Here is a 144179-nt window from a genome sequence, read left to right on the forward strand (position 1 = left end):
GCACTGGTGCACATTTGCCAAAGCCCCAGAATTCATACAAGTCATCCAGTTGCCCCGTCACCTTTAACTAATCTTACCTTTATTTGTTTATTGTTAGACTTTGTGACACATGAGCATAGTGTGTGGAACATGGTGATACCAACAACCTAGATTAAACAATCTCCTTTAATTAGTGACTAGATTCCCTTAGGTAAATTATTAAATCTCTCAGGCTTCTTACAACAAACAAACATACAAACACTTGGCTTTTAAAAACAATCTTATGGAAAATGTGAATTTTGTAATGTGACCTTTTTGTTTCCAATATTAGGAAATTCAGTGAAAATTTTGGGGCCAGGTTGTAATATTTATACGTTACCTTAAAACATGTAATTCTTTGTAGTAACTTCCTGCTTTTATTTTACTTTTGCCTTGATTTCTTTTTTATTTTTTCTTATTATATTGTAGCCAATATTAAAAAAATACTTTTTCACATCTTTATTGGAGTATAATTGCTTTACAATGTTATGTTAGTTTATGCTGTACAACAAATTGAATCAGTTATACATATACATATATCCCCATATCTCCTCCCTCTTACATCTCTCTCCCACCCTCTCTAACCCATCCCTCTAAGTCGTCACAAAGCATTGAGTTGATCTCCCTGGGCTATGCAGCAGCTTCCCATTAGCCATCCATTTTACATTTGGTAGTGCATATATGTCAGTGCCACTCTCTCACTTCATCCCAGCTTCCCCCCCACCAATGATTTCAAGTCCATTCTCTGCATCTGCATCTTTATTCCTGTCCTGCCATAGGTTCATCAGTACTGCTTTTTTAGATTCCATATATATGTGTTAGCATAAGATATTTGTTTTTCTCTTTCTGACTTACTTCACTTTGTATGACATACTCTAGGTCCATCCACTTCACTACAAATAACTGAATTTCATTCCCTTACATGGCTGAGTAATATCCCATTGTATATATGTGCCACATCTTCATTATCTATTCATCTGTTGATGGACATTTAGGTTGTTTTCATGTCCTGGGTATTGTAAATAGTGCTGCAATGAACATTGTCATACATGACTCTTTTTGAATTATGGTTTTCTCAGGGTATATGCCCAGTAGTGGGATTGCTGAGTCATGTGGTAGTTCTATTTCTAGTTTTTTAAGGAACTTCCATACTGTTCTCCATAGTGGCTGTGGCAATTTTCATTCCCACCAACAGTGCAGGAGGGTTCCCTTTTCTCCAGGTCCCTTCTGGCATTTATTGTGTCTAGATTTTTTGATGAAGGCCATTCTGACTGGTGTGAGGTGATACCTCATTGTAGTTCTGATTTGCATTTCTCTAATGATTAGTGATGTTGAGCATCTTTTCATGTATTTGTTGGCCATCTGTATGTCTTCTTTGGAGAAATGTCTACTTAGGTCTTCCACCCATTTTTGGATTGGTTTGTTTCTTTTTTTGAAATTGAGCTGCATGAGCTGCTTGTATATTTTGGAGTTTAATCCTTTGTCTGTTGCTTCATTTGCAAATATTTTCTCCAACTCTGAGGGTTGTCTTTTCATCTTGATTATGCTTTCCTTTGCTGTGCAAAAGCTTCTAAGTTTAATTAGGTCTCATTTGTTTATTTTTGTTTTTATTTTCATAACTGTAGGAGGTGGGTCAAAAAGGATCTTGCTATGATTTATGTCATAGAGTGTTCTGCCTGTGTTTTCCTCTAAGAGTTTTACAGTGTCTGGCCTTACATTTAGGTCTTTGATCCATTTTGAGTTTATTTTTGTGTTTGGTGTTAGGGAGTGTTCTAATTTCATTCTTTTACATGTAGCTGTCCAGTTTTGCCAGCACCACTTACTGAAGAGGCTGTGTTTTCTCTATTGTATATTCTTGCTTCCTTTGTCAAAGATAAGGTGACCATATGTGCATGGGTTTATCTCTGGGCTCTCTATCCTGTTCCATTGATCTATATTTCTGTTTTTGTGCAAGTACCATACTGTCTTGATTACTGTAGCTTTGTAGTATAATCAGAAGTCAGTGAGCCTGATTCCTCCTGGTCTGGTTTTCTTTCTAAAGTTTGCTTTGGCTATTCGGGGTCTTTTGTGTTTCCATACAAATTGTGAAATTTTTTGTTCTAGTTCTGTGAAAACTGCCATTGGTAATTTGATAGGGATTGCATTGAACCTGTAGATTGCTTTGGGTACTAGAGTCATTTTCACAATATTGATTCTCCCAATCCAGGAGCATGGTATATCTCTCCATCTGTTTGTGTCATCTTTGATTTCTTTCATCAGTGTCTTATAGTTTTCTGAGCACAGGTCTTTTACCTCCTTGGATAGGTTTATTCCTGGGTATTTTATTCTTTTTGTTGTGATGGTAAATGTGATTGTTTCCTTAATTTTTCTTTCTGTTCTTTTGTTGTTAGTGTTTAGGAAAGCAAGAGATTTCTGTGCATTAATTTTGTATCCTGCAACCTTACCAAATTCACTGATTAGTTCTAGTAGTTTTCTGGTGGCGTCTTTAGGGTTTTCTATGTATAGTATCATGTCATTGGCAAACAGCAACAGATTTACTTCTTTTCCAATTTGGATTCCTTTTATTTCTTTTTCTTCTCTGATTGCTGTGGCTAGGACTACCAATACTATATTGAATAATAGTGGCAAGAGTGGACATCCTTGTCTTGTTCCTGACCTTAGAGGAAGTGCTTTCAGTTTTTCACCATTAAGAATGAAATTTGCTGTAGGTTTGTTGTATATGGCTTTTATTATGTTGAGGAAGTTTCCCTGTATGCCCACCTCCTGGACAGTTTTTTTCATAAACGGGTGTTGAATTCGTCACAAGCTTTATCTGCATCTATTGTGATGATCATATGGTTTTTATTCGTCACTTTGTTAACATGGTGTATCACACTGATTGTTTTGCATATATTGAAGAATCCTTGCATCCCTGGGATAAATCCCAACTGATCATGGTGTATGATCCTTTCAATGTGTTTTTGGATTCTGTTTGCTAGTATTTTGTTGAGGATTTTTGTATCTATGTTCATCAGTGATATTGGTCTGTAATTTTCCTTTTTTGTGATATCTTTGTCTGGTTTTTGGTATCAGGGTGATGGTGGCCTCATAGAATGAGTTTGGGCGTGTTCCTCTCTCTGCAATTTTTTTGGAAGAGTTTGAGAAGGATAGGTTTTAACTCTTCTCTAAATGTCTGATGGAATTCGCCTGTGAAGCCATCTGGTCCTGGATTTTTGTTTGTTGGAAGATTTTCAATTACAGTTTCAATTTTCATTATGTGTGATTGGTCTGTTTATATTTTCTACTTCTTCCTGGTTCAATCTTGGAAAGTTGTACCTTTCTAAAAATTTGTCCATTTCTTCCAGGTTGTCCATTTTATTAGCATATCATTGCTTGTAGTAGTCTCTTATGATCCTTTGTATTTCTGCAGTGTCAGTTGTAATCTCTCCTTTTTCATTTCTAATTTTATTGATTTGAGTCCTCTCCCTTTTTTTCTTGATGAGTCTGGCTAAAGGTGTATCAATTTTGTTTATCTTCTCAAAGAACCAGCTTTTAGTTTTATTGATCTTTCCCATTGTTTTCTTCATTTCTATTTCATTTATTTCTGCTCTGTTCTTTATGATTTCTTTCCTTCTGCTAACTTTGGGTTTTCTTTGTTCTTCTTTTTCTAGTTGCTTTAGGTGTAAGGTGAGATTGTTTATTGAAATTGTTCTTGTTTCTTGAGGTGAGCTTGAATTGCTGTAAACTCTCCTCTTAGTACTGCCTTTGCTGCATCCCATAGGTTTTGGATCACCGTGTTTTCATTTTCATTTGTTTCTAGGTATTTTTAAAATTTCTTCTTTGATCTCTTGGTTATTTAGCAGTGCACTCTTTATCCTCCATGTATTTGTGTTTATTACCATTTTTTTCCCTCTAAATGATTTCTAATCTCATAGTATTGTGGTCAGAAAAGATGCCTAATACATTTTCAATTTTCTTAAATTTTCCAAGGCTTGATGTGTGACCCAAGATATGATCTATTCTGGAGAAGTTTCCATGTGCACTTGGAAGAAAGTGTATTCTTCTGCTTTTTGGTGGAATGTCCTGTAAATATCAGTTAAGTCTATCTGGACTATTGGGTCATTTAAAGTTTGTGTTGCATTATTTATTTTCTGTCTGGATGTCTGTCTATTGGTGTAAGTGGAGTGTTAAAGTCCCCCACTATTATTGTGTTACTGTCAATTTCTCCTTTTATGGATGTTAACATTTGCCTTATGTATTGAGGCGCTCCTATGTTGGGTGCATAAATGTTTATAATTGTTATGTTTTCTTCTTGGATTGATCCCTTGGTCATTATGTAGTGTCCTTCCTTGTCTCTTTTAATAGACTTTATTTTAAAGTCTATTTTTTCTGATATGAGTATTGCTACTCTAGCTTTCTTTTGATTTCCATTTGCATGGAATATCTTTTTTCATCCCCTCACTTTCAATCTGTATGTGTCCCTAGGTCTGAAGTGGGTTTCTTTTAGACAGCATATATGGAGGTCTTGTTTTTGTATCCATTCAGTCAGTCTGTGTCTTTTGGTTGGAGCACCTAATCCATTCACATTCATGGTGATTATTAATATGTATGTTCCTATTACTATTTTCTTAATTGATTTGTGTTTGTTTTTGTGGGTCTTTTTCTTCTCTTGTGTTTCCAGCTTAGAGAAGTTCCTTTAGCATTTGTTGTAAAGCTGGTTTGGTGGTGCTGAAATTTCATAGCTTTTGATTGTCTGTAAAGCTTTTGATTTCTCCATTGAATCTGAATGAGATGTTTGCTGGGTAGAGTAATCTTTTTTGTAGGTTTTTCCCTTTCATCACCTTAAATGTATCCTGTCAGTCCCTTCTGGCTTGTAGAGTTTCTGTTGTGAAATCAGCTGATAACCTTATGGGGATTCCCTTGTATGTTATTTTTTGCTTTTCTCTGGCTGCTTTTAATATTTTTTCTTTGATTTTATTTTTGTTAGCTTGATTAATATGTGTCTTAGTGTGTTTCTTCTAGGGTTTATCCTGTATGGGACTCTCTGTGCTTCCTGGACTTGAGTGGCTATTTCCTTTTCCATGTCGGGGAAGTTTTCAACTGTAATCTCTTCAAATATTTTCTCAGACACTTTCTCTTTCGCCTCTTTTTCTGGAATCCCTATAATTCGAATGTTGGTGCATTTAATGTTGTCCCAGAGGTGTCTGAGACTGTCCTCAATTCATTTCATTCTTTTTTCTTTATTCTGCTCCATGGCAGTTATTTCCACCATTTTATCTTCCAGCTCACTTCTCCGTTCTTCTGCCTCAGTTATTCTGCTATCAATCCTTCTAGAGTTTTTAAAATTTCAGTTATTGTGTTGTTTGTCACTGTTTGTTTGCTCTTTTGTTCTTCTAAGTCCTTGTTAAATGTTTCTTGTACTTTTTCCATTCTATTTCCAAGACTTGGGATCATCTTTACTATCATTACTCTGAATTCTTTTTCAGGTAGATTACCTATTTCATCTTCATTTAGTTGGTCTTATAGGTTTTAGCCTTGCTCCTTCATGTATAATATACTTTTTTGTTGTTTCTTTTTTTTTTTTTTTTTTTGATGGCTGGGGCTGTATTCTTGTCTTACTGGTTGTTTGCTCTGAAGCATCAAGCGCTACAGTTTGCAGGCAGTTGGGTAGAGCCGGGTCTTGGTGCTGAAATGAAGACCTCCAGGAAGCCTCACTCTGATTAATATTCCCTGGGGTCTGAGGTTCTCTGTTAGTCCAGCAGTTTGGACTCTGTATTCCCACCACAGGGGCTCAGGCCCAACCCTGGCCTGGGAACAAAGATGCTGCAAGCTGCATGATGCAGCAAAAGGAAAGAAAAAAAGGAGCAGTACAATAACAAAGCATAAAAAACAAATAAAACTAGAGAGATAAAAAATACATTAGGAAAAATAATAATATAATTGAAACAACTACAACTAGGTAAAACAAAACCACAACAGAAAAAAAGAAAGAAGAAAAAACAAAAAAGGAATAAGCCAAAAGGAGCAGAACACTAACAAAGTATAAAGAATAAAATAAAACTAGAAAAATAAAAGATTTATTAGAAAAAATAAAAATTTAAATGAATTAACAACAATAAAGTAAAACAGAGTCCCAACCTAAAAGATGAAAAAAAAATAGGAAAAGAAAAAGGCCAGAAAATGCCTTGGCTATTGCAGAGCAGAGCCTAGGTGGGGGTGAGTTGGGGTGGAACTTAGGAAGGAGTGAGGTTTAGGGTGGGGCAAGGCCTAGGCTTAGGACGTGCCCAGAAAGGGAGAGACAGCACGTCCAGAGGAAAGCCTCTGGAGTGTGGAGTTCTGGAGTTTGGAGGTAAGGCCCTAGGTAAGGATGTGTGTGTGGGGTATAAGCCAAGCGGGATTGGAGGGGGTCTCAGAGGGGGTCTCCGAGTGTAGAGGTAGGGCCCCGTAGGAAGGGTGTAGGGGCGGGGCTTGGGTTCTGCTCAGCAGGAGGGCAGCTCCAGGGGCAAAGGATTAAACCCAGGAGCCCAACAGGCTCCCTGGTGCCCAAGTGGACAGGGAAAGCTCTGGCCTTGCTCCCTTCTGTTCCTCCACCGCACCCCCCCCAGGGTCTCCTCCATCATTGCTGAACCCCTAACCGTGGGTGGGTCCCACTGGGTGTAGGAACGCCTCCCCTCCCCCAGTTGCCCCTCAGGGGTGCCTTCCCAGATGCCTGGCCTTTACTTTTGCTCCCCCTTCCCTCCCTCCCACTCCCTCAGGACCCACGTGGTTGGAGGGGACCTTGGTGGGCAGAGAATCAGGCCTGGGATCTCAGCAGGCTCCGGTGGTCCAAGTGGACAGGGGAAATGCTGGCGATGCTCCCTTTTGATCTTCTGCCCTCCCAGTGTTCCCTGCCTTTTCCCCTCTGGGTGTGGGATCCCTTCCCTTCCCCCAGCCACTCCTCAGGGGCACCGGTCCCGTTCCGCCTCCACTTCTCCTCCTCCCTCACTCCATTCCACGTCCTACCCAGTAGCTGGGGGCTCCTCCTTTCCCCTTAGGTGTCTGTGGTCCCCCACCATTGCCTGGTAGGTGCCCTAGGTGTCTATTGTGTGTTTATTGTATGCCCTGTTCTGTGCTAAGTGCTTGACACTCATGTACTTGCAAAAGCTCTCTGAGATGGGTAATTGTTTTATTGTAAATCATTTTATAAGCATCCTCAAATCCTTTTGGTTATGGCAAGGGTTAAACAGACAAATATACAAATTAATCTCTCAGACTCATCTATCTTATTCATAAATTGAGAATAGTCACAGTATACAGTATAAATAGTGACACAAGATATTCCTTAACTCTTTATTGATCTGGTTTGCACAATGAACAGAACCTAACTGCATTCATGAGGGAATCCTCATAAAACTGAATGTTACACCTTTTATTTAACCTTTTTGATGAGAATCATGCAGCCCTTCAACTTTTAGAATTACTAAGGAGAAGGATTTCCTGAGACAAAGTGTAAAAGAAAAGATAGGCATTAATTCAGATGAATTAGGGATGTCTTAATAAAATCTTAAAGTAATTCCAGGAAATAAAGTTACACAGATTTTTAAAAGGCATTTGCAAAATCAATGTTACTTGGTAAAAAGGAAAACATTACAAAGGTGATGCCTTTGGGACTCAGTCCAAGAGAGAAAAGGCACCCACAAAACCTGGCCAGATTTGATGTAAACTAGAATTTAGAAAGGCTAAAAGATGTCTACCAATTCCAAAGAGGATCTTTCCATTTACAGCGAGAGGATCAATATCATCAGCCACGTTCAAACAGTACCAGGGCTTGTCAATCAGTTTGATACAGCAACGGGCATTTTGCCTTTCCTGGGTCCCTTAGGCTCAGTCTATTTCATTCCTTCATTTGGCGACCCACTCTCTAAAAGCAGGAAGAGGAGGTTTAAGGCTTAGAGGATAGGTTGATACCTTTCCTATTCACAGCCCCTGTTTTTTTTCCCTCCAGCTGCAGCCCACCACTGGCTCCAGTTTCCGTGGGTCTGCCAAAATTCCATCTGGGGAATGGATATATGAATAGTCAGTTCTTAAAAAAAAAGAAAAAATAAATATAAATACTCACATATGTGTATACTCAATTAAGGCCAAGGAGATAATAATTTTACCTATCAGATTTGTCAATATTGAAAGGAATGATAATCCTCCATGTCCGTGTGAGTGTGACCAAAAAGGTACAAAGTTTGCTGATTGGAGAGGAAGTTGATACAATTATCTAGAAGGCAGGTTGAAACTAGATGATAAACTTCTTGTAAAAATGCAAACTTTTTGTCCTAGAAATCCCATTTCTAAGAATTTATGCTCTGAGGTAATTGAAGAAGGCAAAATGCTTGACCATAGCAAGTAGTAGAGACTTAACAAACAATTATATCTAAAGGTTTGAATGCTGTTAGGACCAAATTAAATGTCAGTTTTCCACAATTTGTTTATAATAGCCCCAACTTAGAAGCAATCTAAATGTCTAAAACTATGTGAATATGTTAACCAAATTAGAGTACAACCACCCAACAGAACACTACTTATGTATAAAGTGGGAATACTATGCCCTACAGTTGTAACCCTACATGAGAACATGGCCTTAAATGACCTGGAAGGTGGTAGGTGTCAATTAGTGTTATTTTTTTCTTCTTTTAAATATACACTCTCCTAGAAAGAGATGTAGTATTAGGACGCTTCCCATTGCAAGCCTCAGAAACACCACTCACTTTACTTAAGTGGCTTAAGTAAAAAAAAAAAAAAATTCATTGGCTCTCATGATTGGGAAGTGCAAAGGGCTGAACTTCAAGTGTGGATGGATCTAGACCTTTAAAAAACAACATTTGCAGCATATGGATGGACCTAGAGATTACCATATTATGTGAAGTAAGTCAGAGAAAGACAGACATCACATGATATCACTTATATGTGGAATCTAAAAAATGTTACAAATGACCTTATTTACAAAACATAAATAGAATCACAGACATAGAAAACAAACTTATGATTACCAAAGGGGTTAACAGGACAAGGGGCAAGGTGGAGGAGAGATAAATTAGGAGTCTGGGATTAACATATTCACATTACTACATATAAAATAGGTAAACAACAAGGACCTACTGAATAGCACAGGGAACTATACTCAGTATCTTGTAATAACATATAATGGAAGAGAATCTGAAAAAGAATACTAACTGAATCACTTTGCTGTACACTTGAAACTAACACAACATTGTAAATTAACTATACATCAATTTTTTAAAATGTTAAAACAAAACAAAACCACAGCTCTCTCTCTCTCCCAGCTCTGTTTCCTCCTTCCGTTTGGCTTTATTCTCCAGCAGTGGCTTCCTATACTGTGGCAAGACATGCAGGTGTAAATCCTGCCAGTTTTACCATCCTCTATGAAATTAAATGACTCTCCCTCTGTGGTTCTACAAAATTCCTAAGTATGGCTCTTCACTGGCCCAGTGTTTGGTCACGTACGCACTCTGAACCAGTCACTGTGACTCAAGTCGGCCAGCCTTGGGTAAAGAAATCAAACCTGGAGACAGGGTTTCTAGCACCTAAAACCATGCCCTGACAGTGGCGGATTTCCCTAAAGTGAAATCAGAATGTTGTATTCAGGAGAAGGGAGGCTGTATGCTGCACAAAAATATCAGATGTTGGGCTTCCCTGGTGGTGCAGTGGTTGAGAGTCCGCCTGCCGATGCAGGGGACACGGGTTCGTGCCCCGGTCCGGGAAGATCCCACATGCCGCGGAGCGGCTGGGCCCATGAGCCATGGCCGCTGAGCCTGCGCGTCCGGAGCCTGTGCTCCACAACGGGAGAGGCCACAACAGTGAGAGGCCCGCGTACCGCAAAAAAAAAAAAAAAAAAATCAAATGTTCACTGTAGCAGATATCAAATCACCTCTTTACCTTTCTGAGAGAACCTGATGCATTGTCTTGAACACCATGTACACAGAAGGTTCTCAATAAACAGGTGTTATACTCATGTTTAAAAATTGCCAGGAGACCACAGGAGTGTCCTTTATTTTTTTTCCCTCTGTAGGTGGGTGTCATTAGTACAGGTGTGCAAACCCAAATGTTAACAGCAAACCCCATCTTGGCTCCCTTGTTTATCCCTACAGCACAAATTGTTGCCATGAGAATACGGGTGTTCTTTAAAGCCTATTATCATCATTGTGCTGGTTGCACAATATGTAATAATAAATATCATCATAATGGAAGTCACGGAGTGCAGTAAATGCTTACAGCAGCCTCTCCAAATAGATATAAATAGTTAAAGATGAAAACATATTTTTACATGGACACATTTAAACCAAATCACAGTCATCTTTTAATAAGGACAGGGCAAACACTTGCATCAATCCAACTAATTGCTAGGCTGACTTAAGTACATACATGTTCAATATAAAGGAAAATAATATTCCTGTATAGAGAATGCTCAAGGCAATATATTTTTTTCTTTCTTTCTTTTTGGAACATAACTTCCTTCTGTGGTGTATTTTCCTAGTAGTATAATGAGCCAATTTTAGGGGAGATGAAAGCAGGGAGAATGACAGGATTGGCTCTGAGGACTTCATTCTTGCAGATTTCCATCATTTCTACCATGGCATTCCTTTTGTTAACCTCAAAAGATCATGCATGATCCAGTTTGGGGGTGGATATTTTTGCTCCATTGCACAGCCTACATAATGAGCCATTTGTGTCATGAAGCTCTCGTCCCATCCTCCCACTCAGTATGATTTAATGTCTTCTTTAAGCACTAACCTTAGCAACCCTTACTGTGACCAGGAGGAAGGAATGCCCCTTTGTGGTATTTGTTGAAATTAAAGTCTGTGAGGCCTTAGACACTGAGTTCTGCCTTTTGGAAACAAAAAGCAAATAAACACACACACAAAGCCCAAACAAAAACCCTAGGAATGTTCTTTGTGCTAAAAGAAAGTCCCTCTGAGCCCCCTTTCCCCTTGTCCCCAACAATTCAATCATATTTTCTTCTATAGCAGCTGGTTGTGGCCTTGTGCCTAAGTTCTGTCTAGGAAAATAGAAAAGAAATAGGCATTTGCAACATCTGGGCTGTGTCCTTGAATGAAGCCCGCCTTTCTGTTACATTCTCCCCCTTCCCTCTGTCATAATGAAGGGTTGGTGGTGAGCTGTTGGACCAGGCAGAGAAGGAAAGGCCCCAGCAATGGTGGAGCAACAGCCAGAGCAAGCCTGGGTCCTGGTAGCATTGTAGAGCTGAGCTTCCTTATCGGGAATTATCGATTGAATTTATATGTAAATGAGAAATAAACTCTAATCTTCTTCAAGCTTCTATGTTTCATGAGGTCCCTGCTCCACAAAGCACAACTAATCACATAATAAAATCTATCATTAGAAAAGGAATTGAGACCTGTTAAGCACTCAGTATTATTATTGTTTAAAAATACTAGTGGAATTAATTTCAATCAGCACATACACTTATCTAGTAATACATAAAACATTCATGAAATTAATTTCAGATTGAAGATATACACTGCTGTTTAATATTCTTTCAAATCTTCATCAAGTAAAACTCTTCAAGTCCACATGAACAGCTAAATGATGCATTTTGCTTTAAAGTTTGCCAAACTGAATATATCTAAACTTATTCCACAGGGAAATCACTGCCTTGCTGTTTTAAGATACAAATTAAGCAATGCTTACAAAGGGTTCTTTCTCATCCATGTTACCCAGATGTCAGTGTGGGTCACCTTGCCCTTAAGAAGTCTGACACCCTCCCAAGATTTCTTCACTTTGTAAGGTGTTTGGTGGGCTTAGTTACATCTGGCTCTGGTTTCTGGCATCTGCCAGGGTTGTCTAATCTTCATCTTGCAGCTGGGTAGTTATCTCTTCGCTGTGCAACACTCTTCCCTGGATTTCCTCCCTCCCAAATACGACCCACATGTGAAGCTGTGTGTGTCAAATAGAGATCCACTGGCAGTGGTCAAAGGATCTGAAACAATCTAGCAGTTAATTTCAAACTGTATATTAGACAACCCTGTTCTTGAAAACCCTCTTGGACATTTGCACTAATTTACAATACATTCCAGCCAGACACCATTTTATCTGGACTTTATTTCCTTCTCTCTTATGTTTTACCCGACTTAACTTACAGTTGCCTTCATGGACAGACTGGTTTAGTTTCCTCATTCTCAGGAGTATCTAACCCCTATCCTCAGGGCCACCTTTCCTTCTCTAAATATTTCATCACAATATTTTCCTTAAAATGAGTGTTCTTTCCCTAAAATGAACTCTGTTGCCTACTGACTACATTTGGACCCATCAGCTCTTCTCATGGGGGAAATGAAATTCAGTCAATCCTATGTTGTGGTTAGATAGTTACTTTTTTGGTCTATGACTTCATAGCTTAGATTTTAGGAAAATTTTATGATGTTTTAGCTTCTCTTAAAAAATAGAATAGAATCCAGTGTAGTATATTGAAGTCTCAAACTGCTATTACACTGTCTTAATATTATTGCTTTTCTTCCAAGTACGATCCTGCTTGTCAACTCCTCCTGCTGTCTGTGTTCTCTGAAGTCTCATTTTCATGAGTGACATGAAGGTCTTCAAGATCTTGACCTTGAGTGCTCCACTGTAGCTCCAGGCTCAGATTTCCTACATCTCTCATGTCCCAGGAATAGTGCTTTGTACCTCATCTGTTACTAACCACTAGCTCGCCTTTTCCATTCCCTTATGCCCACTTCACCCACCTCCTTATCAAGCCTTGCTTCCATACACTTACTGAAATGCATTTATCACAACCGCAAGATTCCCTGCACTTTAAGCATTTTGGAAACATATTCTGTTTATCGCTTCCACATCTCCTATAGTGGCTAGTACAAAATACACTTCAATAAATATTTGTTTTAGTAAAAAGAATATAAGAAGTATTTCTTCCAGTGCTAAAAAGTATTTAAAGTATCAATCAGTTTTTTAACTTGTGGAAGAATGAGATTTTTTCCTCCCTAGCAGATTCCCAGAGAATTCAAGGCCAGATCCAAAGAGCTCCTGGTTATAGAATACTGTTCAAGATATACCTATTTTTCTCTTCTAGTCAAATTTAGATGTTTATATAAATTTTTTGTGTTCTCATTAGAGCTTGAGATATTTCTTATATTTTCCTCCTCTTTTTCACTCGGCCCTCTGGAGGGAAAAGTCAGATTTAGGATAGAATGTTAAGACTGATTTTTGAACTTGTTCAAAGTATTGGTCAATTTCTTACTTTTACCCCTTCCAGGCCCCTGTGATCTGTAGGACCCTATTAGCTCCTGTGTGCTTGCTTGAGTTCTGTCACGTTAGATTTAGGATTTTGGAGGACAGAGAATTTTAGAGGGCAGATTTTCTTTCCAGTGTTCTGGTGTATGTAGGAGTTTTTTAAAATGACTTATTAAGATTTTATAAATCTTAATAAAGATTTAGTAACCTTAAAAGGTTATTAAAATTAAGTATTTAATTGATAAAAGGTTTTCCTTATTTTTTTTACTTTTCTGAGTGAGAATTAAAAGAAAAAAATATTTTGTCAAATCCTTCGCCAAGAAACACTCCCACTTCTTCATGGTACCTTTGGAGATGGAAGTGTGTCCCATTGTGCTTATAACCACTGAAACGCCCTCTGTCAGCCTGCAGTCCAATCATGAACAGCATGGAGGTTCTCAGGAGCTGTATATGTGAAGAAGAAGGAATTATAACTCAACGTGTTTCATGGATATGCTGTCATTTATAGCCTCATTTTTTGAAGCAGAAAATAACACATCTTTGCTGTAGGCTGCGGGATTTATAGGGACCTGCACAGGAATGTCTTTAAGTGTTAGTCTTTGGACACTAGCTTGGGGTACTTAGTTCTTCTTCTTCCAGTCAGTCTTTTCCGAGGAATTCAGCTGGCTCCAGACTCCCTTTCCTCTAAATTTCTATAGTTATTTTAGTCTACCACATAATTTAAACCTCAATTATATGCTTTTTTATGTTAATATTGTTATAACTGTGTAGCACTAGGGGTTTTCATAACATTGGAATGAGAACAGAAAAGCTTAACTTTGAATGTTGGCTTACTATTTACTATCTGTTTAGATTTACCCAAATCGCATCCTCTCTGGACCTGTTTCTAGTGTGAAAAATGTGAACAAAAACTTACTTTGCTGTATTTTGGGAATGATTTTATGTAAAAGCACCTTTTGCAAAGTATTCCCTAAATAAATATTAGCTATTATTATAAGTTACCATTATTTTATTTTTATGTCCTCCAATATAAATGTAAATGGTTACATTCAGCAAGTATTGTATGTATCAAAAAATCATGAAAGGTTTAAGATTTTACCATACTTGCAAACTAAATATTTAGTCTATCACAGTTTCATGGATGCTAATAGAAGACCTGACACTCCTGGGTCAGAAACAAAAGACAATTTATTATTGACAGTAATGGCAATAGACAGGATACCAGCTTTTTTGCACCAGTTCTTCAAACCACAGTTCCCATAGAGAAGAGGGCCAGAAGGTGCCTGTAAACACAGTTCTTTACAAGAGAGATGCCCTGAGCTTAAGGAACTCAGTTATTTTTAAAGAGAAGTGTGTCTGCCATTTACTCCAGCAGAAGGGATCTTCCAAAGCTGTAAGGAAAGTTGCCCTTTGTCTGAGGGACATTAACTCTATATTTCAAGACTGTTTGCTACATGAACAGCCTTAAAAATACAGCTGGGAACAAAGGGCAATCAGTGTCTTTCTCACAAGACATACAAGAAATGTCAGAGACTCATGGAAAATTTTCTTCCAACAATATGACTTGTGGGATATAATCAAAAGACAGTGTTAAGGTTTAATTAGTGAGTTTCAGCTATGATAGAATAATTGGGATTGGGTTTATTTCCCTATAGTAAACAACGAGAAAACTGGACAAAATACATGTGGAAATGGTTTTCATACACTGGACAACAGACAACAGAAGACTCTGGTTCCTGAAAGAGAAGTGAATGATGGGAGCCCTACAATTGCCCTGGGTTTCTGCTTAGAGGCTTTTTCTGGACCTCAGTGCAGCTGGGGAGATTCTAAACAAAGCATGGCAGACTTGCTGAATTAAGAAGATAGAGAAAAGAGATCAAAGAAGCTGAAGAGCCTGGCATTTTTAGAAGAGTGTCCAAGAAAGGAAGATAAATCTCCAAAAATCTGCATAAGAATCCCTTTTAGATGGTGGCTGAATATTATGCATGTGCATAGTGTAAACCCTATGAGACTAGGCCAAAAAAAAAAAAAAAAGATTGAAAAGCTGTAAGATAAATAGGTCATAGAACGGGAGACATTCTAGTTAACCACCCAGAGGAGAGAGTCCTTGTTAAACACCTGAGCCATCAGCAGAGACCCCAGAAAAGCCATGCTCTAGTAGTGTGGCTAAACTACCATTAGACCAAAGCTACTCCAGATCTTCTCTTAAAAACCTGAAAACAACCCTCAAAAGGATAGATTGATTACAGTAACTTAATATCTGCTGGAACAAAAGCCAATGTTCTTTAAGAAATACAATAAAATCCAGAACTTGAAAACATAAAAATCACAATCTAATAAAAATTTACTACACATATACAAAGGAGCAGGACAATGTGACATATGAACAGGAAAAAATAGAAATAATGTAATATATTACTAGTCAAAAGAAACATATCCAGAATTAACAGATGAAGGAACTAAAAGAAAAGTACTTTAAAGCATCTATGTAAAAATATTCAAGAATTGAAAAGAAAGCATAAACATAATGAATAGAAAAGTGAAAAATATTAAAAGTTCCAAATGAAACTTCTAGCTAGAGATGAAAAATACAATACCTCAAATTAAAATTTCACTTTAAGAGATTAAAAGCAAGTTAGAAACTGTGAAAGAAATGATCAGTGAACTTGAAAATATAACTGTAGAAACTATCCAAAATAGAGCAAAGAGGAAAAAAGGGTTAAAACTTTTAGCAGAGCCTCTGTAACCTGTGGGAGGCAACATATGTAATTGGAAACTCAAAAGAGGAGAGAAAGAAAAAATATTTGAAAAAACAATAGTTTAAAATTTCTCAAATTTAATACAAACTATACACTTACAGATTCAAGACTCTCAACAAACCTAAGCAGGATAAACACAGAATTTTGAAAACTAATAATAAAGAAAAAAATTAAAAGCTACAAGTCAGAATAAAAGACACATTATATACAGAAGATTAAGGTTAAAAATTGGCACATTTCTTTTTTTTTAATTTTTAGTTTAAATTTATTTATTTTTTTATACAGCAGGTTCTTATTAGTTACCCATTTTATACATATTAGTGTATACATGTCAATCCCAATCTCCCAGTTCATCACACCACCACCACCCCACCACCACTTTCCCCCCTTGGTGTCCATACATTTGTTCTCTACATCTGTGTCTCTAAAAAAATATCACATTTCTTGTCTGAAACTATGCAAGACAGAAAATCTTTAAAATTATGACAAAATAAAGTTAACCTAGAATTCTACAGCCAGTATTATATATTTTAGAAATTAAAGGTAAAATAAATAATTTTGCCTTTTAAGATTCAAAAAAGTTGGGAACATCATCCCCAGTAAACTTGCACTATAAAAAATATTAAGTAAGGTACTTCAGATAGAAGGGAAATGATATTAGTTGGAAATTTATATCTATACAAAACAGAAGAGCAGTGGAAATAGTAAATAAGTGGGTAAATGTAAGAAAAATTTATTTTATTTTAAAAATTTCTCTAAAATATAATTAACTAGAACCTCCAGTACAATATTTTGTAGTTTTCAGTGTACAAGTCTTGCACTTCTCATTTAAATTAATTTCTAAGCATTGTATTGTGTTTAGTGGTATTGTAAATGGAATTGTTTTCTTAATTTTATTTCAGATTATTTATTGCTAGTGTATAGAAATACAAATTATTTTATGCATATATAACATATATGTAATCATTTTATCCTCAAATAGAGATAATTTCCTTTCCAATCCCATTGTCTTTTATTTATTTGTTTTTTATTGCCTAATTGCTTTAGCTAGAAACTCCAGTACCATGTTGAAAAGAAGTGGTAAGAGCAGAATCCCTGTTTTGTCCCTGTTCTGGGGGGAGAGCTTTCAGCTTCCACTATTAAGTATTATGTTAGCTGTGGGTTTTTCTCTAGATGCCCTTTGTTGGGTTAAGGAAGTTTCCTATTCTGTTTCTGGTTTGTTGTGTATTTTTGTCTTGAAAGGGTGTTGGATTTTGTCAAATGTTTTTCTGTACCTATTGAGTTGATCATATGTTGTTTGACTTTTATGTTAATATGGAGAATTGCATTAATTGATTTTCATATGTTGAACCAACCTTGCATTCCTGATGAAGCTCACTTGGTCATGGTGTATTATCCTTTCTATATGCAGCTGGATTCAATTTGCTTGTACTTTGTTGAGAATTTTTTTATTTATGTTCAAAAAGGATATTAATCTATAGTTTTCTTTTCATGTGATGTCTTTGTCTGTTTTTAGTATCAAAGTAATATTCACTATATAGAATAAGTTAGAAAGTGTTACCCTCTCTTCTCTTTTTGGAAGAGTTTGTGAAGAATTGACATTAATTCTTCTTAAAGCATTTGGTAGAAATCACCAGTAAAGTCATCTGTTCCTGGGCTTTTCTTTGTGGAAAGTTTTGTGATTATTAACTCAATTAACAAGTTTACTTGTTATAAATCTATTCAAATTTTTTATCTCTTGAGTCATTTTCAGTAGTTTATGTCATTCTACAACTTTGCCCATTTTATCTAGGCTATCTAATATCTTGGCATATAATTGTTCTATATATTCCATATTTCTGTGAGGTCAGTGGTAATGTCCCTTCTTTCATTTATGATTTTAGTAATACTGAGTTTCTTGAATTGTTTTTCTTCCATGGCTTATTAGATACCCTTCCACCCAGTCCTCCTATTTATGTTTATTCCTTTTAAGTGTCTTTTCATAACTTCTCTTTCTTTGTCTGCTTCTTAAATAATGGTGTTCTCCAGGACTCTGACTAGACTATCTTCTATTCTCATTCAGCAAGCTTTCCCGACTCAGTATCTTCTACTGCCATGGTGTAAAATACTACCCATATATTAATTCTCAAGGCTTTATTACTAGAAGAAATTTCTCTTCCAAACTCTAGACAATGTCTATAACTGGAATATTTACCTTAATGTGCTAAAGTCACCCCAACATGTCCAGAAGTAAAGGTGTCTACTTCTCCTTACACTAAACTTGGTTTGTGTTACCTAATCCAGTGAATGGTGTGACCATCAATCCAAGACCTAAGACAAAGTCCTAAGTTTCACATAACTTCTCATATAACCCAATCACCAAAATCTAATGATAGTACTTCCTTATATGTCTCTTAATACACCTAATGTCTTTTCTGCCTAAAATTTTCTCCATTTAACTAACCTAAAATCTATTTGGTAAACACATTCATTTTTAGATGCGACACCTCATTTTTCTCTTTCCAATTCCCCAGATAATATTGATCACTCCCTCCTTTCAGCCCACATTTTATCCTAACCTCACTTCAGTCTTTTTAATACTTTATTGAATGTATTGAATTATATGTATTTGTCTCTCTTTTATAATGTAAGATTCTCAGGGGCAGAGGATTTAATTCACCTCTGTATTCTTATCTGGGAATAACAAATGTTTGAAACACATTTGTTGAATGAATGAATGAGTCAGTGAGTGCAATATTGCTAGATCTCAGTCCTGTCAGGCTAGCAAGTAGTGTATCAGGTTGTCAAAGGGCATTCAAACTGAGGGAACAGAGTGTGCAAAAGTTCACAGCCATGAAATCATATGGAGTATTGTAGGAACCACAAGTTTAGAAAACTGATCATTGAAAGAAAGCAAGTAATCAAAACATGGTCTTCTGCACCATATTGAAATCTTTGAACTTTATTCTAAAGGCAGCTATTATTTGCATATTATAACAACCAAAACTTGTTAACCATAAAATTCCTGAAGCAGAGGGTGCATATTCTAAAAATATATTATTTCAATTGTGATAGAACTAGACATCACCGCTTATTGCTTATTGTTAGCTGAATTTTGTAAATCTGAAGTAGATGTGAAATTGAACACATTTACCTTTCTTCTCTTTCTGGACATCAACTCCTCTACAGATGCATATAATTTTCAACTTCATTGTCAATGGTTCCCGATGAACTCACACATTCCATCATCTCAAACTTACCAAAAACTTGGTGCTTGACTACTCCACATGAACCTGCACATAATTTTGAAAATAATGCTTATATAGTCACTAAATTATTTATAACTGCCAGGGATTTTTTCTATTTTATGTGTGTTTAAAAACTCTTGAAATACCTTCTTTTCTGTTTACCTATCCTTCTATCTATCTACCTACCTACCTACCTATTTACCTATATACCCATTCATTCATTCACAGAGGAAAGAATTAATCTAGAAATGTTCTGAGTGTCCCAGGAAGAATGTCATCTTGGAATTTTTTTTAAATGTCCATCTATCTACTCTTGGGTCATCATTGAACAATAACAATGGGAGAAATCCAGTACAATCAGTACCCTTGACATTTAGAAAAACTGAGATCTGAAGAGGTAAAATGGTTTCTCTGGGATAAAGCAGTAAGTATGGAGCAGAGCTTAAGTTGGATGGCCAATATCTTTCTCCATTGCTACATTCATTTCACTAAACAGTAGAATGATTTTAACTGTATTATGTTCCATTTCAAATTCCATAACTTTACAACAGCTCCAGAAGAAATAGAGGGAATTCCAAAGAAAAGTAAACAGAATGAGGGTTTTTTTAAAGGGCTAGTTTAAAAGAATCTAATTATTTCTTTTGTATTTTGGATTATAAAGTTTGGGTCAATTGCTTAACACTATTCTAGTATATGGACAACTTAAGGCAGCAGCTTCCTGGCATCTAAGCTGAGGTTAGAACAATAAGAAATGAACCTCATATCTGGGGATCTGGGCTACAAGTAAAGAGCTTTGTCACTGTAAGAGTTGGAGAAAATACTAGATTTTTAAAGTAAGAGCATAGAAGTCCATTCTTTGGAGATTTTTACAGAAGAATAGGCTACTATATCACAGTCATGTAGTCCTATGCAGAAGGAGAAAGCTGGATTTTGATGACATCCTGAAGACACTGATTTTATTGCCAGCTGAAAAGAGTAAATTTCCATGTAGCAACTTTCAGACAACAGCTGAGCTATGACTAAAGTTATGAAATATTGCCAATAGATTGCAACCCATCTTATTAAATTTTAAAATATTATTATTTTAAATTAAACACTTTTTAATTTAAGAAGATAAAATATCAGCATCAAGTTGGTAAAATACATAAAATAAACTTACTTTCCTCTTTTAGTTTTTAGCCTTTGTATATTTTAAAGACTGAAATAATGAGGTGGTCACATGTAGGATTATAAAAATATATGAGAAAAATAAAAGTAATCCTAATAATTGTAAGTGGCATGTTACTATTTACAAAGTGCCCTCATATATATATATCAGAATGTGTTTTTAATCCACACAGGTACCCCATATGGCAGGTGGGGCAGATACTATCCTCATTTTCTAGGTGGCAAACAGGGTTAGTGTAACAATGGTGATTTTTCCAATTCCCATGGTAATAAAACATTGAGTTGCTACATCCCAAAAGCTTTATATTCTAAATAATTTACTGGTTCTCTAAGGCAGATACTGCCAGCCAATTGGGTGATCCTTGAAATATAAAACTAATTCTATATTTTTGAAATATTATGTAGGCTCAGTTAAATTCAACAAGATTTTTAAAGACACCTACTTTTTGGGAGATACTGGCATTATAAAGATGAATAAGATACAGTCCTTGTCTTCAAGAAACCAGCTGTGTAAAAGGGGAAGAGATGCACGTACACTGTTATTGCATCTCATGGTGAGCAAAAAAAAAAAAAAATAAGGGAAATACATAATTTTGGTGGGGAAATGAGGTTTTTGTAGAAAGATTTGCAGAGGAGATGACATTTGATGTGGATACTTGAGACTAGGAAGGATGTCACAGGCAATAAAGTATATAGTTTTCCTTCACCAAGGCAAGAAAAACTTTTATGAAAAGGAATTCTAATGAAGGGAAATGATTTTATCACCTACAAGGGAAACATAGCTGTAAGCAAAAGGTTTCCTGACTTCAACCCTAGGTGAATTTGCTTAACATCTATCACAGGCCTTTCTTTGGATATTGTTTGTTTCTTATCATGCTCCGTCTGCAAATTCAAGGTGTTAGGGGCTGTACTGAGTATTTAAATTGGTTTAAAGAAGAGTTCTCTTTATTACTAGAGACAGTGTCAAGTGCAGAAAGAAGAAAGCTTTTTGGGGATTGGAATCCTGTTGCATGAAGAAATGTAGTGGAATCATTTGTAAGAATGGAAGAAACTTCTTGAAGAGGCACGGGATTACCATACTTCAGAATGAGCTCAGACATGTTATTCAGGTTTTAAATGAGAAGAAATAAGAATCTGTTGAATTTAAATGTCATGGCCTTAAGTAAAACATTTAAACTGGCACAAACTGCTTGAATAGTCTGGAGTACACACAATGTCATTGGACAGTGTCATCCCAAGAAGACCAGTCCTCTCTCCCACCTGCTTTCTAGGACACACCCAAAAATCTCCTTAGATTCTTACTCATGTCCAAGGAGCCAACTCAGATTGCTGACCCCTAATAGATGAGATGAAAAGAAGATGGGACCACTTGAGGCTGAAGGAATCCATCTTTACTTCCCATACTAGGTCATCCATACATCCTGCTTGCCTATAATTGCTGTCACTGAACCCAGAGACAAGGGGGCATGACTTAAACCCATAGTATAAAGATATATGCCCTCTTCTCACTTGTTGCTGGCACTATTAATAAGGCCAAATCTTGTCGTTGCCTCCTGAAATCCTAGCAGTCCTGGCTCTGCAACTACAAGCTCAGAGAGTCCCTGGCACCCACTTGCTGTGGTTGTGAAAGCTAAAGCCACAGCTTGGTGTGGTGATTCCACTAACCTTGGCTGCCCTCACAAATGTGGCTCCATGGTAGTCCTGTGCTCAGGTCACTGCCACAGAAATAGAGCTCTGCTCAGTATGTAGCACTTCCCTACAGTGTTTAGAAGGCGGCTCCTTTTCTCTGTGGCACACTAAGCTAGGAGCATTCTGGATCAAAACTGTCCTGGGTTCCATGGGTTCCACAGCCCAGCCAGTTCCCCAGTACAAGTTGACTCTAGAATGGCTGTGCCAGAGATGTTCGTTTGTGCAGCTCTCTTCTTCCCAGGCCTTGGAGGCCAGGCTTCTCTACTTGTACACCATCATGGTAGATTCTGTCTCAGGTGAATTCTATCTGTGACCCCATCTCCCTTTCTGCTTGACCTAAAAGAGGGTCACCTCAGGTGAATCAGTATGTTTTAATTCCTTTGGATTTTAATGAAGAAGTTCTCAGTCCTTGTCCTCCTTAGAGTGCCCCTATAATCTTATGTAAGTTAATTTATCTACTGCTCAGAAATTGCACATCCTGTATGTAAGTGGCCATGTCAGGATTAAGTTAAACAGGCCATCCACACATTAAATGTCTTTTTATAGACTAAAAAGCTGGTTTCTGTAAATCTCTAATGAACTACAAGTTATTTTTAAAACAACTTGCCTGGAATGTGTGTGTGTGTGTGTGTTAGTACAGAAAAGGAGAGAGGAGGTCAGCTCAGGGTTCCTAGTTCTGGCTGTGTCACTAACAGCTGTTGATTTTGGATAACTCACCTAAAAATCTCTGTGCTTCACTTCCCTCACACAAAAAAAGAAGGGGTGGAGCTACAGAGTTGCTCTAGTTACTTCCAGCTTTAGATAATTCTATAATTCTTTTCAATGATCTAAACATAATTTGTAGGCAAACACACCCTTGTGTGTTGTTCCGGAAGCTTCATTCCTGACCATTAGGTTCATTTTTGGTCATCAGCTTGATTGAGCCAACTCCTGATTACCCATTCACAGATACTAGAGGATTACCCATGGGTGGTCCGGCTCTTCACAAGCAATAGGTTAGATTGGGGGCTGCTCCAGGGCCCACCACAGGCCAGATTCATCCAAATACAGAGCCAGAAAAAAGGCAGGTTGATGGAGCCCAGGGCAAGGTACTCCCAGCCCTGATTCAGAATGTTCACGTCAAACTGCCTAAAAATTGTTCACAAACACAAATTCCTATGGCAACCTAACAAAAAGGAATCGGAATCGAAAGAAGAGGGAAGGCTTCATGAAATTTCTCTAGGCCCTGGACAGGGGCTGCTTTGCGAGACTGTCATAAGACCGAAGGCAAGGGTGTAGCCCTTTTGTAAAATTACCCTGCACTGTTTGTGTTTTCCTGATGTATGGTGCTCACGTCAAATCAGAAATGAATCCAAGCCTTCACCCTCAGACACAACGTGAGTGTTTTGGGAGGTTCCAAACATCTTTGGTTTGTTTTTCAATTTTAATAAGTTCAGTACTTCCTGGGTTTGGCCAGGCCAGACACACCACAGGACGTTTCCAGCCTGAAACCAGAAAGCGTGCAGGCACTCACAGAGGAGACTGGTGCAGCAAGCTTTCCATCCCACTTGCCAGACCTAAAAACATCTCGTGTGGTTAGCTGACTCGTGGTTATACCTACCCAGAGCACATAATATATGAAGGGAGATGTTATGTATTGGCTAAGTCCTAGTGCCCTATGCGTGCTCTAGACCCTGTGTATTCACTACTCTTCATAAAATTTCTAGGAAGGAAGGAAGACTGGTCTTTTCATTAAAGAGATGAATGTGAGCATTTCTTGACAGCAAGGACAATGTTTCCATGTTCAATTTACTATTAAAAGAACTCCAGTAGTAATTGCCGTTGATGAAGAGGAAATGGAGGTACTGACGTTTTGAATAATCCAGTTCAGTGTTGTGAGTCACCTATCCACAGTATTCAATTCAACAACCATTTAATTGAATGCTACTGCCTGAGTACCAGGATAATTACAGACACTGTGGAGGATTAGAAACTTGTAAAATTTTAGGGCTTTGAGAACCAAGTGGTCATCCAGGAAACCACGGCACAGTGTCTGGCCTCAAAGACATTACATTATGCCTTGGGAGACAATACTGACTTTCAGGAATGCCATGGCAAAATCAAAGGTGCAGGACAGGTGCTTCCTGTAGCCACCAATCTGCTTATCCACATCCCTTCACAGCTAAGCTTACTTCCCGAGAAGAGTGTACCAACAGTCACTCCTTTCTTCTTCCCAGCTTCTGGGAGGAATACCCAAACCTTCTAACTGTTACGTGAAAAATGGACACTTTTCTGCATCTGGCTTGCCCTTTCTGCAGCATTTGATACTCTTAACAACTCCCTTCTGGAAACTCTCCACATGTCCAATGATCAGTGTATTGTCTCTTCTTGTTTCCTCATTGCCCAGCAATCTACTAAACAGATCTTCCTGCATTCTCTGTCTTAGTAAAGAACATCACCATCTACCCACTGGTCAAGCCAGGAATGCTGGTAAGTGGAAGATTTGAGGGAGTGGAGAGATTACTCACTGCTTATTCTTTTTATTCACCCTCATGTCTAGTCAGTCCCAAAATCTTATAGGATTTTCTTTATTAACGTTATATGTGTCTCTTCCTCTGGTTCTCAACACCCTTGCATAGGCTCAAGCCTTTATTGTATGTTGCCTATATTATTGAAGCATCTATTATTAATCTGGCTTTTGGCTTTTAGACATGCTCTGTCAATCCATCCCGCAGGCTACTATCAAATTTGCTTTTTGCAAAAAAAAAAAACTGTAAGCAAGTTACTCCCCCACTTAAACTTGACTCCACATTCCTGTAGGAAAAACTCAAAGTCCGTAGCATGACATACAAAAGCATTCGTGATCCCGACCCTGTTCATGTCTTCCACCTTCACCCACACCCTTGTCATTCTCAATGACTTGTGGTTCTGGGACGACATGAATGCTCTTCCACACCTCTGTGCTTTTGTTTACCCTTCCAAAACTTACCTTTCTATCCCTAAGAATCCTCCTTTGCATTTTAATCCACTTTGTCCATACCTCTATCATAGCACTTACCAAGCTGTACAACTTTTACAAAAGCAAGGATTAAAACAAACAAAACAAAACAAAACAAAAACCCCAGAACAACGAGACATATTTGGGAGACCACAATTAGTTTCACTTGGTTGAGCTCAGGGCCTTGGCTGCTATTGAAGGTATGGAACATGAAACGAAATGGATAGTCATTTACAGATTTTAATTAGGGAAGTTAAGTGATCAGACTTGATTTTAAAACTTTATTCCAGTTGTGTGTAAGATGCATGGGAAAAAGGGCATAATTATTAGAGACTGAATAAGTGCAGACAATGTGGCTAAAAAAAGGAAAAGAAGTCATTCCAGAGATATTTATACAGTAGAATTAGCAAGTCTGATGGATTGCTTAAATGAAGTGGAGGATTTATCTATTGATTCAATGATTATTGAACACTAAGAATTGTTGCAGTTCCTAAAAGTACAAAAAAATTATAAGGCAATGTTCCCACTCTTGTAGAAAATCATCATTCTGCAATACAAAGTCCAAAAGTAGACTCAAGTATAAATAGGAGTTTAGTAAATGATAACCTTTGAGTTCTTTAATATGTGCTTTAGAACAACTGACTAACTATTTAGGAAAAACATATATAAAGCTATATTTTCCTGCTGGAGAGGGTGTGGAGAAAAGGGAACCCTCTTGCACTGTTTGTGGGAATGTAAATTGATACGGCCACTATGGAGAACAGTATGGAGGTTCCTTAACAAACTAAAAATAGAATTACCATATGACCCAGCAATCCCACTACTGGACATATACCCTGAGAAAACCGTAATTTAAAAAGAGTCATGTACCAAAATGTTCACTGCAGCTCTATTTACATTAGCCAGGACATGGAAGCAACCTAAGTGTCCATCAGCAGATGAATGGCTAAAGAAGATGTGGCACATACATACAATGGATTACTCAGCCATAAAAAGAAACGAAACTGAGTTATTTGTAGTGAGGTGGATGGACCTAGAGTCTGTCATACAGAGTGAAGTAAGTCAGAAAGAGAAAAACAAATACTGTATGCTAATGCACATGTATGGAATCTAAAAAAAAAAAAAAAGAAGTCATGAAGAACCTAGGGGCAAGACAGGAATAAAGGCGCAGACCTACTAGAGAATGGACTTGAGGATATGGGGAGGGGGAAGGGTAAGCTCTGACAAAGTGAGAGAGTGACATGGACATATATACACTACCAAATGTAAAATAGATAGCTAGTGGGAAGCAGCCTCATAGCACAGGGAGATCAGCTCGGTTCTTTGTGACCACCTAGAGGGGTGGGATAGGGAGGGTGGGAGGGATGGAGATGCAAGAGGGAAGAGATATGGGGATATATGTATATGTATAACAGATTCACTTTGTTATAAAGCAGAAACTAACACACGATTGTAAAGCAATTTTACTCCAATAAAGATGCTAAAAAAAAGTTATATTTTCCCATACACTACTCATCAAACTCAGTTCCAAATAAACTGAATGTAAAATGTGGAATAATAAAAACAATAGAATAATCCTGTCAATATGTATATAAATCTCTGGCATTTAAACCTTTCTAAACAAAGCACCAGAGACATAAACCATATAATGGAGGGCAATAAATTTGACTACATAAAAATGAAAATATGTTTATCACAAAAACACAGCAATAGAGAATTTGTTGCAACATAAAGGTAAAGAATTAATATGGTATAGAACCTTTTGTTACAACATTACACACTTGCTTTTGATTTGGCCTGTGCCAAAGGCTGTCAGGAGAAAAGCCTGAGGATCTGTTTGATTACTTACTTTTATGAGGCTGTAATTGAGTACCCCCAAAATGGTAAGAGCTTTCACCAAAGAACTCCAGAAACTATTCAGAAGAGACTGGAGCCCTCCATTACACTCTTTCAGAGAAAGAAAACTGCTTGAGCCTAATCAAACATTTCTACTCTGAAGTTTTCCACTGATATACTTTTGTTTCCTGATACTTAGTTTTAGGAGACAAATAATTTCCATCTATCCAATAAGCAATTAATGAGAACCTATTATATTCTAAGGCACTGTACCAGATACTGTGTTTACTCAGTACTGTCTCCTCAAAGATGAGTAAGACAATGCCCTTGTCCTCAAGAATTACATGGACAGACATTTAAAGAAGAAATAATATTTACAATGAAATCTACCTTTACTGATAGTGAATGCATTTGAATTCTTCCATGATCCCAACCTGGCTGGGTTAAACACATTGTAGAGGACACGGGGGAAGGAGAGAGAACATTTAACAGCTCTAGCACAGACTTTCCTTTTTGGTTAGATGGAGCCTCAGTTTTCAGGGCTGTCAGCACAACACCTTCTAAAATATCACATTCCCTTTCCATGATGTTTAAGAGGCAAAGGGATGTAGAATTAATAGAGGAAGAAAGTGATGCTTATTAGTTTGAATAAGGTCGTCCGAGTCACTCTGCGGGATCCTTAAAGAAGAGAACAGACCCACACTAGTCAATGGAGTCAAACATTTTGGTGAGTAAATATACAGAATGTTAAGTTTTCCTCAAGTGTACCTTTACATGATAAACCCTAGAGACTTCCAATTTTTGACTTGAGTACGTGAAACATATACTATGGCAACAAGGCCATAACCTTCTCCGTGCGGGTGTCTCACTGCCATCCAAACTGCACATTCCTGACCCCATCCACACCCTGCCAACTTCTCTTCTTGGTTTCTGTTTGCCAGGTTTGCCTCCTCCCCCTACATCTGATTTTCAAATGTCTTCTGAGCCTTCTTGTTTGGGGATTCTTCTCCCAGACTCTTTTTAAAAGGTTTTTATTGGGCTGGGTGAACTTTTGACCAGCTTCCTTGCAGCTTCTTTACCTCATGCTCTCCCCACTCTCCTCCCTGCCCCATTCCCATGCTGCTACATCATCTCCAAGGTTATGTTCTACAAACATATTTTGAAATTTCCCTCTTTTACTCTTCATTCAAATATTCCCTCAAGACGTACCACTTTCTGAGACAAACTCTCAGAATGTTTGGTAAAGTAAAGCAAAACCAAGTTAAAAAAAAAAAAAAACAGCCATTCAGGGGCTACTACAACTCTTTCAAATGAGGAAAAGTGTCCAGACTGCAACTCCTTCCTTAATTGGCTTCATAGCTAGATGCTGTACAGAGACCTGTAAACAGCAATTAGGAACACATACTGTGCTTCGTCTCCCATTATCTCTCCACCCCCTTCCAAATCGGAGGTAAGCTAAGGACACAGATTCTGGGATGCTTGTGGGTTCTTTCTGACCCTCAGTGATTATTAAACAGCATATTTTGGTAAGGTTTTTTCCCCTGCATTGTGGTTTATGTGATTAAGTGATGTACTGCATAATGTTCCTGCAACTCCAACTGGCTAACATATTTTCAGTATTTATGTATATTCATTTTTTATTTTTCTGCAAAAGAAAAAAAAGAAAATGTGTTATTTGAAAAACAGATAGAGATTTGTTCTCCCCTTTCTTTTCTCCTTTATAAAGGTTTCAAAATCTTGAAAGTTCTCAATGGGATATTGTTCCAAGAGACTGGCACCTCTGTAAGTTATCAGAGGGAAACTATCTTTCTATAGCAAATCATCCTACACCCACTGTGCCAGGGAATCAGGCAGACTTTCCAAAGTTTGCTGATGGGCAAATACAAGCGGGAAAGGAGAGGGAGGAAGAGGAGAAGGAAATGAGGAATGAGAGGAAAGAGAAGGAAAAAGGCGGGGGGCAACAATGACGCAGTTGTGTATTGAATGAGTCTGAGTTAGTCTAACATCTTCCTTCACATGTTGGCTCTTGGGTTGGAAAGGTGGTCAGTTTCCCATCTTGCTCTCAGCCACAGTTTTGCTTCACATTATAACTATTACTTTTGTATTTTGAATTTAAAACAAGTGATGCTAAATATTTTGACACTGAGCTTTGAAAAAATAAAAGACACATCTAGAACATGTCTTTTTTTCACAACGGTCAATTTGTATGATTCCCAGCACAATTTAAAGTGGTTTAGATTCAAAAGGGTAAGTGTTCAAATAAGCGTGGTCCACTTCAAAATATGCTTTAAAATACGCAGATTTAATTGTAAGAAAAAGACCTCCTCAAGGTGGTATATTTTGTATGAACATTGAAACAAAATTGAGCATGGCCTCACTCTTTTGGCTTTGTTTTTCTAAGATTATTGAAGAAAAGAGAGCTTTGCCAAAACTAAACAAAACACAGAACCATTCCTTTGAACCTGAGAACTCTCCAATGCCCAAATATGATTAAAACCCATCTTAGTTAAGCCCTTTCGATCAGTGCGCTTGTTGTAAAACCTGTTCAGAGTCCCTGGCAATTTTATGGTCTTATCTGTGTGGTCCTTTTCTTTAGAGAATATTCAGCATGATGTCCTGCTAGAGCTCAACTAAGTGCTTACGGAAGATGTGATGTAGAGAGCTCAAAGCAGTTTGAGAATGATGCCACAAATGCACCCATGTCCCCAGTAAACCCGATCTAACTTGCCTCCTTGTCTCTCTACAAAAGAGACTTTTTGAGAAGAGAAAGGGAAAGACGGGAAGGAAGTTAAGTAACTTCAGAACAGCATAAAGAGATATACAGACAAATGCTTGGCGTTTTGGGAATTTTCCTTATTAAAGGCTCTAATTGAATTTCTTTGACTGCAGTTGAGAGCCATGTCTAGAGCACACTGCGGATCTGTTACTTTCGCATTCTATTTATATGTCTATGAAGTAGATCATTGTAATGAATACAGATGGGCAATAAGTACAAAGTTATTGCATAATTTTTCAAAATTTTATGATTGCTTTTCCTACTTCCTCTTAGAATAATGGCCTCTCTGTGTAGCCTGGAGACCATTCACTATATCTTCAGTATGTTTAACCATTTCAGAAGATTTTAATTTATTAGAGACACACAAGAAGTGGTGTGTAAACAGTCCACAGAATGAAACTGATTTGTAAGACATGGACAACCTGAACCAGTATTAAGTTACTTCTGAGATCACTTGGTGAATTCAGTGCATATGAATTTTCCCCCCGTCACCCCCTCCCTGCCTGCTTCTTGATTTGGCAAAGGTTGGGACTTTGGGACTGGAGGGAAAACCAAATTAAAGCCACCCGCCAGCCCATAGCAAACAGAACAGAAAATGTCAGTTTTATGATGGGATGTGGAACAAGATGGAAAGTTTCTCTACGGCTTTGCATCTCTAAACCAGGCTTTGCCAAAGATGCAAAGCTGCCAGGTCTGAGTAAACAAACAGGGCTTTACAAGATGAAGTATGCTAATGGCTCCTCCATCATCTGTGGGCTTGCTCTCGATGGAAAATGACTGACCCTTTACTTTGTTCAGTTCCTATTCCTTTTGCCTTATTACTGTTTTCTCTTCACTTGAACTCCTCTCTAGATATGATCACAATGGGAAAAGTTGTCTGATGTGACAATTCCAGGGCCTGCTGAGCTGAGCATCTTTCAAAAGCCATCCTTAGTCGAGCTGTGTCCAGGACTGTGGTCTTTGCCTCCAGGATCTTTCTTCCAGGTTAGGTTTCCCATTGACTTTGAACTTACAACTGAAGTGAGTTTGGTCAACTGTATATTTACTGCTCTAGACCTGAGCATGATGGATGAGGGGATCATATACTATGGAAGCTCCTTAGAAAAAATGATTGACTCTGCCTGAGAGCACAGGAAAAGCCTTCATGGAAGAACCACATTTGCACTCATCCTTGACAAGCTAGTTGAGGCTGTAGAAACCAGAAGCCAGAATATCGTAGTTGATGGACAAGCATATGCTCATTATGAATCATCAAATAGACAGAGCTTAAAAGGGTGTGTGTGCTTTGATGGAGATACTTATTTTCGATGAATTTGCCATCTTGCAATTTTAAATATGAATATTCACATAAAAGGGGAATAAAATATGGAAAGCTAGAATTAATCGCAGAAAATATGTGATGTCCATATTTCTCTTGGCTTAAAGAGAACAGTTTAAATCTACAGTGAAAAGAATTTAAGTTTTTAATTTAACAAGATTTTATGATATAGATTTAAAGCTACCAAGGCTGCAGTGAAAGACTAGGGACACCAGTAGTAAATTGGGCCTGTGAGGTAAAGCAGTGGTTCTCAAACCATTGTTCTCATCTCTCCCTAAAAATATTTGGAAAAACCATGTACCCTCTGACACACTTTCAAGTTGACATCTAAAAAATTTCAACGAAAGTTTAAATAGTTTCCAAGTATGTAATTTATGAAACTTTTTAACATCGATGTTTTAGATGATGTTTAAATTAATCAAATGGAATCTAAAAAGCATAGTTTGTTGATAAACACTATCATCCATTAAGTTTTTTTCTCTTTTCAAATGAACAAGCAGCTTTCCAGTAGTGGGAATTTTCTACCCTTGAATTTATATTTCTATTCCACTTTCCTTACAGTATTTGTTTTCTAATGTAATGTTTTTAGACTTAATATCATTTTATTGCTCACTCTATCATATCTTTTTGCAACCAAAAAAAGTACATAAATCTATTTTTGTAAATTTACTTTGACATAAGATTTTAAATTCCAAATGCTTTCTTTTGGATTGAGTTACTATAATTACTTTTATTATAAAATTGATCAAACTATAAATATATTATAAATTTTGGAAAAATTTTTAAATGTTAAAATTTTATTGGAAACACATTTCTATTTGAGATGGATAGGGCTTTTTGTTTTTCCAGTAAGTTTATGTGTGCTATTATTATTTACTATTAAAATGAGCAGTGTTCAGCATCTCTTCTATTCCTTTCTTTTTATTGTTATAGCTGTAAGTGCTGAGAAAACTTGTTCTCATAAAAAAGCAAATGAAAGACTTTATTACAGCAGCATCACTTGTTTTGAACTCCTGAGTTTAATGCCAAAAATCACATGGTGATATATCACAGAAATACTTTCTAATAACCATCTGCTAATAACTTGATTAATTCTGCCTCAGTTTTACTGAAAGCAAAGAATCTTGAGAGCCATTGACAGTGAGGTGCTGAAGCTCTAGGATTAAAGAACTTAGTCAAAGGAAAGAAGGTTCCTGAAGTTAGAATCCTGATAAACATTTAAGGAGGTAAATGATGAAAGTAGCCAGTAAACATATCAAGAAGGAACTAGGGTCAGGAAGTATAGTGTCATGGTGTTAAAAGAAGAGAAAGTGTCAAGCAGGTGAGGTACTTAGCAGTGTCAAAAGAATTCAGAGAGGGGCTTCCCTGGTGGCGCAGTGGTTGAGAGTCCCCCTGCCAATGCAGGGGACACGGGTTCGTGCCCCGGTCTGGGAAGATTCCACATGCTGCGGAGCGGCTGGGCCCATGAGCCATGGCCGCTGAGCCTGCGCGTCTGGAGCCTGTGCTCCGCAACGGGAGAGGCCACAACAGTGAGAGACCCGCATACCGAGAAAAAAAAAAAAAGAATTCAGAGAGGCAAGCTTGAGGCAGACTAAAAGATGCCATTATTTCTCTGAGGTTTCAAAAAGAAGTTAGACTTTTCCTGTATGTGAAACCATGAATTTTGGCATTGCAATAATATTATACAGGATCTGGGATTTAGGACATTGGAGCACTATTTTTTCTTTTTTTCAAAATCATTTTTTAATGTGTGAGTCTCTTTTTAAGATTTTTATTCTGATCCAATTGTCTATTTGTCAATTCCCTGGCAGGTTAGGTTAGCAGACATTTGGTCCTGTCCAAAATGTCCATAAGACTTTTGGTCCATGCCAAAAGATCCTTTCAGTTTAGTCCTATCCAGAATGTCCCTGAGCATATTTGCTCATGGACAGCTGGTTTTGGACAGAACCAAATATCAAGGACCTTTTGGTGGGGACCAAACATCTTATGGACCAACTGTCTATGGATGTTTTGGGCAGGACCAGATGTCCTGCAAGGGTAGGTTATCATATTATTGCTTTACACAAAGTGTTGACTTTAGATAAGGCAATTCTCTCATACTGTTCTTTATTAAAATTGTCAAAATTACATCTTTGCAATCATGAATTTTACCATGAAAATATTACATGTCTACTCCTTCATTTCTTTTTACTTTTTTCAATAGTGTTTTGTAATTTTCCTTATAAAGATGTTGTATGCCTCTTGTTATTTATTTTTAGATACCTTAAGTTGTTGTTGCAACTGTAAATGGAAATTATTTTTCAATTGCATTTTTGAATAATGATATTTTTTTGCATTTATCTTTTAATGAATAGTAATGTGGAATTCTCTTAGTTCCTAAAAATCTGTTGGCAGGTTTTCTTGGTTGTGCCACATAGACAATCATATTAGTCACAAATAAAGATGCTTTGACCTTACATTTCTAAATTTTACTCATTTTATACCATGTCTTGTCTTCCAGCATTAGATAGAAACTGCAGTAAAATGTTGAATACAAGTGGCAACATTGAGAATTCCACTTTGTACCTAACTTTGTAGGAAAAGCTTCTAAAATTTCACCATTAAATTTAGTTGTCATTGCAGCTCTTTAATGGATAACTTCATCCTTTCTATACTAAGAGAGTTCCTTTCTATACTAAGTTCTGTATCACACATGTACATTGAACTATCAAATGTTTGCATTTATTGAAAGAAACATGTTTTTCTCTTTTAATTTCTAATTGTGATTTATTACATTAATAAATTTGTTAATGTTGGGCTATCCTTTGATTTCTGAGAGTAATGGTATTTGGATGTGATATAATGTTTTAATATTCACTGATGACTTCTACTTAGTAATATTTTAGTTAGGATTTTTACAGGTATAGTGAAATAGATCTATAATTTTATTTTCTTGTCTCTTCTTGTATTTCCTTTGTCTAGTTTTGGTATCAAAATTATACTAGTATATAAAATGCTGTATGCATCTCTTACCTCTTTCTGTACTTGGAAAAGTTTGCACAGGATAAAATTACTTATCTCAAGATAATTTGTGAAAATTCACCTGTAAAACTATCTGAGCCTATTTTTTTCTTGTGGGAGGCTACTGATGATCAATTCAATTTATTTAATGATTAATTCAATGGTACTCATATAAACTATGCTCTAAATTTTTTGACATTGCCAACTTATCTTTAGTTATCCCTTTCTGATCCTAGTATTTCTTACTTATGATTTGTTTCCTTTTTAATCAGCCTTAGTAAGTTTTGCCTAACTCATCAGTTTTCAAATAACCACCTGTTGATTTTTATTGCTCTTATATACTGTGTCTTTGTTTTCTAATTAATCTGATGTCTGCCTTTATCTTTATCATTTCCTTCCATCTAGTTTTTTTAGGTGTATTGTATTTTTCTCTCTAATTTCTTGACTTGATCACTTTTTAAAAAGATTTTGCAAGGAAGGTGCCCTAAGTTTTCTCAGTTTTTCTTCTTTTGTCAAAGTCTACTCTCTCTGATAGCTTTTTACAATGTTCTTTATTCTTTGTATTCCTTAATTTCACAAAAAAAGTGTGTTGCTATGGGTTCATTTGCTTTAAATATTTCCTCTCAGTACTTGGAATGCTTTTTCAATTACCCAGCCATAAAAGAGAATGAAATTCTACCATTTGCAGCAACATGGATAAACCCAGAAAATACTATGCTTAGTGAAATAAGCAAAAAAGAGAAAGACAAATACTATATGATATCCTTTATATATGGAATCTAAAATAAAAAACAAATAAATGTATATGCAAAACAGAAACACTCACAGAGAGAGAAAACAAACCTGTGGTTACCAGTGGGGAGAGGGAAAGGAGGAGGGGTTAGATAGGAGTATGGGATTAAGAGATACAAGTTAATATGTATAAAATAAATAAGCAACAAGGATTTATTGTACAGCACAGGGATTTATAGTCACTAATTTGATAGTCGCTAATTTGTAATAACTTTTAATGGAGTATAACCTATAAAGATACTGAATTACCATGCTGTACACTTAAAACTAATATAATATTATAAATCAACTATACTTCAATTTAAAAAGAAACTCACATTTCTAAATGCATAATAATTCTTAGTCATTATCTCTTTGCTGACTCCCTCCATTCTCTCATTGATTTTATTACTGTTAGATTTGGATTTGCAGAATCATTTTCAATGATAAAAAATTTTTTCATCTTTTCTTTTTTTTTAACATCTTTATTGGAGCATAATTGCTTTACAATGGTGTATTAGTTTCTGCTTTATAGCAAAGTGAATCAGCTATACATATAGCTATATCCCCATATCCCCCCCACCTCATGCATCTCCCTCCCACACTCCATATCCCACCCCTCTAGCTGCTCACCAAGCACCGAGCTGATCTCCCTGTGCTATGCGGCTGCTTCCCACGAGCTATCTATTTTACATGTGGTAGTGTATATATGTCAATTCTACTTACTCTCTCACTTCGTCCCAACTTACCCTTCCTCTTCCTGTGTCATCAAGTTCTTTCTCTACATCTGCGTCTTTATTCCTGTCCTGCCCCTAGGTTCTTAAGAACTTTTTTTTTTTTTAGATTCCATATGTATGTGTTAGCATATGGTATTTGTTTTTCTCTTTCTGACTTCACTCTGTATGACAGTCTCTAGGTACATCCACCTCACTACAAATAACTCAATTTCATTTCTTCTTATGGCTGAGTAATATTCCATTGTATATATGTGCCACATCTTCTTTATCCATTCATCTGTTGATGGACAATTAGGTTGCTTCCATGTTCTGACTATTGTAAATAGAGTTGCAATGAACATTGTGGTACATGACTCTTTTTGAATTATGGTTTTCTCAAGGTATATGCCCAGTAGTGGGATTGCTGGGTCATATGGTAGTTCTATTTGTAGGTTTTTGAGGAACCTCTGTACTGTTCTCCATAGTGGCTGTATCAATTTACATTCCCACCAACAGTGCAAGAGGGTTCCCTTTTCTCCACACCCTCTCCAGCATTTATTGTTTCTAGATTTTTTGATGATGGCCATTCTGACTAGTGTGAGGTGATACCTCATTGTAATTTTGGTTTGCATTTCTCTAATGATTAGTGCTGTTGAGCACCCTTTCATGTGTTTGTTGGCAATCTGTATATCTGCTTTGGAGAAATGTCTATTTAGGTCTTCTGCCCATTTTTGGCTTGGGTTGTTTGGCTTTTTGATATTGAGCTTCATAAGCTGCTTGTATATTTTGGAGATTAATTCTCTGTCAGTTGCTTCAATTGCAAATATTTTCTCCCATTCAGAAGGTTGTCTTTTGGTCTTGTTTATGGTTTCCTCTGTTATTCAAAAGTTTTTAAGTTTCATTAGGTCCCATTTCTTTATTTCTGTTTTTATTTCCATTTCTCTAGGAGGGGGTCAAAAAGGATCTTCCTGTGATTTATGTCATAGAGTGTTCTACTCTTATTTTCCTCTAAGAGTTTTATAGTTTCTGCCCTTACATTTAGGTCTTTGATCCATTTGGAGCTTATTTTTGTGTATGGTGTTAAGGAGTGTTTTAATTTCATTATTTTATATATAGCTGTCCAGTTTTCCCAGCACCACCTATTGAAGAGGTTGTCTTTTCTCCATTGTATATCTTTCCCTCCTTTATCAAAGATAAGGTGACCATATGTATGTGGGTTTATCTCTGGGCTTTCTATCCTGTTGTATTGGTCTATATTCCTGTTTTTTGTGCCAGTACCATACAGTTTTGATTACTGGAGCTTTGTTGTATAGTCTGAAGTCAGGAAGCCTGATTCCTCCAGGCCTGTTTTTCTTTCTCAAGATTGTTTTGGCTATTCAGTGGACTTTTGTGTTTCCATACAAATTGTGAAATTTTTTGTTCTAGTTCTGTGAAAAATGCCATGGGTAGTTTGATAGGGATTACATTGAATCCGTAGATTGCTTTGGATAGTATAGTCATTTTCACAATGTTGATTCTACCAATCCAAGAACATGGTATATCTCTCCATCTATTTGTATCATCTTTAATTTCTTTCATCAGTGTCTTATAGTTTTCTGCATACAGGTCTTTTTTCTCTTTAGGTAGATATATTCCTAGGTATTTTATTCTTTTTTGTTGCAATGGTAAATGGGAGTGTTTCCTTAATTTCTCTGTCAGATTTTTCATCATTAGTGTACAGGAATGCAAGAGATTTCTGTGCATTAATTTAGTATCCTGCTACTTTACCAAATTCATTGATTAGCTCTAGTACTTTTCTGGTAGCCTCTTTAGGATTCTATATGTGTAGTATCATGTCATCTGCAAACAGTGACAGTTTACTTCTTTTCCAATTTGCATTCCTCTTATTTCTTTTCTTCTCTGATTGCTGTGGCTAAAACTTCCAAAACTATGTTGAATAATAGTGGTGAGAGTGGGCAACCTTGTCTTGTTCCTGATCTTAGTGGAAATGATTACATTTTTTCACCATTGAGAATGATATTGGCTGTGGGTTTGTCATATATGGTCTTCATTATGTCAAGGTAAGTTCCATCTATGCCTAGTTTCTGGAGGATTTTTATCATAAATTAGTGTTGAATTTTGTCAAAAGCTTTTTCTGCATCTATTGAGATGATCATATGGTTTTCTCCTTCAATTTGTTAATATGGTTTATCACACTGATTGATTTGTGTATATTGAAGAATCCTTGCATTCCTGGGGTAAACCTCACTTGACCATGGTGTATGATCCTCTTAATGTGCTGTTGGATTCTGTTTGCTAGCATTTTTTTGAGGATTTTGGCATCTATGTTCATCAGTGATATTGGCCTGTAGTTTTCTCTTTTTGTGGCATCTTTGTCTGGTTTTGGTATCAGGGTGATGGTGGCCTCATAGAATGAGTTTGAGGGTGTTCCTCCCTCTGCTGTATTTTGGAAGAGTTTGAGGAGGAGAAGTGTTAGCTCTTCTCTAAATGTTTGGTAGAATTCACCTGTGAAGCTTTTTGATTCTGGGCTTTTGTTTGTTGAAAGATATTTTAATGAATTTGAGTTTCAATTTCAGTGCTTTGGATTGGTCTGTTTATATTTTCTATTTCTTCCTGGTTCAGTCTCAGAAGGTTGTGCTTTTCTAAGAATTTGTCCATTTCTTCCAGACTGTCTGCTTTATTGGCATATATTTGCTTGTAGTAATCTCTCATGATCCTTTGTACTTCTGCAGTGTCAGTAGTTACTTCTCCTTTATCATTTCTAATTCTATTGATTTTTCTCTCTCTTTTTCTTGTTGAGTCTGGCTAATCGTTTATCAATTTTGTTTATCTTCTCAAAGAACCAGCTTTTAGTTTTATTGATCTTTGTTATCATTCCCTTCTTTTCTTTTTCATTTATTTCTCATTGGATCTTTATGATAACTTTCCTTCTGATAACTTTGGGTGTTTTCGTTCTTTTTTCTCTAATTGCTTTAAGTGTAAGGTTAGGTTGTTTACTTGAAGTGTTTCTTTTTTCTTGAGGTAGGACTCTTTTGCTATAAACTTTGCTCTTAGAACTGCTTTTGCTACATCCCATAGGTTTTGGGTTGTCGTGTTTCATTGTCATTTGTTTCCAGGTATTTTTTGATTTCCTCTTTGATTTCTTCAGTGATCACTTTGTTATTTAGTAGTGTATTGTTTAGCCTCCATATGTTTGCATTTTTTACAGATTTTTTTTTCCTGTAATTGATATCTAGTCTCATAGCATTGTGGTTCGAAAAGATACTTGGTATGATTTCAATTTTCTGAATTTTACCAAGGCTTGATTTATGACCCAATATATTTTTTGTCCTGGAGAATGTTCCATGAGCACTTGAGAATAAAGTGTGTTCTGTTGTTTTGGGATGCAATGTCTTTAAATATCAATTAAGTCCATCTTATTTAATGTATCATTTAAAGTTTGTGTTTCCTTGTTTATAATCATTTTTGATGAACTGTCCATTTCTGAAAGTGGGGTGTTAAAGTCCCCTACTATTACTGTGTTACGTCAGTTTCCCCTTTTATGGCTATTAGCATTTGCATTATATACTGAGATGCTCCTATATTGGGTGCATAAATATTTACAATTGTTATATCTTCTTCTTGGATCGATCCCTTGGTCATTATGTAGTGTCCTTCTTTGTCTCTTGTAATAGCCTATATTAAAGTCTATTTTGTCTGATATGAGAATTGCTACTCCAGCTTTCTTTTGACTTCCATTTGCATGGAATATCTTTTTCAATCTCCTCACTTTCTTTCTGTATGTGTCCCTAGGTCTGAAGTGGGTCTCTTGTAGACAGCGTATATACAGGTCTTGTTTTTGTATCCATTCAGCCAATCTATGTCTTTTGGTTGGAGCATTTAATCCATTTACATTTAAGGTAATTATAGATATGTATATTCCTGTTACCATTTTCTTAATTGTTTTGGGTTTGTTATTGTAGGTCTTTTCCTTCTCTTGTGTTTCCTGCTTAGAGAAGTTCCTTTAGCATTTGTTGTAAAGCTGGTTTGGTGGTGCTGAATTCTCTTAGCTGTTGCTTGCCTGTAAAGGTTTTAATTTCTCCATCGAATCTGAATGAGATCCTTGCTGGGTAGAGTAATCTTGGTTGTAGGTTTTTCCCTTTCATCACTTATATATGTCCTGCCACTCCCTTCTGGCTTGCAGAGTTTCTGCTGAAAGATCAGCGGTTAACCTTATGGGGATTCCCTTTTATGTTATTTATTGCGTTTCCCTTGCTGTTTTTAATGTTTTTCTTTGCATTTAATTTTTGATAGTTTGATTTATATGTGTCTTAGCATTTTTCTCCTTGGATTTATCCTTTGTGTGACTCTCTGCGCTTCGTGGACTTGACTATTTCCTATCCCATATTAGGGAACTTTTCAACTATAATCTCCTCAAATATTTCCTCAGTCCCTTTCTTTTTCTCTTCTTCTGGGATCCCTATAAGTCGAATGTTGGTGCATTTAATTTTGTCCCAGAGGTCTCTGAGGCTGTCCTCAATTCTTTTCATTCTTTTTTCTTTATTCTGCTCTGCTGTAGTTATTTCCAATGTTTTATCTTCCAGGTCACATATCCGTTCTGCTTTAGTTATTCTGCTATTGATTCCTTGTAGAAAATTGTTAATTTCATTTATGGTGTTGTTCATCGTAGTTTGTTTGCTCTTTTGTTCTTCTAGGTTCTTGTTAAATGTTTCTTGTATTTTCTCCATTCTATTTCCAAGGTTTTGGATCATCTTTACTATCATTACTCTGAATTCTTTTTCAGGTAGACTGCCTGTTTCCTCTTTATTTTGTTTTGTCTGGTGTGTTTTTACCTTGCTCCTTTAGCTGCTGTGTATTTCTCTGTCTTCTCCTTTTGCTTATCTTACTGTGTTTAGGGTCCCCTTTTGGCAGGTTTGTAGTTCCCATTTTTTTGTGTGTCTGCCCCCAGTGGGTGAGGTTGGCTCAGTGGGTGTTGTAGGCTTCCTGGTGGAGGGGATTGGTTTCTGTGCTCTGGTGAATGAGGCTGGATCTTGTCTTTCTGTTGGGCAGTACCACATCCAGTGGTGTGTTTTGGGGGTGTTTCTGACCTTATTATGACTTTAGGCAGCCTCTCTGCTAATGGGTGGGGTTGTGTTCCTTTGTTGCTAGTTGTTTGGCATAGCTTGTCCAGCACCATAGCTTGCTGGTCATTGAGTGGAGCTGGGTTTTTGAATTGAGATGGAGATCTCTGGGAAAGCTTTTGCCATTTGATATTACATGGGACCAGGAGGTCTCTGGTAGCCCAATGTCCTGAACTCAGCTCTCCCACCTTAGAGGCTCAGGCCTGACACCTGGCTGGAGCACCAAGACCCTGTCAGCCACACAGCTCAGAAGAAAAGGGAGAAAAAATAAAAGAAAGAAAGAAAATAAGATAAAATAAAATAATATAAGGTAAAATAATAATTATTAAAATAAAAAATTAAAAATATATTATTAAAATAAAAGATATAAAAGTAATAAGAAAGAAGAGAGCAACCAAACCAAAAAACAAATCCACCAATGATAACAAGCACTAAAAACTATACAACAAAACAAACAAACAAACAAAAAAAGGACAGACAGAACCCTAGGACAAATGGTAAAAGCAAAGCTATACAGACAAAATCACAAGAAGAAGCATACACACACACACTCACAAAAAGAGAAAAGGGAAAATATGTATATATATATATTTAAAAAAAGGAAGAGAGCAACCAAGTCAATAAACAAATCTGCCAGTGATAATAAGCTCTAAATAGTAAACTAAGATAAACATAAAACCAAAACCAAATTAAATACAGAAAGCAAAGCCCAAGTCTACAGTTGCTCCCAAAGTCCACCGCCTCAATTTTGGGATGATTCATTGTCTATTCAGGTATTCCACAGATGCAGGGTACATCAAGTTGATTGTGGAGATTTAATCCGCAGCTCCTGACACTGCACAGAGAAATTTCCCTTTCTCTTCTTTGTTTGCACAGCTCCTGGGGTTCAGCTTTGGATTTGGCCCTGCCTCTGTGTGTAGGTCACCTGAGAGGGTCTGTTCCCCACCCAGACAGGACAGGGTTAAAGTAGCAGCTGATTGGGGGGCTCTGGCTCACTCAGGGCAGGGAGAGGGAGGGGTATGGAATGCGGGGCAAACCTGTGGTGGCAGAGGCCTGCGTGACATTGCAACAGCCTGAGGCACTCTGTGTGTTCTGGGGAAGTTGTCCTTGGATCACAGGACCCTGGCAGTGGCAGGCTGCACAGGCTCCCAGAAGGGGAGGTGAGGATAGTGACCTGTGCTTGCACACAGGCTTCTTGCTGTCTGCAGCAGCAGCCTTAGTATTTCATGCCCATTTCTGGTGCCCACGCTGATAGCCGTGGCTCACACCTGTATCTGGAGCTTGTTTAGGCGGTGCTCTGATTCCCCTCTCCTCGTACACTCTGAAGAAACTGTCTCTTACCTCTTGGGCAGGTCCAGATTTCTTTCCCGGACTCCCTCTCAGCTAGCTGTGGTGCACTAACCCCCTTCAGGCTGTGTTCACACAGCCAACCCCTGTCCTCTCTCTGCGGTCTGATCTCCGAAGCCGGTGCCTCAGCTCCCAGCCACCCCCCGCCCCGGCGGGTGAGCAGACAAACCTGTCAGGCTGGTGAGTGCCGGTCGGCACCAATCCTCTGTGAGGGAATCTCTCTGCTTTGCCCTCTGATCCCCTGTTGCTGCGCTCTCCTCCGTGGCTCCTAAGCTTCCCCGCTCCGCCAACCCCCGTCTCTGCCCGCGAAGGGGCTTCCTAGTGTGTGGAAACCTTTCCTCCTTCACAGCTCCCTCCCACTGGTGCAGGTCCCATCCCTATTCTTTTGTCTCTGTTTTTTCTTTTGCCCTACCAAGGTACATGAGGAGTTTCTTGCCTTTGGGAAGTCTGAGGTCTTCTGCCTGCATTCAGTAGGTATTCTGTGGAAATTGTTCCACATGTAGATGTATTTCTGATGCATTTCTGGGGTGGAAAGTGATCTCCACATCTTACTCCTCCACCATCTTGAGGGTCCCCTCCTGACAGCTATTTTTAAAACCTACCTTGATATATAGGGGAGCCACTCTCCAGGTATTGATTTCAAACAGTAATGCTGGATCTGGTCCTATAATTTGCATGGAGACCTTTTAGGATGGGTTTCCCCTGAGGAGGCAAGACTTGGTTACCATGACCACTGCTTGGCATGGAAACCAGCAGGACTGCAACTTCCATCATGCTTACCGCTTTGCATGTCAATTCTGTTTCTAGTTTACTAAAGGTTTATTTTACTTTTGAGTATGCTATGTCTTTTTAAGTATCACTTTTAAAACATTTCAATTATTTTTGTTATATGGATTAGAGGAGCAAAAGACTTGTTAGGAGACTTGGGATCAACTTATAATGAAAGTAAAATGAGATTTTAATATGTTATATAAATTGAACATGCTGATTTTAAGTGTTTCTTCATATTAGGACTATCAAGCATGTTTAAAGAAGCTCTTTCAATAGCAAAGCTTTTGATATAGGGTATATTGATTTGACCTAAAAAACAAAACCATTAAACATCAGGATATTTTTAAATGAGCAAATAATATGCAAGACCATTGCCATCACCTCAGCTCTGGAATTATATCATTGGCCTCATTCCACTCCATCCCCATCCTTACCTACTACAGAAGATGTGGTGTGGATCAGGTTAGGGTTACCCACAACCTGCAGATAAACCACCCAAAGCAAGTATATTTATCAATCCCTTTAAAAAATAAAACTTTAAGATACATAAATATAGACAAAGCCCACTTGATGAACCAAGAATGTCTAACATTCAGTTATAAGAAATCTAAAGAGTACAAACGTTAATGTAGTTAGTTGATATTTTAGGGAAATTTTAGGACTGGATGAAAGATTTCTGGGAAATAAGAGAAAGTAACATTCATTCATTCAACAAGCATTAATCAAGCAAAAACTATGTTATAAGAAAAGAGGAAGCCTTATAAGAAAAGCTATGGCCTTTGAAGAGGAAAAACTTACCTCTTCAAAGTGGTAAATGAAGTGTTGGATCACTGGCTGAGAAATTCAAGCAAAAAGCTATGAGCAAGACACTTTAATCTTGTTTGTTCTTCTGGAGAAAAGTACTCTTTAAAATAACTTAAAATAGAAAATTTCTCTTTATGCCTTGCTTCCAGGAAATTCAAAGCTAAATTTTATGTTTAATTGTATTATTATCTAAGATTTCAAAATGATTATCTCCATCTTCCATCTGTTGAATTTTGAATCCTTTTTTCAAATATTATTTCCATTATGAAGTTCTCTTAAATTATTTTGGAATTAAGATATTAGTGAGTGAATTGAAAAAATGAATTAACCATATGTGAGCTGTGAGAGGAAAAACTATAGAATCAATTCAATACTTAAGTCAATACATTCCCACCTCATAAACAGGAAATTGTTAAATGTATTTTATTTTTATTTTATTTTTCTTTTTTTTTTGCGGTACGCGGGCCTCTCACTGTTGTGGCCTCTCCCGTTGTGGAGCACAGGCTCAGGACGTGCAGGTTCAGCGGCCATGGCTCACGGGCCCAGCCGCTCCACGGCATGTGGGATCTTCCCAGACCGGGGCACGAACCTGCGTCCCCTGCATCAGCAGGCAGACTCTCAACCACTGCGCCACCAGGGAAGCCCGTGTTAAATGTATTTTATTTGTATTTGTATGTTATGTAATGTACATGAATAACTACTATATTTTTACCATCTCACTTTCTTCCTGGGAACTCTTTAAATGGAATTTTATGTCTGGTTAGGAGTAATATAATTAAAGAAGGATGTGGATATACTGGAGAGGTTACAATGGAAACTACTTAAAATGATGGGCATTCTAGAAACCATGGTCTGTAAAAGAAAATGGAAAGAAAAATTAGACTCATTCAGCAAAGAGAAATAGCGCTAGGTTAGGAAGAAGACAAAATTATAGGGAAGTCATTTTTTTAACTGTAGCAACGCTAGATCTCATTTTGAAAGATCTGTTAATTATTTTAGTTAAATGTTGAAAATACTTAAGGAGGTTAAGAAACATTTTCTAAGTGGAGGTTTCCCCTAAACCACCCTTCTCCTCAGTACTGTCTTTTTCTTCAGTGCTCTCGACAAAGAAAGTTTGGTCAATTTTCTTTAGTAATAACACAAGTAATAGGGATGTTGAAAAAGGACATATCTGCATCCCTGGGAGGAACTGCGTCTTTGACCCTGGAATTGCTGCCAACTATCTTTGTGGGTAATTTAGAGATTAAAAATATTTTATTCTTCTAAGAATTCTGCAACAGATGCCCACCAGAATTTAGCAAGGTGTGAATGGGACAGTGGAAAGGGTGAGAGACCTCCCCCGCCCCCTTTAAGAGCCAGAAAAACTAGATTCTAGTCCCAGCTCTTTCACTAGCCTGGTGATTAGTCACTTAACCTCTTTAAACTTTGTTTCTTCATCTCTAAAATTAGGTGGGCGTTGGGGGAAATCTCTGAGGGCTTTGGGAGTTCTGACCAGCTATGATTCCACGGAATTCTGAGACTTGATATTGCTGGGGTCAAGCAGGAGCAAAGAATAAGGAACAGGTTTTTTTTCCCAGCTGGTTTCATCAGCAAATTGTTGCATAAGTGTGCCAGCTGAAACAAACAGCTTTGTAGGGCTCACGGCATCCTCCCTGCCCCCATTACTGAGTTTTGTCATGACTAGACAGGCTGCTGCCATCATTGGTGAACTTTGACCTCTGCCCTTTCCAAGCAGAAAGAGAGAGAGATTATCGAGAATCTGGTTGCCTGTCTCTGACCCCCGTCTCACCCTGCTCGGCTGCCATCATCACCTCCTTCAACACTGAGACCCTTATTTATACTCCAATAAATAATGCCTTTTAAATACTCAGATAACTACTTTGATTGCATTCAAGCTTTCAAAGCACGAAGGCCCTGAATTCTTTTTTCCTCTTTAGCGTTGGCACACTGTGGTCCTGCCCAGTGTGGAAACTGCTTCCACATCCTTATCCCTGGTTCACACTTTCCCCATCAATCTGATGACATGAAACCGCTTGATTCATAAACAGGAGTTAGAGAAACAGAGGTTAAACCACGGGCACCGAAAGTGGTTGTGAGTCTGTGAGTGTGGAGAGAGTGGCAAAGTCGACAAGCATGTGGCTGTTACCATCTGCCCCAAGTGCTGAGCTGTAGAATGAATTCAGCAACAGCCTGCTATTTAAAATAATGCAAATACTCTGCCCGTCTCTCCTTGGTAAAGACCAGTGTGCTTTGCTACAAAACACCTCCCTTTCAGAAGTCTCCAGTGTGACAATAGATGTGTCAGCTGCTGTCAATTTCCTTTTCCTTTTAATTGATGATGGGAAGACTTCTAACTCTCTGCGTTACTGATTTCCTCCTCACACCCTTAGTACATTATCTAATAACCCAGTAGAGTAATACCTATTGCAAATGCTTATATAGTGTATACTATTTAGAGGAAAATGTTCTAAGCACTTTATGTATATTAACACTTTCAACACTTATGACAACCTCATGTCTTGGTATTGTTATTATCCCTTATTTAACACACAAGGAAATCCAGTATAGAGAGAGTAAATGACTTTTCCCGGGAGTAACGAGTGGCAGAGCTTGGATTTGAATTTGGGCATTCAGACTCCAACGTCTGTGCTCTTAACCATCGTGTGCTTCTGAGAAAGAAAAAGATGAAAACTAAGAAAAAAGATGGTACCACGGTGATGACACCGAGACATAGGAAGCTTTCAAATAGACCACTAGGTCAACTCTTCCTAGGAGAGTATGCCAGGGACAACTAGGTTCCCAGTAAAAAGGACTTATTTCTTTACTTTAATTTTTGTTGTAGCACCTACAGAATTGTTATGCACTAAGCAGTTGCTTCAGACCCTTGGGCTAACTTTAAGGTTTACACTGGGTGGACTGGTAGGAGAGACCAAAAAGTGCAGGTATCAAAGCCAGTTTTGTGGCAATTCTGAGGTGTGCAGGGGAACGGACTGTGATAATTCAAGTACAGCCACTTGAAAGGTTTAAAACTAAATCTCTGCCAGATACCAACATGTAATATTTTCAAGTGCTCTCCTGTGGCCTTCTCAGCAAGGTCACTGTAAATGATCATGTGTATTGAGATGACTGTAAACAACCCGTTGCAGTGAAACACATTATAAGGTACCCTTTAATTATTATAATATAGATACAGTGACCATAGTTCATCTTATCTCTCCCATTGGCCCTCTCACCCCTCCACACCTTTCTGATTTATAATGAAACAGTCTCTATTTTACTCTATGATGAGCCTCTGCTATGTACCAGGGATTTCCTGTCATCAAGAAGTTTACTCAGTCAATAGGCTATATTTTTTCATCTTTTTAGTGATCACACTTAGTCATCTCTAAATTTGACACTGATTTAAAACTATAAATAAAGTACTTTGTTTTAATTGATGGTATTGAAGAGCATGTAAGAAAAGTTTTTCTCTGAATTTCAAAGGTGGTGCACTAGAAAGGAAAGTTCCTCTATTTTCTTCTGTGATTCATCATCAATTTGGAGATTTGTGTGTGGTACAAATGAAATCAGAATATTTCCTTCCCTTATATCTTCTCACATTGTGTGGGTATATTAACTGCATGAGTCATATGGTTAAAACTTTTGAAAATTTCTGACTTAACAATAAACAGTAAGAGAACAGACCTCCTTTATCTCTGGGGCTGGGTCTCCCGTCATTTGCAGACAGTTGCCTAGAGCTCTGAGATGTGGAGTGACTGACTGACTGACTGACTGGGGGAGGCGGGTGGGGTAGACGCTCACTCAGTCTTTCAGGATAACACTTGTCTGAGCCTGTTTATCTTCCACCTCTAACCTCAGCAGATCTGTCTCCCTGACCTGAAAAATGTGGGAAAATTCAGGGGGGTGTGGAAAGATTTTTTCCATGGAAAAAAAAAAGATTTGATTTTATAAGAACATGAAATAAATGGACGTGCTGGGATTAATGCATTTGTTTTCTAGGGCTGCTGAAACAAAGTACCACAGACTAGGTGACTCAAACACCAGAAGGTTATCCTCTCACAGTCTGGAGTCTAGAAGTCCAAAGTCAATGTATCAGCAGGGTTAGTTCCTTCTGAGTCTGTGAGGAAGAATCTGTCCCATGCCTCTTTCCTAGCTTCTCATAGCATCAGACATTCTTTGGCTGATAGACGGCATTCTCCCTGTGTCTTCACGTTATCTTCCTCTATGAGTGTGTCTGTCTCTGTGGCCAAATTTCCCCCTTTTTAGGAGGATAACCGTCTTATCGGATTAGGGTCTACTCTTCTGATTTCATTTTAACTTGATTACGTCTGTGAAGACTATAGTTCCAAAGAAGGTCTCCTGAGGTACCTGGGATACATTGTTTCTTTTTTGGGGAGGAGACAGTTCAACCCATAAAGCTCACCAAGAAAACAAAATGACATACAGACTTAGAAGTAAACCTGATGAATCTGAACTCTTTGAGTAAAGCCCTTCCAGCTCTTCCTCCCCAAACAGCATTTCTGCCTGACTTAAATAAGAAGGACTGTGTTAACATGATTGTCCACTGCCTGAAAATCTGAATACGTTTTGAAATAAAACCGTGGGTTTGCATCCATTCTATGGAAGACCTGGGTCAAGAACTTTTCCCAAGCCACTTTTTTTTTTTTTTTGAAGCTCCATTTTCTGATCTGTCAGATGGGCATTAGTACATATGCTTTAAGTATCCCACTAGACTATATAAACCCTGCAAGTGTAGACACTTAAGTTCAAGTTCATTTTATGCATATAAAAGAATTAAAACTTAGAATGTTCTATATTGGAGAGAGTTTGCAGCAGAGAGGGAGAAGCATGGCTGTGAAAGTCAGAAGATGAGGTTTCTAGTCTCAGTGCTGCTAACTCACCGCTCTGAGCTTTAACTGTGGCCTAGGGGGAAGATTAATCATTCAAGTCCCCTCCATTCAAAAATTCTAAGTGCAGTGTTTTTGTAACATACAATGTAGTGTTAACGTGTGTTCCTAAATCCCATGTAGTAGAGGTGAGCCTTCAGGTACACACTATACCTGCTCTCTCAAGCTTTCTTAGGATTATTATTAATCCGAACTCTTCCCTTTGTGTGTGGGCTGAACTCCAGTCACACCCTTGAGAACCAGCTGACATGGAACCCACCCTCAAGTGTTTGGCGTGGAACCATGCAAGGGGAACAGATGCAGTATTTAGTCAGGCTTTCTCTCACGTGTATTCTTCTCCACATTTGGTGCAGAATTTCAGAGAAGTTTCATGTGCAGGAAACAACTAGGAATGAAACATAGTGGGTTTGGATTACTTTCCCAGAGTAGTGGGAATTTGAAATTCTTATAATGCAAATCAATACTAAGTCCATTTAGAATCAGACAAACAAAGTGATGATTATTTTATGTCTCTGGGCCCACAGCAAAGTCATTTTCCAGCTAGTTTAGTACCTATTAACATTTACAAAGTTCTTTCTAGTAAAAGACAAGTCTTTGGGGAATAGCTCATGCCTAGCTATTTCATGCCTTTTCACACTTGGCACAAACACATCTAGGTTTTGATGTGGAAATTCTTCCTTGTTATAAGAATTTTGATTCTTGAAATCTCCCTTACCCTCTCTCTCTCTCACCTCCTAAAACTACCTGGTAGTGAAAGAAGTCATTGGGGAATAATTCCTTAAGTAACATGAAAGTTAGCCTGTAAGTGAAATCAGCTCTCTTGTTGGAGTGATGACTCAGAAGATGGGCCCAGGTTTCCTCTGCCCAGGATAACAATTCCTGTTGGCTCCAGACACACATGCACTGTCTGTCCTGTGCATGTCTTGGGCACCTCAAGTACTTCTCTTTTATATGTTTCTAATAATATTAACTTTCAATTTCCTTAGCCAGTCTTATTCTGTAAACAATGCATCTCCTCAAAGTGAGGACACTGACTCAATCAGGAATCACCCATCTCACACCTACTGATACGCTTGCCTATGGAGTCCAGTGGGAAGTGTGTTTCCTACTCCCTGGATGGATAGTTAAACATAAAAATCCTTTCAACCCTAAACTATCATGGTATCTTTTAGAATATGGGCTTTGAGCAATCCTGATATGATTTATTGATGGTGTCCTCTTTCTTGTACAGAGAAGCATCTACATGGCAGAAACTATAATAGGCACTGGGATAAAAGGTGAACATCATTTGGATTTGCCCTCAGAAACCTCATATTGCAGATGGAGAATAGATAGATAAAGAAACAATTGCAACACTGGTATAAGTGATAGATAGATAGATAGATAGATAGATAGATAGATAGATAGATAGAAGACACCTTGTCTACGGGAGTATTTTTTCCACCTAGAGGTCCTGGGATGCTTGGTCAGAGAAGGTCATATCTGATCTGGCTTTGAAGAATGGGAAGGCGATAGCATTCCTGGCAGAGAGAGAAAAGCATGAACAAAAGCAAATGTGGGTGTGGTAAAGCAATAATAAGTAGTTCTGCATGACTGGAAGATAAAAACATTTAGGGGGAGTGGCTAGAAATAAACTGGAAAATTTGGACCAGGTCTGAAAAAACCTACTAGCCTGTCATCTTTTGGCAGCTCAGCAGCTACCCCTACTGGCAAGGCTGAATTTGTATCCAGAGTTTTGAATAGTGTCTCCCCTTTTATCTGGAAAAGCATTTCTGAAAATATGTCCTATATATCACCACCCAGCTCCCAACCCTTACCCTCCTCCTCCTCAAGCTATTCCATCAAAAAGGAGTGTTAGGTCAAGTGGTGCACATGTGATCTAGTGCAGTTCACTAGCATAGGGTTTGACGGCCAAAGCCACATGAAGCAATATACCCTACATAGGGATGTATCGGTTGAGCCTGCTCAACAGTTCTGGGTTTTTCCCAAGTAATTCTACATCCTATCACATCTAACAACTATCATTAAAGTAAATATGGGATAGAGACACCCATAACAGAATTTTTGTAGTCCTAATCCAACTGTTCATGTTTTCTATAGTTTTTACTTCCAGAAAGGATCATAGTACAGCCTGGCGTCCTTTCTTCTTTAGCTTGTCTTCATCCCATTGATTGATTCATTCAATTTTTACTGCCAGTTATGTGCCAGGCATGACCACAAACTTACCTCCAACAGGAAGGATTTCTATTTTCAGAGTTACAGATGAGTATAACACTCCTGATTTTTGTTCCAACATTCTACCAATTAGCTTTCCCAATATTTCCAAAGAAAGATTCTACTTTTCTCCTGCAGAGAAATTTTAGATCATGAGGGTGAAGGAACTTCAATCCTTCAAGTTAAAGGATGGCTGCAGAAAGTAAAGCAATGCAGTGTTTCTCCTTAAGCAGAATGTCTAAAGGGGTGGAGAGACAGGGACTGGGTTGAAAAACATAGGATTATTTCAGGGTTTGGCCCTTCTAATAAGATAAAGTTTTGATCTCAACTTTTGTTCTCTAGGAAGGTTGGGGGTCCCAGATCGTTCCATTGCCAAGGCACAGGAGATACCGCTCCAGTTTTGGTGATGTACTTCTTCTGCAGAAGCAAAGGAGACATTTACAGGAGTCATTGCTCCCCATGATATCTTCAGGAATGATGTCCACCCTTAGCCTAAGTTCTAGAAGAAACAGAGGATGGGGCAGAATAGCAATCACTTGAGAGTGGGTTTCTGGTTGTTCCCAGTGTCAGGGCAAGTTCCCATCAGTCTTCCTAACTGTCTATAAATGATGTAGCAGACCAGTCTGGGTCAGACTCTGGGGTCACTCAAGCAAGTCACAACATAGCTTAAACCCATGTCCTATGGAAGCATCTAACTAGGGAGTCATAAAGTGCGTTGTCAGCAGCTCCATTGTAATAGGAGGAGATGGAGTGTGAGAAGGAAAATCAGTTTAGTACATTCCAAATTGTAATCCTTGTTGTATTAATCTGCTCAGGCTGCTATAGCAAAATACCACAGACCGGCTTAAACAAGGCACATTTCTTTTCTTACAGTTCTGGAGGCTGAAAGTCCAAGATCAAGGTGCGGGCCAATTTGGGTCTTAGTGAGAGCTCTCTTCCTGGACTGTAGACAGCTGTCTTCTTGCTGTGTCCTCACATGGTAAATAGAGAGATCTCTCTCTCTCTTCCTCTAATTATAAAGCCACTAACTAATCCTCTCATGAGGGCCCCATTCTCAAGACCTTGTCTAATCCTAATTACCTCTCAAAGGTCTTCTCTTCAGACACCAATGCATTGGGGTTTGGGGCTTCAACATATGAATGGGGAGGATAGTTCTTGAGATCATTCTGGTAGCATTTCCATAGCACTTTCTAACAGAGAAAAATACTCAGTATGAAGAAGGAAAGGAGAGAAGAATCTGGCTTATTAGAAAAGCCAGATACCTTTAGTTGTAACTGCTTCTCATTTTTAACCTTTCTCATTGAAGGTGGAGCTGGGATTCTGGTGCAGGCTCAAGAAATGGAAACCATTCTAGGTATTTCAATCTGAAAAAGGATGTAATAAAGAGAAACATGTGCTTAGAAACCTGGTGGAAGGGATGAAAGAGCAAAGATTGTAGAGGGTCCACTAACGTCCCTGTCTCTCTAGTGCAGTGTCAGGAAAATACTGCTGCACCCATAGGTCAGGAGACTTCAGGAACCCATTGCTGGTATAAAAACTGTCCTTACATCTGTTCAAAGGTTTGTTACCACTTAATGGTAATAAAAGTCTGTGGGTGAGAGAGTCTGGAGAAATGCATTTCTAAGGCTTCTGGTCCCTGTGATGTAAGAGAAGATATAAAACAGGGTGGAAATGGGTCCGGATGCCAGTGGATGATATCCAGGAAGCTCTCCTCTGGGATGTTTGCCTGCTACTGCATTGTTCACAGCTGTGCATGTCTTGGCCTATGTTGGGATTCCACAGCAGGTGATGGAGCAAATGAGACCCAATTGTTTCCTGTAGTCAAGAGAAAGGGAGCCTTAGCTTGTCAAAAATCCATGTTTGTATCCACATTAAGTGGCACACTCATGGGGGCTTGCCCTGGTTTCACAATTCAAATATCAAAAATTTTCCCTGCATTGTCTTCTGTCTCCCTTCCTCCATCCCAGGCCTCAATAAAATCAAATGAACTTCTACTCCTCCAGAAGTATTATTGAGCACTTTCTTCCTTGCTAGAGGCCTCAATTCATGTCAAGTATTAGATAATGTTAAAGAAACGAAGGTTAGTAAGGCAGCAAGGCCAATAAGAAGGCAAATAAGAAGAAGCTGGGTAAAAATATACAGCAGTATTAATTTAAATAAGTCAAACTGTCTGGAACTCTGTGTAAGTGAAACAGGAGGCCAGAGTAGGAAAGGTCCACTGAAGGCTTGTGCATGCACAGATGACTTTATGGGGAAAGAGTGGTATGAACTGGGTTCAGAAGGGAGGAATTGGTTAGAGGGAGAGAGGAGAAGGCATTCCAAATGTGTCTATGTACATGGCTCATGTCACAGTCAGTGAAGGATCTACCTTGCTGGGGCTGAAAAAGGTAGAAAATTGTATCAAGGAGGATCTAGGGAGTTTCTTGAGGCATTTGTGCTCCATGCAGTGAGTAATAAGACCCATTGAGGTTTCTTTCCCGCTACTACTCTCCACTTCTATATTGATCCAATAAGGTGGTTTCTTGTGGAATCAAGAAATACCTTAAAATAATACTAAAAGAGGGTATTAGGAATTGCCAGGCAGACATGAAATTAGCTGTCATCTCTGCCCTCACTAGATGTGATATCTGAAACAAACCACTTAACCGTATCTTAATTTCTAGATACATAATAGGGAGAATATATATTCAGTATATATATCTCCCAGGATTGTTGTAATAAATAGGGCAAATGGTGCATTTTTCATGGTGCCTAGCATATAGTAAGCATTCAAATATTGTTAACTCCCCCTTTCTCCCTTTAATAAGTGGGGAAACTAATCACCCACTAACCACATCTAGGTGTAGGAGAACTTCTAGATACCAGAATGATCTCAAGAACTATCCTCCTTTAGTTCTTTAAAAAAATAATAAAAACATAAAAAAACCCCAAACTTCCAAAATAAAATACACTGGGTAAAGTTTCCAGAGTTTGGAATTTTACAAAGCCTGCCTACATGCCAGAACTTCACATAAGGTGTCTGGGTTTTGCACTTAGGGAATCAGTATCTCCATGATGCATATAAAATGTGAAGAGTTTGCTCCTCATCAAGCCATGGAAAAATGACTGATTGTAGAATGCCAGACAAGATAATTAGATGGTACAGACAATAGTTATTATCACAAGCACTAACACATGGTAACTTGAAGGCTACCGTGCCAGAACTGTCAAGAGTCCTCAAACTATATATCCCTGGAATACATTAAAGAATCACTTCATAGCCTGAGCATCTGAACAAGCAAATGAGGGGGCAGTTATTTCACCTCCAAAATAAAGAGAGAGATTTGATTGCTTTAACTTATACTTGCTTAACCTTCTTGGCTGAAGGATAGCATAGCACAATGTAGAAGTGCCCTCTAACATTACTTTATGGACAAAAAATAATTGGCTGAGGGTGGGGAAAACCTGGCTCCTGATACTTGCAGGTGTATTTTTCTTGGGAATCAAGATTGCTAGTGAAACAAAAGATTTGGTTCATTTGGCTTGGCAAGTCAAAAATGCAATCCTAGGGGAAGACTTTATTTAGAAACTTTATTTTTCCCCTGTTAACTTGAATAGCTTGTGGAGGGAAAAAAAAAGAACTATAAATGGTTCATAAGTTCGCAATTATTTTTGTTTTGGTTTTAAAAACAAAATACACTATCCCCACCCAGGTAGATCTTGCTATACATTAATTTCACTTTTAAAAAGCTGCAGTTTAGGCTGGGAGACATTTTAAAGTATGTGAGTATACAGAGGGGACTCTTGGTTATCACTACTCTCTCCTGAATCTTCAATGGTCCTCGTTCCCCTGGGCTTTCTCCTAAGTCTATGAACGTGCTTCTCTCTCCCTTTAAATACAGTCTTTCATTGACCCGCTCTATCTCTTTCAATAATCTCCAAATCCTTATTTTTGGTTTCCCCACCCTCCATTCACTCTTCAACCCACAATAATCTGTTTTTTGACCTACCACTATCATGAAACTGAATTTCTGAGACCACTAGTAATTACCAATTTCAAAAGAGACAGTCTGTCTCTCTTTATATGATGTCTCTGAGTACTTTTATACTGTTGATCACTCCTTCCTCCTTGAAACTACTTTTGCCTTTCTTGGTCCTTCTTCCCTATGACTCTTCTTCTTCCATCTCCTTTCCTGGCATCCCTTGGACACTTGCAGAGTACATTTCCCCTTCTCTATGTTTTGCCGGGTGATCGGATCCACACCTGTGACTTCAATTTTCCCCTATATTCCATGACCACCAAAAGAATACTCCTAGTCCCATTAGCTTTCATCACCTCTAGTCCCATATGTCTAGTTGCCTAGAAGACAGGTCATCCTGGCTACCCTACACTAGGAACCTCCATTTCAACATGTTCAAAATTGAATTGACTGTGTTCTTGCACGGCCCTTCCTGTGTGTCACATCATCCAGTTGCTCAGGCTAGAAATCTTTGGGTAACTTATGAATTTTTTCACTACCAACATTCAAATTCAACCAGTCACCAATTCTTATTACTTATACCTCAAGAATATATCTTGAATCCTTCTTTTCTTTATGTGTCTTCCACAACATTAGTTCAAAGTCTAATTTTTCTCATCTGTGATGACTACAGTAAATTGGTCTTTTTCTCTCACTTCCTATCCTCTTTCTAATCCATTCTATATGTCATTTAAGAGGTAACTTTTTAAGACGTATTTTTTTAATGTTTCTTTGCTACAAGGAAGTTTACAAAATGAAACTTGACAGTAGATCCTAATGCGCAAGACATAAAGGCCAAAATTCTCAATTTTGGGAAGACAGCAGAAAAATCCTTTCACAATCTGGTGCCAACCTACACTTCAGCTCCATTTGACCATCCTCCATTTCCATCCCCAGACACCATGCTTCAGCCACTCCTTTGCCATTATCACATTAAACTCACTCATGTGCTTGCCTTCCTATAAGCCCTCTCTTCCCCTTCCAACTGGTGAAGTGCTGCTCATCTCATAAATTATAACTCGACTGTCGGCACCTCTGTGAAGTGAAATTGACACCTCCGAGCTGAAAGGGGAGTGACTTCCTTTGAATTGCCATTGTAATTTCTATTCTATTATTACTGATTCTCACCATATGATTATTGTATTAAAATTGCTTACATGGTGCTTCCCTGGTGGCACAGTGGTTGAGAGTCCGCCTGCCGATGCAGGGGACGCGGGTTCATGTCCCGGTCCGGGAGGATTCCACATGCCGCGGAGCGGCTGGGCCCGTGGGCCACGGCCACTGGGCCTGTGCATCCGGAGCCTGTGCTCCGCAACGGGAGAGGCCACAGCAGTGAAAGGCCCGCGTACCGCAAAAAAAAAAATTGCTTACATGTAAATCCCTCTGCAAAGATCAATTATATCATTGAAATGAGGACGTGTGTCTGATTAATTTTATACTGTACCACCAGCACTTACCCCATTGCCTGCCATTTGGGAGTTGGTGAGTCTGTGGAATGAATGAATGAATGAATGCCATCTGTAAAAGTGCAGAACTATCATCTTTGATTAGACTCATTTATTTTTTAATATCTCTACGGAGTATAATTGCTTTACAATGGTGTGTTAGATTCTGCTTTATAACAAAGTGAATCAGCTATACATATACATATATCCCCAAATCTCCTCCCTCTTTCATCTCCCTACCTATCCCCGCCTAGGTGGTCACAAAGCATCGAGCTGATCTCCCTGTGCTATGCGGCTGCTTCCTGCTAGCTATCTATTTTACGTTTGGTAGTGTATATATGTCCATGCCACTCTCTCACTTTGTCCCAGCTTACCCTTCCCACTCCCCATATCCTCAAGTCCATTCTCTATGTCTGTGTCATTATTCCTGTACTGCCCTTAGGTTCTTCAAAACCATTTTTTTTTTTTTAGATTCCATATATATGTGTTAGCATATGGTATTTCTTGTTCTCTTTCTGACTTACTTCACTCTGTATGACAGACCTAGGTCTATCCACCTCACTACAAATAACTCAATTTCTTTTCGTTTTATGGCTGAGCAATATTCCATTGTACATATGTGCTACATCTTCTTTATCCATTCATCTGTAGATGGACACTTAGGTTGCTTCCATGTCCTGGCTATTGTAAATAGAGCTGCAATGAACATTGTGCTACATGACTTTTTTGAATTATGGTTTCCTCAGGGTATATGCCCAGTAGTGGGATTGCCGGGTCATATGATAGTTCCATTTTTAGTTTTTTGAGGAACCTCCATACTGTTCTCCATAGTGGCTGCATCAATTTACATTCCCAACAACAGTGCAAGAGGGTTCCCTTTTCTCCACACCTTCTCCAGCCTTTATTGTTTGTAGATTTTTTGATGATGGCCACTTGGACTGCTGTGAGATGATACCTCATTGTAGTTTTGATCTGTATTTCTCTAATGATTAATGTTGTTGAGCATCCTTTCACGTGTTTGTTGGCAATCTGTATATCTTCTTTGGAGAAATGTCTATTTAGGTCTTCTGCCTATTTTTGGATTGGGTTGTTTGATTTTGGATATTGAGTTGCAGAGCTGCTTGTATATTTTTGAGATTAATCCTTTGTCAGTTGCTTCATTTGCAAATATTTTCTCCCATTCTGAGGGTTGTCTTTTGGTCTTGTTTATGTTTTCCTTTGCTGTGCAAAAGCTTTGAAGTTTCATTAGGTCCCATTTGTTTATTTTTATTTCAATTTTTCTAGGAGGTGGGTCAAAAAGATCTTACTGTGATTCATGTCATAGAGTGTTCTGCCCATGTTTTCCTCTAAGAGTTTTATAGTGTCTGGCCTTATATTAAGGTCCTTAATCCATTTTGAGTTTATTTTGTGTATGGTGTTAAGAAGTGCTCTAACTTCATACTTTTACATGGAGCTGTCCAGTTTTCGCAGCACCACCTATTGAAGAGGCTGTCTTTTCTCCATTTTATATTCTTGCCACCTTTATCAAAAATAAGGTGACCATATGCACATGGGTTTATCTCTGGGCTTTCTATCCTGTTCCATTCTTCTATATTCCTGTTTTTGGGCCAGTACCATACTGTCTTGATTACTGTAGCTTTGCAGTATAGTCTGAAGTCACAGAGCCTGATTCTTCCAGATCCGTTTTTCTTTCTCAAAATTGTTTTGGCTATTCAGGAGTCCTTTTTGTTTCCATACAAATTGTGAAATTTGTTGTTTTACTTCTGTGAAAACTGCCATGTGTGGTGTGATAGGGATTGTAATGAATCTGTAGATTGCTTTGGGTCATATAGTCATTTTCACAATGTTGATTCTTCCAATCCAAGAGCATGATACAAACAAATGGAAAGTATATCTCTCCATTTGTTTGTATCATTTTAAATTTCTTTCATCAGTGTCTTATAGTTTTCTGCATACAGGGCTTTTGTCTCCTTAGGTAGGTTTATTCCTTGGCATTTTATTCTTTTTGTTGCAATGGTAAATGGGAGTGTTTCCTTAATTTCTCTTTCAGTTTTTCATCATTAGTGTATAGGAATGCAAGAGATTTCTGTGCATTAATTTTGCATCCTGCTAATTTACCAAATACATTGATTAGTTCTAGTCATTTTCTGGTAGCCTCTTTCGGATTCTCTATGTATAGTATCATGTCATCTGCAAATAGTGACAGTTTACCTCTTCTTTTCTGATTTGGGTTCCTTTAATTTCTTTTTCTTCTCTGATTGCTGTGGCTAAAACTTCCAAAACTATGTTGAATTATCATGGTGTGAGTGGGCAACCTTGTCTTGTTCCTGATCTTAGTGGAAATGGTTTCAGTTTTTCACCATGGAGAATGATGTTGGCTGTGGGTTTGTCATTTATGGCCTTTATTATGTTGAGGTAAGTTCCCTCTATGCCTATTTCTGGAGGGTTTTTATCATAAATGGGTGTTGAATTTTGTCAAAAAGTTTTTCTGCATCTATTAAGATGATCATATGGTTTTCCTCCTTCAATTTGTTAATATGGTTTATCTCACTGATTTATTTGTGTACATTGAAGAATCCTTGCATTCCTGGGATAAACCTCACTTGACCATGGTGTAGGATCATTTTAATGTGCTGTTGGATTCTGTTTGCTAGTATTCTCTTGAGGATTTTTGCATCTATGTTCATTAGTGTTATTGGCCTGTAGTTTTCTTTTTTTGTGGCATCTTTCTCTGGTTTTGGTACCAGGGTGATGGTGGCCTAATAGAATGAGTTTGGGAATGTTCCTCCCTCTGCTATATTTTGGAAGAGTTTGAGAAGGATAGGTGTTAGCTCTTCTCTAAATGTTTGATAGAATCACCTGTGAAGCCACCTCTGGTCCTGGGCTTTGGTTTGTGGGAAGATTTTTAATCACAGTTTCAATTTCATTACTTGTGATTCGTCGGTTCATATTTTCCTTTTCTTCCTGATTCAGTTTTGGAAGGTTATACCTTTCTAAGAATTTGTCCATTTCTTCCAGACTGTCTGCTTTATTGGCATATCACTGCTTGTAGTAATCTCATGATCCTTTGTGTTTCTGCAGTGTCAGTTGTTACTTCTCCTTTTTCATTTCTAATTCTATTGATTTGAGCCTTCTCCCTTTTTTTCTTGATGAGTCTGGCTAATGGTTTATCAATTTTTTTATCTTCTCAAAGAACCAGCTTTTAGTTTTATTGATCTTTGCTATTGTTCCCTTCTTTTCTTTTTCATTTCTTTCTCATCTGATCTTTATGATAACTTTCCTTCTGATAACTTTGAGCGTTTTTGTTCTTCTTTCTCTAATTGCTTTATGTGTAAGGTTAGGTTGTTTATTTGAGATGTTTCTTGTTTCTTGAGGTAGGATTGTTTTGCTATAAACGTCCCATTTAGAACTGCTTTTGCTGCATCCCATAGGTTTTGGGTCACTGTTTTTTCATTGTCATTTATTTCTAGGTATTTTTTGATTTCCTCTTTGATTTCTTCAGTGATCTCTTGGTTATTTAGTAGTGTATTGTTTACTTTCCATGTATTTGTATTTTTATAGATTTTTTCCTGTAATTGAAATCTAGTCTCATAGCGATGTAGTCGGAAAAGAAATTTTATACTATTTCAATTTTCTTAAATTTACCAAGGCTTGACTTGTCACCCAGGATATGATCTATCCTGAAGAATGTTCCATGAACACTTGAGAAGAAAGTGTATTCTGGTTTTTTTGGATGGAATGTCTTATAAATATCAATTAAGTCAACCTTTTTTAATGTATCATTTAAAGCTTGTGTTTCCTTATTTATTTTCATTTTGTATGATCTGTCCATTGGTGAAAGTGGGGTGTTAAAGTCCCATACTATTACTGTGTTACTGTTGATTTCCCCTTTTATGGCTGTTAGTATTTGCCTTATGTATTGAGGTGTTCCTATGTTGGGTACATAAATCTTTACAATTGTTATATCTTCTTCTTTGATTGATCCCTTCATCATTATGTAGTGTCTTTCTTTGTCTCTGGTAATAGTCTTTATTTTAAAGTCTATTTTGTCTGATATGAGAATTGCTACTCCAGCTTTCTCTTGATTTCCATTTGCATAGAATATCTTTTTCCATCCCCTCACTTTCAGTCTGTATATGTCTCTAGTTCTGAAGTGGATCTCTTGTACACAGCATATACACGGGTCTTGTTTTTGTATCCATTCAACCAGTCTACATCTTTTGATTGGAGGATTAACCCATTTTCATTTATGGTAGTTATCAATATGTATGTTCCTATTACCATTTTCTTAATTGTTTTGGCTTTGTTATTGTAGGTCTTTTCCTTCTCTTGTGTTTTCCTGCTTAGAGAAGTTCCCTTACTATTTGTTGTAAAGCTGGCTTGGTGGTGCTGAATTCTCTTAGCTTTTGCTTGTCTGTAAAGATTTTAATTTCTCTGTCGAATCTGAATGAGTTCCTTGCCGGGTAGAGTAATCTTGGTTGTAATTTTTTCCTTTTCATCACTTTAAATATGTTCTGCCACTCCCTTGTGGCTTGCACAGCTGAAAGATCAGCTGTTAATACGGGGATTCCCTCATATGCTATTTGTTGCTTTTCCCTTGCTGCTTTTAATATTTTTTTCTTTGTATTTAATTTTTGATAGTTTGATTAATATGTGTCTTGGTGTGTTTCTCCTTGGATTTATCCTGTATGGGACTCTCTGCTCTTCCTGGAATTGATTGACTATTTCCTTTCCCATATTAGAGAATTTTTCAACTGTAATCTCTTCAAATATTTTCTCAGTCCCTTTCTTTATCTCTTCTTCTTCTGGGACCCCTATAATTCGAATGTTGGTGTGTTTAATGTTGTCCCAGAATTGTCTGAGACTGTTCTCAATTCTTTTCATTCTTTTTTCTTTATTCTGCTCCATGGCAGTTTTTCCCACCATTTTATATTCCAGCTCACTTATCTATTCCTCTACCTCAGTTATTCCCCTATCAATTCTTCTAGAGTTCTTTTAATTTCAGTTATTGTGTTGTTTGTCACTGTTTGTTTGCTCTTTAGTTCTTCCAGGTCCTTGTTAAACGTTTCTTGTCTTTTCTCTATTCTATTTCCAAGATTTTCGATATTTTTCTATCATTACTCTCTATTCTTTTTTAGGTAGACTGCCTATTTCCTCTTCATTTGTTTTGTCTGGTGGGTTTTTACCTTGCTCCTTCATCTGCTTTGTGCTTCTCTGTCTTCTTATTTTGCTTACCTTACTGGGTTTGGGGTCTCCTTTTAGCAGGCTGCACTTTTGTTGTTTTTGTTGTCTGTCCCCAGTGGCTAAGGTTGTTTCCATGTGTTGTGTAGGCTTCCTGGTGGAGGGGACTGGTGCCTGTGTTCTGGTGGAGGAGGCTGGATGTCTTCTTTCTGGTGGGCAGGACCACATCTGTTGCTGTGTTTTGGGGTGTCAGTTACCTTATTATGATTTTAGGCCACCTCTCTGCTAATGGGTGAGTTTGTGTTCCTGTGTTGCTAGTTGTTTGGCATAGGATGTCCAGCACTGTAGCCTGCTGGTTGCTGAGTGGAATTGGGTCTTAGCATTGAGATGGAGATCTCTGGGAGAGCTTTCACCATTTGTTATCATGTGGCACCAGGAGGTCTCTGGTTGCCCAATGTCCTGAACTCAGCTCTCCCACCATAGAGGCACCAGCCTGACACATGGCTGGAGCACCAAGACCCTGTCAGACACACGGCTCAGAAGGAAAGGGAGGAAAACCAAAAGAAGGAGAGAAATAAATAACAAAATAAAGTTATCAAAATTAAAAAATATTAAAAATTTGAAAGTCATTAAAGAAAGAAAGAATGAAAGAAGAGAGCAATCAAACCAATAAACAGATCCACCAATGATAGCAATCACTAAAAACTATACTAAAAACAAAAACAAAAACAAAAATACCAGACAGAGAGAACCATAGGACAAACAGTAAAAGCAAAGCTATATAGACAAGTCACGCAATGAGGCATACACACACACACTCGCACAAAGAGAAAAGGGGAAAATATATATATATATCTATATGTAAAAAAAAAAGGAAGAGAGCAACGAAATCAATAAACAAATCTATTAATGATAATAAATTCTAAATACTAAACTGAGATAGACATAAAATCAGAAACAAATTAGCTGCAGAAAGCCAAACCCAAGTCTACAATTGCTCTCAAAGTCCACAGCCATAATTCTGGGATGATTCATTATCTATTCAGCTATTCCAGAGTTGCAGGGTATATCAAGTTGATTGCGGAGATTTAATCCACTGCTCCTGAGGCTGCTGGGAGAGATTTCCCTTTCTCTTCTTTGTTCACACAGCTCCTGGAGTTCAGCTTTGTATTTGGACCCTCCTCTGTCTGTAGGTCACCTGAGGGCGTCTATTCTTCACTCAGACAGGATGGGGTTAAAGGATCAACTGCTTCAGGGGCTCTGGCTCACTCAGGCCTGGGGGAGGGAGGGGTACAGAATGCAGAACGAGCCTGTGGTGGCAGAGCCCAGCATGACATTGCAACAGCCTGAGGCACTCTGTGTGTTCTCCCGGAGAAGTTGTCCCTGGATCACGGGACCCTGGCAGTGGTGGGCTGCACAGGCTCCCAGGAAAGGAGGTGTGGATAGTGACCTGTGCTTACACACAGGCTTCCTGGTGGCTGCAGCAGCAGCCTTAGGGTCTCATGCCCATCTCTGGGGTCCGTTCTGATAGCCGCGGCTCAGGCCCATCCCTGGAGCTCGTTTAGGCGGTACTCTGAATCCCCTCTCCTCACGCACCCTGAAACAATGGTCTCTTGCCTCTTAGGCAGTTCCAGACTTTTTCCAGGACTCCTTCCCTGCTAGCTGTGGCACACTAGCCCCCTTCAGGCTGTGTTCACGCAGCCAACCCCAGTCCTCTCCCTGGGATCTGATCTCCGAAGCCGGAGTCTCAGCTACCAGCCCCCACCAGCCCCGGCGGGTGAGCAGACAAGCCTCTGGGGCTGGTGAGTGCCGGTCAGCACCGATCCTCTGTGCGGGAATCTCTCCACTTTGCCCCCTGCACCCCTGTTGCTGTGCTCTCCTCCGTGGCGCCGAAGCTTCACCTCGCCAACCCCCATGTCCACCAGTTGAGGGGCTTCCTAGTGTGTGGAAACTTTTCCTCCTTCACAGCTCCCTCCCAGAGGTGCAAGTCCCGTCCCTATCCTTTTGTCTCTGTTTTTTCTTTTTTCTTTTGCCCTACCCAAGTACCTGGGGAGTTTCTTGCCTTTGGGAAAGTCTGAGGTCTTCTGCCAGCATTCAGTAGATGTTCTGTAGGAGTTGTTCCACATGTAGATGTATTTCTGATGTATTTGTGGGCTGGAAGGTGATCTCCACGTCTTACTCCTCCACCATCTTGAAGCAATATCCGCTAGACTCATATTTTTTAAAAACCCAGGAGTTTTCTAGTGTTCCAGTTCATAGGTCTTCATTCTTTCTCTGTGGGAATGGTCTTTTCAAGTAACTTTTTTCTTCTTTAATTATACAAGTGACCACCTTGTGGTAGTTTAATTTATTTATTTAGCTTCATTTAGATAGTGGATAAGAGCTCTTCATTGTAAAGTTCCAGTAGAGTATAATAAGAGATAATATATAAGTGAAAAGAGACAGGTACTTGAGAATGTTCCACAAGAAGGTGAAATGGAGCTTCCTCAGCCCTTGTGGTCTCGGATAGATTTCCCACAGTGGGAGCTCTGCAGGCTTATATCTTTTCTATCCATCTTCCATCACTTTCATGAACCCAGTTCTTTAGGACACATTTCTTTTCCTCACCTTCTTGGACTCATTTCCAAGTTTATCAACTTAATTAATGAGGTCATATTAATCAATCATTATATTAGCATTTCCAAAGCCCACTTTTATATATGGTGTGGTTTTTTTCACCCATTGGGAATCATAGTGTTACCATTCAATATAAAAATAAGTTGGGGAGAGGAGAATTTTCTTTATTCCATTATTTTATTGTTTTTCTCCCAAACCTTAAGAACGAAATCCCATGTCACTGATAAAACAGCTACATAGCAAATGGGTGCAAATGGATTCCATTTGGCTCTAAATTGCAGGGTTGAGAAAGTAATTTAAAAGATCTAGAACTGAATTATGGACCAGTCTGCATTAGCATCCTTAGAAGGTCTCAGGAATTAAAAAAACAATCAAAACAGATCTCATTAACCTATAAAAGCAATGGTAAGGTGACAGTTACAGCAAGGAGATCTCCTGAGGTTGAGGTGTAAATGTAGAGAATGAACCAAAAAGAATGAGAGATTGCATTAACATATGTTATCAAAAAACAATTTATGCTATTAACCAAGATTTGAGGCATTTTTTTATTTATGACAGGAAATAATATCCAACCAGGGAATGTAACCTGCAGCATCTCTCTCTAAAGAAGTCTCTGTATATCCTACATAAAATAAGAGTCACGTCATGGTAGCCAGGAGACGTATTTTTTGTGCCAACCCAGAAAAACATCAGAATTCATTGAAAGGATGTTCCAGGCTGCAGTCTTGACCTGCTGCCATGGTAAGAGATGTGGGCCCACTCAGCTCAGTCTACAGATCTCCTTCCCTCCGGCTCTGAGTCAAGCTCCCCTCTGCTTTACCCAATTTTGAGCTCCCACAGGTTTTCCTTTCCTCCCCTTCCTGTTGTTTTAATCTAGAGAATTTTCTCCAGTTTACACACCATGCTCATCAGGTTTACTTAAGTCTTTTTTTTTCCCTGCAGATATAGAAATATTCTCATCTACATAATTACCTTTGCTGACAGATTATCTAATCCTAACCCTAAAAACAAAGCAGCACTATGAAAAAGGATGCAAACTCACTGAAAATGACTAATAAGAAAGAAAGATATATGTTGACAACAGTCCATTTTCCTGTTAGAAAAAAGTCAAAAATACGATTGTATTCTTTACAGTCATGTCAAGAGTGTTTCCCTTGCTACCCAAATACCTGGTGGAGCAAGGCAAGGAGAGGATCACAGAGTATTATCAGTCAGTAGTGTGAAAGGCTGGGCATTAGAGGGTGTGACCTGAGTGGGTCCCACCCTCAGGACAGTGAGCATTTGGAAGAGAACCTGAGGCTTTTCCTGCCCCCTTTATGAGCTGCAGGGATTCTTGTCTGCAGAAGGGCAGTCTGTTTCCATGATTCCAATGTAATTCATAGGCATATTGTTCTTGTGAAGAAGGAAGGGATGGTCACATAAATAGTCCTGAAGACAGAATTACAGTGGAGAATGAAGTGAAAGGAATGATTTGAAATGTAAATGTGTGGAAAGTACTCTGAGTGAGAAGGGCACTGAAGTGATTTCCAGGGACATTTAGCACAGCAGGACTGCTTCTCAGGACAGGTCTTGATGATTTTCCTCCCTTTTTTCTGTGGTCCTCTCCCACCTGCATGATCTTGTTTACCACATTCCCAGCATCTGTACCTTTTGGCTGTTTTGGGGCTGCCCAGAGTCCCCTGCAGAGTCCCAGTTAAGCTTCCTTGCCCACCGTCATTCAGAAGCACAAACCTCAAAAACAAAACACAATAAAACCAATAAAAACAACAACTCCATTATTAAGAATCTGATACTTGACAATTATGAAGACAACAAGCTGATTAAACTTACTTCCATGAGAGAATAAATAATAATGATTGTAAGATTTATTGAATTCTTATCATGTGCTATGTGCATTTTATGCATTACCTCATTGAATTTTCACCCAAACTCTCTGAAGTAGGTATTTTTATTACACCCATTTTATAGATAAGGAAATTGAGGCTCAGAGAGGGTAATATTGCCCACAATCAGTAGGTTTCTGCAATTGGAAAAGCCAGGATTCAAACTCAGGTGTGTCTGTCACTCAAAGCTCTGCATACTTTGTCTCAACTTGACCCTTCCATTTTATTAATCATACTTCCAGTATTTGGAACAATATTATACCTTTTTGTATTGTTTTGTTTTGAGCAATACTATTCCATTGTTTGGAAAAATAGAAACAAACTCAAGTTATTCTGAGATGGAAAATGATAGAATATGAGCTGTCTTGCAGTACCCAAGATCAAAAATGTGCTGGCCCCCAGGAAGAGGGAGAACCCGGGACTAGGAAGTTGACATCTCTTTCCACCTCTCAGCTCTTCTTCTCTTACACATCAACTTCATCCTTACCATGCTCAGCAGACAGATTTTTCTCTGCACTCCAGTCCAATTGGTAGTGAACAGGTTTGCTCACTATGCCTGCCTGACAGCAATTAAACGATAAACCAACACTAAGCCCAGAATCTTATAATTTCAACTGAGAATTTTTAAAGAAGAGGTTGTCATCGGGTCACCATAGGTCATGGACCCATATTCTTAACCAATCAACTGTGTCTAAGGGACTAGTGTCATGTTGTACAAATGGATGTTCCCAGGGGCTCACTGCCATTACATGGTAATGACATGTATTACAGCTCTATTAAGAGTTGAGAACACAGCTACGGATGGTAACGAGTCACCTAGTATTTAAGGAGCTCAAAATTCTTTGCCTGTAGAATCCAAATATTCAAAATTGAGGAATGTAAGTAGAAGTACTTTATCTGTTTATGGTCTTATCTTACACCTCAAGCCAAGTTTAGCCAAAACTGATAGAGGAGCCACTTTCCTTCCTTTTACTGCCCCTGAATTGTTGAGTCAACTCTTGAAAAATTAATGACAATTTAAAAATATCAGTATAACACCAATTCACTATTATAAGCAAAGGCATTGACAATTCTCATCATTAAAACATAATTATCGGGCTCCCCTGGTGGCGGAGTGGTTGAGAGTCCACCTGCCGATGCAGGGGACATGAGTTCGTGCCCCGGTCCGGGAAGATCCCACATGCCACGGAGCGGCTAGGCCCGTGAGCCATGGCCGCTGAGCCTGCGCGTCTGGAGCCTGTGCTCCACAATGGGAGAGGCCACAACAGTGAGAGGCCTTCAAAAAAAAAAACCAAACAAACAAAAAAAGAAAATACAACATATTTATCAGCAGGCATGACTCAGACTAATAAATGGTTTTTTTTTTTTTTGCCAAAATGATAAAGGGGCCTAAGTGAATTTTTCCAATAGCATGTTTCAAAAAAGTCTATATAATGTTATAAACAGATTTTCCCACACTTGTATTCTGCAAAACACTTGCGTTAGATAAGAAAAGCTATTTAATATATCCCCTTCTTGGATACTGATGAAGTGTATTTTAAAGGTTCAGATAAGACCTTCAGTAATGACTTTCTCAACAAATACTTATCCAGCCTTTGCCTAACTGATTTAATGAAGAAATAGCTCATGGGTTATTGGTATTATGATGAGTGCAGTTTGAAAAATACTGCAGAGACTATGAAATAATTCCAAATATGCGTAGAAAGATAGATTTCCTATTGTTAAATGCAATTTAAAACAAATTCTATTCTACTGAAGAGAATTTAACCAGAACTCCAGAAAGATCAGTTAAAGTAGAGATGACCATCTCTATTTTTAAAGATAAAACTATCAGACCGAGAAAGTGAATAATTCTCCTAAGGTCATATTGCAGAATAAGTCTAAAACTCAAATCTTTAACTCTTAATCTTCTGCCCTTTCTACAGGTTAACACATGGACCAAGAGCTCGTTTGAGATCTAGCAAAAGAAAAATAGCAATTCAAATGGTCTTTAATTTTTTCCGCAGAACTTACCAGTAGATCTTATGACACAAAGGGTCAACTCTTCAGAGATCTGACAGAAACTGTTTACTCAGAAATATCAACCAACAAGCTGATCAAACCCCAAATAGTGTTCCAGATATTAGGACCATTTCAAAAAAACAAACATAATAATAATAATAATAAGCAGGCTTAAATTTGTTTTTGTTTTTTTACCTATGCAAGAGGTGTTAGGAAATAAGAGAACGTACCTGCCCACCGGCACTTTGTTCTGTAGGAAATTCATCCCCCTGAATTTCCATGCTAGGAATTCTGGGAGTCCTCTAGATGATTCCCACAAATACCCTTGGTCCTTCATCATTTGTACCCACTTCTTCCCCACCATGGTGCCAAAGGAAAAGTGACAACTTAGCTACCAAATGCCAAGTAAAGGCATATTTGCTGATGTTGATGCTACTGATATCTGCATTGATGTCAATGCCTAAAACCAAGAGAGCTAATGCTTAAGACTAGGTGTTGGCACTCTGGCCCACACAACACATGCTACCACTGCCACTGCTGGCCACCCACCACCATGGATGCTGCCAATGCCAGGTCTGCTGACATCCCTGCTGTTTTTACCTTGCATTCTCAGTACCTCCCAGAGATGGTAGAGAAACAGCAATTTTTAAGTTTTATTTATTTGTCTTTGGTATAACCCCTTCATCTGGTGACTCAAGTAGAAGACAACAGTGACAAGGCCAGGGGCAACATTCTCTCTCTCAGACCTGATTTATGCAACTTGATCCAAGTGAATGCATCTTGGCTTCTTTTTGTCTTGGAATGAGATTTCTCCTGAGTGGCTTCTCAGTCCTCTGTGGCTTTTCCCATCACTTATTTCATTTTCTCAGGCCCAAGACAGAATCCTAGGATGGACACAGCAGAGAATCTGTCTAGAGCCCTGGATGTAACAACCTACACCCAGTTGTTCTCATCCAAAGTGAGAAGGGATCTCTCCTTCACAGACTCTGTTAGTGTACGGCCACTATGGGTTAGACAAGCCCAGCTGCAATGAGAGTATCATTTTCCTAAATAAACATCAGTCTTAAAAATAAGAGGTTCCGTGAAGTGGTGAAAAAGCCCTGGCCTGGGAAGCAGGACATCTGGACTCTGCCTCTTATTAGTTATTTGGCCTCACTTGAGTCCTTTAATCTCTCTGGACTTTAGCTTCCTAGCTTGGAAAACCCACTGCTCACTCTGGTCACTAAGCTTCTATGTAGCCCTGACATTCGCTACTCGAGTTGGTGAATCTAGGTCATCCATTTTCCACAAAGAACTCTAATGTGTCTATTTGTCTTATGGAATAAAATATTTATTATTACTGTTCCATCTAAGTGATCATTATTCACCTTATGTTATTTATAGATAAAGATATTGAAGTCCAAAAGTGTTATGTTAATATATATATACAATACCAGTATAAGGGTTGCAGTCAGAAAAAAAAATGAGTTATGCCAATTTATAGCTGATTTATTTTTCTCTTCCACATATTTATTAATGGTTTCTTATTGTCCTTGTCTTCCACAGCCAAGATTGGTCAATATTTTGACAGCAGTACCCTTGGCATCTTTCCCTCTTCTTCATTCTCATTGCTAACTGCCTGATTTGGACCTTCTTTGTCTCAGTCCTCAAGTAGCTCATTGCTGAAGTAGCTTCCTAGATTCTATATCTTCCAACCTCCTTTCCACGCCCTATACATCCTTCATAGTCCTGGCATGTTATTTTATTCCCTACTGTTCATAAACCTCCAGAGATTCTTTATGGATCACAAAATAATATACAAACTCTTGGCTCCAACATACCTGTCCATTTTTATTTTTCTAATCATCTTCTCTTACACCATGCAAATGAGTTTGCCTTCAACTCCTCCAAATCGTTTTGAATACTCACTCCTTCATTAACCTTGTCTGCATCCTCTATCTGAGACAACTTCCCCTCTTATTCAGTAGCTCTAAATCTTATTTGTCTTCAAAAGTTGAGTTCCAATGAGCCCTTTTAAAAAAGGATTCCTCTATACCCACCACTGGAAGTAGTATTTCTCTCTGGATCATCTAGCACTTTATAAGTATTTCTACTTTGTAGCCCTTATAAATGTTGTGATTTTGCATTTGTTTATCAATATCTTTCTTCTGCTTCTAGACAATAAGTTCCAAAGGGGCAAGAACCATGCCTATTTATGTTTATCATTCTGTCTCCAGGGTCTAACGCAGTACCTGTTACATTGTAGAGGCTCAGTAGGTAATTATCAAACGGGTAGCTGAATGAACATCTCTTAAGACCCAGCATTTTCTAATTCATGAGGGTAGATATTTGTAACCATGTCTTCCATAATAAGCTCCTTGAAACAGTAAGTCTGATTCTGTTTGGTATCCCTCAAAGAAAAATGCCTTCCATGTTGGAAATATTTATTTATAAATATCATTATGAAGTATTATTCATAAATATGTATTCATTAATAGATGATTAACAAGGCAATTTTAGGAAAAGACCAACCTTTAGAGTCATATAGCCCTATCTTAAAATCCTGGCTTTGTAAAGTTAGGTGAAAAATGTTCAATATTTCCCAGTTAAAATAACTATTACCTTTTATATCATACAAAGAACTTTCACATATATCTCAGTTGATTGTCAAACAGTGTTAGATAGTATTACTACCCCCAATTTACAGATGAGGAAACAGAGGTAAAGATAAGGCAATTGAGGTTTAAAGAGGCTAATGATCATTCAGCTACTAAATGGAGGAACAGGAATTCAAACTAAGGTTTTTGGAGTCCAAAGTCTATGTATTTCCCATTTGCGTGAGTATATTGACAGCAAATAGATGTAGATCAATGGATCTGTGCCTTTGGATATCAACATTTTTTTTCTAGAATTGAGGCCTCCTTTAGTCCTTATCCACATTATGACCTCTGAAAACACTAGAAGGAGCATATTTGGAGTTTCTGGTGTCAGGATAAAAAGGCAGGAGAATATATGGGGTAAGTTTTGGAAGAAAAGCAGAATAGATCCATTTTCATACTTGACATGAGGAAATTACAGCAAAGTCATAAAATTTTTCTTTTTTCTCTCTGAAGTCTTCTTCACCAAACAGGTACAAAGTGAACACTCATCACTTTTATTTAAACCAGAGACCCTCCTTCTTTTCTGTTTGTAAAACCACCTGATCTCTATGTTGAAGCTCAAATCCAAATCAAGAGAAAAACAGCTCTTATTTATTATTCAGTTTGCTCTCACTATGTTCTTCCCAGAAATGAATCCCTGTCCCTCTCGGACTTTCTTTCACAGGACACTCTGATCTGGCTCTCCCTCTTAGCACTAAGCAAGTTGTTTTGCCTTGCTTAGCCCATCAATAGAAGGCTCAGCTGTCTTTTCTCACACTCGGAATCCAGGAGACCGTTTTCCTTGGTCATCAACAGAAAAATGGGGAGTCTCTCTTCTTAATGGGCTGAGCTCCTGCCAAGTTCCAAAGTGCTCTCACCCTTCCTTAAAGATGCTGAATACTTGCTCGTTACCCAAGACATCTGGATACCTTGTGTGAGTAACCCTCTCCTGAGGGTGGCGGGTTGTTTGAAAGCAGATCATTCCAGTAAAAAATGTTTAGGCACTTTCAAACAATTCTGATAGAACTTGGTAACTTAAACAAAACAAAACAGAAACCTACCCCATTGCAGTTTCTACTCAATAGCAGGTGAAACAATAAAAAATCTTGAGCAAGCAAAATTAATCTGTATCTAGAGAATTTTAATAAATATTAAAACAAATAATTCCACATAGATCCTCTGGGGTTTTGCCAGTAAGTCTTTAACAATCTGTTTTTAACAGTCAGGCATTTTGCTACAACAGCAGGCATTGAAGAATAATAAAAATACTTCGTAAAAAAATAAATAAATAAAAGCAAGAATAATGTTCAATGCAATTGAAGCAAAATGGTGACAGCAAATATTCTGGCTGAAACAAAAGGAGTACCAGAAACTATATGGGTTAAATATCTATCAGCTGGATGGCTGAGTACGATGGCCCCTCCATTCTTACTCCAGAGCAATGTGACAGGCATGTAGCCTGACTATACAACCTTTCCTCCTTATGAGCCAAGACAGCTAAACGTTAATACAGATCTTATTAACAGTTGTATGGAAATCATGAGATTCAGCATGTTTTTATTTTTCTTTTATTCAAAAGAAAACTGCCTCAAAACTTCAGAAATAATAAATAATTTTTAACGAGACACTTTTTTGGTAACCATTATCATTTGTCCATCATCGAGGGAACATTTATTCTCTGTAAATTAATTTTCCTATAAAAGAAAACAAGTTTCGTGTTCAGAGACATAAATTTCATTTAGGTATTTTTGCTGGAACTCTTTCTAAAAGATATTACATATTGAACAGGATTTGACCTTTTCTGATGATTCAGAGTTATCATTATGAGCATCAATCACTGTGAATAGCCACCAACTCCTTCCTCTCAGAATACACACATACTGGAACCTCTCACAAGCTAAAAGAAATGTTCTTTTTGGCCTTATCTACCTTGAATTCCCCCCTTTATGTTCTTTTTTAAAAGCAGCTTTATTGAGATATAATTCATATACCATACAATTTATTCATTTAAATTGTACAACTGAATGGTTTTAGCATATTTATGCATCTGTGCAACCATCACCACAGTCAATTTCAGAACACCTTCAAAAAGAAACTCATACCCTCTAGCTATCATTCTCCCCGCCCTTTGGTACCACCTCTCATCCTCTCCAGGGCAAAGCAATACTAATCCACTTTCTGTCACTAGATTTCCCTATTCTGGACTTCATATCAATGGAATCATATAGTACAGGGTCTTATGTGACTGATTTCTTTCACTTGGCATAGTGCTTTCAAGGTTCATCCTTATATCAGTACTTCATTCCTCTTATGGCCAAATAACACTCCATTGTACAGGTATAACAGACATTTTTAAGAATCCATTTGTCTGTTGATGGACATTTAGGCTGTTTCTACCTTTGACTCTTTTTTTTTTTTTTTTTTAAATTGGGGTATAGTTGCTTTACAATGTTGCGTTAGTTTCTGTTGTACAACGAAGTGAATCAACTATATGCATACTTATATCCACTCCCGCCCTCTTGGACCTTCCCCCCCGTCCCACACATCTAGGTCACCACAGAGCACTGAGCTGAGCTTCCTGCACTATACAGCAGGTTCCCACTAGCTATCTATTTTACACATGATAGTGTATATATGTCAATCCTAATCTCCCAATTCGTCCTGCCCTCCCCTTCCCCCTCTGTGTCCACACATCCGTTCCCTACGTCTGCTTCTCTATTCCTGCCCTGCAAATACATTCATCTGTACCATTTTGGACCCAGCAATCCCACTACTGGGCATATACCCTGAGAAAACTATAATTCAAAAAGACACATACACCCCAATGTTCATTGCAGCGCTATTTACAATAGCCAGGACATGGAAGCAACCTAACTGTCCATCGACAGAGGAATGGATAAAGAAGATGTGGTACATATATATAATGGAATATTACTCAGCTATAAAAAGAAATGAAATTGGGTCATTTGTAGAGATGTGGATGGACCTAGAGTCTGTCATACAGAGTGAAGTAAGTCAGAAAGAGAAAAACAAATATCGTACCGTTGACTCTTTCAAATAATGCTGCTATAAATATTCATGTACAGGCTTCTGTGTGGGCATGTCTTCATCTCTCTTGAGTATATACCTAGGGATGATATTGCTGAGTCATATGACAATTCCATATTTAATTGTTTGAGTAACTGCTAGACTATTTTCCAAAGTGACTATACCATTTTACACCCTCCCCACCCGACCCCAGCAGTATATGAGGCTTCCAATTTCTCCACATCCTTGCCAACATTTCTTTTTTTTTTTTTGCAGTACGCGGGCCTCTCACTGTTGTGGCCTCTCCCGTTGCGGAGCACAGGCTCCGGACGTGCAGGCTCAGAGGCCATGGCTCACGGGCCCAGCTGCTCCGCGGCATGTGGCATCTTCCCGGGCTGGGGCACGAACCCGTGTCCCCTGCATCGGCAGGCAGACTCTCAACCACTGCGCCACCAGGGAAGCCCCCTTGCCAACATTTCTTATCTGACTTTTTGATTCTAACCATTCTAGTGGGTGTGAAGTGGTAACTCATTTTGGTCTTGATTTGCGTTTTCCTGATCACTAATGATGTCAAGCATGTTTTCATGTGCTTACTGGCCATTTGTATATCATTGTAGAATTGTCTATGCAGATCCTTTGCCCACTTTTAATTAGGCTATCTTTTTACTATTGAGTTGTAAGAGTTCTTTATAGACTCTATATATTGTATTCTATATTTAAAATATATGACAAGTCCCATATCAGATATATGATTTGCAAATATTTTTCCCACTCTATAGGTTGTTTTTTGCACTTTTTTGATGGTGTCCTTTTCCCTTAATTTCCTTCTTCTCTTTTTGCCCAGCTACTTGAAGGAAGTTTCTCATAGCCCTTGTAGTCTGCTACATCTCACTTTTCATTCATTCCTAAAATCTACTGCAATGTGGTGTCAACACCCACTATTCCTTTGAAACCCTCTTACTAAGGCCAAACTGTTCTTATTAAGGCCGAAGAGGACTTTCTTATTGTTAAATCCAAAGGCATTTTCTTAAAGCTCATTCTACTTGCCATTTGACATTTGGCAATGTTCAATCTTCTTTTCTTTTAAAATTTCTCCTCGTTCACTTCCATTACATCATTTTTTTCCAGATTTTACTCCTATTATAATAACAATTCCTTATTTTCTTCCTCTGGTCCTTTTATTCTATTTACAGTTAAATGTTGACGTTCCCCAGAGTTTAATCAGCCATTATCTTTTCAGAATACATATTCTTCTGAAATGATCTCATTTATTTCCATGCCTTCAACTCTATTGATAACTTCCCAAATAAATCTCCAGCCTCCACCTTGTTTTAAAGTCCAGAACTATATATATATAATTTTTTATTTATTTAATTAATTTATTTTTTTGCGGTACACGGGCCTCTCACTGCTGTGGCCTTTCCCGTTGTGGAGCACAGGCTCCGGACGCACAGGCTCAGCGGCCATGGCTCACGGGGCTAGCCGCTCCACGGCATGTGGGATCCTCCCGGACCAGGGCACGAACCTGTGTCCCCTGCATCGGCAGGCGGACTCTCAACCACTGCGCCACCAGGGAAGCCCCGGAACTATATATTTAACTAACTACAAGTAGCTCCTTCTTAATCACTTGGAAATCCTGCAAGCAGCTAAAATGTTTTCAAAGTACGAAATAACTTTTCTCTCTGTTTATCTTCCCTTATTCTCATAAATTTGGGGCAAGGAAGTTTGGAATCATTTTCTGTTAATCTTTTTCTTTCATGTTAGTCTCACATTGGTCATCATGTTGATCTTACCTACTAAATATTTTTCTAATCCTTTCCTTTTGTTTCCTCACTACTGTCATTGCCTTTCAAAAAACTTTCATAACCATTTATTAGGGTTATTTTAGTATAGTCCAATTCCCTTCTTCCATCATCTCTCCTGTTCAATCCATCTTTCTCACTTTGGCCAGCATCAATTTTCTAAAATACCCTTTACATTGGCACCGTTTATACTAACTACTTTTAATAACTCCCTGTGACCCAGAAGATAAATTCAGATGACTTTTTTCATTATGTATCAAACCGCTTAATTAATTTTTCCCTTGTCTATGTTCTTCCTGCTGTCTTGTCCATCTACTCCATGATCCAGAAAATTTAAACTTCTATTCCTCCAAAATGCTGTATTCATCTTTTTATTGGTATGGAACAAATAACTAGAACTTTAGCAGTTTAAAGTGACATAAATTCATTATCTCATAGTTTCTGTGAATCAGGACTCTGGCACACTTTAGCTGTGTCTTCCACCCAGGGTCTCACTAAGGTGAAATCAAGGTGTCAGCCATCTGCGTCCCTATATGGAAGCTTAACTAGGGGGAGAGCCAACTCCAGATTCCTTCAGGTGGTTTGTAGAATTTATTTCCTTGCAGCTGTATGACTGAGGTAGCTGTTTTATTACTAGCTGCTGTAGGGGCCACTAAAACTAAGGGCCATTCTCAGCTCCTTACAGGTGGCTCTTAGATCCCCATCACAGGCCCTGTTTCCACTGTGGCAGTGTGCTCCTTCAAGGCCAGCAGAAGAATCTATCTCTCTCTTTGAATCTTTGTTTGTTTTATATTTTTTTATTTTTTTTATTTTTCTTAGAGTATAGTTGATTCACAATGTTGCATTAGTTTCTGCTTGTACAGCAATGTGTATCAGTTACACATATGCATATATCCACTCTTTTTTAGATTCTTTTACTGGGATTGACATATATACACTACTATATATAAAATAGATAACTAACAAGGACCTACTGTATAGCACAAGGAACTCTTCTCAATACCTTTCTTTCTTTGAATATTTTAGCCTCTTTGAGGAACTCATCTAATTAGGTCAGACCCACCCAAAATTATCTCCATTTTGATTAACTCAAAGTCAACTGATTAGGAACATTCATTCAATCTGTAAAATCCCTTTGACATATAATGCAATACAATCATGTAAGTCATATTCCATTATATTCACAGACATGTTCTGCTCACACTCAAGGGGAAGGGATTATACAGGGCATGCTCAGAGGGGGTCAGCCTAGAATTCTGTCTGCTGTACACGGCATGCTCTTTCATTACTTACGCTGCTGCATATTCTGTCCTTTCTTTATATTATATCCTTCATTACATTCCTTCATTATCAATTTGGAAAGCCCCTGATTGGCTTTTAAGACCAACTTCAGATCTCACTTTTCCATTAAGCTTCAAGACAAATCACTTTTCCCTTCTCTATATGCTTATAGCACTTTCTCTTTCTCTCATAATTGCTTATGTTTCTGCTTTGCCAGGTGAACTGTAATATTCTCAAGGACATGACCTATGTCTTACTTGTCTTTGTTTCCCCAACCCCAGGCATGTAGTCAGTTCTTAATAAATGTGTGTTGGGGCTTCCCTGGTGGCGCAGTGGTTGAGAGTATGCCTGCTAGTGCAGGGGACACGGGTTCGAGCCCTGGTCTGGGAGGATCCCACGTGCCACGGAGCAACTGGGCCCATGAGCCATAACTGCTGAGCCTGCGCGTCTGGAGCCTGTGCTCCGCAACAAGAGAGGCCGCGATGGTGAGAGGCCCGCGCACCGCGATGAAGAGTGGCCCCCGCTTGCCGCAGCTAGAGAGAGCCCTTGCACAGAAACAAAGACCCAACACAGCCATAAATAAAATAAAAATAAATAAATAAATAAATAAAATAATAAATGTGTGTTGGACAAAATAATCCATCTCTTTGTTGTGTAGTAAGGCCATGATAATATGGTCTGCAGTAGTGAATGTAGCTTTTGACCACATAGCAAATGTCCTCAGATTGACACTCTTAAGCCAGTTTTTTGTTTTGTTTTGTTTTGGTTTGGTTTTGGTTTTGGTATTCCCTCTCCCATTGTATTATCAGAATGTCAAATGTCGTTGCTTCTTGGAGTCAGGGAGCCTGTAAAACTACTTCTCCTGAATTTTCACATCCAAACTAGTGTGGACCAGGAAATGGACTAATTAAATATATTAGAATTTAAGGGCAAATTATGAATACAATGGGCTTTTATTGATTGTCAGAGAAGTCTCTTTTATGGGTGTAGTACATGACCTTTAGCACAGAGACTGCAAAATCAGTTTTGATTGTTTTTGTAGGAATTCTTCCAGGTACTTGGATATCATCTGGCAAAGTTTGATGGGTTAGTGACCTTTGAATAAGTCAGGGCCAATTTAATGTTCGCCAGATCAACCATTTGGAAAGGTAAGTTTTAATAGGAGGTACCTAAAAGCAAGAGAACTTATCCATCCTTTTACTGCTCTGTTTATATAATTATTAACAAATGAAAGTTTTCAATAGCTTAACAGAGAGTCTCAAAGCAGGAAAAGTGAGCTCAAAATATTTTCTCCAAACTTAAATAATTTAATTTACTTGTTTTTGTCATTTCATTCATTGGGTCTCACTAGTAGAGAGATAAGATCAAGAATGTATATTTTAGAATCAGGCATTGAGTTCCCAGAAGACCACAAAAAAGCAGAAATCTGTAAAACAGACCTCAGTGGAAAAAGCTATAAATTTGGAGCTGCCCAGTTCTATATTCCAAGGGCTACAATGGCAACTTGCCAGGAGCCTGAGGGCCATGCTTAATTTGCACATAAATTTATATAAAATTCTAAATTTTGAACATGCGTGCACAAGCTTAGCACTTGTTTACAGGATTAATGGAAATGTCTTGCTTGCTTTCACCACTTCTGAAAACTCCAGGATGGATAACCTTTGTCCCCAGATCACTATTATGCAAAAAGGGCACCTCTAGTATTCATGGTCATTGGTTTAAAATACATATACTTGTGCCATTCTTGACCTATTCCTCTGTTTAATGTAAAACTTGCTTCATAGGTAACATTAATGAGACACCCCCAGAAACCAAACATATCATTCATAGCAGCTTCAGTATGGAAAACTGTGATTCTATTCCAAGTCTAGAGATATATCTTCAGTTTGTCATGATGTTATTCTGGAACCACAGCCTCTCAAAGATACATCTTTATTGAATGAGTTGTTTTTAAACAACTTTTGGTAGGTGATGGTTTAGATTGTGCATTGACTATGTGAAGATAGTAGTGACACTTATACAGAATAATGTTTTTGAATACCAAATCTAATATGAAAGCAAAAACCTAACTCTTAAAATTATCTGCAGTCAAGAAGACACATAACATTAGGAAACAGAAGATAACCATAATATAAAGAACTTACATGGAGTAGGGAAGAAAATGGGTCAAGAATACACAATTTGGATTATTCTCTTCTTGCTGCAAGTTGGGAAAATCTGTAAAACCCTATTCATTTCAGCAATCTAGTAAAGGAAGCATTTGATCATAGGAGTTAAATGAATACATTCTCACAAGGAGAGAGTAAGCCTCCAATATTTCAACGTTGAATTGCCTGTACCAGTATAAAATAAGAATAAAAATAGTTGAAACAACACAAAAGACTGAATGATGACAAAACATTGAGCAACTATAGACAAAAAATCCAGTAATTTTCTACAGTCTATATGTCAAAAAAGATACAGTCACTAAAATGTGAGCCCCATGAGAGTGAGGATTTTGTTCAATATACAATCTCCACTTACTGGTCCAATTTCAGCACGTATAGTCACCCCTTAAATCCTTACTGAGTTAAAGAATGATGGAGGATCTGTTATGTAACACTGTGGCTTTGTCTGAGTCTTGGACTAAAATATGTGGTCTTAGAAATGAATCAGTGGATAATAAAGAATCAGCATGAGAAAGGATGGCAAAGACTCTGACACAAAACTGGAGAGTCGTTTTCCCATTCCTAGTGAAGTATTTCCTCTTCTCTAGTGAGGTGGCATTAATGCTGATTGATAAACTCACATGCCAGTGAGGCCTCTAAAATTATCTATAACTATTGTATGTTCTATAGATGTATGTTTAGATCAAGAGTAGAATATTCCACAATATTACTTTAGTTCTTTTTCAGTACCTATAATATCTTGAAAGTCTAACCACACTGAATCTGAATGAATCAAATCACACTTTTCTGGGCATTCTATTGGCCAGAATATAAAGACAGAGTAAGAAGAACTTAGGATGACTTTATAAAAAGGGCCTGTTTTTGTCTGGTATAATTTTCTATAGCCTGATGCCTTCAAGCTTAAGAAGGATAACATAAGCAGAACACAGACCTATGCCAGAAGACCCTATGGTATAATATTAATGGAAAATTTTGAATAATTGCATTTCATTGAGTATTTTGAGTAATTTGGGAGTGAGTTAGAGAACCATACTAGAGTGGTCTTTTAGCAAAGATACTATAGCTAGTCAAATTATATACCAAAAATTCACCAGATTGGGAAACAGAAAACCTCTGCAACTAACTGTTTAACTTTTACTGAAGAGTCATTTAATTACAGGAAGGCTCAGTTTTCTTGCTGTAAAATGATATTGAACTACATAATGTCTAAGTTCCCTTTCTAGCTCTAACATTCTAAGACTCTAAGCCTGATTTTCTGTTGTTGTTGTTGTGTTTTACTGCTCTTCCATTCAGTAAGTCCATAATGTCGTGTTGTAATTCTCTTGCATTGATGCTTGGAAAGAATGCTTTACTACAGGATTGTTTAAAGGTCTGGATTGCTTTTCACACATTTGATGACTATAGCTTATTGAGTTAAATTGGTGTTTGTGATCATATAGCTCATCTATACCATCAAAGAATAGGCATGAGCAAAAACTGGGCAAACATAAAAACAGGTGTCCAGTAAGTCTGGTTGAAGATGAAGTAATAATACTACCTATATTGGGAAGCCAGTGACAGATTGGGAGTCAGTATCTGTATAAAATTGTCAGGTAGACATTCAGTATAATATAAATTGTTGAGTATAAGATGTTGAAAAGATCAGTTTGTGGACAGTAAAGACTGAAAAAAACCTCTAAAATCAACCTCATATATAAGAAAAGCAGAGAAGAATGTTAAATGTCTTTCTTCTCAAATGTATGTAGCTTGAAATAAGAGGATTTATATACTGTAGAAGTGAGTTAAATACTTCACATACTTTCTAAAATACATTAAAAGCAATAAGTACCCTGGGAGAATGAAGAAGACTATATCATGGAAACACTTATGCACAGGAGTTCTGGATTTGGAGATATGATTATTCTTTAGGCCTTCACCCTACTGAATGGATTTCAACACTATACATGGCTATTTCATCAAGGACCTTGGAACAAACTTTTAAAAGCCTCTAAAGATGCTTTGTGCAATTCATTGAGCAACAAGAGATGTTTACTCTGGGAGTATTTCTTTGGGAAATTCAGTTATTACTTGGGAATGGACCAACTTTTGAAATCGTAACGATTTTGATAACATTCATACCATCTCCTTGAAAGTTGAAAGGCTAAGATTTTTTAAAACAAAGTTCTAAGAGAAAAGACCAGCAAATAACAAGAGTCTTCCCATTTGTTTTGCCACAATGATTTCTATCTTTGGAATGGCTGAGCTTTCAATTTATTGGTAGGACTTCTATGAAAGTATCAGCCTTGCTGCTCACAGAATTTTAGCAGTTGCCATTCTTTCTATATTTTCTGGCTAAACACACCACCCAACATAAAACTCCCATCTAAAAATATAGTGTAAGGTCACTTGTGAGATCTCAATAACTCACTTAAGTTACATTGAACTGCATGCCTCCCACACTGGCAGAGTACACATGGTCCTTCAGTAAACCAATCTGCCTTTTAAAATTATTTTTCCTAAACCTCCTGCTTTAATTATTTCTTGTCCTTCCCTCAGGGGCCATTGCTAGCAAAGGGTCATAGCAACCTTTTAGATATTTATCAACTATGTTTGTAGATACAAGAAAACTTTTGGTGCAGTCAGCTAAATAAAGTGCAACCAGCTGCCATATTGTCCACCCTCTGACCTTGAATGTGATGTTAGTCCCTAAAAATTCTGAAGGAGACATGAAAAAAAGTACCCTAATAGCCAAAGTAACTTATTTAAATTATACCTAGTGGGTAACACCTTTATTTCATGAAATAGCGTGAGGCCATTTCTTACACCAAAGTGAAAAATCTTTTGCTGTGAGCTCTAAGGTGTTTTCAGGAACACTGGTCCTAACACTTCCTCCACAAAAAAGTAAGAGACAAGTTCTACAAATGCAATATAATAAATTCTCTTGTTTCAGTAACACAATGCATATTAGCATGCTAAAAAACTCTGAGAGGGCTTCCCTGGTGGCACAGTGGTTGGGAGTCCGCCTGCTGATGCAGGGGACACGGGTTCGTGCCCCGGTCCGGGAAGACCCCACATGCCACAGAGAGGCTGGGCCCATGAGCCATGGCCACTGAGCCTGCACCTCCGGAGCCTGTGCTCCACAACGGGAGAGGCCACAACAGTGAGAGGCCCGCGTACCGCAAACAAACAAACAAACAAAAAAACTCTGAGAAGTCCTGTTACAAGGAGATACATTTAATTTTGTTTAAATCTTTATACAAACTTATCTTCCCATTTTTCCTTATAACACCTATATTTTGGCCGCAAGGAACTATTTTTCTGTAGATCATACCTCAGGAAATGCTGAGTTTCCCTTTGTGGAAATGAAACATAAGAGGCCACAATTTTCCTTACTTGGCCAAAATGCTATTAAAATGGCACAAAATGATAACACATAACTGCCATTCTTTTCATGACTTAAATTGCCTCTTTACAAGATAACTCAGTTTATTCTAAGTCCCTCCATTTACCCACCAACCCCCTGATTAGGGATTGCTAGTGTTTAACACAAAGTCTTAGAACTTCTGAGCCATTTTGTCTTTCCCAAAATTCTGCCTACCATGTATGATTTTAAAGCGTGTCCAATTAATGGTGGGTTTCATCATTAATAACAAAAGAAACAGCAACAATATGAAAAGTAATAATACAGCTTTAAAATCAGCTGTCTTAGGGAGAATGGAGAATATGTGAAAAAGTATCCACATAGTATGCTTTTCCCTTCCCTGGAAAGAATATAGTCAGAATACTGAAATAATATCTGAAAGAAGACCAACAGTTTACGAAGTATCTAAAACAATAAAATCTGCCAGTTAGAAAGGTCCGGTCACTACTTTGGTTACTGTGTTACTACAAGTATATTTGAACAGACTTCCCATTTTCTTCACCTCTAGTTCTTTCTAATTCCTCATGTGTTCTTATGATTGTTGAGAGTCTGAGTGAGCCATAATGACTCGTAGGAAGCTGCTCAGCTGGAAAAATAAAATTGACTTCATGGTGAGAGGAAGGTGAATTAAAATTCTAGTCATTACTAAAATTTTGAAAGCATCCTTGTATGTTCCTTCTGAAGTTCTTGACATCCAGAAGCCAAATGTCCTCTAGAATTCCTGCTTATAAATACTAGCATTTGGACCTTTGAATGAAAGCAGATTATAATAATTATTATAAAGTGACATTGAGGACAATAAAGTCTAGGCCTCTTTTGAAGGTAAATTGCTATGTTTAAGGATGCAGAAGTTAAAAATTCTACCCCTTCCTAAGGGTCCTCCATTTTTTAAAAAATGGCACTTGAATCTTTATATATTTGGTTGCCTGACTTTGGAATTAGGCCTTGTGGGATAAAGGAAGGGTATATTAAATATCCTGATTCTAAATGTATGTCCATGGGACCTACATTAATTTAAAATACTTACAAATATATACATTTACTATGGATTATTTCTACATTCAATGGTGCTGAAAGCATATATGTTCAGAACTTAGAAACTGAGTACCTACCTTCAAATCGTTTTATTGAATTAGAGCATCAGAGGTGTGTGTTTTCTAAGTTGATTATTGAATCTGGTTTAAGTAATCTTGGCAGAAAGTTTCCACCTTCCAATCTTTGTTCCTCTTGGCTGAAAACAAATGAAAACATGCCATCTCTTTGATTGAAAATCATCAGAATCCTCTCCCCGCATTTTTCCAAGGAAGATTGTATAGTGAGGGGTTAGTGGTTCAAATCCTGGCTGATACTTGGTGTCTGTGTGACCATCATGCTTTCATTCCTGTGTTAGGTGTAATAATACTCCCCACATTATTGTTGGAAAATAAAATGAGATAAGTATAACACCCAGAATGAATTATGCATTTAGTCAATACTATTATTACATTTGTTTTAATCAAGTCATGCTTGTTTTCCTTCTAGCCTTTACTAAACTGAGTATCTCAACCAGAAATGCCTTTTTTTCTACATTTTTTTTAACCAAGTGAAGTTCTAGATAGGTTTTAAGTCCCAATCTAATTATAGCTTCTTTTCCAAGCCTTTCCTTAATGTCTCCTGGTAGAATTAATTGTTACTTTCTTCTGGGTCCCTATAGTCACCTCACAAGTACCTGTACTATTTAATTCTTACCAAAGATCTACTATATGTGAAGAATATGACTTGATCACTATTCTCCGTATATTACAAGTCTGACCTATTACATGAAGTTTTTTTTATTTTCCTCAGTGTACTGTACAGTGAATGAGACCTACCCCAAACCTTATTCATCTTTGCACAGTTAGCACAGGACATGCCACATAGAAGCATTTATAAATGTGGCTTGAATTAGGTTAAATTATAGAAAAGATGGATTGTCATTTACTTTCCTTTAATGTAACTCTCTGTGCATGGTTGAAGAATCCATATGAAACAGACCAAAACGGTTCTGTGGCCTGGCAGGGCCCTGCACACAGTATGGAAGCTCAGGCTGTTTTGGGTATTTCTCTGATACACATGGCCATTGGCTGACCCCCTCTTTAAATCATGCTGCTCTCTAAAGAGGACAGACTATCCTTTCTTGGAATAAGGTACAATATAGTCTACCTTTTACCTTCTTTTTCTCATCCTTTCCAAATTTTATGTAGCTCTCTATGATCTAAAACAGCATTCATCACAAACTGAGAAATGCAACACAAATTTCCTCTCCTACACCCCTCTACCAGGCCTCTTTCCAACATACCCTCTTCAGTTGAAGTTGAGGGTAACTAAACCCTATTACTCACTCTAAATAGAAAGGAATGGCATTGAAACTGAACATTTTACTTTAATTCTGAATATAAATGTTTCATCAGAACCATAAAATCTCCATAACAGTTCATTTTAAGATACTCTTTCCAAGTCCAGGAGAATAAATAAGGAGACAGATGAATGTTGAATCACACTTTAAAGAACGGATCCAATCAACCTTTCCAACACAATCATCAAGAGGAAGACCATTAATAAATTTTTGGTTTTGAAACATAAATGCAACAAGGACCACCTTAAGAATGTATTATAGAGAAGATTCCTCAGATAACTGATTAGAAAGGGAGGTCCCAAGAGATCCAGGAAGTGAGTGTCTTAGGAGAAAAGAAAAAGCAAAAACAGAAGAGAGAAAAATTCTTTCTATTGAATTTATACAAGGGAATACCAACGGAAAGAAACAAAAACCTCTGCATTAGTTTGCTAGGACTGCATAACAAAGTATGACTAACTGAGTGGCTAAAACAACAGAAATTTATTATATCACAGTTTTGGAGGCCAGAAGTCTCAGATCAAGATGTCAACAAGTTGGCTCCTTTTGAGGGCTGTGAAGAAGAATTTGTTCCATGCCTCTCCCCTAGCCTCTGGGTGGTTTTCTGGAAATCTTTGGCTTTCCTTGGCATATACAAACATCATCCTGATCTCTGCCTTTATCTTCACATGGTTTTCTTCCTGTGTATGTGTCTAGGTTCAAATTTCCCCTTTTCATAAGGACACCTAAGTTGTTTTGGATTAAGGGGTCCATCCTACTCCAATATGATCTCATCTTAATTAATTACATCTGCAATGACCTTAGTATTTCAATGTATGAATTTGGGAGGGGGGGCACAATCAATCCATAGCAACCTCCTTTTAATACACAGAGAGAGTTTGTATTGTTTGTGTGTTTTGGAAGCATGCATGTTGATGGGGATTCAGTCTAAGACTAGGGTCCCCAGAAGTCAGGAAGTTGAGACTGAAATAAAAACAAAGGTGTGAGTAAGAATACATTTCGGCAAGATCATCAACTGCAATTATTAAGAAAACTCATGTAGGAAAATTTCTACCATTTTCACTTGCCCCAGAGGAGGCTACTCACTGAGCTGTGAGTGTCTGATGCACATCTATAGAATGAATTTTGTAAACAACTGAAATACTAGAGCCATTTTACTTGACCTCTTGGGCTTATTTGCTTCAATTGTTCACTTGCTCCTTGGTGACACAACTCTTTTTGGCTTGCACAGGAACTCAATATATGCAAGCTAATATCTCCTGAATACTTAGTTGAGTGCCTCGGGCATATATAGTCATGATATTATTCAACTACCATCTAAGAGTGAATGATGGCTATATCAGTTTTAACTGTATTTAACTCTTAACAATATAAAAATTTCACTAATAATGGATTAAATATGTATAGGTTTATCTCATGTAAGAAAAAAATACAGGGGTTTTCAGTCCATGGTATTTTAGTGATGCCTACAGGGATCCTGGCTCCTTTCATCTTTCTGCTACTCTATCCCCTACTTACAGGTGTTGTTGGCTTTCTGCTGTTGCCAATGGATATGAAATGGCTTCTGTACCTCCAAGCCTTATGATCTCATTCCAAGTAGGAAAAGAAAAGGAGAAATGACAAAGGGCAGAAGGATAAGGAACATGATGGCCAAGTCCATATCTTTTGCAATTGAGGAAGTTCACTTTTTCTGGAACCTCCCATTCAACAGATTTCCAATTGTAGCTCATTCAAACTATGTCACATGGTATCCATGGCTCCATAATAGATAAAAGGAAGTCCAATTATATTTCCAACTCTGACCTCTCTCTTGAATTCTCTCTTGGACTCCAGACCTATATATCTAGCTCCATTCAGATGTACCAGAGGCAACTCATGCACCACATATCCAATCCAAAACTGAATTCTTCTTCCACTCACATTGCTCCTCCATAGACTCCATAGATGTCTTCCATTCCAATAGACATCCTAAGACAGAATTCTTGTTATGATGTTCAAATCTTCTTTCTAGAAGTTATATTTAATTGTAATCAAGTCTTATATAGTCTGACTCTAAATATTTCTTTTTATTTCATTTTTTCTTTCCTTAGTTTTGGCCCTGATAGCTTTTGCCTATAAGATTGCAATAGCCTGATGAATGGTCATCCCACTTTAACATTTAACTCTTCAATATTTAACAATATAATTCTGTATTACTAAAGTGATAGTCTAAAAACCAACAAGGACCTACTGTATAGTACAGGGAACTCCACTCAATATTCTGTAATAACCTAAATGGGAAAAGAATTTGAAAAAGAATAGATATATGTATATGTGTAACTGAATCACTTTGCTGTACACTGGAAACCACATAACACTGTAAATCAACTATTCTCCAATATAAAATAAAAATTAAAAAAAACCCTGTAAGTTAAAAAATAAATAAAAAAATAAAAGGCAAATCTGATCAGACACTCCACCACCACCTATATACTCCCTAACAGTGTATGTGGGGCTTTTCATAATCTGTCTTATGGCTACTTTCAATCTGAAAAATTATTTGCAATCCCCGTGTATACCAAACTCTCGTATGTTGCTGTAACTAGTTGATAAAAAGTATTAATTTTGTAAGGTGAAAGCAGAAAGTACAGTTATTCTTTGTCATCATTTCCTTTTTAAACACATTCTCTTGACGTGGTTGGACTCGGTTGTCAGGGACTATATCCCAGAGAAATAAACATCTAATTTAAGTCCTGAAAAACAAGGAGGAGATATCCAAGCATATTAAGGAATGATTCCATTCTAAGCACAGGAATATGTATACTCAGAGGCTTAGAAACAAGAAGACAAAACTGTCTATTCAGAGTAACTAAAAGTATCTTATGTCTAGACTAAAGCATTTATGTATAGAAACAATTCCACATCTCACAAGTCAGGCAGAAACTCACTTTCCTTTCTCTAAAAATAATTTGGTTTTGAACAACTAACCAACAACCATTATATAATGCAGTCCTTGAAAGGCATGAATGCAGGATTTGCAATTATTATTTATACTTTTCAAATATATTGATGATTCTCTTTTATAGTTTATAATCATTTATGAATACCTCAGTATCTTTGGTTGATACACCATTTAAAAAATCAAATTACATGGTTATATCCCTAAAAATGGAACTAAAACTTCCAAACATCTTTTCATCCATAAAAAAAAAGGGAACATTGGTAAAAATTGTCAGAATCAGCCTTTCTGAACTCTGGAAATTAACTAAAGGCTTACAGAAATTCAGGGAGCATTTATCCAAGAAAAATGGTTAAATCTCATTAATCACTATTCTCATTAAGAATAGTGAGATTTGTGGTATTTTAACTTTTCCAATTTTCTCCTTTCCAACTCCATGCTTCAACTATATGCTGTCTACAAGAGACACATTTAATATCCAAATAGTCAACCTATTTCAAAATAGGTTGAAAGTAAAAAGATGTAAAAAGATATAGATCATGCAAACAGTAACCTAAAGAGAGTTGGAATGGCTATACTAATAAATATTTTAAAAAATAGACTTTAAGACAAATTGAAACAACAAGGTCCTACTGTATACCACAGGGAACTATATTCAATACCCTGTGATAAACTATAATGGAAAAGAATATGAAGAAGAATATATATATGTATAATTGGGTCACTTTCTCTGCAGCAGAAATTAAACACAACATTGTAATGTAACTATACTTCAATAATTTTTTTTTAAAAGACAAATTGTTACTAGAGACAAAGAAGAGCATTTTATAAAGATAAAGGGGCAATACATCAAGAAGATACATCAGTTTTAAACATATATGTACCTAACAAGAGAGCCCCAAATTAAGAGAATCAAAGACTGACAGAATTGAAGGAAGAAATAGAAAATTCAATATAGAACAATTAGACAATAACTAATAAAGAAATAGAAGACTTGAACAACACCATAAAAGAACTAGGTGTAACAGATATTAAGAGAAAACACCACCAAAAAACAGTAAATAATAAAAAATAAGATAATCCAATTTAAAAATGGGCAAAAGATCTGGGTAAACCTTTCTCAAAAGAAGACATACAAATGAACAGAAAGCACATGAAAAGATATGTGACGTATTAGTCATTTAGGAAATGCAAATCAAAACTACAATGAGGTAACAATTCACAACCATTAGCACGGCTCTAATTCAAAAGATAGACAGTAACAAGTGTGAGTGAAGATGTAGAGAAATCAGAACCTTCATACAGTGCTGGTGGGCATGTGAAATGTTTGAACCATTTAGAAAAACAGTTACCTTAGGCCTCAGTCAGTCAAGAGAAATCAAAGAGGTGGTAGAGACAAGTTGCCAGAGGTAGAAAAGAGGGTACTACTCCAGAGCTCGGAAGAGCCAAAGAGAATCAAGGAAAATAACATGAAAACCAAGGGATGGAATGGGATGGTTGTGGGCAAAGGACTGTTTCTGCCTGGGCAACTCCTATACCTTGGGGCCCTGGGCCCCACTGGACTCCATAACTGTGGAGCTGCAAACAGGCTCATATGCCTCTTGTTTAGTCTTCCCATGTATCAATTCTGGGCATTTACCAGTAAATAGTTCCTCGTGTACCTCAACACCATTAGTTCCAATATAGAGACACAAAAGTTTGGAAAGTTTCTTCTGAAGAAAACCCTGCAGGAATCACTAATTCCCCTTTGCTGATAAGAGCCATGAACTGGCTGACTCCACAAGAAGGGGAGGGATAATCTCTACTTGACTTACAACTCATTATATTAGTGGTGCTCTCAAATCATCCTTTCAGACATCTGATCTTCTCCTTTATAGTCCAGACTTGAGTGACACAGATCGATCATAAGTTGGTTGCCGTCAGCGTCTTTAGAATTTAACTGTACTTATTTCCCATTATTCTCAGTTTTAGGATTTTAGAAAACTTTCAAGATAACAAACAACAGCCCAGCTAGCTTACTTCGACTTGTCAAATAACTCACTGATTCTATCCATGATATTGTTTTAGACCTAAGTAGAATATGAGCACATCTTCACTATTTTCGATCTTGTATTTGTTACAACTGTTACATATCATGATGCCTTGGGAACTCCTTTGTTTCAGTTTCGGTGCCATTTTCTCAGAGAGGACTTTGCTGATTACCCTTTCATGGAATCCCCTCTCAGGCTCTACTACATCTCCAAGTTTGTACCTTTGAAATTCTTCAGAATCTCTGACACCATCTTACTCATTTATTTATCAGTTTATAGTGTTCTCCCCACTAGAATATGTTTCATCATGGTAAGGTGACCTTACTGTCCTGTGCATTTTTGTGCCCTAAATGCCTGAGATAATTCCTGACATATTGTGTATAGTAAATACACAATAGATATTTCCTAAATGAATAAATGAGTAAATATGTGAAAAATTGAAAAACATGGCCCATGTCATAATTTCATCTTGCTCTTGGAGTTTTTGCTCATTGATAGAAGAGTTTTATACCCTTTGCTCATTTCCAAAAGTTCCCTTTTTCTCGACTTCATTTATCCTCTGAGCATTTTGTCCAGTAGCTAGTTTTACCATCCATAGACTCTTAGCAACTAAAGAGAACTTAACGTTCATCTAGCCCAACTGCCATAGCTGAGGACTGTTCTCAGCAAGCCACCAGGTAAAAGAGATTGAGGAAATTTCCATGAGGAAATATGATCTTGCCTAGAACCAAGTTTCATAGCCCATCTAGACAGCTTTCTCAGAAAACTCTGTATTCATGAGAAAACACTGAAGATATTGAATCCTACTTTGTTTTGTATACCTAATCATTTTCAGATTACTTACCTTTCAAAGTAGCCTTCAAATCTGACCGCTTCTTTCCAGTTTTGCTAAATTTCCAGTCTGGCCTGTGTTACTTCAACAGCATCCTATCTCCCTAAATTCAGTTTTGTCATTCTTCAACCCACACTGCAGCCAGAACCATCTTTCTGAAATAAAAATTCTATGTTATTTTCCTGCTTTAAAAACATAAAACCCTCAAATATGTCCTACTAGTTCTTAGGCTAATGTCCAAACTCCTTAATATATTTTGCAAGGAACTTTATGACCCAGCCCTCTTGTGCCCTTTATAACTTTATTTCAAACCACTCTCCCAACTTTCTTTCAGTTCCTACAGAAATATTCTCATTCTCTCTCATCCTCTCTCTCTTTCTCTCTCTCTCCCCTTTTCTCTCCTCCCCTTCCTCCTCCTCCACCTCATCCTTCCCTCCCAGCTTTTAGGAATATTCTTTGTAAATGGAATCATTTTCTTAATTTTGTGGTTGGATTGTTCATTGCTAATATATAAAAATACAATTGAGTTTTGTATACTGATCATTGGTCTTGCATCTTGAACCATGTTAAACTCACTTATTAGATTAAAATTTGTATAGGTTCCATAGGATTTTCTACATAAACATATCATCTGCAAATAAAGACAGTTTTACTTTTTCCTTTCCAATCTGTATGCCTTTAATTTCTTTTCCTTGCCTTACTTCCCTGGCTAGAACCTCAGTACAGTGTGGAATAGGAGTGGTGAGAGTAGACAGCCTTGATTTATTCTCAATCTAAGAGGGAAACCATTCAGGCTTTCACCATTAAGTGTGATGCTAGCTATACATTTTTTTATAGATGCCATGTACCAAGCTGAAGAAGTTTCCCTTTGTATTAGTTATCTACTGCTTCATAAAAATACCCACAAAGTTAACAGTTTAAATCACCATGCATTAATTACCTGGAGAATGTTCACCGTGCTCTTGAAAAGAATCTGCTGTAGTTGGGTCCAGTTTTTTATATATGTAGTTGGGTTGAAATTGGTTGGTAATCTTACCAGAGTCTCTCACTCTCTCACCCCACACCTCTGGCTTTGAGGAAGCCAGTGGGCATGTTGAGGAATCTCATGTGGCAGGAGCTGAAGGCGGCCTCTGGCCAACAGCCCACAAGAAACTGAGTTCTCAGTTCAAAAACTGCAGGGAACTGATTTTGCCAACAACCTGAGTGAGCTTGAAAGCAGATCTTCCTCCACTTGAGTCTCACATGACACTGCAGTTCTGACTGATACCTGTATTGCCAGTTAAGACATGCCCAGGTTCCTGATCCAGAGAAACTGAAATGATACATGATTAATATAGATTCTATAGCTCTCCTACAGTTACTGTTTGTGTTATTATTTGCATGGTATATCTTCTTCCATCTTTTGATTTTGAACTCATTTGTGTTTTTAGAACTGAAGAGTATCTCTTATAGAAAGCATACAGTTGTATCATTTTTATCCAGTGTGACACTCTATGCCTTTTAACTAAAATGTTTAGTCCATTTACATTTTGTATATGTATTCTATATGTCTTACATCCTTTTGTTCCTCTGTCCCCCCTTTACTATCTTCTTTTTGGTTAAACATATATATACTTTTAGTGTGCAATCTTAATTCCCTTTTATTTTATTAACTATATTTCTGAGATTCCTTTACTCTGGGGACTACAAGGTAAATCTTTTTTATTTTTATTTTTTTAAGTAGTTGCTTAGTTTATTTAAAATATACACAGTATTTTAAATTTTGTAAATGCAATATAAAGTAATATCAGGGTACTTGATGCTCTGTATTTAATCTTGCAGTCTAGTAATTTAAAGAGGAATAGTGAAAATTATTTTGAGTCAGCCTGGATGCAGATTTGAATTACAGATTTTAAATTTGGTCTTTTATTTAGGGTCTGAAAAAGAAAGGTTCATCAATTTTTTCTGAAAGAGCATCAACACCAACTCAGACATGAAAATCTCTCTGCATTCTTGGAATGAATGCCCTCCTTTTCTAACAGAATTAACAAATAAAATACACATCATTCTAAATGCCCAAAACAATAAATGGAATCAAAATAAAAACGAGGCTGTTAGAAACAGGACGTCACAATATTTCTTCCAGAGTAGAAAAAATAGTCTTTGGCAGATCCATCCTATGCTTGATTTTGTTGCAGTGAAAATTCCTTCAGCTTTGTTTTCAAGGGCTGGGATTGGGATGAGAGTGAAATGTGTAACAGCAGGTGACCCTTACTCCCCCCTTTTTTTTTAACATCTTTCTTGGAGTATAACTGCTTTACAATGGTGTGTTAGTTTCTGCTTTATAACAAAATGAATCAGCTATACATATACATACATCCCCATATCTCCTCCCACTTGTGTTTCCCTCCCAACATCCCTATCCCACCCCTCTAGGTGGTCATAAAGCACCTAGCTGATCTCCCTGTGCCATGCGGCTGCTTCCCAATAGCTATCTATTTTACATTTAGTAGTGTATATATGTCTATGCCACGCTCTCACTTTGTCACAGCTTACCCTTCCCCCTCCCCGTGTCCTCAAGTCCCTTCTCTATGTCTGCGTCATTATTCCTGTCCTGCCCCTATGTTCTTCAAAACCAGTTTTTCTTTTCAGATTCCATATATATGTGTTAGCATATGGTATTTGTTTTTCCCTTTCTGACTTACTTCACTCTGTATGACAGACTCTAGGTCCATCTACCCACTACAAATAACTCAATTTCTTTTCTTTTTATTTCTGAGCAATCTTCCATTGTATATATGTGCCACATCTTCTTTATCCATTCATCTGTCGATGGACACTTACGTTGCTCCCATGCCCTGGCTATTGTAAACAGAGCGGCAATGAACATTGTGGTACAGGACTCTTTGAATTATGGTTTCCTCAGGGTATATGCCCAGTAGTGGGATTGCTGGGTTGTATGGTAGTACCATTTTTAGTTTTTTGAGGAACCTCCATACTGTTCTCCATAGTGGCTGTATCAATTTACATTCCAACCAACAGTGCAAGAGGGTTCCCTTTTCTCCACACTTTGTCCAGCATTTATTGTCTGTAGATATTTTGATGATGGCCATTCTGACTGGTGCAAGGCGATACCTCATTCTAGTTTTGATTTGCATTTCTCTAATGATTAGTGCTGTTGAGCATCCTTTCATGTGTTTGTTGGCAATCTGTATATCTTCGTTGGAGAAATGTCTATTTAGGTCTTCTGCCCATTTTTGGATTGGGCTGTTTGTTTTTTGGATTTTGAGCTGCATGAGCTGCTTCTAAATTTTGGAGATCAGTCCCTTGTTGGTTGCTTCATTTGCAAATATTTTCTCCCATTCTGAAGGTTGTCTTTTGGCCTTGTTTATGTTTTCCTTTGCTGTGCAAAAGCTTTTAAGTTTCATTAGGTCCCATGTGTTTATTTTTGTTTTTATTTCCATTTCTCTAAGAGGTGGGTCATAAAAGATCTTGCTGTGATGTGACTTATGTCATAGAATGTTCTGCCTATGTTTTCCTCTAAGAGTTTTATAGTGTCTGGCATTACATTAAGGTCTTTAATCCATTTTGAGTTTATTTTGCGTATGGTGTTATGAAGTGCTCTAATTGCTTTCTTTTATATGGAGCTGTTCAGTTTTCCCAGCACCACCTACTGAAGACACAGTCTTTTCTCTGTTGTATATTCTTGCCTCCTTTATCAAAAATAAGGTGACCATATTTGCATGTGTTTATCTCTGGGCTTTCTATACTGTTCCATTCATCTATATTCCTCTTTTTGGGCCAGTACCATACTATCTTGATTAGTGCAGCTTTGTAGTATAGTCTGAAGTCAAGGAGCCTGATTCCTTCAGCTCTGTTTTTCTTTATAAAGATTGTTTTGGCTATTTGAGGATCTTTTGAGTTTCCATACAAATTGTGAAATTTATTGCTCTAGTTCTGTGAAAACTGCCATTGGTAGTTTGATAGGGATTGCATTGAAACTGTAGATTGCTTTGGGTAGTATAGTCATTTTCACAATGGTGATTCTTCCAATCCAAGTTCATGGTATATCTCTCCATCTGTTTGCATCATTTTAAATTTCTTTCATCAGTGTATTATAATTTTCTGCATACAGGGCTTTTGTCTCCCTAGGTAGGTTTATTCCTGGGTATTTTATTCTTTTTCTTGCAGTGGTAAATGGGAGTGTTTTCTTAATTTCTCTTTCATATTTTTCATCATTAGTGTATAGGAATGCAAGAGATTTCTGTACATTAATTTTGTATCTGGCTACTTTACCAAATTCATTGATTAGCTCTCGTAGTCTTCTGGTAGCCTCTTTAGGAGTCTCTATCTGTAGTATCATGTCATCTGCAAACAATGACAGTTTACTTCTTCTTTTCTGATTTGGATTCCTTTTATTTCTTTTTCTTCTCTGCTTGCTATGGCTAAAACTTCTAAAACTATGTTCAGTAATCGTGGTGAGAGTGGGCAACCTTGTCTTGTTCCTGATCTTAGTGGAAATGGTTTCAGTTTTTCACCATGGAGAATGATGTTGGCTGTGGGTTTGTCACATACAGCATTCATTATGTTGAGGAAAGTTCCCTCTATGCTTACTTTCTGCAGGGTTTTTATCATAAATCAGTGTTGAATGTTGTCAAAAGATTTTTCTGCACATATTTAGATGATCATATGGTTTTTCTCCGTCAATTTGTTAATATGGCTTATCACGTTGATTGATTTACGTATATTGAAGAATCCTTGCATTCCTGGGATAAACCCCACTTGACCATGTTGTATGATCCTTTTAATGTGTTGTTGGATTCTGTTTGCTAGTATTCTGTTGAGGATTTTTGCATCTATGTTCATCAGTGATATTGGCCTGTAGTTTTCTTTTTTTGTGGCATCGTTTTCTGGTTTTGGTATCAGGGAGATGGTGGCCTTGTAGAATGAGTTTGGGAGTGTTCCTCCCTCTGCTATATTTTGGAAGAGTTTGAGAAGGATAGGTGTTAGCTCTCCTCTAAATGTTTGATAGAATCGCCTGTGAAGCCATCTCTGCTCCTGGGCTTTTGTTTGTTGGAAGATTTTTAATCACAGTTTCAATTTCATTACTTGTGACTGGTCTGTTCATATTTTCCTTTTCCTCCTGGTTCAGTCTTGGAATTTTATACCTTTCTAAGAATTTGTCGATTTCTTCCAGGTTGTCCATTTTATTGGCATATTGTTGCTTGTAGTAATTTCTCATGATCCTTTGTGTTTCTGAAGTGTCAGTTGTTACTTCTCCTTTTTCACTTCTAATTCTACTGATTTGAGCCTTCTCCCTTTTTTCTTGATGAGTCTGGCTAATGGTCTATCAATTTTGTTTATCTTCTCAAAGAACCATCTTTTAGTTTTATTGATCTTTGCTATCGTTCCCTTCTTTTCTTTTTCATTTCTTTCTCATCCGATCTTTATGATATCTTTCCTTCTGATAACTTTGGGTTTTTTTGTTCTTCTTTCTCTAGTTGCTTTAGGTGTAAGGTTAGGTTGTTTATTTGAGATGTTTCTTGTTTCTTGAGGTAGGATTGTATTGCTATAAACGTCCCTCTTAGAACTGCTTTTGCTGCATCCCATAGGTTTTGGGTCACTCTGTTTTCATTGTCATTTGTTTCTAGGTATTTTTTGATTTCCTCTTTGTTTTTTTCAGTGACCTCTTGGTTATTTAGTAGTGTATTGTTTAGCCTCCATGTGTTTGTATTTTTTACAGATTTTTTCTTGTAATTGATATCTAGTCTCATAGTGTTGTTGTTGGAAAAGATACTTTATATGATTTCAATTTTCTTAAATTTACCAAAGCTTAATTTGTGACCCAAAGTGTGATATGTCTGGAGAGTGTTCCATGAACAGTTGAGAAGAAAGTTTAATCTGCCGTTTTTGTGTGCAATGTTCTTTAAATGTCAATTAACTCCATCTTGTTTAATCTATCATTTAAAACTTGCGATTTCTTATTTATTTTCATTTTGGATGATCTGTCCATTGGTGAAAGTGGGGTGTTAAAGGCCCCTACTATGGCTGTGTTACTGTCAATTTCCCCTTTTATGGCTGTTAGTATTTGCTTTATGTATTAAGGTGCTCCTAGGTTGTGTACATAAATATTTACAATTGTTATATCTTCTTCTTGGATCGATCCCTTCATCATTATGTAGTGTCCTTCTTTGTCTCTTGTAATAGTCTTTATTTTAAAGTCTATTTTGTCTGATATGAGAATTGCTACTCCAGCTTTCTTTTGATTTCCACTTTCATGTAATATCTTTTTCTATCCCCTCACTTTCAGTCTGTATGTGTCCCTAGCTCTGAAGTGGGTCTCTTGTAGAGAGCATATATATGGGTCTTGTTTTTGTATCCATTCAGCCAGTCTATGTCTTTTGGTTGGAGCATTTAATCCACTTACATTTAAGGTAGTTATCGATATGTATGTTGCTATTACCATTTTCTTAATCGTTTTCCATTTTTTATTGTAGGTCTTTTCCTTTTCTTCTGTTTCCTGCCTAGAGAAGTTCCTTTAGTGTTTGTTGTAGAGCTGGTTTGGTGGTGCTGAATTCTCTTAACTTTTGCTTGTCTGTAAAGGTTTTAATTTCTCTGTCAAATCAGAATGAGATCCTTGTTGAGTAGAGTAATCTTGGTTGTAGGTTCTTCCCTTTCATCAGTTTATATATGTCTTCCCACTCCCTTCTGGCTTTCAGAGTTTCTGCTGAAAGATCAGCTGGTAACCTTATGGGGATTTCCTTGTACGTCAGTTTTTGCTTTTCCCTTTCTGCTTTTAATATTTTTCTTTGTATTTGATTTTTAATAGTTTTATTAATATGTGTTTTAGCCTTTTTCTCCCTGGATTTATCCTATATGGGACTCTCTGAGCCTCCTGGACTTGATTGAGTATTTACTTACCCATATTAGGGACGTTTTCAACTGTAATCTCTTCAAATATTTTCTCAGTCCCTTTTATTTCTCTTCTTCTTCTGTGACCTCTATAATTTAAATGTTGGTGCATTTAATGTTGTCCCAGAGGTCTCCAAGACTGTCCTCAATTCTTTTCATTCTTTTTTCTTTATTTTGTTCTGTGGTAATTTTTTTGCTATTTTGTCTTCCAGGTCACTTATCCATTCTTCTGCCTCAGTTCTTCTTCTATTGATTCCATCCAGAGAATCTTTTATTTCATTTATTGGGTTGTTCATCATTGTGTGTTTGCTCTATAGTTCTTCTAGTTCCTTTTAAATTATTTCTTGTATTTTGTCCATTTGTCCAATCTTGTATTTCCAAGATTTTGGATCACCTTTACTATCATTACTCTGAATTCTTTTTCAGGTAGACTACTTATTTCCTTTTCATTTGTTTGGTCAGAATGGTTTTTACCTTGCTCCTTCATCTGCTGTGTATTTCTCTGTCTTCTCATGTTGCTTAACTTACTGTGTTTGGGGTCTCCTTTTCACAGGCTGCAGGTTTGTAGTTCCTGTTGTTCCTGGTGTCTGCTCCCAGTGGGTAAGTTTGGTTCAGTGGGTTTTGTAGGCTTCTTGGTGGAAGGGACTGGTGCCTGTGTTCTGGTGAATGAGGCTGTATCTTGTCTTTCTGGTGGGCAGGACCACGTCCAGTGGTGTGTTTTGGGGTGTCTGTGAAACTATTATGATTTTAGGCACCCTCTCTATTAATGAGTGGGTTTGTGTTCCTGTCTTGCTAGTTGTTTGGTATCATGTGTGCAGCACTGTAGCTTGCTTGTCGTTGAGTGGAGCTAGGTCTTAGCATTGAGATGGAGATCTCTGGGAGGACTTTCACTGTTGATATTATGTGGGGCTGGGAGGTCTCTGGTGGGCCAACATCCTGAACTCGGCTCTCCCACCTCAGTGGCTCAGGCCTGACACCCAGACAGGGCACCCAGACCCTGTCAGCCACATGGCTCAGAAGAAAAGGGAGAAAAGAGAGAAAGAAAGAAAGAAAGAAAGAAAGAAAGAAAGAAAGAAAGAATGAAAGAGAAAGAAAATAAGATAAAGTTATTAAAATATAAAAAAGTATTAAAAATAAAAGAATTAAAAATCAATAAAGAAAAAGAAAGAGAGAAAGATAGAAGAGAGCAACCAAACCAAAAAACAAATCCTTCAATGAAAACAAGCACTAAAATGTGTACTAAAAAAAAAAAAAAAGTAAAGTTGTAACCCTAGGACAAATGTCAAAAGCAAAGCTATACAGAGAAAAGCACACAAAGAAGCATACACATACACACTCATAAAAGAAGAAAAAGGGAAAATATATATATATATATAAAGAAAGGAACAGAGCAACCAAATCAATAAACAAATCTACCAATGATAATAAGCTCTAAATACTAAACTAAGATAAATATAAAACCAGAGGCAAATTAGTTGCAGAAAGCAAACCCCGAGTCTACAGTTGCTCCCAAAGTCCACCACCTCAATTTTGGGATGATTTGTTGTCTATTCAGGTATTCCACAGATGCAGGGTATATCAAGTTGTTTGTGGAGATTTAATCCACGGCTCCTGAGGTTGCTGGGAGAAATTTCCCTTTCTCTTCTTTGTTCTCACAGCTCCCGGGTTCAGCTTTGGATTTGGCCCTGCCTCTGTGTGTAGGTCGCCTGAGGGTGTCTGTTCCTCCCCAAGCAGTATGGGGTTAAAGGAGCGTCTGATTAGGGGGCTCTGGCTCACTCAGGTCCGGGGGGAGGGAGGGGTATGGAATGCGGGGCAAGACTGTGGCAGCAGAGGCCAGTGTGACATTGCAACGGCCTGAGGTGTGGCATGTGTTCTCCCAGGGAAGTCGTCCCTGGATCTTGGGACCCTGGCAGTGGTTGGCTGCACAGGTCCTGGGGAGGGGACGCGTGGATAGTGACCTGTGCTTGCACGCAGGATTCTTGGTGACTGCAGCAGCAGCCTTAACGTTTCATGCCCATCTCTGGAGTCGTGCTGATAGCCGCAGCTCGCGCCCGTCTCTGGAGCTTGTTTAGGCAATGCTCTAAGTCCCCTTTCCTCATGCACCCTGAAACAATGGTCTCTTGCCCCTTCGGCAGTTCCAGACTTTTTCCCGGACTCCCTCACGGCTAGCTGTGGCGCACTAACCCCCTTCAGGCTGTGTGCACGCAGCCAACCCCAGTCCTCTCCCTGGGATCCGACCTCCAAAGCCCGAGCCTCAGCTCCCAGCCCCTGCCCGCCCCAGCAGGTGAGCAGACAATCCTCTCGGGCTGGTGAGTGCTGGTAGGCACTGATCCTCTGTGTGGGAATCTCTCTGCTTTGCCCTCTGCACCCCTGTTTCTGCACTCTCCTCCGTGGCTCCGAAGCTTCGCTCCTGCCACACCCCATCTCTGCCAGGGAAGGGGCTTCCTAGTGTGTGGAAACTTTCTCTCCTTCACAGCTCCCTCCCACTGGCGCAGGTCCTGTCCCTATTATTTTGTCTCTGTTTTTTGTTTTTTCTTTCACCCTACCCGGGTATGTGGGGAGTTTCTTGCTTTTTGGGAAGTCTGAGGTTTTCTGCCAGCGTTCAGTAGGTTTTCTGTAGGAGTTGTTCCACATGTAGATGTAGTTTTGATGTATTTGTGGGGAGGAAGGTGTCTCCACGTCTTACTCCTCCACCATCTTGAAGGCGCCAAGATAAATCTTTAACTGGTCATAATCTCATCATAATGCACTTCAGGTTACTTCTGTATTGACTAATTCTACTAAGTATAGCAATGTTGCAAAGCTATGAATTTCGTGCTCTGCTACAAATCAATCCTGCCTCCTCTGGTAGCAAAAGTGCAAGTTTTGAAGCCTGTTCCCAGCTACTAAAACTATAGTTATCATCCAGTTATGCAAGGGGATGGGTGGGGTGGGAGGAACCACTAGCAAATAGGCCACAGATCCCCACATTATTACCTGATGCTCTAGGAATTTTTCAATGACAAATATTTTTCAATTTATTGTCTACCTATAATCAGTAAGAAATGGTTATTTTTCCAATTTTGTCCAGCTAAGTTTTATTTTGTGGGGGCAGTGGTGGGGAGAGGATCACCAACCTCATAACAAAACCATAAATGGAGGCCCCGGCTGCCCTTTTCATTTTTAACCTGCAATGTTTTTAACCAAGATTTCCAGGTGTTTGTATCTGTTATTTACTGATGGAAGAAAAATCCACTGAATTAGATAAGCCTGTTTCCTATTTCCCAGTATACAAATTAATAAGCCTAGAGGTGATGTCAGCAAGATGACAAAATAGGAATTACCCTGCTTGTATCCTCCTAAAGAAACAGCAATTTGGTAGCCATCCATGAGCAAAAGTACCTTTGTGGGAGCTTTAGGATTCAGTCAAATTGTAGTGAAGCCCTGATGGAGCCCAAGACTAAGAAGGGTCATTTTGTTAAGGCAGGACCACTTGCAGGTAGCAGGCTTGCTGACCGTGGTTCTAGCTACAGACCCCAAAACAGCTCAGTCCCCCATGGACTTGGCTACAGCCCTATTTAACCTTGGTCCTGCCACCCGCACCATCCCTCGGGTTACCCAGGAAAAGCCATGCCTGCCCATGCCTTGGGTAATGGACAGGCCAACTTTGGTCCTAGCTATGGACACTGAAGCACCCCTTCTGTGGACCTTGTAACAGGCTCACCATCTGCAGTTCTGTCTGTGAACCCAGCTGATATAAAGTATCTTTTCTGACCACAATGTTATGAAATTAGAGATTAATTACAGGAGGAAAATGGGAAAATTCATTAATATGTGGAAATTAACTAACACGCCCTTGAACAACCAATGGATAAAAGAAGAATTCAAAAGGGAAATCAAAAAGTATCTTGAGACAAATGAAAATGGAAACACAACACCCCAAAATGTATGGGGTGCAGCAAAAGCAGTTCCTAGAGGGAAACATAATGATAAGTGCTTACACTTAGAGAAAACAAAACAGATCTCAAATAAACAACTTAATTTTACATAGTTTTAACCTAACTTTATACTAGAAAAAGGAGAGCAAACTAAGCTCAAAGTTAGCAGAAGGAAGAAAATAACAAAAATTAGAGAAACAATAAGTGAAATAGAAACTAGAAAGATAATAGAAAAGATCAATGAAAGTAGTTTTATTTTAAAAGATAAACAAAATTGATAAAACTTTAGGTAGACTATAAAGCCCATGACCCAGCTCTAGCTCCTCTCAGCCATGGTCCAGGAGTAACCCCACCTGTCCAGGAAACTGGTAAGAGACATATCCATCTGTGACCCTGGAGGCAAACGGAACTACAACAAACTAAAATCTTCACAGTGAAGGAAACCATCAACAAAATGCAAAGGTCACCTATGGAATATGAGAAAATATATGCAAATGTGATAGAGTTAATATCTAAATAATATAAAGAACATGCACAACTCAGTAGCAAAAAAAATCAAATAATCCATTTAAAAAATGGGCAAAGGACCTGAATAGAAATTTCTTCAAAGAAGACAAACAGGTACCTGGCCAACAAAATGGCCAGGAGGTACATGAAAATGTGTTCAATGTCACTAATCATCAGGGAAATGAATATCAAAATGTCACACCTTGGGGGCTTCCCTGGTGGCACAGTCATTGAGAATCTGCCTGCTAATGCAGGGGACACGAGTTCGAGCCCTGGTCTGGGAAGATCCCACATGCCGTGGAGCAACTAGGTCCGTGAGCCACAACTACTGAGCCTGCGCGTCTGGAGCCTGTGCTCCGCAACAAGAGAGGCCACGACAGTGAGAGGCCCGCGCACCGCGATGAAGAGTGGCCCCCGCTTGCCACAACTAGAAAAAGCCCTTGCACAGAAACGAAGACCCAACACAGACAAACATAAAAATGAATAAATTAAAATAAGGCTCAACATTAAAAAAAAAAGTCACACCTGTTATGGTTTTTATCAAGAAACAAGAGACAACAAGTCTTCACAAGGGTGTGGAGAAAAGAGAACACTAGTATACTGTTGATGAGAACGTACACTGGTAAAGCTATTATGAAAGTATGAAATTATAGAGTGTGGAAATTTCTGTAAAACTTTGTTAAAGTAGAAGTAGAATGATTATATGATCCAGCAATCCCATCTGGGTATATATCCAAAGCACATGATAGCAGGATCTCCAAGAGATATCTGCAATCCCATGTTCATTGTAACATTATTCACACTAGTCAAGATATGGAAACAACCTAAGTGTCTGTTGACATATCAGCCATAAAAAAGAAGGAAATCCTGCCATGGGCAACAACATGGATGAACCTGGAGAACATTACACTAAATGAAATAAGTCAGACAGAGAAAGACAAATACTGCATGATCTCACCCTTATGTGAAATCTAAAACATTAAATCTCTTAGAAGCAGAAGGTAGACTGGTGGTTGCCAGGGAATGGGAATTGGGGAAACAGGTAAATTTTGACCATAGCATCCAGACTTTCAGTTATAAGATGAATAGGTTCTGGGAATCTAATGTACAGCTGGATGGCTATAGTGAATAATAATGTATTGTATACATGGAATTTCCTGAGAGTAGATCTTAAGTGTCCTCACCACACACATAAAAATATTAACTATATAATGTGATGGATGTGTTGATTAACTTGATTGTGGTAATTATTTCACAGTGTATACCTATATAAAATCATCACTTTGTACACCTTAAATATATTCCATTTTTATGCATCAATTATACCAAAATAAAACTGGATGAAAATTAGTAGTCCTGATTTAGGAGAAAAGAATTACTTTCTAGACTTAGTAATCTATTGTTTTATGCATATTTCCTATAACTAAATGACTAAATGATTAAAATCATTGAATAATAAAGACCTCTTCTTGGGTCTTGTGACATTTTTGGCATTCTCAGATGTCCTTTTATGGCATATATTCAGTTGTTGATTAAATTTAAAAACATTTTCTATTTTCAAATTAAAAGAGTGAGTTTAAAAGAATAATTAAAGCATGTTTGGTCTGGAATATCTGCAATAAAGTATTTCAGCATTAAGGGAAAATATATAATCTTTTTACTCTCAACCAAAAAGGTGAGTCTGAACCAGATAAGAAATGACATTTATAACATTTCATCAAGGTAATGAGAAAATATTTTTAGTTAAAAAAATCACTGAAATTGTTTTACTGGAAAAAATATAATTAAATTTCTGAAGCACGTTCACCTGAGAATATAGGGTCGTGTTGCCCTTAATGAGAATTCAGTACATATTTCTAGCAATCTTTTCAGTTAAGAAAAGGAGAAACAAATTAATAAAAGAGTAAAAGTAAAAGGTACCATTTGTTAGGAAAAATAGTCTATATGTATAAGGCAAAGTCTTCGCAAAGACTTATTCAATTCATAAGAATCATCTCTGTAGGAACACCTGATCACAAGAGAGAAAAAGTATATGAGACAAATGAATGATGACTGGAAAGGAATTCAAACATATTTAGCATCAAAGACATATAATGCAGATGGAAAGGAGCCTAGGCATTGTGCTGTATTTACTAATATACATGAATGCATTGATCCATGATGTCATTCAGTCTGCACGGCAAGCCTGTGGGACAAGCAGCACTTTGTGGCACATTTCACTGAAGGAGGGATTGGCAGTGACCTCCCACCCTCGGAAACTCTGCCTAGTGCCATGGGAATGTCCTTGGCCGGTGTGGAGAAGGTAATCCGAGGCTGCTGTTAGCATTGCAGTTAGCAGTAATTACCTGGAGACTCAGCAGAACGATAGAGTTTAAAGAAGCCTCCGCAAATGACTAAGTTTTTCCTAGAGAATTTCTCAAGCCCTGGAAAAAAGGTAGCTTATTATATGTAAACATCACTGAGGGTGTTTTTGTGTAAGAGCGAAGAGTGAAATGTTTGTGTGGTGGGAACATGAAGGGGACATTTAAGGAGATGCAAGACAAGACCCAAACATGAGTGAAATGATGAAAGGAGGCTTTGCACTGGCAGCCCAGCGCAGCTGAAGGAGAGGAGTCTGGGGACCCTTAAGAAAGCCATGTAAACAGAACTCCCAAAAAAAGTGTTTAAAAGAGAGAACAAGGCAAGAGCCTCAGAGAAACACCCAGAAATTTCAGGAGGGAATTAGGTTACACCTCAAAAATAGATGTCAGAAAGATGGAGGTGCCAGAAGGATAAGGGGAAAAAAATCTTTGTGCAGTGATGATGGGGACCCCTGAAGTTTAGAAGAGATGACTTCCGGTAAACAGCTGCTGGCCAGATGTCCCAAAGCACACGGCAAATAATAACACGCCCCCCCCCTCCGCTGCCCCGCCAGCCAAGGAACCTAGTCAGAACTGAAACTCTCTGCAGAAGGCTCCCCAACCTCAAGTTTCAGGGCCTCTAATCCTGCCAGTTTTTCATTTGGGAATTTGTTATTCATTCTCAGTGAGGAGTTTGCTGAAAGATCAACAACTCTATCCTCACAAATGTGACTCACGCTGGGAATGGTGAGGGGAGCCAGGTCTCCCCAGTCTACATGCTATCTGGGCTCCCAACTGTGGCCTGGCTTGCCTTCCAGGGCTTGTGCCAGCGCCGGGCTTCCACGTAGCCTCGCGAGAGGACTTGGTTCTTGGTGGAGGCAGCAGTCGTTGGCCGAGATTCCCAGACGTGCCTCATCACCAAGCTACAGTGATGGTGGCTCTTGTCGGCAGGGCCTCCCGTTGGCAGTGACAGGCCATGCTTCTGTCAGCACTCTTCCTGGGGCCCACCTTTGGGTCCTGAGTGTCTTGCTGACACACATAGGGACAGTTTAAGCATCACCTTGGACGGCTGCCCACAGCAGGGACTTGCCGAGCATTTCGATAGGAGTTCCTATACACCAATCTGTAAATGAACTTATAAACGGCCTCTGTAGGTGTGATGTAGTGCAGACTCAAGCGACACCACGCACGTCATTTCCCTCGTTTAAGCTCAGAGTCACCAATTCTCTGTCTGCTGAGGACAGGCGCATGTCCTCATAAAGGTGCCCCATCAGGAGAAAGAGCCCATCATGCCCTCGCACCACTGTCTACACTTGTCCAGAGATTCTGACCAGGTGTGGAGGCAGCTAGATACAAATTTTAATCTAGCTTATACCACTTATTAACTGAGTTACTTCCTTAGCTACCTAGCTTGTCAACTTGCCTAGCTCAGTCTTTGTTTCCTCACCTAAAAAGGGTTCTATCTCGCAAAGGAGCTGTAAGGCTTAAATTAAATGAGGGCATTCATTTGACAGCACTTAGTCTCTGGTTAGATGCTACTTTCCCTAAAAAAAAAAAGTAAACCCAAACATACAATAATTCCTTAGTGTGGTGATTCACATATCCCTGGGATTAGAGGTTTCTTGGCAAATGTGGAGGGGTATCATAGAGAGGAGTCCCTTCTCTTTGGGGCTGGGTCACGTGCATCGGCGACAAGGAGGTGGCTGGGGCTGAAAAGCCCCTTTTGACCACATCACTTGGGAGTCAGGGAAGCCAGGTCTTCCCTTAATTTCACATGGCTGCAGGACCAGTCGGGGAAGTGTCTCAGGAGAAGAGGCCGCCCTCCAGGAGCTGCAGGTTACAAGCCTGCAGTGGGGAGAGGCAGAAGCAGAGTACCTGCCTGATGTGTAACACACCTCTCTGATGTGTAACAACACCGATCTTTGTAGAAGCCATCATCAGCATCAATGGAAGGGAATCCCATTGGGCGCTTAAGCTGTCTCCACTGCGGTGGCTCAGACACGTCTGAGCATGTCTGGAGAATTTGCATGAGGAGCTATGGAGAGAGAATTAACGATCCATTCAAAACCATCAGTGCTGATTGAACATCTGTGATGCACTAGGCGCTGAACAAAGCCCCATATACTGAGAGGTAAATAGTGCTGTGCAGGAAAAGGAAAACAAGCAGAGGAGGCTGCGCCCATAGTGATGTCTTAGCTTAGTCTTAGTCTGGGCTGTCCCGTGGTCACGTGGCTTGGACTTTCCTATGAGCTCTCCAGGGATGTAGAGGGGAGGACCTCAAGGGACAGTGTCTTTCTTCTCACAGCTGCACACATCATAGCCTGCCTTTAGCTGCTAAAGGCTCCCAGGAATGCTGTGTTGGCTGCTGCCTGGTGGACAGAGAGGTTCTCAGGAAAACCTTCAGTTGTGACTGGCTGAAGAGCAGTATCTGTGGACAAAGTCAAGGGATTTGGGAATAGGAAAACCAGAGGAGGAAAAAGAAAACAGCAGGCACCAAGGGGCAGCTGGTAGGACTTACCTGTGAACACACATAAGATACCCATGGGGATCCTCAGACACAGATGAGGGCGGCTCTGTCTTTGTGAGGGTTTGGAGAACTGCAGCGAGAGGTATGTTCCATAACCAGGGAAACTCACAAGCAGTACTGTCCTATTACAGGAGCATGAGCTGACACCCGACTCAGAGGATGGTCCCAGCAATGGTGCCAACAGCCACAGCAAGGGGAGTGGAGCAGTTCCTATGCTGACCCCATCCAAGATGATGGCTCCTTCCATGTGTGGAGTGGGAGGGGACAGACACTGTGAGGTGTGGGCACTTAGGGCCATTGGAGAAACAGATACAACTTTCCCCTCAGAGACAGGGCAGAGAATCACATTGCTGTGAATGTGGACTCATCTCTGGCTGTGAATGTGGACTCATCTCTGGCTCACACCTGTAGGATCTGCAATCCTCTTGACCCTCCTTCACTCTGGGACGACCTATGCGTGCCCATTTTCACAGTCTTACCTCTTTTATTTCAATTTATAAAAAATATTATCATTTACTGCCTAGCATACACATTTTAGAGTCTGTTTATTCTAACACTGACCAAGCTAAGGCCTGGCTCAGTTAGCACCTACATACATGGCCAGGGCAACTTACTTAAACCAGTGCTACTCATATAAGAGTCACCTGGAGATTTTGTTAAAATGCTCCTGCTGATTTAATAGTGTTTGGAAAGAGCCTATCGTTATGCATTTGTTACAGGCTCCTAGGTAATGCTGCTGCTGTTATTCTTAGGCAACCCTTTGAGTAATGGGGACTTGAACTCTTTGAGCCTCAGTTGTTTCCTCATCTATAAAATGGGGAAAATAATGGTTAAGTTGTTATGAAGATTGCATGAGATGATACCAGGCAACTATTAAGTGCTTGATAATAGGATAAGATATTTTAGTACTATATATTAGTTGCATTTTATGGGAAAACCCACAAAGCCATCCTATACGTCTTTGATGTGAATTTGTGTGTGTGTTCTGGAACAAATAACTCATTCCAAATTTTCTATTTTACATTTCCAAACACAGTAGTAATTCCTTTAAGTGGTTATTTTTGGCTGTTTATATAGTCTCTCCAGTGCAGTGAATAAATGTATTATTATTGGTAATAATAAAAATAATAATATATTTACCTTCAACATAGTACTGTGTATTAATTCTCTTGTAGGCAGATCTCTGGACAAGCTACAAAAGAAATCAGATCTTTATTCATCCCCGGTGGCCTTACCCTTATTCTGGTTTTGTTAGCATGTGAAAATGTTTGTTCTGACTTACTTTCTAGAGTTACCTTTTAAGTATGGAATAACTTAATTATAGATCCCCCAGTACTAGTAACATATTGCTATGAGATTTATGTCTTTTTTTTTACAACTGAAAGCAAAAACCATCCCAGGAAGATTATAGAGAATTTCTGACTTACATTTATGTCAGAATAGCTTAAAACTTTGTTTAGTACACATATTAAAGTTTTATAACCTGTTTCCAATTTGAAGTTTTATAAAAAAAATAAATATCAAACATCTAAAATGTATCTGTAAATTTACATGTAAGAATTATTTTGACTCCTTGTAAGGGATTTTCCTTTTAATTTTATATCAAATTTTGTGAACCACTAAAAAAAATCTTGATGATATTAAGATCACTGGTCTCCACTCTCTCTGCAGAACCTATAAAATACATTCAAGAGCCTTTGTAGCTGCAGAAAAAAGAGGAAATGTCATATATGACTATTTTTCCTCTAGTATTGCTAACCCTGAGGGTAGATGAGAATGAACTGATTATTTTTTAGCCCACAGATTCTCATCTTCCCCATGGTGGCTGAAGAATTGTTAACATTTTAAGTTTCCTGAGAAGAAGTTACTCATCATCACCCCAGAATGATGATCGTCAAAATTCACTGAGCTCTAGTCCAATAGTTTTCAACACTGGCTGCACATTAGAATCACCTGGGGAGCTTTAAAAATACCACCGTCCAGGTCCTACACCATCTGGTTGGATCAGAATCTCTGAGGCTCAGACATCCGTATTTATTTTTAAGTGCTTCTGGTGATTTTGGTGTATACAATGAGCTCTGAGAAACACTTAACCTAATTAATAGAACTTATTATTCAAAACCTAATTACAGATTAGTAAAATGAGTTTCACTTTATAATCCCATAACAATTCTGGGAAATCAGTATATGTGGTCATACCCTAGATTTAAGCTTAGGAAGACTACTTAGCTCAATTAAGATCATAAAGTCACCTTTTTCTTTCTTTCTCTCCAGTATCAGTTTTTCAGCTTAAAGAAAAAAAGAAAACATAATTCAATGTAGATATACATTCAACAAAGTTCAATTCAGGGCAATACTTGTTGAGCAATTATTCCAGACCTGAATTTCTAAGAGGCACTGGAAATGTAGTGAGATAGAGATAATTGAACATATGTGTACTCCTTTTAGGCAGAGAACATATGAGTCACATGGGATAAGCTATAAGAACTCCCACCACCCCTAGCATTGTTCCACTTCTAAGAATTGTGTTTATGCAATAGAGGGTGTCTGAAATAATTTTAAAGGGCTCTTATTAACTGAAAATCTTTTTAATGTGAAGCTTCTCTTTTATAAAGTGGAATATGCAAGTTTAGGACACTACCACCACAGGTCCTCTTATCCTACCATTTGATATGCAATCTTGCCTCTCTTCCAAATAAAAATGAATGAAATCTTAAAATACCAGTGTGAAAAGGCCTGCCCAGAACAATCGAACATTGGTCTGCCTGAGGGATTTGTCAGTCTGACTCTTCTGAGATTTTCCCATCTTGTTGTCAAGCTACGGAGCTAGACCTTGATTAAGATCAATTTAGACCAGGTTCATTTTTATCTGAAGGAAAATTTTATTCAGCATTTTTAGGAGCTGGCTGTGTGCCAGCCTAAACAAAGAGTCAGACCTTGAGCCTGACCTTGAGGACCTCTCAGTCCAACCGTGGTTGGAATCAGGGAACGTGATTGAAATTCTAAATTTCAGATGCTGTGCGAGGAAAGTGGCAGGAACATAACTCATCTCTTTTCATCGAAGAAATCTACTATATTTGAGGAAAAAATGGTGTTTCTCAGAAAACAAAATTTCAAAGAATAGAATGTTCTCTCTTGTTTCATGTTTAAATGTCTGTGATTCTCAGTCGCCCACTCAGCTGACATTTACTGAAAATCTCTTGTATTCTAGGCACTGTGGAATGGGGGAAGTTAAACAGGTCAAACATCATAGATAGACCACAAGCTCAAATCATGAAATAAAGAAATTTTTAAAAAGACATAAACCAGGAAGGACAAAGAGAATGAGAGGCAAAAACTGAAGGAAGGGGGTCAAATGCAAACAGAAAGAGGACTAAGCGAAGAGTTCTGTAGTGAACAGTGTCTCATCTTTGCCCTTTGGAGACACTGGCAGTCAGGGATATACCATCCCAGCCTCGTCCTCTGCAGAACATTGGTGAATTGTTTTTTCCTTTGGAGAAATGGAATAGCTCTAAAGAAAAGGCTTACAGATAGATATTTGGAGGTCTCCTAAATGATTAGGCTACCATTTAGGCTAATTACGAAAGCAAAAATTAAATGTAGCAGCCAAAACAAATGGAAGAAAATAAGGAACTTGAAAAAAATATAACAATGCAGGGAACATAAGATAACTTTTAAAATGCAACTTTGATAAACACACTTAGATAAATAAAAGATGAGATTGCATTCATAAAAAATAGGTATTATAAAAAGGAAGAAGAGAGAAAGAGCTTTTGAAAATTAAAAATATGATAGCATAAAAAAAAACTTGATAGAAGATTTGGAAAAATAAAATTCAAAGAAATCATTAAGAAAGTAGGGTAAAAGGTAAAGAGATGGAAAATTGGAGATCAAATGTAAGAAAGTTAGAGGATCAATTCTGGCAGCCCAGCATGTAATGAAGAGGACTCCTGAAAGAAAACAGAGAAAAGAGAGGAGAGCAAATTATCAAAGAAATAATATTAGAAAATTTACCAGAACAAAAGGATGTGAGATTCCAGCTAAATGAATAAAAAAGACCAATACCCAGACACAATAACAACATGAATTACAGAATATTTGGGATAAAGAGAAGATCCTAAAGATTCTGGAGAAACAATTTTGTGGTGAAGAAAAAAGAAAGAATAAGCATGGCTTTCAGTCTAGCAAAACTGGTAAATGGAAGACAGTGAGGCAATACATTAAAAATTGTAAATGTTATAACCTTATCATGAATTTCAACTTAAAATAATTGATACTTCAAATATCAATTCAATATATGGATTAAAAAAATCACTTTCAGGGTTTCCCTGGTGGCACAGTGGTTGAGAGTCCTCCTGCCGATGCAGGGGACACAGGTTCGTGCCCCGGTCTGGGAAGATCCCACATGCCGCGGAGCGGCTGGGGCCGTGAGCCATGGACGCTGAGCCTGCGCGTCCGGAGCCTGTGCTCCGCAATGGGAGAGGCCACAGCAGTGAGAGGCCCGCGTTCACTTTCAGACAGGCAAGTTTGAAAATAACTTACCTCCCATTCTTCTTTCTTAAGAGACTTCTAGTGGCCATACTTCACGAAAATGAGAAAATAAATCATACAAAAGGAAAACAGGAACCAGCAAAAAGGAAGATTTGACAATGGAGGGAGGCAAAGTCTGGGTAAGTTCACTCACTCCTTTTGCTTTATAGAGTGGGATTATAGCTGTCAGGGTGACTGGCCATGCTACTATAGAAGACTCTGAAACATAAGCATTGCCAAATAGGCGTCTCCGTTGTTTATCTTGGTATCACATTATGAAGCAATACTCAGTACTCTGATAAGCTACAAAGAGTATCATTTATGTGTAAGTGGTCCATAAACAATGCATCTCAGCTCATCTTAAGGGCACATTTATCTTAAGCAGCTGGTAGTATAGTCAATCTGACTATAACTTGAAAAACAACACCATTTCACAGCCCTCATCTATTTACTAAAAGGCAAAATGTTAAGATGGTCGTTCTAGGTCTGTGCTTTCAAAATACAGTACAGAATTGACAACCTTAGCATCAACTGGGTTACTTATTACCCGATACCAAACTTTGCTTTTTTATCTCTTTTTTTGAGCAATTTCCTACTTATTTGTGTTAAAAGATGCTCTGGATTCATCTTGGATTTTCCCTGTCCCAATTCTAGAATCAGCTGTGTTTCCAAATCATGTATATTTTAAAGAAGACTATTTCAGGACAAATACTGTTATAATGAATCAGCACTGCCTAGGTGGAGGTTTCAGAAGAAATATCTGAGACAAACTCAGGTACTTATGTTTCCCCTAAATAAGAAATTATAGTCCTGGATAAACCTCTAAAGTTTACTTTAAATCTAAATCTGGGACCCACCCATTACATGGCCTATACTTGGAATGGTTACATTATGGTGATGGAGGCCTTTTCTTGGGTCTGTGTTCTATGAATTTTGAGTAGAGCATCTAGAATATTTCCCCACTTACGCACCTCCCCTGTGTGAGCAGAGCAAGAATCTGACACCCTGGGCATGTGTATACTCCTACCATGCACACCTGTACCTGCAGAAACCCCACCTCATTTGTACTGATGAATGAAAATAAGGGCCCCTTGTGTCTATTCTTTAATTATCATGAAGATCAGCACTGTAACTTAAAAAAAAAATCTTGGCACTCTCAAGTGTGAACAGATTCATGTAACATTAGTCACTCCCCTTTTTTTTTGTTTATAAACTATGATAGTATCTCTTTCTATCTCCACTTGCATGGTGCCAAGACTTATTAAACTGATAGGAGTTAGACATGCCTGGTACTAAATGAGTTAGCACTGTACTAACTTTAGGAAATTCACTGGGGTGTGATTGACTTTAGATAAACAAACTTACCTAGAAACATTCCAAAGTTAAAAGCATGTTTTTTTAAAACCAAAATTTGATAATAGGATGCTCTCTCATCTGCATTCAATCTTTTTTGCAGTAAATATTCATTCATGGTATTTGAGAATAAAGGAGTTAAAAATATTCATTCTCAGCTCTCTTTTCTGTTAGTTCTATTATTACTTTGTATCACAGAAAAGAGAGACTTAAGAATGGTTTCCTGTTTGTCAAAATTTGATGTCAGATGACTTATTTTTACTCTTAGACTCATTTTGCTGTGCCCCAAGCAGTCTTCAGTATTGATGTCTTGAAGTGTGTGTGGAAAGGTGATTCCCCAAGACTATTAGATGTTCTTATACAGCTTCACAGAGTTCCTTATTTCTTAGAAACTTAATTTCCAGAATGATCTGATTACCATGTTTGAACTATTACTTCTCAATGCTGAGAGTTTGGGTAGAGTACCTTTCAGCACTCAACTCTACAGAGTAACAGTAGTTCAAAGAATGTTCAAATCATGATGCTGAAGAGTTGTAATAAAAAAGGTATCACAGTCTGACCTTGAAATATATCTGTGATACCCACTTGTTTCTGGCCACCCTAGGCTCAGCACGTCACAGAAACATTGTTAGCTAAGAACACAATTCTGATTTAGCCTCAACTTTCAGAACAGGGAAACTCTAACCCCAACTCTAATTCTTCCTCACAGGTTCCAGAACTCAGGAAAGGCCTCTCTAAGAAGGAGACATTTTAGCAGAAACCTGCTTGAAATGACAGAGGAAGCAGGGTGAAGATCTAGAGTGAGAGCAGGGCAGAATGAAGGGGAGGCCAGTGCAGAGGCCCAGAGGCTGCAGTAGCTTGGCTTGCTTATGAAGCATCAAGAAATCATAAAGACTAACGCTGAAAGAGGGAGAGTGGGAGGGAAAAGAGTGGGTGAAGAAGGGAGGAGGTCAATGAATACAGTTTTGTCCACCTTGGCAAGGAGTTTCAGTTTTATTCGGAGTATGGTGGGAATCCACTAGAGGATGACTTTTTACTCCTCTGTACAGTAAAGTAAAGTGACTCTGTACTTGACATTTGTGAGAAATGAGGTACAAGTGTAAGCTGAGAAGTCAGGGATGATGAAATGCCCAATGAGCACATGGATTTCTTGAGGTTAATTGCACCACCGAGGGTTTGTGTTTGTTCATCTGCAGTTTTTATTATTGCTTTTTAGGTTTTTTTTGTTTGGGATAAGAGTGAAAAAATGTGACCTTGACGTAGGCAGCTGTGGCTTCAAGTCCTCTGTCACTTCTTGTGATAACCATTGATTCTTCCACTATTCCTTCCAGTGTGCTCCTATAACCCCTTTAGTAAAGAGAAGGAAAAATCCTTTATACACATTTTGTTACACCAGTACACAAAGAGCATTACCTTGAACTCAAATGTTCTAGAGCAGTTTTATTCATAGAGTCCTACCAGTTTATAAGCACCTCTCCCTAGGTATCTGGTCCAAGTCCCTGGGTCAGAGTTTGCAAGGCTTTGGAAAAATAGAGTAACTGTTATTCTGCTGTTCTCAAAATTCTTCTTTTAATCTCACCAGTGGCTTATTGTCCCTGGACTAGGGTTTCCCAGTGAGTCTCCTTATATCCTTGGGGTAAGGTTTCTCCTGTGCTGTTCCCTGGCATCATTGCAAAAAGACCTCTGACAGGTCTACTCTTCTTGCCCTCCAGATACAGGAGTTCATGCTCATACTCTGGCATTCCTTCATAATACATGTTCAGCATGAAATCTGTCTAATTGGCCTTAGGGAGCTTTGGTCTATGGAATCGTAATTCATAACATCAGTGCATTATGGCTCTTAGGACGAATCTTCTACAGAGGAACTCCCTTTAACCTTCTAACAGATAACATCATAAGACCACTTGAATAATTAAATAAAATGCCAAATTTTCTTCTGGAAATTTTTGCCTTCAGTTTCTTTACCTTCAAGTCTTCACGGAAGATGAATACTTTTATTCAATATCTGCTTTCCATCCTGTTATTGCTTGTTAGCAAATATTTACTTATTAAAGTGACTCTGTACTTGACATTGGTGAGGGATGAGGTACAAGTGTAAGCTGAGAAGTCAGGGATGATGAGATGCCCAATGAGCACATGGATTTCTTGAAGTTAATTGCACCACAGAGGATTTGTGTTTGTTCATCTGCAGTTTTTATTATTGCTTTTTAGGTTTTTTTGTTTGTTTGTTTGGGGGGATTTCTTGCTTTTGGCAAAGAAAGACTTGTTGTTAGTGGTTTAGGCAAAGAAAACTTTCTACCACCTTGTAGAAGTGAAATGAAATGGGTCTCACTTTCAAACAGCAACATCTTTAGATGTGACTGTCTAATCTTTTTGCCTTGAAATAATGACCAATCGTCCTGCAGTTTCTCTAAAGCACCAGCAGTGCTGATACAGAGAATGCGATACTGAGGAGGACATGCCCGGGGCAACTCTGGCATCGTGGAGAAGGTGCCCTGCCCCTGGCAGTTCATTACTTGTCCCTCCCTTATACAGCACCGGTAGGGCAAGAGCCTAAAACATTGTACATTTTTGGACCAGCTTCATTTTGAATTCTTCTTATTGCTGCTTTTTAAGTATTTTTTAAATTGTCCAATAATGATGAATTTGTTTCTTCTGGTCCCCTTTCTCTGCTTTCATCACATGCTCTCAGTTTTAGGGACATTTACATTTAGGATATTTACTTAATTCTGCTTTAACCTCAGGTTTCTGAGTGCTGCATTTTTACTCCATTGTTATGTTTCATTTTGTTTTAACCTGCCGCCAGATGTGCCACACGGGATAGAAACACACCTTCTGACAGACACAGTCCTGAATTCATTAAGTTGCCATTTTCTTTACTCCCTGTGGGACCCAACAGACAAGCACCTCTATGAAAGGAGTATTTACCCAACACCAACAGCTGCCAAGAAAAATAGAAAGAAAAACAGGAGGCAAAAAAGGTGGACTCGGTAGGAGAATTTATGTGTTTAGAGATTGGAAGAACTTTTTAAAAAGTTATTGTTTAGGGGGTTGGGAACATGATTCCTGCTGCCGCTGAAAGCATCCCGTCACTGACAGGTGGTCTAAGATCTGAGCTTAGATCATGGAACTCTTCACTTCTGACACAACATGGATTAACATCACAGCTGACCTCTGACAGGGAAATGAACATTCTGATCTCAGTGGGAGTCTCTGTAGGGTGGTAGCCCACTGGATTACAAAATAATCTCTGGTCATTAAACACATTTGGCCTCTTCAGTGTGTGGGAGAACTCCGGGTGAACAAATGGGAGGACTGGATGTTATGCTAGGCGGAGGGTAGTCTTGCTAAGTCAGGGTCAGCTCTGGGGTGAGGAGGTAGGGACAGAAATGTGTTGTTTGGCTGTCTGACATATCCCCTAGATAATCAAAAAACTGAAATCATGTCTTGACATTCTCATAATCCTTTGGTCCCAGCACACCCAGGGAGAGGGGAAGGAAGATGTAGGCATCAGTCCTGGCTTGTGTGAAGCAGAGGTCAGCCTCATTCCTCCGTACCCACCGTGGTTCCTCCTCACAGAGACAACAAAGTAGAGCCTACTCTTTTCTTCCTTCTTATCTCTGAAACTCTAATAGAAAAAGGACTTTCAGAGGGATGGGGGAAAATGCAGAATAAGCATATCTTTCTTCCAGTTCATTCCAGGGAATAGACTGTCACTTTAGCTACAGCCTACAGAATGATTGACAGTCAGGCATGGGAATGAGAAGCATGTTACCCAAGAGTCACACAATTTAGAGACACTGTATTTCACAGTGAACTGTTTTCGTTTGTTATGGAGCACCATTTGGACACCTCCACTCAGGATGATTCCAGTTCGAGCCAGGACTGACTATAGTTCCTTTACTATCTTTCTGAAATCATGGTTACAATCCGAGTCCTCCACACTCTTCTGCAGGGACTAGCAGAACGAGTGAGGAAGAACACTGAGCTTCTGGAGACTTCCAGCTCAGTGGAATAGAACCAGCTCCTCTACACGATGGCATTCCACCCTACATGAAGCTGAGAGCCTCTGCCTGGGGTGTTAGACCTTGTCTCACAGGACCCTCTGGCTCTCCTCGTGCTCTGCAACTGCAGTTCCCTGCAGTGTTAAGTGGTGTCTCATGAACAGGTATTTCCTGACCAAGTAAGTCCTTCTGCACTGAAGGATTGTCTAAGTCTTTATGATGCTAACATGCAACTTGGACCTCTAAGGTAGCATCTTCAGAATAGATTTGACTATGAAACCAGTGTTGTTGTTTTAACCAAAAATCTCCCAGGACTAACACTATGAGAAATACACAAAGGTAATTTACAGGAGCTCCTGTCTGTTGTTTAAGAACACAGCTTTATGAGTCAGAGGAAGTGTAGCCCTAAAACTATAGCCCTGTTAGGAATTGAACAGTTATAGTGAATGAGAAGTATCAGAGCCATATTTTCAGATTTCAGTTTAAGGGATTTTCCTTTGAACTCCCTGACTATATACAGTCCCCCAATTATACAATCCCTTGGCTTAGCTGAATGATGTAGTCTACTATCTAGAGCTAACTAGAGTATATACCTGAAGCGTGCTAACTATTAATTAATGTTAAACTGGAGGGATTTCTACAGTGATTTGCATTAGGGCTCTGTCCTTCAGCTTATTATTTTCAATATTTTTATTAATGGCTTGGATGAAGTCATAGAACACATGTTTAACCAGATACGCTGAGGACCCCAAATCAGAATGGGTGGCAGAGTCTGATCTCAACAGACAGACGGGACTGATCGACCAAATCTAGCAAACTGAAATATTATCAAAGGAATTTAAAGTCCTTTCCTAAAGCCCCTAAATCATAAGTTCAGGATGAGGAAGATGTGACTATGTGAAAAAAATACTTAGTATCTTCAACTGGGTACAGTATGAGGTAATGATGAAGTAAGGATTTAAAGCCACAAGTAGGTTAGAAAAAGTGCATGAAATAGGCAGATTGAGGCAAGATGAAGGCCATTGGCATAATGTTTGCAACTCTGCAAGGAGCATAGGCTTGAGTGAAGTTATGTCCATAAACACCCCATCCCCTGTGAGCAAACAGGCCAGTATGTGCAAGAACGTAGATGGGTGTCACCTCCTACACTCCCCGGTGCAATAAGTGCAACATGACTCACTGAGATTGTAATTAAGGAATGGTTACACATTTAAACAGTACTCAACAGTCTCTTCCAAATTCTTATAGATCAAAGTAATTCTGGTTCACTGACAAGTCCCAACACTTTCCTTGGCTAATAATACCTCTCCAACTGGTCTCTAAGCCTCCGTTTCTATGAACAAGACTTTTACTGGAGTCTTACAACTGCACTGTTATAACTGTCACCTCTTCCTGGATTGCAGGTGTGTGTGTGCATTAAAGTTGGTATTTCACCTAAATTATGATCAGATTATATTCACCACCTAAAGCAATCATTTTGTCTTTTTCCTTATCAACATTTTCTTTGCCTTTTTAAAGAATTGAGTTATAATTAACATACAATATTAGTTTCAGGTGATACAACATACTGATGTGATATTTTTATATATTATGAAATGTATACTACATTAAAACAAGTTACTGTCCACCACCATGCTAACTTATTACTTTATTGACTGTAGTTTCTATGCTGTATATAACATCCCTGTGATTTATTTATTTTATAGTTGGAAGTTTGTACTTCATAACCCTCTTTCCCTAATTTGTCTGTTCTCAACTTCCCCTGCCTCTCCTGCAAAAAGCAGTTTGTTCTCTGTATCTATGAGTCTGTTTCTGTTTTGATTTGTTTTATTTTTTTTTGTATTCCATGTATATGTAAAATTGTATTGTATTTGTTTTTCTGTTTAACTTATTTTACATAGCACAGTATCCTACATATCCATACTTGTTGTCTCAAATGGCAGGATTTTATTCTTTTTTATGGCTGAGTAATATTCCATCGTGTGTGTGTGTGTGTGTGTGTGTGTGTGTGTGTAGCACATCTTTTTTTATCCATTTGTCTGTTGATGGACATTTTAGTTGCTTCCATATCTTAACTATTGTAAATAATGCTGCAATGAACATAGGGGTATATGCATCTTGTCAAATTAGTGTTTTCATTTCCTTTCAGTAAAGACCCAGAAGTGGAATTGCTGCATCATATAATAGTTCTAGTTTTAGTTTTTTGAGGAACCTCCACACTGTTTTCTATAGTGGCTGCACCAGTTTATTTTCCCACCAACAGTGCACAAAAAGTTCCCTTTTCTCCATATTCTCACCACACTTGTTGTTTCTTGTCTATTTGATAATAGCCATTCAAACAGGTGTGAGGTGGTATCTTATGGTGGTTTTGATTTACATTTCCCTGATGACTAGTGATGTTGGTGCTTGTTGGTCACCTGTATGTCTTCTTTGGAAATTTGTCTATTCAGGTCATTTGCCCATTTTTTAATCATTTTCTTTATATTGAGTTGTATGAGTTCTTCATATATTTTGGATATCAACCCCTTATCTAATATATTGTTTGCAAATACCTTCTGCATAAAAGGAGATGGTCTTATAATTTTTATTCTTCAATTTGTTAATGTGACATATCACATTAATTGATTTGCAGATATTGAACCACACTTTCATCCCTGGGATAAATCCTACTTGATTATGGTGTATGATCTTTTTAATGTACTGTTGTATTGTTTGCTACTTTGTTGTTGAGGAATTTTATTTCTATGTTCATCAGGGATATTGGCCTACAAATTTTTTGTGGCATCTTTCTCTGGTTTTAGTATCAGGGTGATACTGGCCTTGTAGAGTGAATCAAGAAGTGTTCCTCTTCAATTTTGCAATAGTTTGAGAAATATAGGTATTAGCTCTTCTCTAAATATTAGGTAGAATTTAACTGTGAAGATGTCTGGTCCTGAACTTCTGTTTGTTGGGAGTTTAAAATTTTTTATTGGTTCATTTTCATTACTGGTAATCAGTCTGTTCATATTTTCTGTTTCTTCCTGATTCAGACTTGGGTAATTGTATGTTTCTAAGAATTTATCCATTTCTTCTAGGTTGTCCATTTTCTGATTTTATTGACTTGGGCTCTCTCTTTATTTATTTATTTTTTTCCAGAGTCTGGCTAAAGTTTATCAATTTTGTTTATCTTTTCAAAAAACCAGCTCTTAGTTTTGTTGAAATTTTCTATTGTTTTAGTCTCTATTTCATTTATTTCTGCTATGATCTTTATTATAAGGAAAGACATTCTATAACTTTGGATTTTGTTTGTTCTTTTTCTAGTTACTCTAGGTGTAAGGTTAGATTGCTTATTTCAGTTTTTTCTTGTTTCCTGAGGTAGGCTTGTATTACTACATAATTCTCTCTTAGAACTGCTTTTGCTGCATCCCATAGATTTTGGATTGTTGTGTTTCCATTTTTATTGTCTACAGGTATTTTTAATTACCTCTTTGATCTCTTCAATGTCCCATTTGTTGTGAGTAGCATATAGTTTGGCCTTAATATGTTTGTGTGTTTTGCAGATTTTTTTTTGTAGTTGACTTTATTCTCATGCCATTGTGTTTGGAAATGATGCTTAATTTGATTTCAATATTTTTAAATTAATTGCATCTTGTTGTGTGGCCTAGCATGTGATCTGTCCTGGAGAAGGTTCTGCGTGCAGTTTTATTCTGTTGCTTTAGATGAAATGTTCTATATATATCTATTAAGTCAATCTCATTTAATGTGTCATTTAAGGCCAACATTTCCTTATTGATTTTCTGTCTGGATGATCTGTCTATTGATGTAAATGAGGTATTAAAATCCCCTACTGTTATTATGTTGCTGTCAATTTCTCCCTTTATGTTTGTTAATATTTGCCTTATGTGTTTAGGTGCTCCTATGTTGGTTACATATGTATTTACAATTGTTACGTCTTCTTGTTGGATCCATACCTTTATCATGTAATGTCCTTCTTTGTCTCTTATTACACTCTTGTTTTAAAGTTTCTTTTGTCTGATATAAATATTCCTACACCAGCTTACTTTTCATTTCCCTGTGCATGGAATAGCTTTTTCCATTCCCTCACTTTCAGTCTGTGTGTGTTTTTAGATCCAAGGTGAGTTTCAGGTAGGCAGCGTATATATGGATGCTGTTTTTTTATCCATTCAGCCACACTGTCTGTGTCTTTCGATTGGAACATTTAGTCCATTTATGTTTAAAGTAATTATTGATAGGTATGTTCTTATTGCAATTTTGTTCATTGTTTTTGGGTTGTTTTTGTAGTTCTTCTTTGTTCCTATCTTCCTCTGTGCTTTGATGGATTCCTTTAGCATTATGTTTGCATTCCTTTCTCTCTATTTTTTGTTGTAGGTTTCTGGTTTGTGTTTACCATGAGATTCATATATATCCACCTGTATATATAGCAGTTCCTGGTAAGCACTGCACCTGAGGCTGCCTTGGTGGACTGCTGGGGCTGAAGTCCCTGGCCAGAGGCAGTTCCTAGGCCAAGGCTGCCTTGCCAGGGCAGCTGGGGCTGGAATGGGTACGGACCAGGGAAAGTCCCAGGGAAACTCAAACAATGGCACTCAACTGTGTCTCTAATTGGCAGTAGCTCTGGGGTTAGTAAATGGATTTTCTTCCCACATAGTCTAGGTGCACTTTAACCTTCTGTTTTTGTTTGTTTGTTTTTTCTCTTTGTCTTAGGGCTGGCAAGTCTACACTCAGGACCTTCAACATTATCCCTCCTTACTGCAGGTTGCTGTTTCAGGGGTGGTGTTTTTGTGGATACCTTGTTTCCGTCTTTCCTACTCATTTCTATGTGGTCTTTCTATGTGTAGTAGCTGTTCAGTAAACACTCAGGTCTTCTTCAAGTGGAATTGCTCTTATGTAGATGTAGATTTTATGTGCCCATGGAAGAAGGTGAACTCAGGTTCTTCCTTCATTGTCATCTTGGGCCCCTCTTCAACACTCTTTGTTTGAGAGCCAAAATAATATTAATGATAAAAACTAACATTTATGGAGTTCTCACTATATGTTAGGCATTGTAGTAATTGCTTAAAGTAGATTCTTTAATTAATTTTCAAAACAGTATGAGAGAGGTTTTAGTGTTTGCTCCCTTTCCTATTGAACTAACTGAGACACAAAGAGGTTAAGAACCTTGCCTACAATCACATATCTAGTAAGTGACTGAGTCAGGACTTGAATTCAGGCATTTGACTCCAGAAATTGTGGTGTTCTTAACCAGTACATTGTATGGTTTGCCCATACCCAGCTTCTTCACTCTTCAAGAGTTTTCATGCATGTTTTTCTGGCTGCATCTATTTAATTCTCCTCTGATTCCTAAGAGTATAAGACTTACCCATTGGCTGAAATATGAAATTTTGATTTTGGCTTCTTAATCTTGATTAAGGAATTCTATTATTTTAGCCTACACTGTTTAACTCTAGTTACCTCCTAGTCAATTTTGTTCACATATTCAACCTAGCCAGGAAAAGGATTCTCCATATCCAATCCCTTACTAAAACATAAACATATGCTTAGAATAGACTGATTCTTCCTAGTAAAAGCACTTAAAAATTCATCTCCCTGAGGACATAGTCCTCAACTGATTTAGATCCAGTTAAACTATTCCATCCTTAGAATCCAAACATCTTTTTGACTTATAGATTCAATAATGAAACATATGTAGTTAACTCATTTTCATTATATCTGTGTTTTGTGTATGTCTTCTTTCATTAGGTTTTGAATTCCTAATGACAGAGGACTTACCCACCAAACTTATGAAGTTCAAGTAATGTATATCAATGGTCTATGTTAATGTTAATAACACAGTCATTGAGATAACCTATTGGAAGTATCTGGCATATAGAAAATTCTTAACAAACATAGCTATTATATTTTTAGGAGATTGTTTACTGAGGAGAATAAGTTACTTTCTCTCCCATTTGCTCACCTACATTTAACACAATCATATATATTATGCTAAAGTTCCTAACAAAGGTTTACTAATTACTAAATAGTGTGTGTGTGTGTGTATATGTGTATGTATAGAAACCAATAATTTTTAACAGGGAAAAAAGATGTTTTCAAGACTTCTTTAAGTCTTTTTTTTTCTTATCTGAGGGAACTATAAATATAATTTTTCACATGAGTTACAAATGTTCAATATTGTACTTAAATAATTTAAGGAATTATCTTGAGTATCTGAAAAGAATCCCGTATGTCACTATTTTTTGAGTAATCTGCTTTCAAAGGCTGGTTATAAAGACTATGTCTTAATATACAGAAGTGCTTATAACTGAGCATGGCAGATAATGAGATTGTTATAAGTGTATCTCACACACACATGTGTTATATATAACAATAATTATTATTTCTCCACTAACTACTAATTACACTCTTGTCATATTCTATTTCTCATATATATAGGGATCTCCTTCTAACTTCTCTCTTCTTTAATTTTATTTATTTCTACCCAAATATCATAATATTTTAGTTTATATATACAGAATTACATATACATATATATGTATTTTATATGTATATATCTAAATATATATTATATTATATTGATATATTAAAATTATTACTATATATATAATGTATAATAATATATTATATTATATATGATAAACTATATGATATATGATAAACTATAATATAATTATATATTATATATCATTATATTACACTAATATATAATATTATATTAATACAATGTTGATTATATATTAATTATATTAATATATTGTATTAATTATATTAATATATTATTTAATTATATTATATTATAATAGTATTAACATAAAATAAAAATTATATATTAATTATATATTAATATTAATATATATTAATATATATTATATATAATATATATTATATGTTAATCTATTAATATTATATGTTGATTATATACTTATATATTAATATATAATATTATAATATATAATATGATGTAATATATTATAAAATATATATTATATATTGTATATATTATAGGTAATATATAATAAGTATTATATAATATCATTATTGTAATATAAAATATGATATATTACATGTTATATATTGTAAAAATATAATATAATATAAATATATATAATTTTGTATATAATTATATATAATTATTTGTATAATATAAAATATATAATAATATGTAATATATTTATATAGTATATAATATATAATTATAATAAACATAATTTAAAATATATATATTAAAATATAATATATTTTATTATACAAATATATATTATATATAATTATAATTTTAGGTATCTAATTATATTATATATATATATATTATATATATACACATACACATACAACTGGATTAGACATACTAAAATTATTTGCTCCGTACTTAATTGTAGTTAGTTTCTATAATTCAGTCATCTTTTGTAGAATGCAATCTGCCATTAGCACAATTTGGTGAACTCATTTCAAGTATTTTATTTTTCATGTCTGTACTTTCATTTGGTTTCCATTTTACATCTCCATTTCTCTCATTCAGTTCACATTTTACTTCATATAATTCTAACATCCTTGTCTGCTAATTCCATCATTTCCATCTGTTTCCATCATTTTGGTCTTTTTCTAATGGTTGATTTTTCTCCTAATCCTTTGTCACATTTTCCTACTTTATAAGTCTAATAATTTTTCATTGAATTCTGGACATTTTGAATTTTTTAGGTGAATATATTTTGTGTCTGAATTTTGTTGACTTCCTCTACAGACTTTTAGACTTTGTTTTTATAGGTAGTAACATTAATTGCAAGTTAGATTAGTCTCTTGGGGTCTTATTTTAAGCTTTGTCAGGGAAGTCCCAGAATAACCTTTACTACAGAGATGATTTAGTTTCATTTATATGGTCTGACCCATCTACAGTCTCTAATAAATGATCAGTGAGGACTTGCAACTTTGGTTAAAATTTCATATCCTGCTTGAGTTCTTGGAACCACTCAGTTTACAGGTCCCTTGTCATTTTTTTTTCCAACTGCATGAAGTTTTACCCTATGCATGCATATTTTAATATCAAGAAAGATTCAAGGGCACCCCTATGCAGATTTCTGGAGTCCTTTTTCTTCATTCTCTTAGAACTCAGCCATGCATAATACAGGGGTTTCAGTTTCCAGCCATGAAAGAATAACAGGAACCAGAAATACCTTACCATTGCAAATACCTAGAAAGCTGAACAAGGTAAATTAAACAACTGTTTTCAGGTGTTAGACAACAGGCAGTCCCAGACTGTGATGCCTGAGAGAAGGGGAAAAACAAGGTGAGTCCAATGATTGTCCAGCTAACTTTCTGCTGGAGGCACATATCAACAGGGAAAATCATTGCAAGCAATATTTGGTTGTCTCACTGAGCTGGGGAAGCACAGATTGGGGCTCAGAGAGGGTGAGGTGGCTGGAAGTTCTGGGGCAGAGTTACAGAGGGAGGAAACTATATAGACAAAAAGATCTCCAGAGATCCACTTAGGAGATTCCTTTAGTTCATCATACTTTGTTTTTTGCCAGTCAGGTAGATGTAAAATCACAATTCAGCATGGTCTTAATTTGAATTCTCCTGATTGCTAGTCAAGTTGAGCTGTTTTTGAGATATTTACTGGCTGTTTGTATCTCCTCTTCTAGTAAAGCACATTGTCAAATCCTTTGACCATTTTTCTTTGAAATGTTTCAGTTTGTCTTTTTTTTTCTTCTACCCTGCTAAACTCCCCCATTATATCTAGCAATTTGTCTGTAGATATTTTTAGTGTTTTATATGAAGAAAATCACAGAATGTAAAACAATGTGTTGAGCTCCTCACTTCCAATTCTTATACCCTTTTTTCCCCTCACTGTGATGACTAATAATGACTATAGGTGGTGGTATTGATATCCTTCTCCCAAAGTGAAGTTTTAAAAATTTTAGCATTAGGTTTGATGTTTATTCTAGACATTTTTGTAATTCCCCTTATCAGCTTAAGAATGGCCCTTTTATTCCTAATTTCCAAAGTCTTTTTATTTTATTTTTTTATCCTGGATCTTGACAGAACTCTAAAGTTTCCTTGCCACCAACTTATGCCAATGGAAGTATGTTTTTTCTGGTTTCTCCTTGTAAAATCCTGATTGTGTGGCTTTCCAGTTCCATCTCTCAGCCTCATGCAGCCTTGAGACCACCATCTTCTGTCCCTGTGCAGACATGAAACTCAAGTCTTTGGATTATTAAGACTGAAAACACCCCACGTGTACACCACTCCTCACTCTAGTTAGCAAAGTCCACTTCCAGTAATGGGATCACTATCCTGATTTTCAGATTGCTTATTTTTTTCACATATATAAGATTTACTTTTTTTTCTTACAAATGTAACTATGCATTTAAAATAATGGGTATTGCAACTTATCCAGCATGTGTAGATGTTTGCAGAAAGTTAGTATTAAAGTTATCTGATCCATAATATCATTAGATCCAAAAATTATCCAGTTGAATCATTATAGTTCAGAGTGCTAGAAGAAAATAAGAAGGGATGGACTATGAGAAACTGAAAGAAACACTTTAAAGTACTTTGTAAGATGAAAACTACCAAGTTATAGTCATATTTCTTGATAAAATGCCCGTTGGTTTCTCCTTGATATTGCGGAAAAGTAAATGTCTCTGACAGAGCATTTTCCTTAAGGTATTGTATAGACTTCTTTTGAGCCTATCAATGAAATGGTATTTAGCCCAAAGCTTGGAAAAGATTTAAACTTGGAGACAAGAGAAAAGGGAAGAAAATAAAAGAAATGAAAAGAGAAGAAGGTAAAAGAAAGAAAGAAGGAAAAAAGAAAGGGAGGGAGAGAGAGGAAGAGGAAGAGGGGAAGAGTGGAAGCAAGCAAGAAGAAAGAAAGAAAGAAAGAAGAAAGAAAGAAAGAAAGAAAGAAAGCCAGTATGACTGACTGCCTTTTCTAAATGGCAGACTTCAAACTCTAACCAGAAAACCTTGCAAATGCATTCCTTAAGCCCTTAGCTTATTCCAATAGGAGTAAAATAGCTTAACATTTTCAACTTCTTTTTTAAAAAAACAAATCTTGGCACATTGTCCTACAGGAACTCTTGCTCTGTGCTGTAGAAATAACCTCTGTACTCAGCTGACTCTGAGGTGCCCACTCTGCTCCCAGGGATTCTGTCCTTCACCTGAGAAGACCATAGTGATTGAAGCTCATTGTGCCTGGCCCCTCTGCTCCTGGTCACACTTACTCTCTGTTCATCACATTTTTCAAGAAGGAGGGGAAAGTATGCAAGGAACAAATCTGTCCTCTCTGTCCTCTCGCTATGGCTCCACCCCTAGAGAAGAGGAGTAAACATTCATGATTCAGACTTTTCAGTTTCTCTCCTTTAGAACCTACCTGCTCAAAGAAAGGACACGTTCTGCTCTGCTCTTCAGACCAAGGTAACTAGACCTTCGTCTGGCTCCAAGCTGTCCTCAAAAGACATGTCTGAAAACCCATGCCTCTCTTTTCCTTTTAGTCTCTGGGGATTGCTAGGCACAGACACCTAGGTTTGCAGATTAAAACTGTCACGTGGATGAGTCAATCCAGTCTTGACTTCAAATTGGAGGAAGAGAAAATGAAGTAGTCCAACCACGGCCACAAGCATCAAATTTAATCTCATCAGTTAAAATAAAAAGCTAATACTTGTCCTCCAGTTTTCTGATTCATGGATCACATTTCTCCACTGAGTATTGGAGTTAAGCAGAAGATTTATGATTAACAGCCTTAAGTCACAAGTTCTGCCTCCCCTCTTCCTCTCCGCCAGCTTTTTGCTTCAACCACCGACCAGCAATGTCTTGGAAATGCAACTCTGATGCTGTTACTCTACTTACTTGAGATATTTCAGTTGCTTTATGCATCAGTGTCTAGTATCATAATATACAAGCATTCTGCACCTGCTTTCCTCCGCAGCCTTATTTTTCATCACCTTTCCAGTTATGTTCTGTTCCTCAATCATAAAATTTCTAACAGAACCTTATCTCATCCTCATTTTCCACCTTTACACAGTTATGACAAGTTATTACTCTTGAGCCATAGAAAACTTTGAAAATGCCTTTTGAATAATCCAAGAAAAGTAAATGATTTTTGGCATAGCCTAAGAATGCATTTTTGTATGCAAAACATTGGACCATTCATCATTTGAATATGACATATGCGATAACTGTTTAAAATATTCTTATTATAAAAGCAATATATGTTTGTTATAAACAGTTCATAATCTTACAAAGTGAAAAGTGAAAAATAAAATCTCCTCTCCCTTCCACAATCTCCCAAATTCTGCTCCCCAAAGGAAATGTTATGTATGTTTTCTATGCCTATATAAATATTTAGAATACACATATTCAAGTTTTTTCTTAGACGAAGTTTCACACTGTTTTGCAACTTCCTTATAGGACCAATTATTTATATATATACATATGCATATATATATATACATATATATATATACACACACATATATATACACATTTACCTACTTTTTATTTCAGTTGTTTGTGTATACACATACATATGGATTCTTATTAACATCTGTATATTCCGTAGTGAAAACATGACATTATTTATCTGTCATAAACCATACTGATGTAAATATTTTCCTGTTTTTGCCATCTCAATAGCCTGTCTTTGGGTTTTTGGTTTTGAGCCCAGCTAAAACTCTTTTTTAAAAGTTTATTCAGTTTGTATTTATTATAGTAGATATATTTGGTCATTTTTTTAATATGTGATTTTATTTTATATTCTGTCATCTTACTTTTTATTAGTTTCCTTCTTACCACTTCTCCTTTATTTATCTAAAGTTTAGACACAACAGTTTTTGCTTTTATTCATCTATTTATTTTTTCATTCTCCTGATAAGCAGTTCTGCTACTGCTTAGCTTTATAATTTTAAATAATATTTATATATATACTTAAAACTCTTTTTTAAAATTTCTCAATTTTAAACAGTACATATTGACCCACTTAAAAATGAGAAAGAAATTTAAAAATTAATGCTTCAACACAAGTAGGAGATGACTACAACACCAAACCATGTATTTTCAAAAATATGTAAAATTTGTGAAAGAGGGTCAAATTGAGGGAGTACAAGTGAGAACCTATAAGTAATCTTACATGTTACTTTCTCTTGAATTCAACAAATAACGCTTTATCTTTTATGACAGAAAGTAGGATTTGGGGTGGGCTAGAAAAAAATGTTGAAACCACTCTATGAAAGTTTGACTCCAAATACATAAAATGGTAAGAAAGACTCTGAGGGAGTGATGACAGAGTCACACCATATTGGGCTTTTCTTGATTAGACTCCTAACCCCAAACCAGGTAGAAGTGAAGAAAAGTTGTAACCAACTCGATTTTTTTCCCTACCAGAGTGAAAATAAACACAACATCCCCAAACAGAAGGAGTTGGCACTACTAAGTTTCAGGGAGAGCCATCTTGGCCTCCTGCTGGGCCACGGGCTCTCTCCACAGTGTATGAAGAGAGATGTGCAATCCCTGGAAGATGAGCAGAGATGGTCTCCAGAGAAACACCCAGCAAATACACTGAGAACATATTCTGAGAAAACAGACTCCACTGCTGACTTGAATCAACCTCTCTACGCCTTCCCACATTATTCTTGGACAAATAGCAGATCTAGATGGAACATTAGATATTGAAAAATAAACAAGGGACAGAAAGAACGCAACATAAGACCTAGGTACATATTCAACAAAATGAGAACATGTCCAAGACTATTATAAGTAACAACCAAATGCATACACTTTAGAAGAATTACCTGGGTTAGAAGAGAATATTCAAGACAAACAATTTCCTATATTTTCCACAAAAAATATTAGTAAGATGATGAACTCAAAGAGATGTAAAACATCAAGGTATTGACCTTGTAGTTGTCAAGGCACCCCTCAGCCAAAGACCCCCTGGGAATCCCACATCTTCTGGGGTCACCCTTTTTGGTGACTTACACTTCAGATTCCGCCACACCCTCTGGACTCTGCTCTCTGCCTCAGCCCAGAGCAACCACTGTGAATGACTGGATTCCAGCCTTCTATGTTGCCCTCAGGAAATTATATACAGTCACGGGGCTGGGACAATCATGGGTCTTACCTCATGGATTTTCCTTTTCTTAAGGACTTCTGTCTTGCACTGCCTGTTGTCCAAGGCCTGGGCCCAGTTGCCTCATATTGTGGGCTGAGGTGTCCATCCTGAAACCAGTTACAGAGAAGAATTAGTGTGGCACCAGTTACCCCATCATAACCAGAAGCACAGGATGTCACTTATTTTTATATCCAAATTGAATTCCTCTTCTAACCAGCCCTTTGCAACTATCATTGCTTTTGTATTTACTGGATATGGTGGACTTAATATTGTTCACAAAACATGTAAGAATATGCACAAACACAGAACAACATGTCAGAGATGAAGGCTGAAATAGCTCATAGCTTCTATTATCTCTTAGTGACAGACACGTTGCTGAAACTAGGTTCTGCTGTGTAGCTTTGTTTGTATTACTGAAAATTCATTAAAAATAACTTTTTAAATAGAGAAGTTTCTGGATCCAAATTGCTAATCCCTACTCCTGCCAATTAGTGACTTAGTTTAGTAAATATTGCAATGTGACGTCAGAAGATATATTTGTAACATACACACCTTGAGTCACTCACCATCAATCTTACCTAAATCAGGTAAGAATAACTTCACTTATAGAAATTCTTTCAGAAGCAAATCAATGATGAGTGGAAGTTTGGAAAGGTCGTGAAGATGCAGGGGATGAAGACTCAAGCAAGGAATCTGGGGCCCCAAAACTGAGGCCAAGCATTACCAAGTAATAGCTCTGTCCAATTGCTAAGAAGATTCCCAGGCAGAGGACTGCAACCAGTCCACAGCCTGTGGTGCACTTTTGTAAAGTGTGGCTTCTGGGATGTCCAAGGATGATTTGAGGCTCTGTATTTGGTTGTTTTGCCATCTCCCTTCCTGACTTTTGTAAGTGCAAGTCTTCTTAGCACTGAGAACTGACTGGGTTTTCTAGCCTCCTGAAGAAGCCCTGAGCACTGTTCCTCCCTTGTTAGAAACTTAAATTAAGTTTGTTGCCAACCCAACTGGGCAATGTGACAATAGTTGACTGTGTTATGCGCTTTTTGAAGTCCTTTATGTGTATCAACACACATAATCGTCGCAAGAACCAAATGAAGTAGGTATTATTATTATTCCAGGTTTATAGATAAGAAACTGAAAATAAAGCTTAAGTCATTTTTCCCAAGGGTCCATGGCTAGGAAGGGCAGAGTTGAGTCAAAGCTAGGCTCTTCCCAGAGTCTGAGCCATTCTCCACTCTGCTTTCCTGCCTCTCAGTATACTGAAGTGCTTACTAAGTGCTGCAGATTCCTGGAGAGCTAGGAATTTCTGCCCTACCAAGAATTTTCCAGAATATTCAGCTTGTGTTGTAGGTAAAAATATACTTTCCCCTCTGCCCTGGCTATCACTTTTCAATGGACACCACCTATTTCCTTTTCTCTTCAATGAACATCTGTTTCACAGGATTTAGGTGACCTGGTTAGAATATTGCAATTGGAGAGAGGTGGGTGGTGTTGCAGTGAATTCCAGCCAAGGCAAACCTTCAAACCCAGCAGCCCTAATGCTCTCCCACACAGTGCACAATTTTGTTTGGTGGACCAGTTTCGATTTAGCATCCAAGTAACTTGTCACTGCTTGGTTTACACGAGAGGGTGTACTGTGTGTGAGCATGTGTATGCATAAAACTGAGTTTCTTTCCACATTTATATCTCAGGCCAGATGGCTCCGGGGATATAACTTGAAAGCATTATAAGTGGAAACAATTCTATTTACTTTCCTGCCATGCATTTTCTATGTAGAAAAGGATTCTTTTCTACTAAAAAAGAAAAATTGCTAGAGGACAGCATTAGTTTTATTTTATATATTGAAGGCAATTTACCACCTTTCAATTTAGAAGGAGTTAACTGATGTGAACTGATTTTCACAGCCGTGCCATGTGTTATGTTAGCGTGCTCTGCTCGGCAGATACAGAGTAAGTGACTTTGTGCTGTAGGTTGGGTTGACGTTGAATCAGTAACTATAAAACGCTGTCTCCTCTGTTCAAAATGAAACTTAACTTTCATTACTGCTTCTGGACCCACAAGCCTCTGTGTTCTTTCTGTGAAATCCACAATAATGAATGTGTATGTCTTGATTTTCACTCATTCGTCCATTCATTATTCATTCATGTATTCAAACGAGCGTCTGAGAGTCCACATGCAGGCAATGTGTCAGATGCCGTGATGTGTGTAGGACACCACTCTGGAGAAATTTCTAGTCTCAGAGATGACCTACCCATGGACAAAGGCTACCTTGTGCTATGGGCACAACAGTAGAATGTGCATCCCTGAGGATCCTTGACAAGGGAGAGGTGATTGACTGGGAATAGGAGGGGAAAAGCACAGAATACTTCACAGAGAAGGTGCTAATTGAACTGTTTCAGAGAGGGATGAAAAGCCATGACACAGAGAAAGATGGGAAGGTATTGTGATCAGAGCACATAGGATGTGTAAAAAAAAGGACCACATGATGTACGTACCATGGCCTGTTCTGAAAAGTGTGATCCTACTGGGGTGAATCTAGGATGTGTTGGGCCAGCATGAAAAGAGAAGGTAAGAAAAACAGTTTGTGGCTGGAATGTGATGAATCTTGTAATCTATGACAGAGTTTGGATTTTATTCTGTGATTTCTAAAGAGCTCTATGTGTGCAAAGGAGACTGAGAGAACAAGAGAAAGCAGAGACTAACTAAGCAGTTGGACGGTGCTTACTTTTTAATAAAAAATATAAGACAAATTAGAAAGTACAGGAGAAATTATTATTTTTTCCTTTCAACTTGAATTTAAATTTTTTTTAAGTAATGAGCTTTTCCATGAGACAACGTTACTTTCACATTTGTATATGCTCAGAAAATGAGGCACCCTTTAATTTCTAAAGACACATATCCTCTGAACTCTAAAGCAGGGAGGTGGCTAACCTCCTATGACACCAACACTATTATTAGTGTCATTATTTCTTTGTTTCAGAATATTGTGTCCCATTGTCCAAAAAACTAACCAGGGCAAAATAGCTTCTTTACGGGACTAAAACATAACTAAGTTTCTCTGTTGTGAGGCCTTGCTGCTAAACAAAAGAAAATGCCTTTCTAGGTTCCCTAGGCAATGTGTTTAGCACTTGTGTTTGGGAATATACTAAAATGTTGTCCAAAGTCAAACACAGGTCATGTGTCAGTACATGAGACAGAGGGATTGGGGACCAGCAGAACAGAAAATCAGAAACCAAAATGACCATAAAAACATGAGTTTATGAGGGAAAAGAACTAAGAATTATTTTTTAAATTTCTAACAAAAAAGATTTTATTGTGGTAAAATATGCACAACATAAAATTTACCATTTTTACTAGTTTTAAGTATACAGTTCTATGGCATTAAGTACATTCACCTTGTGTGTCCATCCATCTCAAGAACTTTTTCATCTTCTCCAGCTGAGACTCTGTGCCCATTAAACAATAACTCCTCATTCCCTCCTCCCGTCAGCCCCTGGCAACCAGCATTCTACTTCTGTGTCTATGAATCTGGTTATTCTGGAACCTCATATAAATGGAGTCATACAACATTTATTATTTTATGCCTGGCTTATTTCACTTAGCATCATGTCTTTGGGGTTTATCTACCATGTGGCTTGTGTTAGAATTTCCTTCTTTCTAAGGCTGAATGATATTCCATTACATGTATGAACCACATTTTGTTTATCTACTCATGTTTCAGTGAACATTTGCATTGCTTCCACCTTTCAGATATTGTGAATAATGCTGCTATGAATATGCGTGTAAATATATCTGTTTGAGCCTAAGAATTCTTTATGTGCACCATAAGGAGGAAGTTGCAATAACATGCTAGTTAAGGAAGATTTGGGCGACATTAGACAAAACGTAATAGTATGATGCTATAATCATCCTTGAAACACCTCAATTTTTATCAAAAAGGCAAATGAGGCCATTTTGGTTAAAGGGGAACAATATCATTTGGTTGAATTTAAAGGTATAAGTGGATATGAACAAAGTAAATTGAATTAAAGAAGAAGAAAAGATTAATTATGAGTAGAGAAATCAGGAAATGCTTCATCAAGATGGTGGCTTTTAGCTACACTTGACTTTTCTCTGCCAAGACTGCCCTTGTATGGGAATGGTTTTAGTACAGTAGCTTTCGGAAGGTCAGAAGGAGAAGTTTCCCAGTGTGTGTGTCCAGTAAACTCTGCTTGTTTCATGAAATTTAACCTCTAGAGAGTATCAATCTTTCATTATGCAAATTTGGCTGCCCATGAAGAGGTCGCTCAGAGAACTGATCTCCATTTTCTCCTGCCTGCCCTCTCAGCTCTCCTGATTTCACGTAGAATGTATGATTCCGTGAAACAATTCTTCTAAGGAATACCAGACATAAACGTGAGTGCAAAAGCTTTTCACCCCAACATGCTATGCTCACTTGCCAGTAAAATAAATGTTAAGACACAACTTTTCCTCCATTTAAAGATGGTAAGTGAGAACTGTCAAATGCCTATAAAGGGAACAGGGGACTTTTTGGTAATTAAAAGTTCTAAATGTGTAATTTAAATAGGCTCCAAGAAGAAATGGAACCTCCCAGTAGTGTTTGAAATGGCAACTGTCTCATGCAGTAGCAGCAGGCAGTAATGGAAAATCCTGCTTTGGCGGAAAAAAAGAAATAGGCTTCATCGTTAACGGTGTGGCAAAAAGATTTTGTAAATTAATGCATAAATCAGTCCACTTTTATTTTAATTAACTTAGCCAAAAACACTATGAGAAAAAAATTTTGTTCGAATTTAGAATGAAGTATAAATCACTCACTAATTTAATGATGCGCATACAGAAAGTGCAGAAATCCTAAGTATACAGCTCAGTGAATATTCACCAGTGACCACACCAATGTAACTGCTGTCCAAATCCAGAAAGTAAATATGTTAGCGCTCCAGAAAGCCCTGTCTTTCTCCCTCCTCATTACTATCTGCCCCAGCCCCAGAGGAGACCATTTTCTGACTTCTAACCACGTTGATTAATTTTGCCTGTTTCTGAACTTTACATGAATGGAATAAATATAGATGGAACAATATAGCATTTTTTGTGTCTGGCTCCCTTTGGTCGCCATTATTTTATGAGCTAAATCCATATTGTATGAAGTTCTATATTTTTCTTTCTTATTCTTATATACTATATATTGTGTAAATATACCACAACTTCATTATTCATTCTTTTATCAATGGACATTTGGATAGTTTCCAGGTTTGGGCTATTACTAATAGAGCAGCTATAAGAATTCTAGTATATTTTAGTTTTTAGTGTATGTACATTTCTGTTGGGTACATGCCTAAGAGTAGAATTGCTGGGTCATAGATTACATATGTATTCAGCTTTAACAGATACTGCAAAAAGTTTTCCAAATGGTGTGCCAATTAAAATTTCTATCTGCAATGTACAAAAATTTGAATTGCTCCATATCCTTGTCAACACTTAATATTTTCCATCTTTTTCATTTTAGCCATGTTGGTGCTAATATATATTTCTATCATGAATAATAAACTTGGCCAATTTGATATCCTCTCTTAATGAAGTGCCCTTTCAAGTCTTTCGCCCATTATTTCTTGGGTTGTCTGTCTTACTGATTTGTTACAGTCTTTACATGTTCATATATATATATTCATAAAATGTATATGTGTGTAAGGGCTCTTTGTCAGATAGAGATATTGCAATTATCTTCACCCACTCCATAGGTTGCCTTTTTACTCTCTTGATGATGTATTTTGGGGAATTAAAGTTTTCAATTTTAAGGTAATAATATACTGTACAATTTTGTCTTTATGATTGGCACATTTGGAATCCTTTTTATATTGTTTTTCTAAAAGCTTTTTTGCTTTACGTTTTATATTTAGATCTGGATTACATCTGGAATTGATTAATGTTTTTATGTTAGAGGTTAAGATATATATGTACATGTGTGTGTGAGTGTGTGTGTATCTTTTGCCTAGTATCATTTATTGATTAAGAAAAAACTTCCTTTCCCCATCACAATGCCTCATCACCTTTGCCATTAATTTAATGTATGGCTCTGTTTCTGGACTGCCTGGTCTATCCTTTGGTCATATATTTATCCTTATGCTGTCTTAGTTATTATAGCTCTATAACAGGTCTAGCTAGCTAGTAATGTAATTCCTCCCAAAGACCTATATTATTATGGTAACAGCTTTTCTCATAAAAGCAAAAATCCTCTTCTTCTTTCAGTTAGCGAAAACAGAAACTGATGTAGGTCTTTCTTTCCTAAAACGGAAGTGGTATAAAGTGAACTTCGGAGAGTGGGGAATAATCTTCACTTTATGCCACTTCAGTTTATAAAAGATTTCATAGGAAGCTCTACTTTCCAATACCAGGGGAAACCTGTTTTAACATCTCTCAAAACATTGAATCTTGCAATTCCTTAACACTATATAGCTCTCCATTTACCTTGGTCTTCTCTAATTTTTCTCAATAGTGTTTCTAGCTTTCAGTGTAAAGATCCCACATTTGTCTTCTACTTGTTTGTTACTGGTCTATGTTGAAGTCCAAATGATTTTTGCAAATTGACCTTGTATCCAACAACTTTGCCAAATCGACTCTTATGTAGTTTTTCTATAGATGTTTTTGAATTTTCTATATACACAATTATGTCATCTCTGAATAATTCTATTTCTTCCTTTCTTATTCTTACACATTTTAATATTTTGCCCTTGCATACTGAACTGTCTAGGACTTACATTAAGTACAGTGCTGAAGAGAAGTGATGTTAGTGGGCATCCATGTTTCATTCCCAATCCCACGGCCAGCTTTAACAATTTCACCATTAAATATGTGTTTGCTATATGATCTTACAGCTTCCCTTTATTAGAGTAGAAATTTCCCATCTATTTCTAGTTTCCTGAGAAAACTTTGACCTGCTGTTGAATTACACTAAAAGTACTTTCTGCATTTATGAGATTACATGATTTCTCTCTTTTGTCCTCTTTGTTCTTTCTTAATGCATTAAAATATATTGACTGATTATCAATGTTAAACAACTTTGCATCCCTAGAATAAACATTACCAGGTTGTAGTGTATTATCCTTTCTATATTTCACTGCTTACAGTTTGTTTAGAATTTTTGCATTTATGTTCTTCAGAGATTAAACTATCAATTTTATTCCTTGTAATGTCTTTGTCGTGTTTTGAGATCAACATAAGCTTGAGTTATTTTTTAAAAATGGGACGAGGGTTGAAATTCACTTGTATCCTGATATTTTTAAGTGGGAAAAATAAAATCAAAGCCAGATGAGTCACTGTATTGTGATTGGTTTTCATTTCATTTCTTCCTCTTCCGTTTCCAATATTGATCTATTCTCTTTAATCTCATAACTTGGAAGTTTTAAAAAGTCTCTTTCCTTTTCCTTCTCTTTACACCTTAAGCCTCAGAGCTCCTCTTATTGTATGAGTAAGTGATGAACCTCCTCACGACTAGTGCAGCTAAGTGGAGATTCTCTCTTTCCCCAGGCTTCTCCACATGCTTCCAAAGCAGGACAAAGGCCTGGTCAGTCTCGTTTGCTCCAGAGGAGGTAAAGGGAACTACATGATAACTTCAACTGGTTCCCTCTTATACAGATTTCCTGCTTCTGACTTTCTCTTAAGGAAGCAGTCCCTTAGGTACATTGTTCTCTTCTGAAGAATTATTCTTTGAGTCATAACATGCTTTAGATATACAGAGTGGGTTGAGTGACCCATTAAGTAAGCATTCTGTGTAGAGTTGAGCAGGAGCCTCTTTTAACAAATGTGATAAAAAATAAATCCTCTTTTTGTTCTTCTTGATCTCTGTGGATATGTTAGTGAAAAGTTAATTCCCAAACAAATTAAGGTCCATATTAACGTTCCAAAGATATTTTTCGTTGTAAACACAGAAAGAATTGGTATTGTAGAATAGCAACTATTTTGCGTGAAACACAGTGCCATATTTCTATCGTTCTGATCTCCCATAACCTTGAAGATTGACTATTGGGTTGTGAAGGGAGAGGTCACAGTAACTAAGATAACTACAGCTGTTTTACTATGTCTGGATCTGCAAGTGCTCTCTGGGCCCCTCAGGTCTCTCCTTCTTCTCTCTTGCCATCTTTCTTTGCTGGCATTTAAGAACAGCCACATAATGGACAGACACATGAGAGACCACCCCACCTGCCCCCACACACATATTTAAGAAAACATGAAGACTTTGGAATGGAGTGGGGAGGCCAGTGTGTAAGAGCCAGCTTCTGTTCTATTCACTTCATGTGTATTTCTCAAGAGAAAGATGTTCCCTTTCAAGAGCCTGGGACCACCCAGGACAGCAAAGCAGCCTGAGACAGATGGCCTCATCAGGTGGGCCTCTTTGGGCAAAAGTTGTCTTACTTCTCAAGAGATTGACTGGGGAATTCAGTCACATTGCAAAACAGATCCTGGGATTTCAAACTTTAATACACACAAATTTTGCTAGGGCGTGAGGGTGCATTTACAGCAATCCCTAGCATATCTTCCTTTCCAAGCCCCCCCAGTCTTCTGCCTGAACCACCTCACTTCTTACTTATTCCTTGATTCCTCCAACTCCCAGCAAATCCCTGTAACAGGGCACTGACCTACTTGAAAGTCAGCTTGCAGATTTAAGAATCCCGGTCCTTTCCAAGTCTCTGTGGTTGCCACATTCATTACTCATAAAAGAGACAGGGAGCCCCAACTCTCCACGGAGCCTCTGGTCTTTACTTTACTTTATTTATTTGTTTATTGATTTTGCCACAGCTCACACTGGAGCCCAGGGAGGGTCAGTCTACACCACCAAGTCTGTGAGCACTCAAGCTTTGCTAGAAAGAGCCATCAGATCTAGCATCTCAATCAGGTGAGAGGGTGGTGTTTTTTTTTTTTAAAGATTAGCTCAACCAAAATGTTACATTTTCATGATTGTTCATACATGTGTGATTTGAAAGATGTGACTGTTCGTATGGAGGCAAAGAAAAAAAGTCTTCCTGCATGTGCAATACTTAAAAATAACAATACCGAATGTAAATAAAAAGGGAAGGCACTTCCTGTAGGTTTGTGAAGAATTCTGAAAATAGCTTCAAGCCTCTGCCAATGTTAATACAGTTACACAGCCAGCATTTCCATGAAAGCATTGGTACCCTGGGTGTTTGTACTCGTAAAACTGTGCAAGTGTCTGCAACCTGGATGATCTGCTCGCCACAGCCTGACTGTCTTACATACAGTGACTTGAGATTCCTTGGTTCTCGTGCCCACTTTTTAACCCCCAATTAGAAAGGTGGCAGTTATGTACCCTCTGATGTCCAAAGGGTTTCAGGCCTGTGCTGTATTTTGTAAAACAGCATGAAACCTGGCTGTGTCATTAAATCAACACACTGAAGGGATTTTCATCCTTCTGAGAGTATGCATGCGTACGCCTACGCAAGGGTGGCCTGGGGAACTTTCCTCTCATTCACCACAAAAATGAAAAGGCTTTCTCTGTGTTGATGAAAACAATCATGGTTTTTCAAGATATTTTCACTTAATTATCTCATTTAATCTTCACAAAAATCCAGTGTAGTACAGAAGCCAGAAGTTACGATTTTCACCTTAGAGATGAAGAAACAGAGTCAGAAAAGTCACAAAATTGAATGTGTTGAATTTTCAATTTCATGGTATATTAAAACATTTTAAACTAATTAAGGAAGGCATTTAAGGTAGCAAAATTAGTATTTTGGCAAATGAGGACATTAAAAAAGAGTGTTCCTCAAAATTATGATGACAGTGCCACACACACTTACCCACTTACTGTGGGCTCTGAAATCGTGGGCAGTGAAGTCCAAATTCCCTGGGAGGTACCAGTTCTACCACTTAAAGGCCATGTGACCAGGACAAATCAATTCCCCTCTTGGTACATCACTTTCCTCACTTAAGAGATAAACTAATAGCATGTAACTCATAAGTTTGTTGTGAGCATTACATAAGTTAATATTTGTCAAGGGCTCAGAGCAACGTCTGGCTCAGAGTAAGCACTATAGCTATTTGTTAAATGAGCAAATAATCTCACAAATAATCTCACAACCGCCCAAGAGGTGAGTAGCAAGGTTAACCAAGTTGCCAAAGGCCACTCAGCTAACAGGTGGTAAAAATAATCTTCTCACCCAGAAAACTTGAGTCCAGAAGCCACACACCGAAGGGCCATGCAATACTGAGCATTAGCCTTTAGACTGTATTTTTTAAAGTGGAAATTTTAACCCCAAAATTTAAGCAGAACTTAGTGTTAGAATAAAGGGCAATCCTCCTCAGAAAACAGTTAGAAATTATACAAAGTCATAAAGGTATAGTTATATTTTTATTTACTTAATATTTGTATGCATATAATTCTATATGTTTATATGCACTGTACTGTGATGCTTCTAACATTTTTATTATGTAACAATAAAAACTTGGCAGTGGGTGGCATTGGCTCATGGAACATGTTGGAACTATTGATTTGGCATACTGTTCCAGGGGACTCTTGGACAAATTCTCTTGTATATGTCTGAAACCCACCCTATGGTCGCCTGGCAAGCAAGGCACAGTAGCATCTGTGCACTGTTTTCCCAGAAAGAAAATTCCAGATGTTGTAATAAATAAAAGCTATAATGCTTGTTTCATTCTTTTAACGTTGCTGTTAGAGAAGAAAGAATGACCTATGGAACTTGCCTCATAGAAGTAATAGAATCATGAGTGGTTGTTAACCATGGCCTTCCATTACCTTCAAGGGAGGTACAATTAAAGAGTTCAGGACATGCTCAAACTCCTAGTACCACTTCGAAGAGGTCATCCGGATGTCTCTGTCCTCTACCCACCAGAAAAAAAGAGTAGTGAAAGCTCTAGGACTGCTCAGACTTTAGATGAAAGAATTCTTGACAGTAGAGGGATGAAAACTGTGTTGGTAATATCTGAATGGGGTTTAATGATGATTTGGGTAGAGAAGAAAAAGTCAAAGCAATACCTTTGACTCATCTATTTTTTAAAGTTAATGTTGAATTTTTAAATTAAAACATTGTTGATGTACATTATGTTAGTTTCAGATGTACTACATAATAATTTGACATTTGCAGACATTATGAAATGCTTACCATGATAAGTCTAATAACCATCTGTCCTCATACAAAATGATTACAATATTATTTACCATGATCCTTTTGCAGTATATTACATTCCCATGACTTATTTATTGACTGGTGTCTTGGTACCCGGAAGTTTCTGTCTCACTACTTATCAAAGTGACTCCTGACTTGAGTAAGGTCCTGAACAATTTCTCAAGCTTTCATGGCTAATATAGTCAGAAAAACTTCCTGACCCTTGAATCCTAGTCCAGGGGTATTTTCATGCTATGATACTGGGTCTTGGTGGTATTGACCTTCAGGACTTTGACACACAGTCTGGTGTTCTGGCAAGTTTTCTTGAAGGTCTTTCTTCAGACTGATCTGACTCAGTGAACATAGTAATTACCACGTTCCCTGTGGACACCAGAAAGACTATCTCCAGAAGCTTGGCATCCAATCACACTGTAATCCTTTGTGTGTGTGTATGTGTGTGTGGTAAAATACACATAATGTAAAATTTACCATCTTACACAATTTATATGTACAGTTCAGTGATATTAAATACATTCATAATGTTGTGCATCGATCCATCTCCATTAACTCTTTTCATCTTGTAAAACTGAAATTCTATGACCATTAAACAATGACCTGCCATCACCACCTGCCAAGTGCCTGTCAGCCACCTTTCTACTTTCCGTCACCAAGATTTTGCCCACTCTAAGTACCACATGTAAGTGGAATCATACAGTAGTTATCTTTTTGTGACTGGCTTATTTCACTTAGCACAATATCCTCAAAGTTAATCCATGTTGTAGCATATGTCAGAATTTACACACTGGAATCCTCTTAAAGCTCAAGAAAAATATCCTATTTTACCTGATGTATGTGGGAATACTAAAAGAAAAATGGCAATCTAACTTAGAAAGCAGTAACTGATCTCTCTACTTTTTGACCACAAAGATGATTAGAAATACAGACAATATATTGCTCATATAATTCTTATCATTAGAAGTTTTTTATCCATAAATGAATGTTAATAATAAAATAACATAATTAACTCTTTCCTCACTCTAACTTTTTAAGTTATTTAATTCACTTTTTTTTTTTTTTCGGTACGCGGGCCTTTCACTGTTGTGGCCTCTCCCGTTGCAGAGCACAGGCTCCGGATGCGCAGGCTCAGCGGCCATGGCTCACCGGCCCAGCCACTCCGCGGCATGTGGGATCTTCCCAGACCGGGGCACGAACCCGTATCCCCTGCATCGGCAGGTGGACCCTCAACCACTGCGCCACCAGGGAAGCCCTATTTAATTCACTTTGATGACTAAAATCATCATCCACATGCAGATGATTCTAAAGTCTATTTTTTAAATTTTGACTTCTTATCTGGATTCTTTTTCTTTGTAACTATTGCTGTCAATGTGCATCCACTTACTCCATCACCACTGCAAATCAGCAATCCCCAAAGGGACTCGGCATCCTAGTCCCGTCCCATCTCCCTTTTACCCTCCTACTGGTCATACAGTTCTTCCAGGACACAAGACTGGAATTCATCATTGGGATGAAATTTTTTAGTGTTTTCTGTCATTACTGCTTTTTCAATGTACCCTTAATATACTCTTTTCTCTTTATTCCAATGGTAACTTTAACCAGGCCTTAGGCCTCTGTTACCATAGCTGGTACTTTTCTCTATGGCAAGTCATTCTTTTCCACCTTCGTGCCACCATACAGTCTGCTGTAGTTTAGAACTCCCCAAAACAGAATTTCCTTCTGCCATTTCCTAGGGTAAGAGAATACATGTCTCCTTCAATAATGTGAACCCCTTTCTAATTTTATTTCCTTCCATCATCTGCCTACTCCCCTACCCACGACTTACCCAGTCTGAATCTGACTATAGTTTGACTTGTTCACAATTTTTCCTCCCTTCCCCATTCTTGCCATGACTTCCCTCTGGGTATATTTCTCCACCCTACTGATATTGGGTGTGGACATGTCACTTGGTTTTGCCAAATGGAATGAACAGAAGGGACAAGATGTTAGTTCTGAGCCAAGGATTTAAAAGGCATGGCAAAAGCCCTCCTGAGTTTCTGATATCTTCCATTAGAAACCATGTTCCAGATTATCATAGATCCTGCAGCCTGAGTCCTAGGATGAGTAAATATCACTTGCAGACTAGAGCCAAATCCAACTGAACCCAGGAAATCTTAACCAGACAGAGCAGATGCATACCTAACGTACAGACTCATGAAAAAGAAAGAAATGTTTGTTAGGGGAAGCCACGAAGATCTGGGGCTTGTTTGATACGCAGCAACATTGCAGCAAAACTGACCAATACACTAACTTCCAACTCTATTTTTCACCTTAAAATATATCTCCCACTCTAATTAGGTTTTCTGCTCTCTGCATAAACCAGGCCTATACCTGTCTCATTCATTCTTCCAGTGCCCTTCCCCTGCCCCCTCTACATTTACAAATCCCAGATCAAGCTCTCCCTCACATGCAAAGCTTTCTTTGACTCTCACTCTACATTGTCTGAACACCCCCTCAGGTTTAATATGGACCAAAATCAATACCATGTATTTTAGCTCTGATTCATTTCATTTTCAATAAAGTAATTGACTCCTTGTTCATTCTTCATTCACTAATATTCACTTAATAGTCATTTTTATGGCAACTTGTTGAGAAAGCTTATTATCAACATCATAGAAAGAACCTTGGCATTGAGTCAAAAGACAAGTGTTCAAATCTTGCTTCTGCCACGTTTGCCTTATAAACTTGAGCAAAACAGATAATCTCTCTGAGTATCAGTCTCTTCAAATTTAAAATGGTGGCTGTAATATCAGATTCAGAGAGAAGATTAAATAAAATGAGTATATACTCTATACCTCTTCTTCACTTACATTCACTCATTCCCACCCCATTCCAGCCACTTTTTTTATTCCTTCTGTTTTTGATGCAACACTCATTTCATACAGATGTTTGAAATAATTGGAAAATTAGCATGCATTTTGTCAAACAGACAAAACCAAATCAATCACCTTCCAGTATTCATGCCACATCAGATTTAAGCCCAGAATTGCTAAGATTCATGTTAGGTAGAGTAGAAATTTAAGATATGTTTTCTTCTCTAGAGAGTTTAATAATATATCCTAGAAGTCAAAGCAAAAAACACACTTGAAAACCATTAGAAAACAGTTAAAAAATAAATTGTGCAGTGTGTATTTTTTGAAGTTTAACGAAAAATAAATAATCCAAGTAGTCTAAGAAGTGAAGAAGTTTTCAGAAAGGAACTTGGGCTGAATATGCTAAAAATATCTGCAAGACAAGGGTAGGCAGTAAGTTGAAGGAATGGTGTTCCAGGTCGGGTATGAATAACACCAATGAAGCCCAGTGGTAAAGGAATGATGTAGTTTACACAAAAATAGTGGAAAGATCAAGAATGAATGAATGTGCCAAGACGAACACAAAATGAGACTGGGCGAGATAAGGAAGACCCAGGAAATATTAATGGGATTTTATGTGGCTGCTGAGAGTAAACTATTATATGGACTTGGGGAGAACAACGGTCTAAAGGATAGATAGATGTAGTTTATTATTCTTGCAGCTCTTGATAATTATACAAATCATTTTGCATTTGTTATCACTCTACTTTCTTTTCCTCTCCTCGAGACTGCAGTGCATTTC

Source organism: Mesoplodon bidens, assembly GCF_964165515.1.
Source record: "Mesoplodon bidens genome assembly, chromosome: 11".
Classification (NCBI taxonomy): domain Eukaryota; kingdom Metazoa; phylum Chordata; class Mammalia; order Artiodactyla; family Ziphiidae; genus Mesoplodon; species Mesoplodon bidens.